At 39.5% G+C, this 122,873-nt stretch overlaps 1 protein-coding gene across 2 annotated transcripts; it reads right to left on the bottom strand.

Annotated features, from left to right (window-relative positions):
- Positions 1-50,871: 50,871 nt before the first annotated feature.
- MIPEP (mitochondrial intermediate peptidase) lies at positions 50,872-118,428 on the bottom strand. 2 transcript variants are annotated; one of them, XM_089512613.1, is made up of 19 exons: positions 118,111-118,428; positions 112,498-112,671; positions 110,675-110,763; positions 110,049-110,135; positions 107,134-107,197; positions 105,566-105,748; positions 104,086-104,242; positions 102,691-102,739; positions 102,201-102,261; positions 99,289-99,341; positions 93,795-93,948; positions 92,588-92,665; positions 89,928-90,132; positions 86,041-86,150; positions 77,917-77,991; positions 70,101-70,220; positions 57,928-58,049; positions 56,381-56,454; positions 50,872-51,135 (listed from the first exon to the last, which is right to left on the bottom strand). In XM_089512613.1, exons 1-19 carry the CDS (start codon positions 118,309-118,311, stop codon positions 51,038-51,040), a joined length of 2,154 nt encoding a protein of 717 aa, XP_089368739.1. In that variant the 5' UTR covers positions 118,312-118,428; the 3' UTR covers positions 50,872-51,037. The 2 variants fall into 2 exon arrangements, with proteins under 2 accessions (XP_089368739.1, XP_089368740.1); XM_089512614.1 differs by lacking the exon at positions 118,111-118,428 and adding an exon at positions 114,095-114,228.
- Positions 118,429-122,873: the final 4,445 nt, after the last annotated feature.

The following is a 122,873-nucleotide window of genomic DNA, read 5'->3' as shown; positions in this document are numbered from 1 at the left end:
TCATCTTCTGCACAAAGCCTTACCAGAATGTAGGTGAAAAGTCCCACCCATGATTTCGGTATCGATATTATCTAGACTTCCTCATCTGTCTTCAGTTTGTCCACTTTGAAGTAAGAGTATAAGGAGATAGAAGGTCCTTGTCTTTCTATTAAAACACTTCATATTAAAATAAGCACGCTTACTGATTCTCAAGTATGATTTCATAACTGGCTTTGTTTGGAAAGAGTGGGCAGTACTTGTGATAGTTAATATTGCACTGAAATCCTCCTTAACTCTCCCTCAGCATCCTCCAAGGATAAGCAAGGAAAGCAATGAAGGGCGAAACAATCTAAAACACTCCATACCTGCCTCCATATCAGTCCCCAGAAAATGATCTCAAAACAACACTAAAGTTTCATTGAGAGAAAATGATATACAGTGGACCCTTGTTATACACTGGGGTTTGGTTCCAAGATCCCCTGTGGATAACAAAATCCGTGGATGCTCAAGTCCCATTAAATATAATGACATAGCAAAATGGTGTCCCTTATAAAAATTGGAAAATCAAGGTTTGATATTTGAAGTGTATACTTTTTGGAACATTTTTAAACCTTGGATGCTTGAATCCATGTATAAAAAATCCGTGTATAAGAAGGGCCGACTGTATTATGTTCTTGGTTAAGTTTGGGGGAAACATAATTTACCAGAATCAGTATTACTTCATTGGAGTCTGTAATCCTTTACACTAATTTATGTGTAAGCCCTATTGAACTCAGTGGAACCTCCCTGAGGGGAAATATATATATATATATATACAGTTGCACTGCTATAAGTTATATTGAATGACAAGTACATTCAGTGTATATTGTTAAACAATTTAAGGCTGCACTTCTTTAGAGGCAAGATTCCATAAATTCAGTGGAATTTTGTTTCAGGCAAACATGCATAGGATCAGGCTATTATGTCAGAGAAATTTTTGTTACAGAATTCATGTTTTTATACAGTAGGAAAAAACAAGCAAATAACATGTACAGTTTTTGCATGAAGAACCATATATTTGTGTAAATAAAATAATCCAACATGCATTTCAATATTCTGCAGAACAGTTGATAGAATAGGGACTACTGTTTACCTTATGAAAACTGCTTTCATTTTCACTTTTTGTCATGTTTGTTTCCTAAGGCATATGTTTCCTCTTGGAATTTACACTTTGTATAACTGAGCTTCATCACCCGCTATGGTTAAGATCAAATGTTAAAAATGAAGCAAGAACAGGATTTTAAAATGTGTATATTATGTAAATACAATTTACAAAATGTTTGATTTAACCAAATTGGTCTTGATTATGTTGCCTATGGCAAGCAATGGTGTATATGCCAATTGAAAACATACACAGCCATTTTAAACAAAAAGGTTTTCCAATATTTTATATTCAGAAATTCAAAGTGTGTGTGTGTAAATAACAACTGTGTGTAAGTTTATATTTTTTGTATTTGTTAATAAATAGCCATTAAAAATTGTTGGTGTATGTGTATTTTATATTGTATTTATCTGATTGATACAGTATTAGATTTTATATTGATTGGTAAAACAAGCTGTTTAACACAACATATTCTATTACAAATGCACATCACACACTTCTTAGTGTATTTTTTCAGGCTGCCTTGAAATCTATTTATGCTTCTTTTGTTGCTGCTTCAAGGTCTGGTGTGAAGCAGACTGAGAAATGAGATGTCTGTAAATTTTAGGTCAAGACTGATCTTTAAGATTTTCACTCTCCCTTGAAAGGAAAAATAGATGTACATCTATAGAATATACTCATCCCATACACATTGCTGGTCACTTATTATCATAAAGAAACACAGATAGTGATAGAACTGTGTATACAATAGTGGAACCAGGGTAAGGGCATATTTCAGCCTTCTTGAGCATATAGGTAAGCTCACCAACCACTTTGGGTGTCCATTAGCATGTCTAATAGCTTGGGTCCCACTCTGGGAGAAAGGTAGCATATGAATGAAATTTGCTTTAAAAATTAAATAAGTTCCATCCAGGTTGGGTTTGCCCACATGTACATGTCACATTGACTAGAAGCTCAAACGGTGACTTGTATATCCATCTGAAACAGCCATCATGGATGCAACACTATAGGTTAGACTACCCTAACAATTTCCACATCTCTGACAGAATTTTTCACCTTGAAAATGTGGAGTTCTAACACTATATTAAATGCAAGCAGAATAATCACTATGTTGTCTTCTGAAGCACTTATTGTTCTTCAAGCTGGGCTCTGCATATTTCAAATTTCTCCTTTGTTTAGAGCACTTCCAGGGCTTTACATATGAATGCCATAAATTCCCCCCGAGCAATATCTTCCATGGATTAAATTAATCCTCCCTCCCCCCACCGATACCTGTGATTGGTTTACATTACTACCTGAAGCACATTCCAATGCAGTCGCTGCCCTTTGAAAAATACAAAAACAAAGACCCCTTATTGGAGCTAGTGTGCACCCTTTAGAAGAGAATGTGACTGGAGTACTTACATAACAAAGGAGCACAATGTATGCTCTGTGTTAGCAGGGTGCAATGTAATCCATCCTCAATTTAGGCATGAGTGCTGGCAAACCATCCTTGGCCTTTGCACTGCACAGAAGCTCTTTTGATTGTGTCCAGCAATGCAGCTCCTTCCATGGAATCAAATGGTTGCAGGTGGATTTGCTTCCAGCTCTACTGTTTTTCGCATCAGCACTAAATAATGGGATTAGTGTACAGATAGGACATAGGACAGGGGAGCTATGTTTTAAAATATTGTTTCAGTCTGTTTTAAAATACTTTTATTTGTGTGTTTAGTAACGCAAATGTTTTAAATCTGTTGTGCATCATCTCATGGACCCTGATGGGGAGAAAGGAGATAGACAACTGCTTTGTTGTTGTTGTTGTTGTTGTGTGCCTTCAACTCATTTCCAGCTTACAGTGATTTTAAGGCAAACATATCATAGGGTTATTCTGGCAAGTTTCTTCACAAGGGGGTTGCTATTGCCATCCTATGGGGTTGACAAAATGTGACTTGCCCAAGGTCACCCAATGGGTTTCCATGACCAAACTGGGATTCAAACCCTGATCTTCCAGTGTCTTACGTCAGTGCTCAGACCATTGCATCATGCTGGCTCTAGACAAATGCTTAAATAGTAAATAATGAAGGATAAATATTATACATTCATTTATGCAGACATTTATATCCTGCCCTTCTGGTGCTTAATGCATCAGTCCAGTAATGAAATACAAAAAATAAATAAAACAAAACAAATACCCAATACCATCAAAATTATATAATAGGATAAAACAGAGATATTGGATTTTCCTTTTTTTAAAAAAAAAAAAAAGGGGGGGCAACTTATTTAAATTCAAATTTAATTTACTGACTTAAGCTGGACTTCAAACATTCACTTAGTTTTAGAACTAATTCTAAAGAGCTAACAGAATTTACATTTCGTGATGGCTTCTTTTGCAAAATGCAAGTAGCTATAGAAATCTTTGGTCCAAATCACACTGCAGAAATAATCCAGTTTGAGTCACTTTAACTGCCCTGGCTCAGTGCTAGAGAATCCTGGGAATTGTAGTTTATTCTGGTTGTAGAGCTCTGACAGAAAAGGTTAAATGTCTCACAAAACTGGAATTCTCAGAATACCAAAGCACTGAGCCAGAGCACTTAAAGTAGTCTCAAAATGGATTATTTCTACAGTGTGTTTGGACCTTTGTATATTTTTGTTGATGATTAGGGTATCATACTTGTCAATTAAAAGCCTTAAAAATTAAGCTAATAAGTAGAACAGACAGTTCTGAAAGGGGCTGATCTTATTTAGTAGCAGTCTTGTATTCTCTTCTGGATACCATGAAAAGACTCCTCCTCTATCCCAGGAAACCAAATTTAGAAGTTCTTATCCTTGGTTTTTTAATGGAATCCATATGGATATTAGTAAGCTAAAGAAAACTGGACGTTAAAGACATGGGATTGTAAAGGAGGAAGAAAAAGAAAACAAGAAAGCAGGGTTTGGTGGGTGGATAAGAAATGGGTTTTTCAAATATTATTGGGCTGGGAGAGGAGCAGTTTAAGTAAAACCATTAATGGCATTTTTCTATTCCATTCTTTTTAAGGCTTTAGGACACGTTTTAAATCTTAAATGGCAATTGAACGTAAAGGTAATAATTAATTTCCCCATTTCTAATATAAATGTAATTGTATTATATCTTTTTTATTGACTAAACACATTAACTCTTCTATCTCTATCCTGGACCAAGACTACACACGTTACTTGTATAATCTGATTAAATAAACTGGTTGGGTAATATAGCATATATATGAGACAACATCTCTGAAAACTCCCCACTACCTGCAGTAAGAAGCATAGGTTTCTACATGTGCTGGTCTATGAACGTGGAACAATGGATGCAAACTGCAGGAAAAGAGATTCCACCTCAACATCAGGAGGAACTTCCTGAGAGTAAGGACTGTTTGACAGTGGAACACAATCCTTCCTTGGAGTGTAGTGGAGTCTCCTTTGGAGGTCTTTAAGCAGAGGCTGGATGGCCATCTGTTGGGGATGCTTTGATTGAGATTTCCTGCATGGCAGAATGGGGTTGGACTGGATGTCCCTTACAGCCTCTTCCAACTCTAGGATTCTATGGTTTTATGATTCTACAATTGTAATAAATGATACCCAAACCAGTCAGAATTTTACTGGACAGAAGAGGGTTTCAAGATGAAATGCATCTGTGAAAAAAATGCACAGAGAAAGATACCAATTTACGCGAGGAGGGAAATATATAAATAATTACAATAATGTAAACATCTCATCAAAGAGAAGAGTGACCAGGTGATCAATCTACTTGTTCAGTTATTGATCAACATCTCCCAGGCCCCTTCACTCCCTTGTTGTTGTTGTTGTTGCTGCTGCTGCTGCTGCTGTTGCTGCTGTTGTTGTATACCCTCAAGTCGCTTCAGACTTAGGCAACCCTAAGGAGGACCTATCACGGGGGTTTCTTGGCAAATTTCTTCAGAGGCGGTTTACCATCCTCTGAGGCTGAGAGAGTTTGATGTACCCAAGGTCATCCAGGGTGTTGACATGGCCAAACTGGGATTAAAAGGCCAGTCTCCCGAGTCATAGTCCAGTGTTCAAACCACTACACCATGCTGGCTCTCTCTATATCTTCTTATTGTCCTTCATATTTAAACCGAATTTTCGACTGGAAACAAAGTGAAGTACATCTTCAAAAAGGACTATCCTCTGTGTAATGTAAGGATGGGCAGCAGCTCTGGATCAATCATTTCTGGTTTTTAAAAGAGGGTACTTCAGGCCTTCCTGTGCGCCAACATAGCATTTTTGGCATCCATACAGCCCAGAGGTTCCTGGGGTGCAACTGGCCATTTTTACACCATTTTGTGTGTGTATGTGGGTCCAGAGAGCTAAACTCGGGAGCCAGAATTGCTCTCCCCATTACACACAGCTATCCTGTCACAATTTTCACAAAGTTGGAAACATTTATTACATATAAAAGCATTCTCAATATTGGAATACCACCCTTCTTTGTTGTTTTGTGCCTTCAAGTCATTTCAGACTAATGGTGACCTTAAGGCCAACCTATTGTGGGGTTTTCTTGACCAGATTTGTTCAGAGTAGGTATGCCATTGCCTTCTCCTGAAGCTGAGAGCGTGTGACTTACACAAGGTCACCCAGTGGGTTTCATGGCCAAATTGGAAATCGAACCGTGCCCTTCTTTCACACATTTTTCTACTATGCAAAAAAGCAAACAATTCACATTTAAAACCAGTCTCCTTCTGACATACGCTTGAACTGAATATGAAGGCTCACAGAGAATTTCTCTGATTTCAAGAACATTCAATACTATCATTCACAATTCAAAGGGATGAGAACAGAGATAGCTTTAGACATGACTGAGCTGATTAGTGTCAAGGCATCAAAAGAAAAAAGAAAGTTCAAAGGCATCATCTGTGTAGGGCCTATGTTAGAAAGGATGTTTTGAAAAGCCCAAGAAAGCAAGCTCTCAGCCTTCACCACGCAGATAAAAAGGGGATTAGAGACTCTTGCTGTCCTTTGAACCTCAAAAAAGTCATGCTGGGAAGCAAAATGAGGTAGGATACCAAAGGGTCTCAAGCTAAATGCTATTACGACACTGATTTTATTTCGCCTAAATATTTTAAATTAATCAGTTTATTTATAAATGAATTACATCTATGGCATTAGGGCCCCAATCCTGAGATATCCACATGTAAAATGTTATGCCATGTATAATACTGTGAATGGGAAGTCATGTGGCATGGTCACAGGTAGCATATTTGGACATAAATTTCTATCAGCATCTTGGCATGGATGCATCAAAGACAGGAATGTACACATCTTTGTCTACTCTGTCCATCTATATAACCCTATACATATACACATATGTGGAGGAGTCTCCTTCTTTGGAGGTTTTTAAGCAGAGACTAGATGGCCATCTGTTGGGAATGCTTTGATTGTGTCTTCCTTCATCATCATTATTATTTATTTTATTTCTTATATCCTGTCTTTCTCCCAATTTAGGGACTCAAAGCGGCGAACAACATGTATAAAACAATACAATTAAAAACAGTATAAGAATATTAAAATATATTAATATAAACTTTAAAAAATAAAAGGTGTTAAAACAGTTATAAATTAAAATATAGCATGCAGGGAGTTTGACTAGATAACCCTTGTGAGCTCTTCCAGTTCTATGAGTCTATGATCTTTTCCTGCTATGGAAGAATATCTTCTGATCAAATAACACTGCAATTGTGTGTGTGTGTTGAAGGGGATGGAAATTAGAATGCCAAACCTGGTGAATCAAAGCACCAACTTTATTTAGAGAAAGAAGTGCATCTCTGTCTCGCTCCCTACATACTGGCGGGAAGTGGCGTGGCGGCGATACTAGTGGTCGGGAGTGCGCAGCAACCGCATGCTCCCAAGCCCTAGTACAGGCAGACAGTGGCATCCAGACATCACTTCCAGGAAGTGACATCATAGTGGCACCGTTTCTCATTTACGGCACCACAAAAAAGAAACTGCTTAGAGTGGCTTCTTTTGGGCAGCATGCCAGTGCCACACGGTGTGGCTGCTGCAGCACCAACAAACAGAAAAGATGGGCGGCACAGAATTTCCCGTCTGTACCGTGACATAGTTTGCCAAGGTTGCCAAGTCACTACTGCAGTGCATACACTGGGAAGATTTCATGAAGCAATCAAACGCGATAGAAGTCAAAACATCTAGGTTGGTCATATACAACATTCTTGAAGGAAAACAATATATACTATGCAACTTTCAGCGTCAGCCTGGTGTGTGTTTGTTGGAAATTCCCTAACACCAGGATAAATAGCAGAGATGGAAGCTTTTTTTAGTTTGGCACATGCAAGGCCATGTTCATTCCCCCTTCGGTGTTTATTTATTGTAAATTGCAATGAATTCAGTGGTGCCTGCTCGACCACCATTGAATTCGTTGCAATAATGCTAGGAAAGGTAGAAGGAAGAGAAGAAGACCACATGCCAGATGGCTAGACTCAAGGAGGTCATGGGCCTGAATGTACAGGGTTGCCATGGGTTGGGGTCAACTCGAGGGCAGTTAATAACAACAATAACAACAACAATGTCTTGTTAACTGCCCTCGAGTTGACCCCAACCCATGGCAACCTTGTGTATGAGACATCTCCAAGACCCCCTATCTTCCACTGTACTGCTTAGCTTCTGTAAATTCAGGCCCATGACCTCCTTAACTGAGTCTAGCCATCTGGCATATGGTCTTCTTCTCTTCCTTTTACATTTCCTAGCATTGTTTTTTCTAATGATTCATGCCTCCTCATAATGTGGTCAAAGTATGACAGACCCAATTTGATCATCTTGGCTTCTAGGGAATGTTCAGGCTTGATGTGTCCTGTGACCCATATATTTGTCTTTTTGGCCATCCACTGTATTCTCCAGCACCACATCTCAAATGAATTGATTTTCTTTTTACCCACTTTCTTCACTGTCCATCTCTCACATCTGTAGATGGTGATAGAGAATACAATGGCTTGGATGATTCTTACTCAAGTATTTAGATGTATATCTTTACATTTTAGAATCTTGTCTGGTGCTTTCATAGCTACCCTTTCTATTCCTACTCTTCTTATTTCTTGACTGCAGTCTTCATTCTGACCAATGTTTGATCCAGGATTCAGGAAATCTTTAACTGTTTCAACTAGTAATTCAAAACTGCAAACCTAGTAATTCAATTCATGTGAAGGCTGCCTCTGTACTTTGGACCTTCTGGCCTGCAGTGATCAAATTAATGTGCTCATGAAGCTCTTTGCTTGCTGAGGTCTTGTTGAAACCCAGTGTTAACCTCATGCTACACTAGCATAACTACATGGGATTGAGGCATCAACACTGGAGAGACAAGGGTAGAAATGTGTCGTTGTATACATAATCCAAGGGCATGGTGTGTAAGGAGGTCTCCAAGACCACTTTAGACAAACCAGTAAAATGTCCAGCTGCTTTCATACCTGGTCCATTATGCAAGCATAAGCCACCAACAGGATTCTGGTCTGCAAAGTCAGCCTTGTCAGATGGATAAGACACCCAGCGAACATTTCTCAAGGAATAATTACTATCAGATAATTCATCATCTGTTCCACATTAGTGAAAAAATAGGTTACTTGACTATCTGGCTTTAACATTATAAAGAAAAGTGAGAAGGAAAAAACAGAAAAGAATTCAAAGATATAGCCATGTTAGTTTGTAGAATCAGTACTTAGAGAGATCTTGTAGCACCTTTGAGACTCACTGAAAGACGTTGGTAGCTTGAGTTTTCATAGACTTAAGTCTACTTCCTCAGATGCATTAGAAAGGAAAAGAGATAAAGGAAGAATCTCAATCCTAAAAAGGTTCTGGACCTCTTATTATGAAAATATGCCTTGTACTTCCATAGCTTTCCACCACAAATATATGAGCTAAAGACATGTTCAGAAAAAAACACTTAGCACATCCTTTGTGGAATTGTAGACCTTTGGAATGCGAATAGAGGACTGCATGTATTATTATGTAAAGAAGTATCTATTCATTGGAAGCTTTGCAGTCTGAACCTACTAAACCTAATGCTACCATTAAGCATGTTGGTAGACTTTTTTAAAAATGTGAGGAAGAATCAATACAAGCAGTTCTACATCTACATTCTGTCATAGATGTGCAGTTCCATGTGCTTTTTCTCATCATTAGACCATTTGTCTTCCAAAGTAGTTTGACCTCACAGGAATGGATATATATTGATTTCAAAAGATGAGTCCTTGTTGATATGCAAATAGATTTTAAATTTCCTGGACTTTGCCCAGTTGTCACATGGTCAGAGGAGGAGGGGCCAGCCTGCTAAAGATACCCTCCCCATACCATCTTAACTAAGGACAGAAACAACAAAATGCAGGCATCTGACTGACATCTCTAATTTTTCTCCTATTGGTATGCAACATCTTGCCTGATGAAGAAGCCAGAGTTTCAAAAGCTTACAACAAATATATTGTGCATTTCAGTTGGCCAATAAAGGTATCACCGTTTGGTGGATTTTTGTTTTAATTCCAGAAGTAAATTCATCTGCTAGATGAAATTTCCAAAGACAGTAATTTTTGGATCAATGCTTGCTCCATATAAAGTCAGCAGTTTTCATTATCCCCAGGTGAAAGACTTTTTACCTACAGCCACACATGTCTCACTGTACAGTAAATGGTTTAAAAAGAAAAAGAAAAGTTGGATAAAGAGGTTGGTCAGTATCCAAATGGCAGACAGTACTGTATTTTTCACAAACAATAAGTTAAAACATGTTACCCTTTTCAGAACAAAAGCATGCAGGGCGGATTACTCAGGTCTGGAAAAATTAAGTGTAATTGTACCCGGAGGCCTGGAAATCCCGTAAGATACTGTAGCACACACAGTTTGCTCTTAACAGAAACACCCAATTTTATTTGTCTCTACAAACAACTGCTTTCCTACACATGAAAAATTACTACTAGAATCTACTAAGTGATTGAGGGGTTGTTTTGTTTTAGCTGCATTATAGTGTATATATTTTGTGTTGAACCAGGATGGTCAAATAGGATTCTTTCTTTGGTACTTTGAAAGAACAAGCCTTTATGTAGCTATTCAGAAATATATCCCATTGAGTCCTTTTCTATTTTAAAACTAGAGGCAAACCCTAAGCATAGTTACAGTGTTGTGTGTATTATAGCTTTCCTGCATTCTGCCAAGTTTTCTCAACCTGACATTCATCCATTCATGGTATAAATTAGTAACCTGCTCAATTTAATATAGTTTGTGGGTTAAGAAAACAATATCTCCATTAAATCTTAATTCAGTTAAAAACATTAATTAAAAATTGAAAATTATATACTTCACTTCCTACTGGTGCAGCAAACAGTTGTATTATATAAATTATATAAGACTCCTATAATTATATAAGGTATAAATTATATAAGCTGCTATAATGTCTTCATGTGATTTTCTTTTCTTTTCTTTTTCATTTTAAAGATAGTTCCCTAGCTCATGTTTCTCAGTCAGACTAGATAAAAAGATCATTCAATCTTTTGTGGTCTCTTCCAACTCTAGGATTCTATGATTCTATGATTCTAAATCATTGCTAATACAAACGATCTCTCCAAGAAGGCAGCTATGTTAGTCTAGGCAAAGCAACCAAGAGACTTGTGGGACTTGAAAGACTAAAATGTTTTTGTATGTACAGAGATGTTGTAGCACCTGTGTGACTGAAAGAAAGAAGTTGGCAGCATGAGCTTTCGTAGACTTAAGTCTTGGGATCCTAGGATTTGTAGCTTGTTGTAGCACCAGAGCTCTTTGATAGAGGAGGCTAAACATCTCACAAAAGTACAATTTCCATAATTCCATAGCATTGAGTCAGTTTGGCATAATGATTTGAGTGCTGGACTAGGACTTAGAAGATCAGGGTTCGATTTCCTGCTCAGCCATGAAACCCATTGTGTGACCTTGGACAAGTCACATTCTCTCACCCTCAGGGGAAAGCAATGCCAAACCTCCTCTGAACAAACCATAAATCAGAAACAACTTGGAGGCGCACAACAACAACAAGGTTAAAGTAGTGTCAAATTGTGCTAATTCTGCAGTGTAGATGCAGCCCTTGGGGCCTACTCTGTTAATGACTCTTTCTGTGTTTTAGGGTCAAATGTGTTGGGATGGTGCAATGTTTGTTGCTGTAGTACCAAAGAGTATTAAAAAATATATCTAAATGACAATTCTGTTGATCCACGCTATTTTCTGTTAAATTCCAGTACCAGTTGCAAATTTTCTGCTCACCTTTGAATGGGTTTCAATTTTAATTCAAGATACATTGGAACAAACATGTCTCCTCTTCCTTTCTTTTTTTCTATTTTATCCCTCCCCCCAAGAATTACAGTGCATCGATGCATTTGTGAAATTACACTTTTGAATTATAACATAATACCTCAAGTGTGTGTGTGGGGGGGGGGGGTTAAAAGGAAAGTCAAACGAAAATTTGCCTTTCAAACCATAGGATCACCTCACCAAACAAACACTCTGTTGTTTTAAAAAGAAAAACATTGAAAAAGTCCTACTGTTGATCCAAAAAATTACTACAAACACCCTCCAAAGAATAAAAAAATATGGATGTGGATGTGAAGGAGACAACAACCAGTACTTCTGGTGACACTATATTGCAAGCAATAATGCTTCTTCTATAGACCCCCGGAGTTTATCTTTCTTGCCCTGGCATTTTTTAAGATGCCTTCATTTAGAAAACCCACATACTTGGGTGGCAAAATATTTCAAATCATTAGAAAACTTTTAAGTTGAGGAAAGCTACCCCGAAGCATGGAATTAAACAGAGTGTCAATTATATTTTAGTGCTAATCTGCTTCTCTTTTGCTTCTCCACACCACCCTTGAAAATATGTATTCTATACTCTGTGTTTCTTGATTAGACAAGATAAATAAGGAATTAAGGGCTAAATCCAAATAGTAAAGTAGGCCCTCCACATTTGTTGGGGTTAGGGGCACAGCACCCCTGTGAAAGTGGAAAAAACACAAATAAAGAGCACCTTGTTTTTTAACCTGAGAGAACCTAGGGTGCACCTAGAGTGGAAAAAATGAAATGCACAGATATAGGATGGGGGATATCTGGCTGAACGAGACTACATGTGAAAGGGGTCTAGGAGCCCAAGTTGACCACAAGCTGAACTTGAGTCAGTACGATGCGGCAGCTAAAAAGGCCAATGCAATTTTAGGCTGCATCAATAGAAGTATAGTGTCTAGATCAACGGAAGTAATAGTGCCACTCTATTCTGCTTTGGTCAGGCCCCACCTGGAATATTGTGTCCACTTCTGGGCACCACAATTTAAAAAGGATGTTGAGAAACTAGAGTGTGTCTAAAGGAGGGCGACTAAAATGGTGAAGGGTCTGGAAACCATGCTCTATGAGAAGGGCTGACTGTAGTCCCAAAGACAGCAGATCCATGGGAATGAGTGGAACTCAAATGGCACATTAAATCAGTAGGTCCATATTGGTTAACAATTGAATTTAGCCTGCTGTTTTCCCCCAGTTGGAGGACACTGATTTAACTCAATAATGAAGCTTTCCCTACTCTGCTAGATTTCTGCATTCAACGAAGTTTTGGATTTGTTGGGAAGCATGAAAATATATCTTTCCCTCAGTTTTTCCAGACCAAGCCTTAATAGCTAGTCTATAGTTAAGATCCTCTATGCTCTTAATCTCCTTGTTCTCTGAGTTCATCCAGGGCACATCTCTCTCAACACTCTCCTGTCTTTTTCACAGACCTGTTTGTCTTGTTCTTTCATGTTAGGTAGTGTCAGAGTACAATTCTCAGTGCTGGTTACTTTTAAAAGTGATTCAAATTAGTTACTGAATGAAGGTTCCCAAAATAGTTAAGTACCATGATCGTTTAAAAAAACCTCTTTCTTGTTTATCTAATTGAGCAAAAGTGGTTAGAGAACTCCTCTCTAGAAATTTCTAGATCCTCCAGTTCAATTCTAGGCTCACAATTTGCCAGAAGATGATCACAGAATCATGCTGGAGGTCCTACAAATGCCTAGAGAAGTGTTTTCTTTAGGAACATCTAGGTTCTCCAGCACAACTCTATGGTCAGCTTCCAGCAGAATGGTGCTGGAGAACTTAGAGATTCCTGGAGAGAACATATTAAAACATATTAATCAAAACCGCAAATAATCAAATTGGCTAAAGTCAAAGCCGCAAATGTGGAGGGTCAACTGTAAGACAATAGCATCGTAAAATAATGTTCCTTAGATAAAATGGCAAAATCAAAGTTGGCTTTATAGAAAATGCATACAGACACACGCGCACACACACACACACACACTAATATTTTTCAAGCTGTGGATGGTTGAATCAGTGGATAAAGAATCTGTAGATACAGAGGGCTGGCTGTACCATGGTCTGCCACAGTTTCAACAAGTCAAAATTATTTCCTTTTGTTGGTAGGTGGAAGTGTAGTTGTTACGTCATGAGCCTCTTGGTGTCTTTTTGAAGAAAGAAGCATAGAACAGTGATGAACCCATAAAGGAAAGAGCTAGGAAGGAGATCCTCAGCTGTTATTAAGATAATAATATATCCCAACTCAAACAGAATTTTCAGGCATAACATCTGCTGTTCAGTATTTCCTCTCTACCATTACTACTTTCCTGGCCAAACTTCTAGGCTGGGATGTGCTGGTGCAAGAGCAACAAGAGGCTGGAGCAGCGCCATTACAAACAGTAGATGTGAACCTCAAGGTATTCAGAAAAGAACTTATTTATACATATTTAAAACCTGTCTAAAGGTTGCCTTGAGGATAGTGGAATTTCCCTATCTTGAAGGGAAAGCCAAAGTTACTGTTACCTCTGAGGAAGAAATGGTGGTTGGATAAAAGTCAAGCAGAAAGAAGGAGAGAAAGAGAACATGGGTTGTCTCTCAGTGCTCAGGGGAGCACCCCTTTTCGTTGTTTTAAGACCCAGGGGCCACAAACTTGGCAACATAAAGCAGTTTCCTCAAATGAGGAATAAAATGTGCCACATGAGTACAGTGGCTAGGTATGCTGGGTTGAATACTGAATATTCAGGGAAAAGAATGTGAAGCTTCCAGATGAATTGTGGCTGAAACATATGTAACAGCCACTCTGCTTTTTCCACCAAAGTGTGTGTGTGAGAACCAGCATGGCATAGTGGATTGAGTGTGGTTGAAATATGAAGACTGATTCTCAGCTTAGAATCATAGAACCATAGTTGGAAGAGACCACCAGGGGGGCTTGACAGACGGGTGGCTCCGTGCCACCCCTGTTTGCCCTGCATTGTTACCACAGCCACCAAATGTCGCAGCAATGATGAGCTGCCGAAAAGAAGCTGCCTAAAGCAGCTTCTTTTTTGCAGTACCAGAAATGGTCACAACTCTCTACCAGCACCGTTTGGGTGCTGCGCAATGCTCGCACCATCATGGCACCGCCCATGTGGAGGGCGGCAAGCCATTATGGTGGCGTCCTTGTGGACTAGGGCTGCTAGGCAGCTAAATGCCCAGCCTCATCTAGCCCTAGTTCACCAGGAGGAAGCTGCAAAATGCCCATCTGTACCAGGCCGGGATCATCCAGTTCAACCCCCTGCCATGCAGGAATACAGAAACAAAACACCCCCGACACATGGTCATCACCTTAGGGTCACCATAAATCAGAAATGATTTGAAGGCACACAACACACACACACACGTGTGTGTAAAAGGGAAAGATGGAAGTAGTGGTAAGAAAGCATAGAACAGTTATAAATGGAAGAAGACAGTGTCTGGGTCTATCCCCTGATGGTTTCTGCGCCCCTTTGGAAAAAAAACAGTTTTGAACCACATTGGAAACTCCCCAAATGTAGGAGGCTCTCCACTATAAAGGGCCGTCTTCACACCACACAGTTATAGCACTTTGATTCCACTTTAACTGCTTATGGGATCCTGGGATGTGTTGTTTTATGATGTATTTAGAATTCTCAACCAGACAGCTACTTTAGTGTCTCATGAAACAGCAAACACCAGGATTACACAGGTCAGAGCAGCTAAAGTGAAATCAAAGTGCTATAATTTTGTAGTGAAAAAAGGCTAGCCAACCTACATGCATGGGCATTGATGAAAACCCCAATGTCTGTTTCCCCTCTTCATGTGCAGAGACTACATGCTTTCAAACACTTGAGTGGGGGTAACATGAAAATTAGTTGCCTTGCTATTTGTAGGGTAACTAATGTGACAAAAGTCTGAGTTCAGAAGTGAAAAGAAATTAATGACTGTTTATCTTCATTAAGATTTTGGATAGTCTTTTAGAATATGCATATAAAGAAATAAGAACATGCTGCTTCAGGTAGTTTCAGTAATTTTCTGTTAAATATTAAGAACATGTATATGTAAATATTCTGAATATGTAAATATTCAGAACATGTAAAGTCATACTAGGACCTGTCTCTACTACAGTTGTTTTGAGTCAGCTTCATTGTCAATGCTTTTTCCAATTTTCAGACCTGGAGACCAGGTTTCAAATCCCAGCTCAGCCATGGAAACCCACCGGGTGAACCTGGGCAAGTCACACTCTCTTAGCCTCAGAGGATGGCAATGGCAAGCCCCTCTGAAGAAACTTACTAAGAAAACTCTGTGATATGATCACCTTAGGGTTGCCACAAGTCAGAAACAACTTGAAGGCATACAACAACAGCAAAGTTGAATAAGAATGTTAACCTCAGGTCTTTCTTAAAGAACTATATCTTTCTGAGGCGAAGAAGTGATTATTAAGCCAGTACAAGGCTGTAGTTTGCATCCCATTGTAAAATTAAGCAGCCACCTCAGGCCTTCAGAAACATAAACTCCAATGTTTCACAGTTGTAAACTAGGAAATGTTTGGCCAAACAACATCAGAGTGAGGTCAAGATAGCCAAAGTCATTAATGGGGGGAAACATACAAGCTATCAATGGCAGCAGCAATTTGCTTTTGCCTGAATGTACTGGGAAGGGCAAGGCTCCATCACGTCTCCTATCCCCCCCTCTATCCTGAGTTAATTAAGTACAAACAACTCTGGTACTTTGGACTCAATTTACAGCAACTGAAGTAAGCTGAGGACAAAGGGGGAAAGTGGGAAGAGGAGAGAGACATTTTAAAAAGCAGTTGAAAAGTCCAATGACAGACAACTAATTGGGACTTTCCCTGCCAAATCAAGACAGAAAAGATGTAAAAGATTAATATGATGGCACAATGTTTCATCTGTACAAAAAAAAAGATGGTTAAAGGCGTACATGTTAGGAGTTTTGACAATTTTAGATGGTTTATTCACGCTATTAAAGCAAATACAACTTGAATCATGAGTCTTTTGGATGTCGAATGTTGTAAATGGAGAAAAATGAGCGTAGAGTGCTTCCAGCTTTCATAAATCCTTTCACAAGACTTCAGTCAAACTACATTGCTTTCTGTTGTTGTTTTAACCTTTGATGGCCACAAGAGCTTTAATTGGCTGCTCATTTGGCTCTTTTCTTAGAAGCTAATGTACCATTATTGGCATTGGAAAATAAACTCTTTGCCAGTTAAAACAGCCAGATTTTTTTAAAAAATGACAAAGCATATTACCAATCGCTTCTCCTATTTCCATCATAGAGACCTTCATAGGTTGTTTTTAGGGCCACTGAATGCATTGGCAAATCTCCCCTGAAAAAATCTTGCCAAGAAAACCCCATGATAGGGTTGTCGAAAGTCAGAAATGAAGTGAAGGTACAAAATAACAACAACATGCTATAGGAGGAAGCAAAACCATGGCTGAATCAAGACGATTAAGCTGCATTTTCAGTGCAGAAATAATCCAGGTTCATACTACTTTTAACTACCATGGCTAGGGTTGCCATAAACCTAGACAATTATGGCAACCCTAACCATGGCTCAATGCTATGGAATCCTGAGATTTTTGTAGTTTGTTGTGGCATGAGAACTCTCTAACAGAGAAGGCTAAATATCTCACAAAATAATTTGCAGAATTCCATAGCACTGAGCCATGGTAGTTAAAGTGATGTCAAACTGGACTATTTCTGCAGTGGAGATGCATCCTTAAGAGTTCTCCTTTTCAGTGCTTTTAACATGTGTTTCTCAAAATATATCTCTTTCCCTATCTTCAGGTTTCTCATCAAAACTATATTTTCTGTGAAGACTTGACTTACAAACTATTTCTGCTTTGATTCTGAGATACAACAAAGCTGTTACCTTTGTCTCTTTTATCTTTTCCCTACAGACTGTTGGCAGATTTTTATGCTTCAGGCGCCTTAACCTGATTGTATGTTTGCTTATGCTAAAAACTGCCAGTTCAATGATGAGTGCTACTGTATAAACTCTAAATAATTTCTTCCCCTTTTCCCAATGTAATGCATATTTCTTAACATGACACAGGGCATGCATCCCCTCACTCATTCCTTTTGCACATCAGTTGCAAGGATGCTGAAGGTTCATTAATTACCTTTTGCACATTAAATATTCATTTTCCACTGTTCACTGAAGACCTAAAGGAATTCACTAACATCTTTGAGACTAACCAGGAAAAAGAAATTCTGAGCATAAGATTTCATGGACTACAATCCAATTCCTCAGATGCACCAGTAGTCCATGAATACATACACTAGAAATATCTTTTTCCCAGTTAGTCTCAAAGATGCTATTGGGTTCCTTTCAGGGCCGGCTCTCCCATATAGGCCACATAGGCAGTTGCCTAGGGCGCAAAAAGTTCAGGGGCGCTTGGGGTAGGCCTGGAGTCCCAGAGTGGTAATGCTATTCCTTTGGGTGGAATGTGGTGGCTCAAGGGTTAAGACACTGACTCTCTCAATTGCAAGATTGGCAGTTCAAGGCCACTAGTCCCAGCTTCTGCCAACCTAGCAGTTCGAAAACATGTAAAAGGGCAAGCAGATAAATAGGTACCACTTCAGTGGGAAGATACCAGCGTCCATGCAGTCTTGCTGGCCACATGACCACTGGAGTCGTCTTTGGACTATGCTGGCTCTTCCTCCCTGCCTGGTGTTGCTTTACTCCCAATTAAAATGGTGCTAGGTAGGGAGGTGGGGTGTGCTGGGCCCTCTTCGTCCCTGCCCAGCACAGCTTTACTCATAAAATGGCACCAAGCATTGAGGTGGTGTGTGCTGAGCCAGTAACGTCATGGGGTGGGGGTGCAGGGGGTGCGGACCACACCGGGTGACACCCCAGAAGGGAGAGTGACACCCGGTCAGCTCCCTGCCCCCCACAGGTGCTGTTTTGGCCCATGTGGGTGCTGCTTCGCCTTACTGTCACTGCTCTACAGGGGCTACTTAGGATTCTGTGGTGCTCTTTGAACCCTTGGCCACTGCCCTGCCCACTGCAGGAGCTTCTTAGAGCCCTACAGTTGCTCTTCTGGGCTGCACAGTCGTCACTTGAGGCCACAGTCCTGGGGACCACATGGGTGCTCTTTGGGACCACACAGGTGCTTCCCAGGGCTGTGCGGGTGCTCCTCCAGTGCGCGCAGGTGCCTTTCTGGACCACTTGGTACTCCCACATCCCAGAAACCACGCTAGAAGTCTCTGTGCCAGAAGTCCTGCCCCCCAGAAGTCCCACCCCTGTGTGGTGGGTGTCACCCAGTGTGGGAACGCCACTTTGCTGAACCATCTTCCTCCCTGCTACATATAGCAGGGAGGTGGGGAAATGCTCTGTTGGTGTCACCACTCTTCTGGAGAGTGAGCTGGTTCAGTCTGCACCACCTCACCACCTAATAACCCACTGCCATACATTGCACAGCCGCGATTTACCATAGTTCCCTCCTCATCCATCCAGCCTTTTGGATGAGCTCAATTATGCCTGCTGGAATTTTGTTTTCCTTTGCTTCATCCTTTACATTCTTTGTTTTATACCTCTATGTTTTACCCTTGACTTATTCAAAATCCATAATTTTGGCCCCCAAACCTGCCCTTGACTTATACATGAGGTTGACTTATAGTTGAATACATACAATACTGCAACACTGAAACCATTACACCACACTGGCTCTTCACACTGAAAAATTGTCAGGACATCCAAACTCATTCCCACTTACCTCTTGATTCGCTTCCTGCACCAATTCCTGAAACCAGTTCAGCAAACACAGTGGTTCCTACTATGTTTGCGCTGGCTTCAAGAATCGATGCAGGAAGCGACAGCTGCGGCTTCCCTGCAATGTCTCCCTCCATCCACCTGACCATACTGGGGGCAGAGGAGAGGCCGGAGCAGAAGGAGAGAGGCAGGACGGCAGGACGGAAGACTGAGGACAGAGCATGGAGGTATGGCTGGAAAAGCCGCTGCCAGTGGGAACCCCGGCGGAGTTGAATCCGATTTGATTCTGCCTGCTTCCCACTTGGGCTGAATCAAATTATTTCCAAATAAATTGATTCAGCCCAAAAAACACCCCATTTTACCAGCATCTTTTTGACACAGGTTAAATGGGTAAAAATGGGTAAAAACCATGGCTCCCCTTTCCGAATTGCTTCAGGGATTAGAATTAAGTGGAAACCATGGTAGTTTAAACCGGATCACGATCCCATTTAAACCATAGTGGGAACAACCCTTTGATGTATTTGCCAGCATTTGTTCTGTTGATTTTATTTAACTTTTGACTGTCACTGTCCCTTTATTCTTCCACATTCTTGCACATTCAAAGTGTCCTTCTTTTGGAATTGCAAGCTCAAATTTTTGTTTCATTAACATAATGTGAGTATTCAAAAGGCACACTGTTACAGATGCATAAAGTGCTTATCCTGAGCTATACTAAGCAACTGGTAATATAATTGTTGCATTCAGAATTAGAGATTGGTGAAGTTACTTATTTGGACAACAGCTCCCTGCATTTCCTAGCCAAAATGGCCAGTGCCCTTTTCAAAGCTTTGATCATAATATAGCTTAAAATTAATATAAAATCCTGATGAGACGGACATTTTCCTAGGAGCCCCAGAAGTAGAATTTGGCTCCCACCCACTTGAACAAGTAATTCAACAATTGAGTGTTATGCCACAGTTAAACACTACAACTAACCAAACAGGAAGTTAGGATTTTTCATGGATTAGCTACAGGTGTAACCTGTTATCCTTGTCACAACAACCTTTAAGCCATCAGTCAGCAGATGAGAGAGAGACAGCCATCATTAAAAAGTACTTGTTTATCAAGTTGCTCTTAGAATTGTAAAGTGAATAGAGTGACAGCGACTGAACTTTGACAGAGTTTGCTCTCTGTATGGTTCTGTTTCTTCAATACGGCTTGCTTAGGAGAAGCTTTTAGGAGGCAGGGTTCCCTGTGTGCCTGAACCACTTAACAACTCCAGACTCTTAAGAGCTTTATACATTCCAAATCTATTAAGTGAACATTTGCTCTTTTGAAGGTTGAAAAATGCACATGACTCATCTGACAACACTCTTATTGGAGTTAACACCTTGATTCCGCAGTTTGTGTAGTTATATTTGTATCTACTCAATAGTTCATGTCAGGAGAAATATGGTGTGGAGACAGACATCTGTCTGTTGCTATGCTGCCTCTTCCATTGTAATCTTTAAAATAAAACTCTGCTGAACTATTTTTTATTTACAACATTTTTATTCACGACAGCTGAATTGCTACACAGCAGATGTAATCCTGGATGCATAACTAGGTATCATGTCCTGATCTGACTCTCAAGACCTATCCAACAGCTGCACCAAGGAACTGTTCTGCTGGTGATTGAGATTCTGTTGTTGTTGTTGCTGCTGCTGCTGCTGCTGTTGTGTGCCTTCAAGTCATTTCTGGCTTAGGGAGACCCTAAGGTGAACCTATCATGAGGTTTTCTTGGCAAGATTTGTTCATAGGATGTTTGTCATTGCTTTCCCCTGAGGCTGAGAGCATGTGACTTGCTGAAGATCACCCTCTGGGTTTCATGGCAGAGCAGGGAATTAAATCCTTGCCTCCAGCGTAATTTATTTATTTATTTATTTATTTATTTATGGTATTTATACCCCGCTGTTCAGCCCAAATGGCTATCCGAGCGGCTTACAATTATTATTTTTAATTAGACGGTTCCCTGTCCTCATGCTTACAATCTAAAAGACATGACACAAAAGGAGAAGGGGATGGTGGTGGGAAAGGGGATGAGGTCAAGTGGTTATTCTCTCCCTCTGAGGCCTGGACCAAGGCAGATGGACCAACACTTAAACCACTACACCATACTGGATCAAGACTCTACAGGATGACATTTCCAGCCCCCTCCCGCCAGTGATCTCCAGTACAATGAAGACTTGCAAAAGGATCCTACTTCTAATCTGCTTTAAATTGTCACACTGGAGATGCATGCAGGAGCTATTAAATAAATAGTAGATGCTACAATGAATAGCAACGACTAAGTGTTTTATATATAGGTAGATGTTAGACTATGTAGCTGCCTCATGCTGAGGTTTGCTAAGGTGCTGATTTAAGACATGTGATACCTTGCATGTCAAGTCATTGATATGCTGTGGGTCTTAACAGTAAGACGTGTATGTTCTTCCCCAAGAGGACTAGTGTGTGTGTGTTAATAAATTAATTAATCAAGTAATCTAAAATAATAATAAGCTGCTTGTTCATTCTTCTCTATTAAAGCAGCCTTAAAGTATCATACTTAAAGATCATTTAAATGGAGTATTAATAAATCTACTTGTTTGGACTATACAGACTGAGTCTCCCTTATCCGCAATTCCAAAATCCAAAATACTCCAAAATCCAAAACTTTTCTCATGGCTGGCTGAGATAGTGACACCATTGCTTTCTGATGATTCAGTCTACACAAACTTTGTTTCACGCAGAAAATTATTTAAAATACTGTATCAAATTACCTTCAGGTGATGTGTATAAGATGTATATGAAACATAAATGAACTTTGTGGTTTTGAGCCATGTCCAAGATACCTAATTATGTTAGTGTTGTTGTGTGCCTTCAAGTCATTTCTGACTTATGGTGACTGTAAGAGGTTTTCTTGGCAAGATTTCTTCAGAGGAGGTTTGCCATTGCCTTCCTCTGAGTCTGGGAGCATGTGACTTGCCCAAGGTCACCCAGTCAGTTTCATGGCTGAACTATGAATTGAACCCTGGTCTCCAGAGCTGTAGTCCAATACCCAAACCACTACACTATGCTGGCTCAGTATCTCATTATGTATGTATATACAAATACAGGTATTCCAAAAATCCAAAGAAATCCAAAATCCAAAACACTTCTGGTCCCAAGCATTTCAGATAAGGGAGACTCAACCTGTACTGTTGTTCACAAGGTGGAAGCCCAGCTCCCCAGAAAATGGCAAAAAGGACCTCTAAGCCAATACAGATTAGCTGACAAATGGTAAAGAACCTTAAATCCTCAGTCTACAGAGATAAGGAAGAGGAACCACACCTGTTTATGTGTCGAAGTAGGGCTAAGGAGAAAATTCAATTCACATCTTGAATTCTCTGCACCCTCACGGCCTTTTAATCAGCCTATCTCACAGGATTTTTGTGAAGGTAAAAGCAGGGGGTGGGAAACACATATGCCACCCTGCACTTTTTTGAAGATGGGATGGATAAGAAGTTCATCAATTAAAATTATATCTATGGCCCTATACAGACAGGCCAAAATAAAGCTGCTTCTAAGTGTCTGGAAGCTGCGCCAAAGCTGCACTCTAATCCTTAGGACTGGACCGTGGCTTTGGTGTGGCTTCTGGACTCTTAGAACACATGTATCATTTAAACAGCATACCTCCAAAGTGACTCGAAGCAGCTTTATTTTGGCCTGTCTGTATCAGGCCTATGTTAGACTGTGAATGTAGAAACCAGGTTTCAATTCCCAACTTGGCCATGAAACCCATTGGGTGACCTTGGGCAAGTCACATTCTCTCAGCCTCTGTGGAAAGCAATGGCAAACCTCCTGTGAACAAATCTTACCAAGAAAACCCCACAACAGGGTTGCCTTAGGGTTGCCATAAATCAGAAACAGCTTGAAGGCACACAACAACAAAAACAACATATGAAACTGAAAGAGAGATCCTGAAATAAATGGGTGCGCCTTCACAAAGTCTGCTTTCCTGACACGGTGTCTTCTTCAATACCTAACACACTTGGAGAAAAATATTTTCAAATGTTTCACCCGAAATGTCGCATAATGTATGTAAAATCTTAGCCTTGATCTTTGACATGTGGGTTTTTTAAAAATTTCGTAAGAAATAACAACAACCAGCAAAGAAATTCCAGTGCAAGCACTTCGAGACTTTATGACAAGTTCAATTAACTTACTGACAAGGGCAAAGAAGGCTGTTGCATATTGAGAAAGTTAATGAAAACGGGATTATGTGCTGTCTGCTCAAGGGGAGGTTATACTGATGCCTTTTGTTTGGAAGCAAGAGAGACAGAGACCTTTGGCCCTTGCTTTCATGTTGCAAGGCTGGCTGCGCTCTCAATGGCTGAGAGGCAGGGAGCAAATGACTTGGCCTTTCACCTAAGGGCATCACTTTGAAAGCAATAAAAGTTTTACTTCTGTGTGAATCAGAACAGACTTGACCTTACTAGGGGCTGGCAGCTTCCCATTTTTAATCCTGTACCTTGGCATAATTCATTAATGAAGTTGAGGGAGTGTTGTCGTTTTATAACACATTAACAGTGCCATCTTGTACATTTGATTCAATGTTTCACTGAGTTCAGTGGGGCTTCCTGGGTATAGGGTTGCACGACCTGAAGGTCATTTACTTTTTCCACCAAGATACTGTTTTGGTTGGAATTAGAGATGGAAAGAGCATTAGAAAATAATCAAATGAATGTTGAAGAAGGAATTTCCTGAATGCTGGGAACCCTGATGAAGATAATGATTGATGTATAAAAATCTTTGCAATTCAGGATTGCAAAACGGTTAAAAAAAATTGTAGAAAGCCATCTTCCTGCAAAAAAACATGATTTTCTGAGCAGGAAGAGACCCTTCACAGAAAATGGCACTTTTTGTGTGCAAAGCAACCATGTGCATTTTTTGTGAAGAATAAACCCTGAACAATGAATAGTCCTTGAAAACTGTACAATGTTTGATAACTTTTTGAGAAAAATTGCAAAATTATTTTTGTTGTTAGCTGCATTGCAAAGATTTACATCCCTAGTTAGGCAATGGTTCCCAGATTTTCCCAAGGCTCAAAACACATGAACACTCTCTAATAATTGTTTAATAATGAGTACAATTATTTCCCCAAGTCGCGTCTACTTAACATGTCTTGTCATGAATACCGCTTGGAATACTGCTAGTTTTTAATGCTGAATATTTTGATAGCACTGAGAAAGACATATAAACTGTTGCAAATACCTGATCAGCTTCCTAAACTGCATCTTTCTGTTCAATCACCCATTCAGCTTCTATGTATCTTCCAAGTTATATATGTTGAGAGGGTGGGATCCATCAAGATTTTTCCACTGAGAGAACTGCTTTTGCCAGTGGAATGGCGAGGGGAGATATTCCCTTACCCTGAAGCCCCCAAGTGCTTTCAAAAGCTGCCCTGGGGGCTTGGAAAATCTCCTAGAGAAAGTTTTTGGGTGCCATGGAGGGCTGAGGGGTGGAGGAGCAGAGGAAGAAGGTTCTGTTGGGTTAGACTTTCAGATACAGAGAGTGCATCCACATTATAGAAATAATGCAGTTTGACAGCACTTTACTGGCCATGGCTCCATCCTACAAAATCCTGGGATTTGTAGTTTTGTGAGCCACTAGCATTGTTTGGGAGGGAAGGCTAAGGACTTTGTAAAAGTACAAATCCCAAGATTCCATACAATGGAGTTACAGCACTTAAAGACTGCATCCACACTGAAGAAATAATCCAGTTTGACACCACTTTAACTGCCATGGCATAACGGTATGGAATTCTGGGGGTTACAGTTTTGTGAAACATTTAGCCTTCTCTGTAAGAGACTGCTGGTGTCACAACAAACTACAATTCCTAGAATTCCATACCATTGAGCCACGGCAGTTAAAATGGTGTCAAACTGGATTATAATTAAAAACACACACAAATCAAAACTGATATAGAACTAAACTATTAACAATATTAAAACAGTTTGAAACATGCACTTTCAAATGAAAAAAGTAGTTAAGCAGATGTTTTAATAAAGAGTACAAGAAATTTATTGTGCTATTTCCAAGCTCTGATTCTACTGGGTTTTGTCGTTGGAAGAGGACATGTGTAAAGTAGAACCTCAACTTTGCATTAACAGATCTAAAATGTCTCTCTCATATATATATATATATATATATATATATATATATATATATATAAAATTATTTATATCCAAACATCTCATAAAAAGAATTCTACAACAATCATCCGATAGTCATTTTCATATTTATTTCTAACCCCCTCCCTTCCTTCATTTCACTTAGCATCATTACTGGAGCTTCCATATCAGCTATATTCTTATATTCTTCTTCACACAGTTCCTTTTACCCATTCACTTTCCCCTCATTACATTATATGCATTCTGTATTTTGGGCTATGCGCCCTTTCCTTGAATACATTCAGCCTGATTTCTCCTACATCATCTAAACACATTTACAAATTATCTATTTACAATCAGTATAATCTTCAGTTTATGCTGAATGGATACCATATGCCTTCCTGTTCATTTGTTGCATTATCCTTAATTAATGTAGGGGTCCTGCACACTTACTTTTTTGAACAAAAAGATTCACATCTCCACACCAATTCAGAATTGGTTCGTTGTTCCCAATACATTTACAACCATCAAATCTCATCGTGCCATCTTAACCCTGTTGCCATTCACATTTGGCATCATATTGATTTAAAATGGAAGCAGATCCATTTCTGGGAATGATGCGGCGTGATCTGAATCAATTCGGTTGCGTGGTCACACTACTGAAGATGCTGATCATTGCGGTTCTTAAAAAAGAACAGCTAAGGGATCCAGTGTCAAATGCACCAGTTTAAGTGGGCTTTTTGGTTCCCCCCCGCCCCCCGCCCTGCCCTGCCCTGCGCCCTGTGCCCCTGCAAACTGAACCAAGTGCAATTGGGGCAATTGTGTACTTCACGGAAATAAACTGGTTTCACACCTCATTCATACTATGGTTTATTATGAATGGAAATAAACCATAGTATGAATGAAGCCATAGTCAATCTGTCCCTTTCTATTATGTCTATAGCTTTTAGAAGCCAATAATCATTTGAGGGGATTTCTGGTTCTCTTCACTGTTTTGCAAAAACTATTCTGGCCATAGTTATTAGGTATAAGATTACTTTTAGGTGCTGTACATGTATAAAATGTCTTGCTTATTTTCAGGTTCAGTGTAGCAACAGGCCATTGCGCTTCAGGTACGGACTGAGTCACAGCATAAGAGAAGCTATAAAACATTAACACTGGTTCAAGAGCCTGGAAGGGTGTGCCTGCAAAGCACACCTGTGCTTTATTTACTTGGGTCTGGGAAGATTCTCCCTCCCTTCCATGTTCATTCAGCACATTCAAAAGTATCTCACAGGAAGCAAGGCCAAAGGTGCAGAGAACATGTTAATCCAAGACTGGCTTTGAACCTTGCAGCTCTTCTTTCCTTCAGCACTATCAGCCAGCGGCAGACATGTGCAGTTAAAACAGGAAAGGTATAATTAGCATTCCCTCTCTATAATCTGCTTCTCTCTCTCAAGGTGCAATTGGTTTATACCTTGGCATGTAAATTACTAGTTGCAGATGTTTAAACTGGTCACATCAAAGATTTTGCCTAAAAGAACATCAAAGGAGACTTCTTCAAAATTAGTACTAAAATGAGATGCTCCTTTTTTAAAAAAAAATGTGTGTGTGTTTTCAGAAGAAAGTTGAGATTCTGTGAGGTTTTTCTCTGACAAATAGGAATTTAAGTGACATAGGTTTGCATACCAAATCAAAAAAGAGCCTTTGTTGTTGTTGTGTGCCTTCAAGTGGTTTCTGACTTATGGTGACCCTAAGGTGAACCTGTCATGGGGTTTTCATGGCAAAATTAGTTCAGAGGGGGTTTACCTTTTTTTTTTACATTGTATTCTGAGATACCCAGTGGCTTCTTGTTGTTTTGTGGTTTATGTTGCATGTCAAATAATTTCTGACTTATGGAAAACCTATTACAGGGGTTTTGTGGCAAGATTTATTCAAAGGGGGTTCCCTTTGACTTTGCCTTCTTCTGAGGCAAAGGCAAAGAGTGTAACTTGCCCAAGGTCATCCAGTAGGCTGAACAGGGATTTGAACCCAGAGTCATAGTCCATCACTCAGACCACTATAAAATGCTGGATGTAAAAAAAAAAATGTTATCTGCCAAATATTGTAGCCCATCAGAGGCTGCAAAATCCTCCTATATTTGCTGCCTTAGGAGTTTATCACACAAGGCACAACTGGAAGTATAAATGGTGATTAACCCATGATAATCCTACAATTGCACTAATGGTTTGTACACGATGATGTGTTCCAAGTGATATTACCCCATGAATAACCCATTATTATCGCACAATTGCACTAATGGTTTTCACACGATGAGGTGAAATGTGATTAAAGTGCCATTAACCTGTGAATAACCAGGCAAGAAACAGCAGCAAATCATTCACGGGATTTTTCCATCAATGACTTTTTGCTGTTTATTGCCTGGTTATTCACAGGATAATAGCTCTTGTGTTAATCTCATTTTAATCGTGTTTTAATGTCAATTGTGTGGTTTTTTTGGGTTAATCAATGGTTAAAGTCCCAATTCCCCCCCCCCCCCCCCCCATAGCCTAGGAGGTGTGAAACATGGGAATTTGTCTTGTCAATGTTTACATGCCATTATAAATGTTGGTGAGTTGCACCGGAGATCACAAGTTGTGCAGCCTTCTACTAATCCTATATGACAGCCTTCTACTACTCCTATGCAGGGGTTGTTGTTTGTTGTTAGCAGTCCTTGAGTCAACCTCAGCTCATGGCAACCCTGTGGATGAAACATCCCCAAGCCCCCGTATCCTCTGCTGCTTTGCTTAGGTTTTGTAGATTCAGGCCCTTGACTTTCCTGATTGAATCCAACCATCTGATGTGTGGTCTCCCTCTCTTTTTACTGCCTTCTACCTCTCCTAGCATTATTTTCTTTTCAAGTGAGTCCTGCCTTCTCATGATGTGCCCAAAATATGGCAACTTCAATTTGATCTTGGCTTTCAGGGAGAGTTCAGGCTTGATCTGTTCACAGACCCATTTGTTTGTCTTTTCAGCTGTCCATGATATCCTCAGCACTCTTCTCCAGCACCACATGTCAAATGACTTGCTTCTCTTTTTATCTGCTTTCTTCAGTGTCCAGATGTGAATGACAATGGGGAATACAATGGTCTGGATGATTCACACAACAGACCAAACTAAGCACCAAGACAGAAATCAATGACATTTTGCTAAAAGTGCTATTAGTACCATGGCTCCTTCTTATTTTAGTACAACAGTGTTGGTGACAAGCATCATCATCATCATATAAAATGTATGCATCTTCCTGGGTGGTTTGAACCTCTGGCTCATCTGTAACATGTTATTATTGTAATGTATTAAACAAATGGTTGTTCCTAAGGTCACAAAGGATTTTGTTGTTGTTTGTCCTCAAGTCGACTTCTACTCATGGTGATGCTGTGAAAGGACATCTCCAAGAACCCCTATCTTCCATTTCTCTGTTTAGTTCCTGTAAGCTCATGTCTGTGTCCACCCTGATTGAGTCTATCCATCTGGCATGCAGTCTTCCACTCCTTCTTCTATCCCTCTACCTTTCCTAGCATTTTTGTATTTTCCAGTGATCCATGCCTTCTCATTATATGACCAAAGTACATCAGCCTCAATTTGATCATTTTGGCTTCTAAGGAGATCTCTGGCTTGATCTGTTCCAAGACCCATTTGTTTGGCTTTTTGGCTGTCCAAGTTATCTTAAGCAATCCTCTCTGGCACCACATCTCAAAAAAGTTTATTTTTCTTCTGTCTGTTTCCTTTACTGTCCAGATCTCACATCCATCCATGATGATGGGGGATAAGATGGCTTGAATGATTCTAACTTTTGTGCTCAGTTGTATATCTTTGCTCTAAAGTAGCTTTTCTAGTTCTATCATAGCTGTTGTTCCCATTCCTAATTTTGTATTTTTGTATGTATTTTTGAGAGCTCTTCATCTTTACCTATCACTGTTGGTGCCACAAGAAACTAGATAAGTTCCTTGTTTAATCTAACTCCCCCATTCTGACAGAGCTGTTCTTCTCCCCATCTGGCCAGATGAAGAACCATAGCTAGGCAGGAGCTCTGTGTGTGCATTAGAATGCCATGAGTTAATGTTAACAACTGACAATAATATTTTCTGTTGGGATTCCACTGGAGTAAATACATGTACGTATATCCCATATAGGTGTACTGGCAGCAATTTATGCCTCTTGCAGCAACATGTGATAGCTATGTGATTTGTGTATGTGTGTGTTCCAGTGAATTGTGATTTCTTCTTTGGTGGTAATGAGGGCTTCCATCTTTAATTGGATTATGACCTGATTTGAATCAGCAATGGTATATTTGTGAATCTCACTTTTAATTGGTGTAGAAATGAATTCAGGGCACATTCTTCTTCGACTGCAATTCTACAACCCTTAGAATTCAGCAGGTTTGATAAGACTGGTCTGTTTAGATATTTTTTAAAAAATCTAGTTTGTATTGTGGCATGGGATTAAAATATTAATTAAATTGATTAAAATATTAAGATTACTCTTGTACAATATATGAATGTATTTTGGTTCCTTTATACCAGTAAGTGATCTTAATCATTTTTAAGGGCAGAGATGAGAAACCTATAGCCCTCCAGATGTTGTGGATGATAAAGGTAAAGGTAAAGAAAGTCCCTTGACATGAATGTCTAGTTGTAACTGACTGTAGGGGGCAGTGCTCATCTCCACTACTAAACAAAAGAACCAGCATTGTCCAAAGACAAATCCGGTGATCATGTGGCCAGCATGACTGCACTAAATGCTGGATGATAAGCTTTGAAATTTAAATTATATAACAGATGGCCTTTTACCCTCTATTTAAAAACCTCCAAAGAAGGAAACTCCACTACACTCCAAAGCAGCATATTCCACTGTCGAATAGGTTTTACAATCAAGAAATTCTTCCTAATGTTGAGGTGAAATCTCTTTTCCTGTAGATTGCATCCATTGTTCCATGTCCTGTTCTCTGGAGCAACAGAAAACAAGTTTGCTCCATCCTCAATATGACATCTCTTCAAATATTTAAACATGCTTGTCATGTCACCTCTTAACCTACCCTTCCCCATGCTAAATGTACCCAGCTCCCTAAGCTGATCTTCACAGGGCATGGCTTCCAGACATTTAACCATTTTGATTGCCCTCCTCAGTCAGGATACACTCCAGCTTGTCAGTTTTGCAGATGACTATCACCAAATTAGGAGAGGTGGCTAACACTGCATTGGTATTCAAAATGACCATAACAGATTGGAAAGCTGGGTCAAAACTATGAAAATGAATTTCAACAGAACTATTATTATTATTATTATTATTATTATTATTATTATCTTGCACTTTTCCCAGAACCAGGACTCAGAGTGGCTTCACAATATTAAAAAAAAACAATACAATTGAAAACGTAGAAAAGAGATGCATTAAAAAGCAATTAAATGGCCTGTTACAGACAGCCAAAATAAAGCTGCTTCGAGTCACTTTGGAGGTATGGTATTTCAATGATACATGCGTCCTAAGAGTCCAAAGGCCGCACCAAAGCCATGCTCCAGTCCTAAGGACTGGAGTGCAGCTTTGGTGAAGCTTCCAGACCTGTAGGGCTCATGCATCATTGAAACACCATACCTCCAAAGTGACTCGAAGCAGCTTTATTTTGGCTGTCTGTAACAGGCCTTTCTGTTTTAAAAGCCTATCTGAACAAGTAGGTCTTAGCCTACCAGTGGAAGGTGAACAAGGAGGTAAGGGGCAGCCACTGAGAAGGCCCTTTCTTGCATCCCTACCAACCGTGTTTGTGATGGTGGTGGGACGGAGAGAAGGGCTTCTCCAGAGAATCTCAGAGCCCGGACCGGTTCATACTGAGAGATACAGTCTGCCAAATAGTGTGGACCTGAGCCATATAGGGCTTTATAGGTCATAACCAGCACTTTGAATTTTGCCCAGAAACAAACTGGCAGCCAATGGAGCTGTTTCAACAGGGGCATTGTGTGGTGACTGTAACCTGCCCCAGGAAGAAATGGAGGGTACCACATTTAGGCAGAAAAACATGAAATGCACAGATATAGGATAGCTGGCAGCTGGCTTGACAACATGAAAGGGATCTGGGAGTCCTAATAGACCACAGGTTGAATGTGAGTCAACAGTGTGATGCAGCCACTAAAAAGGCAATACAATTTTAGGTTGCATCAATATGGGTATAATTTAATAGCTTTAATTAAAAGCTTGTTTAATAGCTTTTTAGGGGTTGATTAGGAGGGTTGGGGTTTGGAGGGGTTGACTGAATTTCTTAAATTGTATGTTATTTTATTACTGTAATCCACTTTGATTCCTTTGAGAAAATGTGGAATATAAATAAATACTATTATTATTATTATTATTATTGTTGTTGTTGTTGTTGTCATGTCTAGAGGGAAGTAATAGTGCCACTCTATTTTGCTTTGGTCACCTGGAATACTGTGTCCAGTTCTGGGCATCACAATTCAAGAAGGATGAAAAAAGTCACACTTGAATGTAGTGTGTAGAGGAATGTAGAGGAATAGGATTTTGGCCATACAGTTCCTTAAAAACTGAAGCTGAATATGTAATGTCTATGAAGTGTGGTTTACATTGAATAGTTAGGGAAGAAGGGCTTAGTGATAGGTTCTTACTGGGCTCTATTTGTTCAGCAACTACAGTCTGAACACACAGGCAGCCCCTGCTTTTTTCAACTAGCCTTTGGGGTTTTATTATGAGGTGAATGTACAGTTTTCCCTCAGTAAGAAGATCAGGTGAGACCCCGCATGATGTAGTGGTTTGAGTGTTGAACTGTGACTCAGGAGACCAGGGTTTAAGTCCCTGCTCAGCCATGGAAACCCACTGGGTGGTCTTGGGAGAATAACACACTCTCAATCCCGAAAATCCCAAGAAAGGCTCACCTTAAGGTTGCTATAAGTCCAAAATGATTTGAATGCACACAAGAGCAATGGCAGCAACAAAGCGGATCAGGTAAACTGAACCCTTGCTGTTTAAAATGTAAATTCTGTGATGAGGAAAAGCTTCTGCCAACTCTACTACCTTCCTAAGAGGATTAATTCTGGAAGAGGCCTGCGGCTCATCCCGTTATTAAAAATTCAAGGGCATGATCTGTCCAGACTTAAACACATTCCCAACCCAATAATAAAGTTTCTTCAGAGTTTCCTTTCTGTTGGATCTGGGAGATCAGTTTAAGTCAGGAGCAAAGTTTTGACAGGTAGAGCCATTTCCCTGCCTTTGTATTTTCTTTTTGCTCTACAAGCACACCATGTAAGTCAGTTTGGATGATCACGCAGAATCACAGAGTTGGAAGGTAATGCAAGGGCCACCTTGTTTAATCCCCTGCTATGCAAACAATACACAGCTAAAGCACTCCTGAAAGATGGCCATCAAACTACTGTTAAAACTCTCCTACAAGGTAATCTATTCCACTCTTAGGTAGCTCTTAGAGTCAAGAAGTGTTATCTGATGTCTAACGGGAATCTCTTTTCTTGTAATTTGAATCTATTGGTTTGTGTTGCAGTCTTTGGAGTAGCAGAAAGCAAGCTCACTCTATCTTCTATGTGACATAAAAATATAGACTCATGAGTTGGAAGAGACCCCAAGGGCCATCTAGCTGAACCTCCTGCCATGCAGGAATACACAATCAAAGCACTTCCGACAGATGGCCATCTAGCCTCTGTTTAAACACCTCCAAAGAAGGAGACTCTACATCTGTTCAGGTATTTTAAATGTGGATATCATGTCGCCTCTCAGTATTCTCTAAACTCCCTAAGTGGTTCCTTATTAGGACTTTCCCCTCAAAACAGCTTCCCATTGCCTCCAGTGTTGTAACTTGCTTCGGCAGCAATTTTTTCCAAATTGGAATCAGCATAACTTCCAAATATGAACCCAACTCAGAAGAGGTAAGTTAGGCACTGGAGGTGGTGCGATAAAGTCCCATTTTCTAGACCTTTAATCATTTTGTTAATCATCATGTTCTGGCTTCTCAGTATCCTTCTTGAACTGTGGTGCCCAGAATTGGACACAGTATTCCAGCTGAAGTTTGTCCAAGAGGTACTATCACTTCTCTTGAGCTGAAAACTACATTCTTTTTGGTGCAGTTTATATTGTCTTTTTTGGTGGCTGATGGATCATACATAAAAAGGAGGGTCATATTTCTGTTATCTTTGATAGCTGTATGGAAGAGGGGATTTTCGTGTGTATACCTTGAAGCCAATGTGACATAGTGGTTTGAGTGTTGGATTATGACTCTGGAGACCAGAGTTTGATTTCCAGCTCGGTCATGCTAGATCACCAGCTAGGTCACCCATGACCTTGGGCAAGTCACAGTCTCTCAGCCTCAGGGGAAGGCAATGGCAAACCTCCTCTGAACAAATTTTACCAAGAAAAATCCATGATAGGCTCACTTTAGGGTCACCATAAGTCAACAACAACAGCAACAACAACCTGAATGACGAAAAAGCAGGGCTTCCCTTTAACAGTAATATACTGAAGCAGGATATTTCAGCAAATATTGTTTATCTCAGCTATAATTGATGCACTAGAAATGAAGAGCCCCTTCTCCATCTTTGTACTTCACTGTTTTAGTACAAGGGCAGGCAGCCTGTGGCCCACCAGCTATTGCTGCATTACAGAACTCAAACTCTCATCAGCTTCTGCCAGTTAATCCATGTTTATCTTAATTTTGGAAGATCACAAACCTGAGCTTTCAGGCCACAGAATTACTGATGCACTGACCCCCTTCAGTCAAACCTGGAGTTGGATGTCTGGTCATTTAACACTTTTTTATTTTATTTTTGTCCATTTCCAAGCCTAGTGCATCCTGCAGTAATTGTTGAAAGTGAAAATCTATCCCGACACTGCATCCACTCCTGTAATGGAACAGCCCTGCCTGGGATTTTTTGGCATGCAAAACATGTGCCTTATTGTTGAACCCCAGTCTCTTCCCCAGTGGAAAGTGCTTTAGCTTCTGTTAAGAATGCAGAGGGTAGAAGTTAGTTAATTAAGTAGGAAGGTATAAGCTGCTACTGGATTCCAGCCAAGGTCTTGACCCAGCAAATAAGAAGCAGTGGAATATATAAAGTAAGGAATGGTGGAATATATAAAGAACTCTCGCTGCAGATCTTATCAAGGTCTATATTCGGTTTCCCACAGTGGCCAATCAGATTTGTATGAGAAACCACCCAGAGACCAGTGCAATTGGGGAGGTTATGTGTGGTAAATAAATGCACAGAAAGATATCCCAAGGCAGGTCATGAGTTCAGTTGCTTTAGCCTGCTATTGTTCCTCTACAGCTGGTACTCATAGACATTCTGCCTCTTGATTCCAGAGATAGCATACAGCCCTGTAGGGACATCTGAGTTAGCAACTGCAGTAGCTTTTTGAGATTTTGCCAGGTGTTTCACACACATTTCCAAGCATATCTTTGCAAACATCATGTCTAGAATCTTGCAGATTCATGGGAAGGTGGATTCTGCAGCCAAATTACCATCTGTCATTTTTTTCTGTGATCTGCAATTGATTTCAGTTCTTTCAGCATGTCAAGAGAGTACAGAACAAAATGAAAGCAAAAAAGAAGAATGAAGTGAAATTCATCAAAGTTTATGTTGCCCTTTCAGCCTCTTTATTCTATGAATGGAACATTGTCTCTCCCAGGGGGAAGTCTACCATTATCAGTATCACAAGGCTGTGCCTCTCTGCCATTGAAAATCTGGTCCAGCTGTTCTGCTTAGGCTGTATTTCTATTGCACTTATTGCTTTAAATTCAGATTTCAGATTGGGAGAGGTCCAGATGGTGATGTGAGTTGCAAAAGTGAAGCCTAATTTCTCATACTATATTTGCAGAACAGGATGATGGAATGGTTAAACACAACAGACTGTTACTGTAACTAATAAATGTCTGTTCTTTCTTTAACTTGCACTGTTGCTTCTAAGCTTGGAAAATATATATACAGGTGCTTGCTTGATTTATGCCCTTTCTAACAGGCTATTCACCAAGCGTATAAAGCTAAGCAGCTGTTTAAATCTTTGAAGGATCTTTGCCATTGTTCCTGTTAGCTTTGCAGCTGTATCAACTGATGGCTACAGAAGGGAATTTTAACATGCATATAAAAAAAGCCAGTCGAGAAGAGCATTACCAGTTGGAGGACTTCAAAGCTTTTCTACATTTTTAAAAGAACAACCAACTGCTTTGAATAACTATGAATCACAATATTCCTCCACATGTTTTTACATGTTTATAATTAATTTATTACAGAAAGAGCTTTCAGCTCTTCTGCTGTGCATGCCTCCCTAGCAAGAGTCCAATGGATGAAATCTTGCCGCAAAGCTGGAAACCCTTTTATTTTGTGCATATTTTAAAGAAATGCCTGTGATGAACTATGATAAACTTGGTGGTCTATCTTTCTCTGTAAACATGAATGGAAAAGATTCATAGGATCAAGATACCTACAAATTTTGGTGATCTCCTGTCAAGTAAATGGCAGTGCAAGGTTACCAGTTCAAAAGAGGGTATGTGTGCGCGTGTAAGAAACCTGCAGTGATGTTCCCATTTAGCTTTGCCAGAAGCTTTGATGTGCATCATCAGTAGGTGCAGCTTTCACAGCATGGACATTTTTTTAAAAAATAAATTTTATTTCCACTATTCTAAGTGTTGTCATAGAATTACCACAGATCCTGCCTTCCACATGATGCACTAATGATATGGTGTAGTGGTTTGAGTGTTGGATTACTACTCTGGAGAACAGGGTTCGAATCCCTGGTCAAGCATAAAAACCCACTTGTGACCTTGGGCAAGCCACACTCTCAGGCTCAGATGACGGCAATGACAATCGACAATGTACTTGTATATACAAAAGGGACTCAAGAAACTGGCCAGGAAAATCTGGATCTCTTCACAGTTGTAGACATTCCTAACATATAATGCTGCTGCTCCTCCTTTCCCATTTGGTCTACTTCTCTTAAAAAGGTTATACCCCTCTCATGAGACTCGTCCCACCAGCTTTCAGTGATGCCTGTTACATTGTATTTGCTTTGTTGTGCTAAGAGTCCGGGGCGGGTATTAAACCACCGCTTTGAGGCGGTCTGCCGCCGCCTGGTCCACGCGGGAGCCGTAGCACCCACACCGCGCGGCTCCTGCACAGACCAAAGAAGAAGCTCCAAAATGGAGCTTCTTCTTGCGGCGCCTCTGTGACGTCGCGAGGCGCCAAGGGTGCATTCGCGACGTCACAGACGCCGCGACACGTTCGGACGCACAGCGTCCGATACGTAAAGATGGCGCCGGCTGTGCGGAACGGCCGGTGCCATATTGTATGGACAGAGTCCGTACTAGAGCCAGGGGCATCTAGAAGAGACGCCCCTTTTTTAAAATGGGACGTCCTGTGGACGTCCCAAGTGGCGGTTTGTAACCAGCCCAAGTTCCTCTTGCTTCTTTCCCATGCGCTGTGCATTAGTTTAGAGACAGTGGAGACCATGGGTTCTTCCTCCTAGCTGCCTGTGTAAAGTTTTCTCCCTCCCACTGCTGGGTCCCTACACTATTTGCCTTGTTCCCTCTATAACTGTTTGACTATTGTCTCTAGCCCTTGATGAACTCCTGCCTTACAAAGTACTGTTCCCTCTCTTATATAATTCAGTTTAAAGCCTTCCTTATCAATGTTTTGAGACTATTGGCAAAAACATTTCTGCTGACCGGTGTGAGATGCAACCCATCCCTTGCCAGAAGTCCACCGTCATGGAACCGATCCAAACCGTTTTCAGTGGCACCATCTGCAGAGCCAGTTATTCCATATTCTGTGGAGCCAGTTAATCAATATTCTCCAATTTCTGAACCAATCTTCTTTGTTCAGTTGCCGTATATAAATCTCTCTTTGTTCTGCTAAGTAGTCAAACATCATATATCCTGATACATATTTCTATATACTGAGGTTCCATCTTTCTTTTTCCTTCCACCCATATGCTATCACTGCTTGTGCCACTTGTAATAATTTTTTAAATTCCTCCTCTTTATTTGATCATACACACACACACACACACACACATTTAAGGTTTAAAGTTAAACATCCTTGTTTATTCAGTTCCAGTTTTCTCCCCATCATTCTATTTATTTCTTGTTTTATTTCTTTTCAAAAACTTTGTATTTTGTTATGTTCCCACCACATACAGATATAAGACCCTTTCCTTCAGCAGCTATGCCAACATTATATATGACAATTGAGATGGTGTTCATGGACATGTACATAATTGGTTGTTAATGCTTTCACATCAAATTGCTACTATTCTCTTTCTTTTGGCTGTTATAAATTTCTTGAATCATGGAGATTTTTCTTAAGAATAATTTGTTGCTGCAGCTAGTTAAGATAGTTGGTGCATTTTAGTACACGGGCTATTCTGAGAAACACAGTGGCTTCTTCTTGTTGTGTGCCAAATCATTTATGACCTATGGCAACTCTATCACAGGGTTTTTGTGGTAAGATTTATTTGGGGGGGGGGGTTGCCTTTGCCTTCTTCTGTGGCTGAGAGAGTGTGACTTGCTCAAGGTTACCCAGTAGGTTTCTATGGCTGAGTGGGAATTCGAATCTTGGTCTCCAGATTCATAATCTAATGCGCAAACCACTACACCATGCTGGCTCTCAAACTCAGTGGCATGGAGGTTCAAATCACTTTTTTTCAATAGGAAAAACTTCTCGGTGGGTGGGCTGTGTTCTTCAGCAGTGTATGATTTACTTTATTTAGAGATTTGACATAAAATATGTTGGAAGGCTAAATTTAATTTATACAGCAGAGGCAGAGACCTCTCTGACATTTAGACAGACTCTGTCTCCTAGTTATTTGTGTAATAATTTTTCAAAAGCCATAATAAACTGCAATATAAACAACTGATTTGCAATAAACACCTTTTAGTCCTGCCTAATATCAATTATTCTGATATCATAATTTATTTTATAGAGGATTTAAGTATGTTATAAAAGTTTAGTTCACCTGAATTCTCCTGAGGCTCCAATGGAAAGTGTTACAAGAATTTTCCTTCTGGAACCGACACTGTGACATAATATATTTGATCTTGGAAATCCCAAAAACATCTAGCCCTGTTGGCCATATAGCAAATCCAATAACTTCCAAACAATGATACCTTTATTGGACCAACCAAAATGCACAATTACATGTTGCAAGTTTTCAAAGTCACTGGTAGATGATCTGAACCATCTGAACTAAGACCAGAAAGAGAAAATGACTAACATCTTCCTTTTTTCTTTTTCTCTTGTTTGCCTGAGGAAGAAGCCAGTGTGACTTCGAAAGCTTGCAACATGTAACTGTGTATTTTGGTTGGTCCAATAAAGGTATCATTGTTTGGATGTTTTTGGATAATATATTTGAGTTTTAAAAAGCGTTATCCTTTCAATGGGACTTAGATCTCAAGAGTATGATCCAACCATTTATGTTCCCTCCCCAAAATGATTTTAAAAGGAGATTTAAGCAAATGCTTGCTTACTCTGTTGAAATCAGTGGAATATATATATATATTAAAAATCCTGCATAGAACAGTTTACATTCAGTTTCCAGGTGATCCACTGATACAGTGGATACATGTTGTGAGTTAATGGTTTGTATACTACTACCCTGGAATTCTAAACAAAATGAGGGACAGTATAAAAATACTTCAAATACATAAGCAAAACAAAACAAATGTAGTTAAAATGAGATGCAGCTGGTCATGGTCTTAATTTCTTCCTCTGCAATCATATTTTCCAGGGGACAGGGGGAAACCCAGGAAAGTATGATTGGCTCTACTCCTATGAAAATGTGTAAGTAATAAAGGGGACAAATACTCATGACAACTGATCTTCAGTCCTTGAAAGGGTGTTCAGAGAGCCAATCTCCTTGACCATTAATTGACCTATCCTAATTAAGACTCATTAGAAAGGGCTGGAAGGAAAAGTAGGTAATTATCATAAGGCAATTGGTATTCCTCTGTCAAACAGTTCTTACAACCAACAAGTTTTGATAGAGTTTAGGTGGAATTTTTTTCTTTTTTGTAGTTCGAATCCATCCAAGCTTGCCCCAGCTTCACCCTGACATCCCTTCAGATATTTAAAGATGTCACCTCTCAGTCTTCTGTTCATCAAACTAAACATATTCAGCTCCCTAAGTCATTTCCCTTAGGTCTTGGTTTCCAGAACTCTGAACATCTTGTTTGCTCTTCTCTGGCCACATTTTTGCTTACCAACATATCCGCCTTGAACAGTGGTGTGCAGAACTGGACACAGGATTCCAGGTGAGGTCTGACAACAGCAAAATAGGGTGGAACTACTACTTACCTCGATCTGGACACATCTGTTGCAGCCCAGAACTGCAATGGCCTTTTTGGCTGCCACATCACACCATTGACTCTTGTTCAGCTTCTGGATGACTAAGACCCCTAGATTCTTTTCACATGTACTGCTTTCAAGCCAGCATAACCCATCCTTATTTGTGCATTTCATTTTTTTGTCTAGATGTAGTACCTTGCATTTATCCCTGCTGAAATTCATTTTCCTTGTTTTTGCTCAGATCCCTAGGTCACTTTGAATGCTGGTCCTGTCTTTTGGGATCCCTTCCCCATTTGGAGTCATCTGCAGATTTAATAAGGATGTTCTCTATTTCGTTCTCCATAAAGAACAACACTGTGCGCACTACAGAACCTTAAGTCACCTCCTTTTCACTTCTCTCCAGGATGGAGAGCAAACATTGGCTTGCAGCCAGACTTTCTGAAATACTGCATTTCCTTATTTAAGTTAGTGTAAACTCTAAAATCTACACAGGAGAGCTTTCAGTCCTACCACCTTTGCAAGTGCATTTGGTGAGGACTTGGGAAAGAGCCTTCTCTGTGGGTGCTCCCAGGATATGGAACTCCCTTCCTTGCTTTCTGTCTGCCAGCAAGTGAAGAGGTTTTTATTCAGGCAGGCCTTTGAATTTTGAATCCTGGAGCAGTAGTAAGTGTATAAAGTGGTGTATTATATTTTTTATCTTTTAGCAGACCGTGTGTTTTAAATATTTGTGTTTTAACCATTTTTTTAAAAAAATAAGTCTTCTTAAAACTTTTGTAAACAAATGCTTTAACTTAATCTTTTTTCAATTATGGTAAGCTGCCTTGAATCCCATCTTGGGAGGAAGGCAGGATATAAATTCAGTGAATAAATCTGTGATCTGTCAGTCAGTTACATATCCATGGAACTATAGCACTATCCAGCCCACAGTTCACCAGTTAAGTAGATAAGATTAGTTTGCCATAGCATGTTTTTGAGAAAGCCACACTGGATCTTAGTAATCACAGCATCCCTTTCTAAGTGTGTACAGACTGTCTCTTTAATTATCTGTTCTACAATTTTTCCAGATATTGATGTCAAGCAAACCTGTCAGTAGTTGATCAAATCTGCTTTTTTTTTTTTTTTTGCCCCTTTTGAAGACAGGACATTTGCCCTCCTCAATCTGATGGGACCTCTCATGCCCTCTGAAAATTCTCCAAGACTATTAACAATGGTTTGTAGGGCCTGTTCCCTTTGCCCTGGAGTTGTCAAAGGCCTATGAATAGTGGCTCAAAGGCCCATGTTCCCTTTGCCCTGGCATTGTCTTGTTTGAACAATGCAGGCTATTAGCTCTGAGCCATAATTGGCTGATCTGACAGTCCCAGATTGATCCTGGCCCAAAAGCACCTTAATCTGGTCCAAAAAGACTGGCTACTTGTGCCAGTTGGTACCTGCTGTTACTGCTGTGTCTATCCCAAAGGCCCCCACCACAGCCTCCGATGTCAGAAGGGGGCACTTGGTCAAATGGGTGTAGACAGGCACCCCGTTTCCACCCTTACTGGCCATGCTGGGGGCCTTCAAGATGGATGTGGCAGTGGCAGGACATAAAGGATGCTTGGTGGCAGTGGGTCCATGAGGTGGCAGTGGGCAGGCATGTAAGCACACACCTGTCACTGCATCAGCCAGGGGACTGACCCAGGTTGGAACCAGGGACAGGATACCATAGGCTTGGCCCATGATATTCTGCTTGTCTGCTCAGGCCCACAGATTAAATCTGCAAGATCCATAGATTATATCTGCAAGCTCTTCAGTGCAACTCATCCAGCTATGGTGATCTAAATTCATTTAGAGTAGCTAGGTATCCATTTACTACCTTTTTACCTATTCTGGGCTGTAGTCACCTTATTGCATGATTTATTGTATTTTCATCAGTCAGAACACTGTTTTTCTTGAACAGTTAGGCCTTCCCTGTTTGCATTTTACCATTTTCTCTCATTCAGATCTATAAAGACTTTTAACATTAGCAACACAAAGAATGGAAAGGGAGGGGCTGAAGGACTGGAAGAAGAGGGAGACTAAAATAGCTTTGTTTTGCAAACTAACAACTGGAAAGCAAGTGCACCATACAAACAGACTATGGAAGTATGTTTATGAAGGTTGGGAATATACTCTCCAAAGCAAACATGAAGCCCAAACCTTTGATTAGGCACTTGTAGAAATGTTAAAATTGAAGAGCTTTGGGGAATTCCAGAGAAGAAATAAGATTTTTCTTCCTCTTTGCATGAGATAATCTCAGCCAGTGTTCATATTCTGGCCTGAAACTCAGACCCACAAAGCAAACAGAGCATACAATTACTGCTTTCATTCCTTCTTTCAGCTACTTAGGATTTCAAAACATGCTCTACATTTTGCCTCAATACTAATTTCCTTGCTAGTTTCCCTGCAGCTTAATCCATATTCACTTCAGTATATCTGGAGAGCAACTAGCTGGCTTCAGTTAGGCTTTGTTGAACAAGAAAGCAACAAATAGAAACAAATAGAAAAGAAAGAATGTATTTATTCAGCCCAAAATGTTAGTATCATCTTTTGCCTCTAAGTCTGTAGCACCACCCCCCCCCCCCCAAACACTCTCCAACAAGAGAGAACCTACCATTGATTTTTTTTTTTTAATATTACATGTGGAGGCTTCTTTACCTTTAAATGGTAGATTTTTATCAGGAAAAGGGGGCACAGGAAAGGGGACAGAAGAACACATTTCCCCTCTCCAACAGGTTTTTTTTTAAAAAAAAAAACTGATTTTCTAATCAGCAGTAACTATATTCTGCTAATACTGTGTGTGTGTGTGTGTGTGTGTGTGTGTGTGTGTGTGTGTGTGCATTGTGCCACAATGTGGTTCAGTCAGTCTGTTTGTCATATATTTGGCGGCAGACTGTTTATTTATTTACATTATTATTTAGGTTTAGGCTTCATGTTAAATGGTTCCCTGCAAGAAAGACTTTTCATACATACTGAACTCATCTCCAAGAGGTTATGGAATTGCATGACAGCATGCACACATATGCAGACACTAAGCACAATGAGCAAAACTGCGGTTGCTCAGTTCCATAAAAGCATTCCACAATATGGAAAATCTAACTCTCAACAATTAATAACAAGGAAGTTCTGGTTTTATGTCCTCTGCATTTTGTTTCTTTGGCTTGCTAATCTAGAAAGGCCCATGTAGCCCTGAACTTTCCATCTTGTTTGTCCATAGCTTTAACACTGTCAAAGCTAGTGGTCCAAGGCAGTAATACTTGATTGTCAGTTCCAGCAACCACTCTAAGCCTTTGTCCATTGGCAAGGGTATGAGTGTCCTACAAGTTGTATAATTGTTGTTGGGTGGTTGATATTGGGTAAGCATATGATAGCAGGAGGAATGAGCCTACTGCAGGTTCTCCTCCATGTATTAATTGTATTGCTATTAAGCAGGGACATGTTAGATTACAGTGATGGTTTTGGTGGGGAAGTGGGGGGTCATGTTAATTCAGATCTAATTCATGGAGCTCCGAATGAAGTAGTGTGGGGCAAGAGGAGATATAGTGGTAGGAGGGTGGAATTACCATATAAGGGAAGGCAGGATCGATGCTTAATACCTATCCTGCCTTCCATCCACACTGCTAAACCAAGAGAACCGAGGGTCAATCCAACCGTACCACAGACGCTGTCTCTGCTCCTGTGCAGTGCCAAGTCAATTAAGAACAAGACCCATATCATTCAAGATCTTTTAGAAGAGAAGAATTGTGACCTGGCTTGCATTACAGAGACCTGGCTGGGGGCCGAGAGTAATGCAATGTGGGCACAGGCTCTCCCAGCTGGGTACACAGTTAAGGAGCAGACCAGGACTCATGGGGGGGGGGGGGGGAGGTGTTGCCATAGTCCATAAAAACACCTTTACCTTAACCAGGAACCCTATCCGGAAAACAGACTATATTGAATGTATTTACCTGACACTGAAGGCTAGGGACAGTTTGGGGATCCTGTTGGTCTACTGTCCACCCCGTGGGCTAGCAGACTCCCTGGCCGAGCTGACACAGCTGGTCTCGGAACTGGTGTTGGAGTTCCCTAGACTTTTAGTTCTGGGGGACCTCAACATCCCTTTCGAGGCTGGCTCACAAAATCTGACAGGTGCAGCTCGGGAGTTCATGGCTTCCATGACGGGCATGGGCCTGTCCCAGTTAGTCTTGGGTCCAACGCATTGCGCAGGTAATACACTTGATGTCATCTTTAGTACGGATTGGGACAATCTGTGGGCAGAGGTATGTAGTACCTCTGCCTTGTCATGGACAGACCATTTCCTGGTTGAGGTTTGACTTAAGGCAACTATCCAAATCCCCCCCCCCCAGTGGTGGAGGACCTATTAGGATGGTCCACCCTCGAAGGCTGATGGAACCCAAAAGGTTCCAAGAAGCCTTAGAGGGGTTTATGGTTGGATCTGATGGCGATTCTGTTGATGCCCTGACTAACATCTGGGATAATGATCTCTCCAGGGCTATACACAGTATCGCTCCTAAGTGTCCTTTCCAGCCCGCTTCTAATAAGAAACCCTGGTATACGGAAGATCTTCGGGAAATGAAGCGGGCAGCGCAATGACTAGAGTGCAGCTGGCGGAGACACCAGCGCTTATCTGACAAGACACTCCATGAGGCTCTTTTGAAGTCTTATGGAGTGGCAATACGTGCAGCAAAGAACTCCTTCTATGCTGCACGTATTGCGTCTGCAGAGTTGTGTCCAGCAGAGCTGTTCAGGGTGGTGAGGGAGCTTACCCAGCTTCCTCCCACCCTGAACCCTATTTTAGAACCAACTAATGCTTGCTGTGCTGATTTTAACAACTTTTTCACAGATGAAATCTCTCGGATAAGGGCTGATATCGACGCTGGCACTTCAAGAGAGACAATAGAAGAGGTGTCCAGAGCTTCTGTGGACTCCATTAAATGCAGCACTTTGAGTTTGTTGATACCGATGGACAAGCTTCTTGGAAATGTTAGGAAGACGATGTGCTCTCTCGATCCCTGTCCCTCCTGGCTGACCGTCCAGGGTGGTGATGCTGTAACATCATTATTGCAATGCATAATTAATGCATCATTCAGGGAGGGTAAATTTCCATCTAGTTTAAAATTAGCAACAGTTAAACTGTTGCTCAAAAAACCTTCCCTGGACCCCCTGGTGAGAAATAGCTATAGACCGGTCTCATTATTGCCATTTTTAGGTAAGATGATCGAGAGAGCAGTTGCCGGCCAACTCCAAGCAGTCTTGGATGAAACCGATTATCTGAACCCATTTCAGACTGGCTTCAGAGCGGGTTGCCATGGTCGCTTTAGTCGATGATCTCCATCTGGGTATCGACAGGGGAAGTGTGACCTTGTTGGTGCTCTTGGACATCTCAGCGGCTTTCGATACCATTGACCACAGTATCCTTATGGAACGCCTGAAGGAGTTGGGTATCGGGGGCACTGCGCTCAGTGGTTCTGTTCCTACCTCTCGGGAAGATACCAGATGGTGCAGTTGGGGGACACTTGCTCCTCTATGGGGGAACTAACATCTGAGGTCCCTCAGGGAGCTATTTTGTCCCCCACTTTGTTTAACATTTACATGAAACCTCTGGGAGAGATCATCTGGAGGCATGGGGCGCATTGTTATCAGTACGCTGATGACACCCAAATATGCTTCTCTGTGCCTCCGACTGCTGCAGTGTCCAAGAATGGCATCTCTCCTCTGAATGCCTGCCTGAAGTCAGTAATGGGCTGGATGAGGGAAAACAAACTCAGCCTGAATCCAGAGAAAACGGAAGTACTGGTGATAGGTTCCCCGGGCCTAGGGAAGGAAATTTATCCACCTGTCCTGAATGGGGTCACACTTCCCCTGAAGGACGAAGTTCGCAGTCTAGGAGTACTTCTGGACTCGTCCCTGCAGTTGACATGTCAAGTAAATGCGACTCGTCCCTGCAGTTGACATGTCAAGTAAGTGCTTGCTATCAGCTTCGGCTGATACGCCAGCTGCGACCCTACCTGGGCCAAAGGGACCCTGAAACCGTGGTACATGCTCTGGTAACCTCTCGCTTAGATTTCTGTAATGTGCTCTACATGGGGCTACCCTTGTATCAAGCCCGGAAGCTTCAGTTAGTACAAAACAGGGCAGCCAGACTGGTCACCGGCGCATCCAGGTTTGACCACATAACACCTATTCTGAAAAATGTTCACTGGCTGTCCATTTGCTTCCGAGTGCAATACAAGGTGTTGGTTATTGCCTATAAAGCCCTACATGGCTTGGGCCCGAGTTACTTGAGGGACCGCATGTCCCCACACAATCCGCCCCGCACACTCAGAACATCTGGGAAGAATCTGTTGGAGATTCCATCTTCCAAATATGTCTCCACATCCCAGATGGCCTTTTCAGTGGGGGCCCTGTGGATTTGGAACAGTCTCCCCGAGGAGCTCCATCTCATGACCCCCCTAGAAACATTTAAAAAGAGGCTTAAAACCTTTCTTTTTTGCCAAGCCTTCCGCCCCAAGGAATGAAGTTGAGCACTCTTGATGCCATCGATTCTCTGCATTACCCTATAAATGATTGTATTTTATAATTGTATTACTTGTTTTAATCTATTTTTATGAGATGTTTTTAATAGTTTGATAGTCTGTAAACCATTTTGATCTAGGAAAAAACGGTATACAAATAAATTTTTTATTATTTATTATTTATTAACCTGAATGGGGAGGTCCTGAATGCACTAAGCCAAGTTCCACAACAAACAGCTACAATCAGGACATCAGAGCACTTACTAATTGGCAACACTGAATGCTGTGTGTGTGTATGCGCGCATGCGCCTTACTGTTTGGCCTACTACAGCCCATCCATAAACTACAGTGGGCCCTTGGTATCCGCTGGGGTTTGGTTCCAGAACCCAAATCCCTGGATGTTCAAGCCCCATTAAATATAACGGATAGTAAAATGGTGTCCCTTATATAAAATGGCAAAATCAAGGTTTGCTTTTTGGAATTTATGTATTTTTTGAATATTTTCAAGTTGTGGTTGCTTGAATCAGTGGATACAGAGGCTGACTACTTGGTGGTCAAGCTTTGCATGCTGGTTCAGCTCTTCAGTTTCAATCACTGTGATTTCCAGATAGGACTGGGAATTAAGCCATGAAGTGCTGCTGCTACCATTTTTGGCAATTGCAGGAACAATGCTCTGTTCCAATGACAATTTCCTTTCTTCTTAGCTATCACCCCCTTTTCAAAAACAGTCCTAGCTGCTCTCCCACCTTTTGTTTTCCAATTCTTTTTCCAAGAAATGGACTCGTCCCTTGTTTTCTACCCTTGGATGGTATCTCTAGTGTCATGTTAAGACCAGTCTTTCTGGCACTAGCTTGACCAAGTCATTTATCAAGTTCTTAGTTGTTAGGGTGTTCTGCCTCCCCATTTTTCTGTCCAGTGGAAAGCCTCCTGGAGACTGATCTTCACAAGTCCATCTCTGAATGTCTGGCTACACTGCTTTCCTTGTGCTCCATTATCATAAATTTTAACCAAGTGTTGGTTATTTTAACAACGGCTTGGGAACTCTTGATCTTTTCAGTTTCTGGATTTAGCCTATTGCCTAGTCTTAAAGAGAGGTAACATGTTCTTTTCTCTCTCCTTTGTTGCATCTCCATCCAAATAGTCTCCTTTCATTCTGAGACGTATATATGCATTAATTTAAAGTATTTTCTTACTTGCCTTTCAGTGAAAAAGGCTCCCAGATCAACTCCCAAAGATCAGAAATAAAACAATCCATGTCCACAGGCCCACAAACTAAAAGATGCACTGCAAAAGGAAAAGAGATTTGGGGAAGGAGGGAAAGCAGGCCACTAGAGATTATTAATTATGAAGCTCAGCAACTCATGGAACCAGATCTAAGGAAAATGGAACGGCTGCTTTTTCTTAGCATTAGCAGTATGTAAAAGGCTATCAGTTGGAATTATATGTAAGCGTGATGGAGTGGTGCCTAGTGGCTGCTTCCTCTCCTGATAGCCTAGGTGGTAATTTTTGCATTTTCAACAAATGTTCACAAAAAGGTTTTGGTCCAAATAAAAACTAGATTGCATTTATTTATTTATTTATTTAGAATAGCCAAAAGGCTCTCAGAGGGCTTACAAATTTACATCTGGGCTCCGCAAGTGGCATCACTACCCATGGTGTCACCCAGTTCGGAGATCTGCCAGGGGAAGGGGGGGGGCAGAGGGCTGCCCCACCCCCGTCCCCTTATTTGCTCACTTTTACCCCCTCCCTGGTTGCCTGCCTCCCTCCTCGGCTCCCTCATTCATTGCCGGATGGCAGCAGACTCCCTTGCCTCCCCTTCCCAGCCACTATGTCACCTCCTCACCCAGCTGACTGACCACTCAGAGCAGCCGGGCAAATGAAGCATTGGGAGAGTACAGAAGGGGCACACATCACCCCTCCTTCTCCTCTGTCATTGCATTTCTGTAGGGTAATTTAAGTTTCCTAAGGCTTCAGCCTTTGTCAAGGAAATACAAATATTTAAATGTCAAAAATATCAAAGCCAAGCCTGTTACGGTCTAGCCTTCTTAAATCAGCAGAGTAGCAAAAATGTGCCTTTGTCTAACTATGCTTCCCTAAGAATAGAGACTGACTCAGAAACAACAAACACATAGCTAGTAATTTAAAACAAAAGTTTACTAATGGCTTTACTCTAGATTTACAAAAAATGCTATATCCTAATCTATCTAGTGGATAGTTCACGTAAAAAGAAATCTTTATCTCACTATCTTTCCAAAGAAAGTTGAGAGAGGAGGAAGATGAAAAACATCTAGTGCAAGAGAAAATCTTTGAGAGAGAATGTTAGTCCCAAAGGGAGAGTGACCATGACAGACAAACTGGAAAGGGCGCATGGATGCTCGTCCCTCCTGGTTTCAAGGGGGAGAAGAGCCCAAATGTGTGTCACTCTTCATGCGGAATGTCACCTGGTGTGATTCACACCTCCATCATTCCTTCCTGGAAACCTTATGGCAGTGCTCCACAGATGTAATGCATACTAGCACTTGCTTATATAGCCAAGATCCTAGTCTCTAAACCAGCTGTACCAGACAGTCTTTCCTTTTAGGAGAAAGTAACCAGGACAAGTCGTCTAGTACTCAGTTACCTTCCCAATCTTCTATTAGTCTATGGAAAGACCTACCAGGAAACGGAGTCAGGTTCAAATGTGTCAGGTACACATGTGACTGTGAAAGTATGTTATCACCTATCTCACTCCAATGTTTCAATTCAAATTCTGCCAAGTCCCAAAGGCTAATTGACAGCTATGCCAACAGTTATTTTAATTATGTTAAACCATCTATGGAAGCTCACTATTGTGTAAACTAACTTTGTGCTGATGACTACTACCAGCACTTGATACAGAAGTCAATTAGTAGATGAATTAAGCTTGTATTCAGTAGAAAGGATGAGATGCTAAAATAAAAACAAACACTGAAGAAGCATGGCACAGAGTTGCCAATTTTTGAACTTTTTATCCTCGAACACCGCTTTGATATGCAGCAATTAACCAGTGATGATATTTAGCTAAACTACATGAAAAGTTTCATCTCCTTTAGTTATCTGAGCCAGAAGATTGGGTTACTGGAAAGGGGAAAAAACCCACACATTCAGGCGCATACCAAATTCACGTGTAACTGATGCTACACCACTGAAGCTGGACTTGTCTACTGACAGGACAAAACTGGAAAACATACACCTGGATAGATGCTGATCCTTGTGGATCAAACAGGATAGATGATCGTCCTTGTGAAGAAGGGAATTAGCAGAAAAACGACTGATTTGTTTTAAAGGGAAATGTTTTTCTTGAAACGATGTCCCCTACTCTACACTGGTACTTTCTAAATTATGAGAATTAGAGAGTTTGTATCATGCATTTCTGCAACTCCCATTGCTTGGGAGTGAATATGGAGGTGCTTGAGTCTGCACTAAATGAATCAACTTATACTAGTTCCTTCTCCCAAAACTTTAGCAGCATTTGACAAACATTAGCAGCCAATAAGGCATACTTTGAAAGCTATGAGAATTTTCATCTGCTGTTTCTGCAAATGAAATTACAGTGAACCCTTGGTATCTGGTGTGGTTTGGTTCTGGGAGCCCCCGTAGATACTTAGATCTGTGGATGCTCAAGTCTCATTATATATAATGGTGTAGTAAAATGATGTCACTTCTGTAAAATAGCAAAATCAAGATTTGCTTTTTGCTTCTTTTTTTCAGGGAGAGATATTTTCAAGCTGTGGATGGGGTTGAATCTGTGGATTTAGAATCCTTGGATACAAAGGGTCAACTGTACTGTTAAAAGACCATTTTTTTCTTGGACACTGCACAACCATAGGCTGAAAAAACACACTCATTTCTCATTTGTAAATATAGTTAGCCTTCTGTTATTTTAAAAAACATGAATAAATTGAAATAATTATAATGATACAATAACAGAAGTGGTATGTACCTTTCTCTCCCACAGCGTTCAGTGAACATGTTAGTGGGGAGAGAGTGAACACTGTACTTAATCCCTTCCAGGTTGCTGTGCCTTTCATAGACACAGAAGTACATACTGTATACATACAACTATAAGTTAACCTCATGTATAATTCAAGGGTAAGTTTTAGGGTCAAAATTATGGATTTTGATATGACTTGTGGATAAGTTGAGGGGAAAACATAGGGGCAAATAACAAAGGATGTAAAAGGTAAAAGCAAAGAAAAGCAATGGCCAAGAACTTACGAAATCCCAGCAGGTGCAGCTGTCTGTGCTCTTCCTAAAGGCTTGATGGATGAGAGAATAAGGAGGATTGGTGCTCTGAGGAGGGATTAAGCTCTCACCTTTCACCAGAGGTTTGTTCCTTTTTTTACTAAGAGTCAAATGACAGTACTTACACTGACCTGTGGGTAAATCAACCCGGGTTTTTGGGGTCAATATTTTGACGAATATTTCTAGACTCAGACATGAGTATATACAGTAGTTATGTTGGCACAGAGCTTATTCAGGTTGTTGGGAATCTTGACCAATCTACTCTATGGATTCAACTTCCTTTTCACACAGATGTCTCCTACCATATGGCACAAAAGGCATGGCCAGAATGCATGACTCTGCTCACTCTTCACATATACACTGTGTGAGAGAAGGGAGTTATTGAGAACCGAGTTCTAAGTATGCAAGTATGTAAAAACTGTAAGTATATAAGTTCTAAGTATGTGAATACTGTGCAATGCATGCCTATTTTGAAGCCATAGCCAGGACATTTTTGTAGTAAAACAAACATTTTACTCTCCAGGTAAAACCTTTCCTTTATACAAGCATTTTCACATTTGTTTATCAAGATTTGGCAATGCAGTCCATAGATGTCCTAGGTACACTATTGATGATATTTTGGTTTTTTTAAAAAACCATCACCAGAATTTCTTCTGTTATTCAGAATCCATAAAGAATGTTTCAAAGTCTTGATCTAAATCTGAAACAAGGGCATCCACAAAGTCTTCCAGTGTTGGACACTTCTGAAGCATACCTACAGAAAACAACAAAAGGAGAAGATCAGGGCTGAAAGAATTTTGTTAGTAATATTGCTCTAAACCAGGGGTAGGCAACCTGCGGCCCGTAGGCCGGATGCAGCCCGGTGAGGCCTTGGGACCGGCCCCAGCCCGGTCCTGCTGCCGATTGCCGCCGGGGCCTTTGGCCTCTCGCGCGCAGGGGCAATTGTCTATAGAAGCCTCAGAAACATGCATTTATATTAACATTTTTTTAAAAAATCAGCAAATTTTTTCGTGTGTCCTCCGCTTTTTTTTAAAAAGTGTCCACCATTTGAAAATTTTATCCTACATTTGTCCCGGTTTATTTGTTTATTTAATTTTTTAAAAAATTATTTAATTATTTATTTTTTGGCCTCGGCCCCCCAGTTGTCTGAGGGACAGCAACCCGGCCCCCGGTTCAAAAAAGTTGCCTACCCCTGATCTAAACTGAAAGTAATTTGGGTCACAATGAACCACTCAAATATAAATGTAAGGAATCTCTACCAAGAAGCATGGAATCATGTTACATGGGCACTGATTCAGAAATTTCATAAACAAATTTTCTCCATTTTTTCTCAAAACAATATATTTTTTTAAAAAGAAAGTTTTACAAAACACATGCAGCTGGAAGCAAACCACAACCATCTTGCATAAAGTATAAAATGTGGTTTTATTTACTACAATTTTTAGCTCTTAGAAATGCCAGCTGAGAACAGTTTGCTGGGAAGAGGAGTGAAACCACATCTGCTGCAGAAGCTTTAGATCTAATGTTGCAAGTATAGACATCATCCAGCCTGCAGGGTGTATGTGTATGTGTCTGTGTTATGTGGAACATACCTTCCCACTAAATGACTTAAAGGTACATAAGTGTGTATTTTTCATGTACCAGGATCTTAAACATTAAAAGGAAAATCTGTATTTTTGTTCTCCACTGAAAGGGGATGTACATATTAGGATGCTATGATCTATCTAGAAGTACAAAACAAAACAACACAAAAAAAACTATCAGCCTTAATTTGTTTACATGCTTCCATTTTGCCAGTAAGTGGTTTTGGAGTTCTTGGATCAGAAATTTTGGCAGCTTAGATGTCAGTGTTTATGTATACTGTATGTTATAGGCAAGACACAAATATATTGATGTTCTTCTGTAATTTGATGCCATGTATGTAAGTAAGTGTTGTCTTCTCATAATTGTTATACAGCCTCTGAAGGAGGTCTTAACAGCATACAGGCTAAAGGCATTGTTTTTTGTTTGCAAATAAAAGATCCAATTTTTTTTTTAGCATTCTGAAATGTGTCTCCTTTTTTTGTTGATTTTATTGGATCCAATTCTTTACATTTTATATAAGCTTTGCTGTTCTCTGAAGAGAATCATTCTCTTAGAAGTGCAAATATAAATATAACCTTTTTATGATCTTTATTATATGAATACCCAGTTCAACAACTTCATACTTCTATTAATGGCTATTATTCAGTATTCAGTTATGGATCTATAACCTAGTGTTATGGATTCATAATAGATCTGTATTAAGTATAGGAAGACCATGTAGTCTTACTGTAAACCTATGTAAATGCCACCCCAGCAGACTTAACAGCCAGCAACTTTATCAGATGAAGGGGCCTGTTCACCCTCTGACCAGGGAACAAGGAAGGTGACATTTCCACCACCATCTGCCAGAAAAAAGGTGGGGACAATCAAAAGCAGGCTCCCTGCTGCAAGTTCTCATTGCAGCCTCGCTTGCTGGTGAAACATCATTCTCTTTGCACCCTGATCAGAAAGTCAAACAGATCTCCTTTGTCCAAAGAGACCTCCAGCAAGAGGAGAGGGTGATCAGGCCAGTAGACCTCACTTAGTTACACAGATGTAAATAATAATAGCAGCTACAGCAGCAGCTGCTGCATTAGGGTAGCTAAAATCTAGGCAAGCCTTTAATAAGTTTCTGCAAGAGTCAACTAGTTTGATTAAGGGTTTTTTTTTTGTTTTTTTTTGCATGTACAGTAATAGTTCCAAAGAACCAACACCTCAGCAGGAAGAGGAAGAGTCCAGATCTTGAGGCAATTTAAAGCTGTTACTACAAAGAACTCCTTGCTAGGATCTTAGCACATCATGATTTAATTAAGTCTAAAGTATGTGCTCTACAAGTGACAACAAGAACGCCTAAAAAGACAGTTCAAATTAAAAAGGGGGAAAACTATTAAAAGAATAGAATTAAAATCTATTCCAATAATATTTTCATCATCAAAGGGAGTATAAGAAACATTCTGAAAATCTGTTTATGTTTATTAATGGGCTGTACACTGACCACAAGATTTGGTTCAATCACCAATTCAGTGCTTTGGAAAATGCCCATTTCTGCTTGGATCAATTTAGTGCTAGTCTGCTTTGATTTGGGTCCAAAACTTGAGTTAAGATTCAGAAATCTAAAAGTTTGTGCCTTCCAATGCCTAATATTTGAAGTCCAAAAATATCTATAAACGTGTCAGAATTGGAGACTGAGCAGCCACAGCAGTTCCTTGGGAGGGGCTTATGTTTTCCATACTGGGGATAATGTGTATAGTGTTGTATTTTGTCTTGTTTTGTTTTTTAAAAAGGGGTACTGAAAATAACATTTATTTCTTGGCAAAATTATTAAATAACATTTATTTGTTGGCAGAATAAATCTGCAGGCAAAGTTGTCAAACGTGAGAGGAGGAATGCTTCAGTTGAATCTATTCTGGGAATTTTGTGCAAAACCAGAGAAGGGGAACTGCAGTGGAGTTTGGAGGGGACACTTTTCCAGACCCAGAAATGCTAAAAGCCAAAAAAAACAAAACAAAAAAAAAACAAACCCTAAGTGGCTGGAAGACTCCTGATTTTTTTTTAAAGTTAAATTGAGCCAAGGGAAAGTTTGTAACCTATTTGAATTGCTGCTCCTAGGGGCTTCAAAAGTGGGCTGGAGGGCAGGCAGAAAAAAGGGCAGTCTAGAAAGTTGGGAGGATTCAACCAGGAGGGCAGCATGCAACCCACTGACGCACTGTGCCTACCTCTGTTGGTGACCACTGTTCTTCAGTGGCAGCCAGGATACAGGACATCCTAAGTAACACATCTATGAAGTATCAGGATGAATGCAGCAATTTATATGAAAGAGGAATTCTAGTGTTTGAGTCACCCAAAGGACAATTTACTTCCATTTCTCTCTCACTGTTGCTGGGGCAGTCTGCATGAACATGGCACAAATGATAGAAATGCCCCATGCAAAAATCCTATAAAATTTCATAAGGATAGGTCCAGGGAGTTATGGCATTAAGAGGCATAAAAACAGCATAAGGTTTTTAAAACAGGGGCTATGGAATAATTTCTTCCTTTCCATGCCCTACCATGCCTCATCTGTATTGGCCAGCCTGCTTAGCTGATTCTGTTTCTACATTTCCACCTAACAGTGCAAGTCTCAAAAAGGAAGAAAATAAGTATTACTTGTTGGTAGCATTTTAAATGTGCATTCTGAGAAATGTACAGGAGATGAACTAAAGAAATGGACTCTAAACATAAACTGCAACCTATAATGTTGCTGCCAACTGATAAGAGTACTGTTGGCTTTACATTAGTGTGAATGTCACTGTGCAAATGGTTGTTATTTTATGGAGACCAGGCATGGGTGGCATCTTACTCAGGGTTGCTGAAGTGCTCTGACTCTGGCAACTTTTGAGGTAAAATGGGCTAGTGCAGGCTGCTGTTTCGGGGCAGTCTGTACTACGTCTTACTAAGGATGAAGGAACTAGGTTCTGATGAAAAGCCATATTCAAAACCACTTCCCCAGCTGTGAAGCTCACATTACAATTTACAAAATGATGAAAAAAGGTACTAAGAGATATTCCCTTTTGTCCCTACTGAGGCAAACCCTTCTTCAAGCACAGTTAGAGCTTTGGACCACCTAGTACTTTTGACCACCTAGAGACTGAAAGGTCTGTCCCATCATCCTCTTACACTTTTCAAAACCGGAAATTACACAATAAGAATATAGTACAGTCACCTCAACAAAGAAACACAGAGGGAAGAGTAGCCCAAGCTGTAGCCATATCTGGAAAACTGTAATGAAAACTTCAAACACAAACTCAGACTGATCAAAGCTCTACCTGACAAAAAAAAAAACCTCAACGCCCCCAAGACCGAAGAACTCAAGGATTAAATGATGATACCAAAAGTCTCTTATAGACTATGAAGTTTAAAGTATGTGATATAAAACAGAAATCATAGCTACTGAGTTCCTAAGAAGATCTAACAAAGTCAGCTGCCATTTTTTAAAGCTTGAACATATTTTATAAGTGTAGCCTGACTGTGATTCCAACTCAGTCCCTCCCAAGCCTAAGGCAGCTACACAGATCATCTCCTTTGAAGTACTAAACCTTCAACATTTCATCACTTGGGCTGACCACACCTTTTCTGGAAATGGTTTCAATCACCAAAAACTGGAACACTGAAAACACAGTTGCAAAAAGCTCTCTTGCTTTTCTGAAACTTCCTGTTTTGGTTTCATTAGTTTTATTTATTAGTGGTTAGTGCTGCTTACAGCTATGGCTTAAAACAACCACAAAACACCAAAGTGTTATAGCCTTAGATGAATATTCAATTAAAATGTAATGTGGTTAAAACCAATGAATACAATTTTCACTATCAAATTGTCCAGGATCAACTTGGGATAGCTCCCATAACCTTTAGCTCTCTAGATGTTTTGGGCCACACCTCCCACAATTTTTTACCAATGGTCATGCTACATACAGACATCTGCGTCCCCATTTCAACATTTTTGTTTTGTTTTTTTCAATTTATATTCAGTCTCTTGAACCCCAGTGTGTCTGGCCTATGTGGAAGGAGAAAGAATAGACCAGCTATTACTTTCCTTGTGGCAGGGCTCATAGCTACCACAAAGTGAAAGGAAATGATGAACATTCATCAGCATTCTTTTGGGAATGGAAGTAAACAGAAAAGTTCTGGTAATGATGCTACACTTCCTATGTGCCAACAACCAGAAAATAATTACAATAATTGAATGCATCGTGTAATGTTCTTTCTATGGTTTTGATTACAACTGTGCTAATTGTGAAGATTTCAGTTTAGCAAATATAATCTAAAATGTAAATGAAAGGTGGAATGGGAAGGTTGTTTAATTTGTAGTTAGCTTTAAAGTAAAAGCAGTAATCTTTGTCCAAATGTATACTGGGGGGAAACAGTCAAGGGGAATAAAGCAGTGGCAATATTTATATTACCTTGAACCATGAGTATGGGCTCTTTTCCACCACCATGTGCCAGCATTTCTCTGCGATAATGGTCACCCATTGCTCTGAAGGAAGAGATGGTATTATTATTTACAGCCACCTGCAATCACAACCGTTCAGATTCCCATCACACCTGTCTCAAGGTGCCTTGCTAAACTGACATGGATAAAGATATAACAAAGTCTGGCCCCTTGAACTTGCATGCCTGTTCTAGAAAGGTGTTCTATAAATAAAGTTATACGAGTGCACATTAATCTTGATGGACTGGAAATGTAACCATAAGATGACAGACTCCTCCACTTTTTGGCACTCTTTTACAACCTACCTACCTCAGAAAGGGTGACATTTTTGTTAAGAGGATTTACAAAATAATAAGATACTCCAGCTTTGAATGTCCATATTTCATTATAAACTCCTATTCTACACCAAAATAGGGAGTAGTAGGGCAGTCCCAACATAACAGTCATGTGGAATTGGTTTAAACCCATTTGATGTTGTTTCTGGACAGGAAATTCTCTATGTGACATCAATGAGTTAATAGCATTAAAAACTGATGACTGACACATACACCATTACATGGGAACTGCACTTCTGTAAGCAGATAGGCATCCAGGCAGGTGCAAGTCCCCATGTTAATGCAAGGATAATGCCACGGAATTTCAATCTGACTCCAGTCTGGAAAAAACAGAAGCAGCCACAGATCCTTCATCTCAGTTATCATAGTAGCAAAAGGGGGGCCCTGTTGGAGGAATCTACTCATGAAATGCACAGTGATGAGCTTATATGGAATGAGCTATGCTTATAATAAGTTTCCTTGTGATTAGAAGTGGAAGAAGGCTTTGTATCCTCCACATTTCTGAAGGTTCACACACTATATTGGTTTTGTATGACATTAACAGCTGACCACAATGGAACATTTCAGCACTTAACAGCTTTTGTGGCCATGCCAGTGCAGTGATGGGCAACTATGAAGAAGCACAGGAGGCCTGTTATGATAGCAACTGGTCACACATATTTTATACACACATACAAACACCTACACCATGCTAACAGAAGCCATTATGCAATACTCTTTTTAAATAATCAATAGTTCTGAAAAAATGGTAATAAGAGAGCAAATGTCCTTTCTGGACACTGATAATACTGTACTCCATTACAATTCACAATCCCCATCACTTTATACTCTGCATACTTCAAAATGAAAATAGATAGAACATTTTGTTTCTATTTAATGTAAACAAAATGTGGGAGGAAAACAAAGATAATGAGACTGTTTCAAACTGCTAAATAGTTACATCCCTGTAAATACCACATGTCTGATGTTTCATATGTGTGCATGCATACATAGGTGAAACTTCAGGCTTCTTCTTTTCACAATCCCTATGTGCTCATACATCCAGACACTTGGGTGTAGAGAAAAAAGTAAATTTGTAGATTTAAAATATGAACCAAAAATGTTTATTGTTTTTCTTGTAATTTACTCCTACATATGAGAACAAGAAAGAAACTAGGAAAAGTAACTTTGTTTGTATTTGTACCTGTTGAATGGATCCTGCACAAAACACTTTTTCCATACCATGGAGGCCACAGCCCTAGACATGAGGTAGGAGTAATATTTGGCACCATAACCCACAAGATGGCTGAATTTGAGTTGCCAGGCCTGTATGTGGGGAAAGGAAAAAAAAGAAGGAATCATTAGGATGTCTGTTTGGAAACTAAATGGTTTATAAAGATGGTAGATTTGGAGACTAGACAAAACGGAGGAGAAATCCAGTTTTTCCCAGAGAATAAACATTGCAAAAAGTACTGGAGAACCAATATGAAAATCCAGGTGTATTTCAATGTATCCACAATGTTTCTTTTGGAGGATTAAAGGAAAAACACAGCTTACATCTAACAAGTGCCACTGTGTTTTATTTTCCATATAGTTACACACAATGTCACACCTGGAAAAGGTAAGCCTGCAACCATCTGCCAAAATCAAAACAAACCAAAATCCAGCAGCAGAGTCATGTCCTTGCTACTCTTAAAAGAACACCTTCCCACCTGTCAAAATACAAGCTTAGAGGTAGATGAGATGCATAATATATTGTTCTCCATTGGTTTGTTTATGTATTTATAACAGATTATTATCACCAGAAATTCTACTGCTACTTGTCCATAAACTGTCAGGGTTTTATGATTCATCCTTTGATTTTTCTTCTAACTACTGCTATTAAATAGCACTGGATAGTGCTACTAAAGTTAATAATACCTCTCCGCGATAAGAGGGATGTGATTTCATAGAATGAGTCCAGCTGAAAGACCCAGTGGATTGTCCAATTTTCCATTCAATCCAAAATGGAAACAATGAAATTGGCATCCTAAATACTGCACAAGTTGTGGTATACTCTGACTTCCCTAATAAGGAAGAGAGACTGGAGTGCATTTACAGAGTTTACTGGTAGAAATTACTACTGGGTTTTCTTTTTATGTAAACCCAAAACACCAAAACCAAATATGTTGGCTACAGAGAGCATTTCAGATGTTTGTTTTCAGTACATTATAGCAAATTAATCTGAATTGGAATTTGTCATAGAACATGGTCCTATGTGCATATGTATTTTCTGCATCACCTATATATTCGTGTGCCATGTCAAATCATGTGGTTCATGACTATTTTCTATGCCTTGGCTCAGTGTTAAAATCAAAATGGTGACTGTAGTCAATAAATTAGAAGAAGACTAAAACTTGGAAGGAAGCTATGAAGGACAAGTCTACCAAAACACTGGTTAGAGGCTATTTTAAGGCCTATTCTGTGGTGATGGCATATAACTAGAGTCTCTCCTCCTTTTTACCACCACAGTATTCTTTCTTCATCCTAGATTTTCTTTTCTACCAGTGCGGTGTCCTTTCTAGTCTTGGTTCAGGCATTAAAGGATAATACATTTCTTTAGTCTTTATATGACTGAAATAATTTTAAATTTGTACATTAAAAACTAATATTTAACATTTACATATTCTTAGTAAGTATTTTTAGTAAATATATTTTCCATCATGGGAAGAAAGCAGGGTACAAATTCAATAAATAAATACAAAATTCATGCATTTGTGGTCTGAAATTGAATTCAGCAGACACATAAACTATTAAATGTTATCCTGTGTTGGCAGATATAGTTCATGTACATGGGTGAGGAGAAAATGAATATGTAAACAGCAATGGTATTTCCGTTTCTTTTTTCCAAATATCACCTTAAAGCCAGAATCTCAAATATACTTACTCTGAAGTAATTTAACTGATATCAACAAAATCTGTTTCCAACAAATATATTTAAAATTTAGTCTTGTTTCCTTGGACAGATTTTTGAACCACGTCATACTAAGAAATAATAAAATGATAAACCTGATACCTTTATCCCTTGTCTTTTAGCAATGATATCCTACACTCCAAAGGTAGCTCTAATTATTCTGCAAAAACATTTTGGGTTGAATCTCAAAGAGTCCACACCATATCAGAAACCTTTATAAAGTTTATGAATCAATCTACTTGAATGTAGGATTATATATTTACACATCCTACCAGCAATAAAATATAACTTTAAGGAAAGTGAGAATATCTTGCTAATACATCAATACCGAGGTGAAGATTACTAACCAACTAATAACTATGAGTTCACAAAGAATGAATTCCAGGGGAACAAAGCTATGTAACAATAAAATTCCACAGTAAATTAAGAAGACTTCTTGAGGATATTAAATACTGTTTGCAGCAGTCACCTTTGAAATTGTGCTTCTCATGAACATTGCTAATTTGTACAGGCACTTAGTTTTCAGTTTAATCTGATCTCTGTCACTGAATGAGCTCATACTGTATTTCTAACAATTAAAATAAGCCTCTCATGTTTCCAATTTCCCTCTGGAACCCTCCCCCCTGGGGCTTCATACACAAATATGTACAACATATATCTTACTGAAGGTCATGCTTCTAAGTTGCAAGCAAGTTGAAGTCTTCTGCTACATTATCTGCTTCTCTAAAGTATGTAATAAGACCTGAAAAGGCTGTTAAGAAAACATTCCAGGAGTTTATTAAATAGTGGCGTGTTCTATAGCATAGCCCAGGGGTTATGATAACATGCCATCTGTAGGTCATGTTCCTGCCTGTTTTTTCATATAGTGTAACTGACAGAAATGAAGTTGCCTGAATGATCTATACAATTAATAGTTAAAGATGCCTGTTCCTCATCAACATACCATCAACCCACCATGAATAATCTTGTCTGAAGGTTTTCCAAAAACCCATACATGATTTTTATTAGAAAGAATAAAAAGATGACTGCTTTCTTGTGGCCAAGAGTCTTAAATAAGACACACATTGGCTATATTCTAGGAATATAAAACAACATTTTAAGAGCATTACTACAATTCCCTACATTCTGTTTCGCACACAAAAAACTTTGATGTAGACTGTAGCCACATGCTATCTAAAGGGTTTACTTAGAACTTTAAAGCTGTTAACAGACTACATTAGTCTTTCTTGATAGAATTATTGAACAAAACGTTAGTGAGCACAAAGACAAATTCTGATCTGCCATGTGTTAAAGCAGTAAGATTTTAAAGGGGAAGCTTAGCTGCATTTAATAGTGACTGTAAAACTGACAATCTTGGGGTGTGCTGAAAGCACTTGCGTGAATGCTTTCAAGTGTCCCATCTATGTGAATGCTTGAGCCTATCTAGGAAGAATTCCCCTACCATCACCATTTCTGTTTGTCTTGCACAACAGGCTACATATGATTTCTTCTTGTTTATTATGTGATGATTTATTGAATGGAAGTACCCACTAATCCAGGAATAAAACAGAATAATTTGGGGAGGAATCTCAAATTGGCAGCACATGTGATTTTAACAACAACAACAGCAATTATTATTATTATTTCTTACCCGCTGCTCCCCATGGATCAAGGTAGAAAACAACAACAATTAGCAGACACACCATACCAAGATATATACATATTAAAATAATTCACATTTAAAATTCACAAATTTAAAAATCATCTGGGTAAGCCTTCTAGAAGAGACTGGTCTTTAATGCTGTTTTGAATTCAGACAGTATATTCAGCTGTCAAATCTCATCTGGAAGGTCATTCCACAGTCTAGGGACAATAGACAATAATAGACCAATATTTTATCAATAATTTTTTAAAGAATATGCAGTAGAACAAATAAGATTAAGACAGAATGAGCAACGTGTGCGGGGAGGCCCATGCAGACAGCTGCCGAGGAGCAGAAATGGAGAGCTCCAAATCTTCCCGGGATATCTGGAACAACAACTAAGTTTGTTTTACTCTATGTCACCATTGTTATACCCCAGTTCTGATGTGGAACAAGCCAGATATTGTCCGGACTGCCTGCACCAAAACCAGGTGTGAGTTGTGTGTCCTCCAAACAGGATGACACTAGAATAGGGGGGGAACAGGCATTTTGGCACATGCAGACAAAGCTTTAGTCTGTCAAGCAGAATAATACAGATTATTTTCAATGAAATGAAATATGTTAACACTTTTAAGTGGAAGCAAATAGCACTCATTTTCCTGGAACTTTGAATGTGTTCAGAATAGTCCTCTAACTATTTAATACACCAGGAAAAAGAGAATCCATCACCAAACAGTAATAGTCATGGTTTCCTTTTCTCAAATTCTTTTTGTGGGATTGAGTACTTATATGTTTATGTTTGCTTAACACTATGGCAGACTAGAAGAGATAAAATAATTACCCTTGATTTGCTATCGCTGACTGGTTTCTTCTGTTTTATTGTTTTTTGCTTGCGCTTAATAAACTGATCAAACCTTGGATCAAACATTGATCCAAATGGACACTGAAGTCAGGAAATCAGAAGAAGACTGGGAATGGGAAGGGCAGTTATGAAGGAACTACATAAGATCATTAAGAGTAAAGACATACAACTGAACACTGATGTTAGAATAGTCTAATTAAGCCATTGTATTTCCCTTCACTATGTACGGATGTGAGAACTGGACAGTGAAGAAAGCAGACAAGAGGAAAATCAACTAATTTGAGATGTAGTACTGGAAAAGAGTGCCGAGGACACCATGGACAGCCAAATAAACAAGTAATTGGGTCCTTGAACAGATGAAGCTAGAAATTTCCTAGAAGCCAAGATTATCAAATTGAGGCCATCATACTATCATGAGAAGGCATGACTCATTAGAAAAGACAGTATGTTAGGAAAAGTGAAGGGCAGTAGAAAGAGAGGAAGACTGTACAGCAAATAGCATGAATCTACAAGACTTAATCAGAGCAGTGGAGGATAGGGAGACTTGGACATGTCTCATCTACAGTTACCATGAGTCAGGGATGCTTTGAGGGCAGTTAACAACAATAAATTGACAGAAACAATTTAGGTGCCTCAGTTTTGTCATTCCTTACAATTCAGGACCTTATAGCTCCTGTCATGGCCAGTCACAAGGAGGATTCGGAAGATGACGAGGAGGACCTGGTCCCTCAGATGCAGGGGGAACCTGAGGCTGAGCCAGGCCCTTGCTCTGCCCTGCCACGTCCCAGCTCTGCTCTCCCAGCTCTTGGACAGCTGGCTCAGCCAGGCCCTAGCCCGGTTGTATCACTTCCAGTGGACCCTGTGGCTCAGCAGCCCAGACTTTCCCTAGCAGAGGTTCCAGGCCTGGGAGACACAGAGGAGCAAGATACTGAGGTACCTACCTTCAGCCAAAGAAGGACTGAAAGGGCGTGCCTTTGGCGTTACCGAAGTTTAGCTGAGAAATGCTCATTAATCACCCAGCAGCTGCGATAAGGAGCTGGCCTGATATAAACAGCCGAGCCTCTTTGTAAGAGTCTATCTGCATTCCTTTGGTGAAAGCTGCTCTTTCTGACTCCCTCGGACTTTGTTGTCAGACTCCATGCTTCCTAGATCTCGGATAGACCTAGACCATACTTGTTGACCTATTCTCTGGCACTCTTGACCCTAGACTGTACTTGTAAAACTGCCCTTTGGAACCCTGGACCCTGGACTGGCTTTTGGTTTTGTTCTATCGGACACTGGACTGATATTGTGCTTTCGGAACTGTTTCTTTGATGCTGTAAAGCCTTGCTTTTGTTTACCTTTGCCTGGCACACTCTTACCAGCTGTCCGCTGGCAGCTTTCCCAAACAGCTCCATTTGAAACAAATTTTTAAAAATTAAAAATATATTTTGTAATTATCTGACTAAACTGTACTTTTTATAGATCAAATGATAATTTAAACCAAACTAAACCAGATAATTTTACAAATTGACTTTCAATCTGTAAAGAGAAGCAAAATTTTCCAAAAATTTGTCTCCTCCCCCAAAAAAGTAAACATCGTTTTTTCCCATGGCTTCAAAATTTCCAGAAATTTTACTTCTCTATAAGTAAGAGCAGTCCCTAAAAGGAATACTTGCTACAATCTTTCACTAATTCATGCTCTTGCAAAATCATTCTGAAAGTACAAGGTTTATGTAGTCTAAACTCAAAGAATTCATATGTACTATGGTATAGAAGCAGGAATGAACAAGATGAATCATGCTAAAGATACATACATTAGGCAAGTAAACAAAGGTAAATGCTAAAAATGCAAGTTAAGGCACATGTAAATAAATAATAAAAGCTCAGATCGCTGGCAGAGAGCAATTCCTAGCCCCCAAAAGGAATTAGGTTAGCCCCTGACATTAAGTTAAACCTGTTCATTCTGTAAACTGCCTAAACCACTCTGTCTCAATGAATCTGACTCTCCTTCACTTTCCATGAAAGAAAAGTAAACTGCTAACTGGGCTTTGATTTGGAGATGTATTGTTTCTGATGTTATCAGTTGTGTGACTGCATAGGCAAATAATTAAAATCATGACAATAGCATCCTTAAATGATTGCAATATTTTTAATATACCACTGGTCATCTTATTTTGTATGAAATGCCAAAATTTTGCAATTAATTGGTCATCTTCTGGACAGAGTCTCCTACATAAGGAAAGCGTATGTTTAATAGAGTACATTCCCTTAATGATTTTATAACTTACAGCTGGTGTAGAATATTTTAAATATAGGAATTTTGCCTTATCCATACATGTCCTTCCTGATAGAAGGCAGGCAGCTGGATCCCTGGAACAGCTTATAAGTCATGATTAATCATATGGAGTCTCCAGATACAGATGCCTTTGAATAGGTGCCAGTTACTGGAGAGTAACAGCAGGGGAAGGCTCTTGCTTTCATGCACTGTTTATGACCTTTGCAAAAAACCATATGGGAAACAGGATATAACACTTTCTCCCAAGAACTGAGGTCTGTTGGAGAGGCTATCTTCTATGTCCCATACATAGGGGGAGCACAGTGTAGTACAGGATGAATGTCCCTTATCCGGAATTCTGAAATCTGAAATACTCCAAAATCCAAAATTGTCCACATGGATGACTGAGAATTTCATGTTTCAGGAATAAGAATAGCTTAGTGAGCTGCACGACTTTCTCTCACTGTCTCCTTGATCACCTTTTACAAAGAGAGGGAGGTATACTCTACTTGGAGTGAGAGAGAGTATACTCTGTATCTTATGGGCTTTCTTACCTCCATCTTAAATGCAAGTGAGAATCTGGAAGCACTTCTGCAGATGAAGTTAGGCAGGAGTCCTCTAAGTCTTAATGGTTTAGAAGGTATTTTGATTCCTACAATGATTTCTACTCCAGGGATTTGTGCCACACTGTCTTAGGGCATTTTCACTACATATATAACTCACTCATTGTAGACACTAAGGAGAGGGAGTAGGCTTGAATGCAGCACAACAGTCTGGACCCCACCACTTAGAAACATGGGAAATACTTAAATATCTTGTCAGAGCACTTCTTCCCTCATTAATACCTACGGTGGTAAGTGCTTAATATCTATGGTATTAAAATGTTCCTAAACCAGCCTTGGCTAAGGGAAAAATTAGATAATATGTCTTTCCCCCTTCCTTTAAAAAAGAAAAATGCATGAAAGAGAGATAGATGCCTTTTCCAGAAGCACTGTAAGAACTTGTCCACTGGGAGAGATAGTGTCTGATTTAACTAGAATGCCATACACAAACTGCAATGCAGTTATCCTGAGGTGATCTCAGAGAGGACAGAAATATCTCAGGAAATTGAAGGTCAAGATTCCCCTTTGATCTTGATTTTCAGAGTGACTAACTGGGGAAAGATTTTATCCGTGGCCAAAAGGAAAAGCAGTCCTCAGTAGTAGGCTTCGCTACAGGCTCAAGCGACATAAATCTTTTTATATATCCAAACAGTTTAAATGGCTAGACTGAAGACTTTTAAGCTCTGGTCTTTCTTTATGCTCTTCCATTTTTAAAGTCTATTTATAGTTTTCCCAATGTATTTCAAATCATTTTTTCTTAAATTTCCCCAAGTAAAAAATAAATCAGGAAGAAGTAACAGTGCAATCTTGTGCATTCAGAAGTGTTACATGAAGTTTACTCAAAGGTAACCATGTTTAGGACTTCAGACAAAAAAATACAAGAAGATATTCTGAAGTCAAGAGGAAAAAAGATAAAACAAAAACACCCCTGAGATTTTGAAAAGTGAGTCGCTAAAGGCTTCAATTTACAACATTTCTCTGTTTTTATTACCAAGTCATAAATAAACCCAACAAGACAAGGGATATAAATATGTTTGCAGTAGTTTATACTAGGAAAGAGGGAAGGAATTTAACATGCAATTAACCACTTAGGTGTTTCTGGAAAGATTCCATATGGTCTTTGAATTATATATATATTGTACATCATATCTGACAGAGCAATAGCACTCCTTCATATTAATAGAACTGAATTCAAAGATATAGTCGTGTTAGTCTGTGTCCCCATCTGTGGCACTTGTCTTCCTGTGGGTGAGTACCTGTTTGAGGTTTGGAGGCTGTCTGTAGGCGAGTAAAGATCTGCCACCAAGAGCCCTTGAAAGAGTGGCATTATTGTCCAGAATGGGTTGTAGTTCATTCTGGATAATAATGCCATTCTTTCAAGGGCTCTTGGTGGCAGATCTTTACTCGTCTACAGACAGCCTCCAAACCTCTAACAGGTACTCACTCATAGGAAGACACATGACACAGATAGAAACACAGGTGCTAAGCCTTGTCACAAACCAAGATGCCAATTCTGCTCACACATTTATCCAGGAAATGTCATCACAAGACCTAATGGCATTACTCACAATATTAGGGGGACCTTCACGTGCTCATACTCCAATGTGATTTATGTTATAGTATGTCATCAATGCCCATCAGCACTCTATACTGGGGAAACAGGCCAGTCCCTGCTCCAGAGTGTAAATGGACGTAAATCAGACATTAGGAATGGGAACACACAAAAACCAGTGTATCTCCCTGGGCATTCCATCTCAGACCTCAGAACAGCGGTCCTTGAACAAAAGAACTACAAAGGCAGATTGGAAATAGAAACAGCAGAATTTGAATTCATCCATAAACTATAGTCCCTCAGCAATGGATTGAAATGGGGCAATGGCTTCCTGGCTCACTACACACATTTCAGCACTATCCGACCCCATCCTCGGGGAGGGGGGGGCATCTTACACTTATGTATTCTCCCTACCTAAAGGGTAGTTTCCAAGGCCAAAGTGGTCTTGCCACCTCATTTCCATACCCAATAGCTATGTCTTTGTCCAAAAATGACCATAGTTAAAACTGTACTTGCTATTCTATTCACAAAGGATTTTGAATTTGAATTGACATTTTCACATTCCTATGGTGCATATGTGTGTGTGTGTGTGTGTGTGTGTGTGTGTGTGTGTGTGTGTGTCTGTCCTGGCTTCCACTCCACCACAAACAACTGATGGACTGAAAGATCTACGAAAGATCATGCTACCAACTTCTTTCTTTCAGTTAGTCTCAAAGATGCTACAAGATCTCTTTACATATTAATAGAACTGGTTAGTCACAACTAGCGTGTGCATCACTGCAATCCTATGCATATCTGTTCAGAAGTAAAGCCCATCTGAGGTCAAGAGAACTGACTTCTAGGTAAGCGTGGGTAGGATTACAGCTTAAACTTTATTTGTTTTGGGATTATTTTCTGTAGTCTTCCTGTTTAAATGGAAAAATGAAAGGCTTACAAAAAGCCAAGATTCATGTGCTGATTTCAGAGTACCAACTTTTGTTATGGTTTTGAAATCCATGTTGAGTTTATGAAACCACCCTTATAAAGCAAGCACCACAGCCTATTTACAGAAATTTCCACAAAGGGGTTTGTTACACATTCATTTAAGTTTCCCTTTCCTTTGCTCAGTCTCTTAAAATCTGATTTTATGGGGTACTTTAAGATGACACAGTTGAAAGCTAATCTAAGGGTATACAATATGAATAAACAAAAGGCTTTTCCACTTTAGCTGAAGCAGTTACAAGCATTCCAGAAATGTGATATGTTTTCAAGACTGACTCTAAATTCTGGTGTTTTTTTTTTTTTTAAAAAAATCCTGTGTTCATAAATTGAATGAAAGAGCCAAACTGACCACAACATGCATTTGATTTTAAAATGACCCTTTCTGCTTTCTATGTAACATTTACAACATCCAAACGTTCTGCATTACAGATGAAAAGAGCCTTAGCACTGATGGTCTATGTAGGCTAACAGTTATACTATTATGCCCATAAGTTGTTATAAACAAAGTAAACCACAAGTTTTGAAGTGATACTTAGGACTTTTTTAAAGCTTTATTCTATCAATTTGTCCAACTCTGTCCCCAGAAACCTCTAGGCAATGCAGCTGACCACCCTCCTCTTCTCTCTTCAAGTGTGGCTATATCACAAACTATATCAGAAACTCTGCTCAGTTTTTTAAAGACGCTTATCATTTGGCACAATGTAGTTCTACTTAAGTACTTCTAAACTTTCCATGGGTGTACAGAATGTGTTGCTCTTTAGACTGAGGCCAAAATATCTCAATAGGTTGTAAATCAGGGCTGGGGAACATGCAGCTCTCCATTTTTTGATGGACTACAGCTTCCAGAGATGCAGTCAGTGTGGTCAATGGCCAGATGATGACAGCTCTGGTCCAAAACTCCAGAGAGTTAATGACTCCTCTGCTGTAAACGTAGCAAGCTAGCTACATGTTGATGCCTGCAAGGTACTAAATACCTCACAACTCACCATGTATCTGCAATCCATCTAGGGATGCAAATCCTGTTCTACACCACTCAGGGACCTGAAGGACTAATACTAATACTAACCAAATAATCCGCTAACTGTCTTGGGGCTGGGGACTACTCACCAACGCAAATCTTTTAAGCGTGGCCATCATTCACCACACCACAGATGAAGATGAAGGAACAAAAAGATTTGTATATATTTGTGTCACTGCATAACCCTGTTCTCAACCATGGAAATGTCGTCGTCGTCATCATCATCATCATCATCACCACCACCACCACCATCATTTACTTATATCCCACCTTTTCCCCAATATAGGGACTCAAGGCAGCAAACTTAAAACTAATACAATACAATTTAAAAACAGCACAAAAATATTAAAATGTATAAATATAAAATTTAGAAAAACAATTAAATAATTTCAAAAGTTAAAACAGTTATGGATTAAAATGTCATGAGTTAAAATGCTAGACAAACCTTAAAATTTAAATAACACAACATTTAAAGTTGAGCCCTTGTTAATATGAGAAAGCCTGATGGCAGAAGAATGTCTTTATCTGCCGCTGAATGGAGAGCAGGGATGGAGCCATCCTGGCCTCTCTAGGGAGGGAGTTCCAGGGTCTGGGAGCAGCCACCAAGAAGGCCCTCTCACTTGTTCCCACCAAACGAGCTTGAGAGGGTGGTGGAACACAAAGAAGGACATCTCTGGATGATTAAAACACTCTAGTGGGCGCATAAAGGGAAATATGGTCCTTCAAATAACCAGGACCCAAGCTGTATAGGATTTTATAGATCAAAACCAGCACTTAGAATTGTGCCTGGAAATGGACTGGGAGCCAATGAAGCTGCTACAACAAGGGATTTGCTCTCTGTAGCAGCCCCGGTTAACAACCTGTCTGCAGTTCTTTGGGCCAGCTGAAGTTTCTGAGCATTTTTCAAAGGCAGCTCCATGCAGAGCACATTACAGAAATCAAAACTGGATATTACCAAGGTGTGTACCACCATAGCCTGATCTGACTAACTGCCACTTCATCTCCCAGAACCTTGACCACTGGCTATTTGGAGCGTCTGGGAATTCAAGTCCAACAACATTTGGAGCTTCCATGGTTGAGAACCGCTGCTCCACAGTGGCAAGAATATACCATTACCAGAAGCATGCACATTGGTGTGTTACGGTGTGTGTATATGATCATGTGTGGAAAGCAATATTCAAGAAGAAAAGAAAAAAGAGAATGAATTTGAAGCATCTGTTCTTCTCCATAGTCTGAACTGTTTTGCAAGGTTTTGACTTGTTCCTGTTTAGATTTACCTTTGTTTCTAAAGCAAAACATAGAACGAAAAAAAAAAACACAACAGAATGAAAAAAGCCCACCACTGTTCTGCTTGTGCAGCAAATAGAAATGCACACAAATAAAGTTTACTATAAAAATATATATGAAATACTGTAAAGGGTCTTTAGCTCTCAATGAAAGAAGAAGACTTTATTCATATTAATATGAAAGGACACTGATTCTTTTTCCTTTTCCTGTAAAAAAAATAATTTGCATTCAACTTGGTACTTACAGTATTAGGAACATATGGCAATCCATAAAATTTCTCTTGCATTTCTTTTAAAATATCTGTGGTTGTCTTCTCTAAAGGATGTTTCCCATGGTATATTTGGTCCAAAACAGCATAAAAGACCTAGACAGATAATATACGTTAAACTTGACTGTTGCTCAGGCTTGCTATTTAGCATGTGGTTAACCAATCCACACATGCAAAATATTTTTTTTTTTAAAAAAAAGATTAAAGTACATGCATTTCCTTGCTTTTATTTGAGAAATAAATGCAAAGCATCATATGGAATTATTTTGCTGACAAATAACAGTATTCGCATTGTATATATGAAGCATAGTTTTTCAAAATGAAACTTGTATTTTAATAGATCTCTTAGCCTGATTCTAAAAAGATGCCATGTTGCATAAGCTGTGTGTATAAATGTGTCAGTTATAAAAGGATCCTCCTGCTTCCTCACAACTCTTAGGATCCTCAGCTCTGTGCAGATGATACTTACACAGTCACATGATCAGATTCAAAGCTTCCATTTCTTGCAGTTGTGTAAAATACTATGCAAGGATATGCAACTTGTGTTTTTTTCCCCTCAGATTTTTCAGATGACTTTAAGTATTCTTTTAAAGTGTACTGCAAACAGCTTGAAGGTACGTGGGGCCAGTATTCAATGGTGCCATTGCTAATAATGTTGGATTCAAACACATCTAGTTTTGGATTATATGCAACGAGAGTAATCTACAAGTAGTAGCATACACATCCCAAGGGACCACAAGGACAAATCTGCTACTGATTCTGTAACTGAACTAGGGTTTGCTAGTACACTCGTTTCCTCTATTAAAGTTATTCTGGATTTAGGCCACAAACTAAATGCATACAAACAAACAAACTTCAAACCAAACCAACTCTTTTTCAAGCAACTCTTAGAATGCTATCACTAAAATGCAAATGCTCAAGGATCTGGTTTTCTCCTCCAAATTGTCCAAATGTTGTAAGTGACTAAAACAGTGAAGAGTCTGGAAACCATGCCCTGTGAGGAACGATTTAGCAAGCTGGTGATGTTTAGCCATGAGAAGAGAGAGTTAAGAGGTGATATGATAGCCCTGTTTAAATATCTGAAGTGATGTATTTATTGAGGATGGAGCAAGCTTGTTTTCTGCTGCTCCAGAAAACAGGACCCCGAACAATGGATGCAAGCTACAGAATCACAGAATCGTAGAGTTGGAAGAGACCACAAGGGCCATCCAGTCCAAACCCCTGCCATGCAGGAAATCACAATCAAAGCATCCCCAACAAATGGCCATTCAGCCTCTGCTTGAAGACCTCTAAGGAAGGAGACTCCACTACACTCCGGGGGAGTGTGTTCCACTGTCAAACAGCCCTTACTGTCAGGAAGTTCCTCCTAATATTGAGGTGGAATCTCTTTTCCTGCAGTTTGCATCCATTGTTCCGTGTTCTAGTCTCTGGAGCAGCAGAAAACAAGCTTGCTCCCTCCTTCAAATATTTAAACAGGGCTATCATATCACCTCTTAACCTTCTTTTCTCCAGGCTAAACATCCCCAGCTCCCTAAGTCGTTCCTTGTAGGGCATGGTTTCCAGACCTTTCACCATTTTAGTCGCTCTCCTTTGGACATGCTCCAGTTTCTCAATGTCCTTTTTTAATTGTGGTGCCCAGAACTGGACACAATGGCCTGTTACAGACAGCCAAAATAAAGCTGCTTCGAGTCACAGTGGAGGTATGGTGTTTCAATGATGCATGCATCCTAAGAATCCAGAAGTCGCACCAAAGCCATGCTCCAGACTGGAGCATGGCTTTGGTGTGGCTTCTGGACTCTTAGGACGCATGCATCATTGAAACACCATACCTCCATTGTGACTCGAAGCAGCTTTATTTTGGCTGTCTGTAACAGGCCAATATTCCAGGTGGGGCCTGACCAGAGCAGAATACAGTGGCACTATGACTTCCCTTGATCTAGACACTATACTTCTATTGATGCAGCCTAAAATCGCATTGGCCTTGTTAGCTGCCGCGTCGCATTGTTGACTCATGTTCAACTTATGGTCTACTTGGACTCCTAGATCCCTTTTACACGTAGTTTCATTCAGCCAGGTGTCCTCCATCCTATATCTGTGCTTTTCGTTTTTCCGCCCTAAGTGTAGTACCTTACATTTCTCCGTGTTGAATTTCATTTTGTTAGCTATGGCCCAGTTTTCTAGTCTGTTCAGGTCATTTTGAATCTTGATCCTGTCCTCTGGGGTATTAGCTACTCCCCCTAATTTGGTGTCATCTGCAAATTTGGTAAGTATGCCCCCCAATTTTGTCCTCCAAGTCATTGATAAAGATGTTGAATAGCACTGGGCCCAGGACAGAGCCCTGTGGGACCCCACTGGTCACTTCTCTCCAGGATGAAAAGGAGCCATTGTTGGCTTCGGCCAGCCAACCAATTACAAATCCATGTAACAGTTGCCTTGTCTAGCCCACATTTTACAAGCTTGTTTGTAAGAATATCATGGGGAACTTTGTCAAAGGCCTTACTGAAATCAAGATATACTATATCCACAGCATTCCCTTCATCTAACAAGCTGGTAATTTTATCAAAAAAAGAGATTAGGTTTATCTGGCATGACTGCTTTCTCTGAAGCCCATGTTGACTTTTTGTGATTATGGAATTGCTTTCTAGATGTTCACAGACTCTTTGTTTAATTATCTGCTCTAGAATCTTTCCTGGTATCGATGTCAGACTAACTAGACATAATTGTTGGGATCCTCTTTTTTCCCTTTTTTGAAGATGGGGACAACGTTTGCCCTCCTCCAGTCTGCTGGCACTTCTCCTGTTCTCCAGGACTTCTCAAAGATTATTGCCAATGGCTCCGATATTACATTTGCCAGTTCTTTTAATACTCTTGGAAATACAGGAAAAGAGATTCCACCTCAACATTAGGAGGAACTTCCTGACAGTAAGGGCTGTTCAATAGTGGAACAAACTCCCTCGGAGTGTGGTGGAGTCTCCCTCCTTGGAGGTCTTTAAGCAGAGGCTGGATGGCAATCTGTTGGGGATGCTTTGATTGAGATTTTCCTGCATGGCAGAATGGGGTTGGGCTGGATGTCCCTTGTGGTCTCTTCCAACTCTATGATTATATGGGTTTAAAAACAAAATGCAGTGCTTTTTCTAAAGAGAGGAACTGTATGTTACATACTTGAAGGTCCCATGAGTTTCTCTCTCCCAATGAAATCTGCATAATTTTAAAATGCTTAACGTTGACTCAATTGTACCCAGATATTCACATGTTTTAAGAATGCCATTTCTTGGTTCAAGGAACCCCCAATTATTTGCCCTGTGCTCTGTGGAACTTGGCAGAGAACATTATAGCATGACCTTAGTAGGACAAGCCACCCACGACTTCTTGGTCCTAATGTCTGGAAGGCCATAAAATCAAATACTTTCATCATGCTAAGAAAAACAAGATACTATTTCAGGCATGCGGAATCTGAGAAAGAAGCTGGATACTAAAAAAGTAGAAGGCCTGCTGAGAGTCTTGGGGCGGAAAGCTAAATTACTAAGAAGCTCCACAACTGTTACAGATATATCAGTAGTTTTGCTCTGAGGCAATGTCACTGTAGGTTTTGATGGGCCCAAAGTTAATTATCTCAGATTCCAAAAGTGGAGGAGTCATATTTTAGAGTGACTTTTCCTTGTTAAAATAAAAGTTCCTGCATATTTAAAAAATAGCCCAAAAGGAGTGGAGCAAACTGTATGTTTAGTCTGCTCAGTCCTCCATTCTCCAGGAGGAAAACGGAGGACTGAGCAAGGGAGGCTCCTTTAACATCCTGCCCCCTCCTCCAGCTCCGGACCAACTCAGGGTGGGTGTTGGCCCATAAAGCCTCAGGCGATACTAAGAAGAACATTATCTTGTTGCTAATTTTTAGTCTCCCCCCTTTTCAAGGTGTTAGATTGTAACTGCGGAATGGCCTGCCGGACGAGATCCATCATATTACCACCCTAAATAGCTTTTTAAAAGCTATAAAGACTGATCTCTTTCGGCAGGCCTTTCCTGAACAGTCCCCTGGCCATCCGAAGGAGAATCAAATGCTGACCTCTGACTTCACCACAGTTTATTGAATTGTTTTTAAAGTATGTTTTAAATTTCACATTGATTAATTGTATTTTAAGGGGGGGGGGTTGGGGCTTGTTACTGTATATTTTAACCTTGTAAGCCGCCCCGATTGCATTGTGTAGAGGTGGGATATAAATAAATTTTATTGTTGTTGTTGTTGTTATTTTACTGTAATTTCTTGACTGTAGTGTTGTAACTTGTGCTGTATTTCCTTTATTATTTCATTGTTTATTGGCATCTGCTTGTTATTTTTTGGAATGAGGGGTTGGAAATGGGGATTTCTTTTGATAATTATTGATCTGAGTGTAATCATCTGTGTTAGGATTTTGTCATTATTGAATTGTTATGATATTATTATTATTATTATTATTATTATTATTATGTTTTTGTTATGTATTGCTATGTTACATTTGTTTATTATTTTATGTTTATTGTTATTCTTTATTGCTATTGCTTTGTATTTCCCTACTGTTGTAAGCCGCCCGGATTCCCAGTGATTGGGCGGGATAGAAATAATTCCTATTATTATTATTATTATTATTATTATTATTATGAAGAAGTGGGGTTTTAAAATGAATCTCCTTCTCTGAAACAATCTGGTCTAGAAAAGATTCTCTGATCTAAAAAGAAGAGATGAGTATTCCTCATCCGGAATTACACATATTCCCAGTCCGAATGTGGCTTTGGAGTCAACTGAAGGGGAAAGAACTAAAAATTTAAAGGTATAATTATCTAAGCCTTGATATCCTGCTGTGGTTTGGAAGAGATAGACATTTTACCACAATTATGTTTCAGACTGTCCTTGTACTTTGTGGAATGAGGTGGATGACCTAGGCATAACACTGAATTACCCTGCAATTTCCATTGAAAGCTTGCTGCTGAAGACACTGCTATCACTGCCAGCAGAGTGAAAGTGACTCTGCCATTATGGTTCTTGATGTCATGACACAGATGGGCTAAGTATCTTCCACAACAGTATGTTTTAAAAGCAGCAAATCCAAAGCAAGCTGTATGCAGGGTCAGATATGAGCCTGACTGTTCACATAGCAACAGCATGAATAGAGGCATTCTATGAGTTTGTTCCTTGATTGGAATGTCTCCAAAAGTGGAAACTAGTAAACATTTGGGAGGTGATATAAATCCTTTTTCTGTGAGCTAGCATTTACTTGCTGTATTTTGTTTATCACATTTTCTAGTTTAAATACAGAATACAGTACTATATACAATTTCATATGACACTCAACACAAGTAATTTAAAAAAAAAAGTCAGGGAGATAAGGGCCAGTCTTGTGATCATCATCCACATAATTTATCTGAGCATTACTGCCTACAATAACTTCCAATCCTATTGATTAGGCTTCATTGGGCAAGCATTAAAATGACTTGAACGTGAACTAAGAGTGAACAAGAAGATGCATTTAAGGTTAATGGAATTAGCATAAATAACATAAAATCCCCCCCCCCCCACCAGGATTTCTGGAGGTATTCTATTATATTACTCCAATCTTGTCAAAAAGTTATTAGGCATTTTAAACAAGTGAAAAGGGAAGCTGCAAATTGACTTATCCATCCGGTCATTAACACTTAATTATTTACTGAGCACCACTGACAGACTCTTCAAAAAAGGTCAATAGTTTAAAAGCTATTTTAATCATTTGAGAGGCATAAACAGAAACAAGTAAGAAGAGAACATATAGTAGGCCCCTTGGTATCTGCTGGGGTTTGGTTCCAGGACCTCATGTGGATACCAAAATTCGTGGATGCTCAAGTCCCATTATATACAATGGTACAATAAAATAGTGTTGCTTACCAGGTATATAAAATGGCAAAATCGAGGTTTGCTTTTTGGATTATTAAAAATATTTTCAAGCCATTGGATGGTTGGATATGTGGATACAGAATCTTGGAGACCGAGGGCCAACTGTATACTTAAAGTCTTATTAGCTATTCCAGATTAACAAGAATCTCCTATGAATCAAAAAGTATGTGGGAGGTGTGTGTGCTTATTATGATGAAGGCTATATTCCTGTCTAAAATGGAATCAATTATCATTTAAAATGTCCAAGTGCATTTCCTCTTTCAAGTTACTTAGATCTGGGTTTAATTTTAAAAAATCCATGAACAGGTTTAAATTGTAATTTGCCAATATATATTCATTTATTATAGATTCAGGCTGACTTTTGTCCTTATCTGTGTCTTTACATCTAAAATGCAAACATTTCTGAAGGATTACATTGCTACTTTTTGCATGATTAGTTTCTGAAAAACTGATGACAGGTTAGTAAACCTTTCAAGTTCATTGCCAGAAAGTAAACTGGCCCTGCTTGCTCTCTCTCTGGATGTTTATGTTCCAGACTGGTGGTTTCCCAGAGATCTGCTTAAAATGGTAACACTGTTCATACTTAACTAGGACTGAGTCTGCATCTGCACTGCAAAATTAATGCAGTTTTACACCACTTTAACTGCCATGGCTCAATGCTATGGAATTCTAGGATTTGTAGTTTTATGAGTTATTTAGCCTTTCCTATTAGAGAGCTCTGATGCCACAAACATCAAATGCCAGGATTCCAATGGATGGAGCCATGACAGTTAAAGCAGTGTCAAACTACATTAATTATGCAGTGTGGCAGCAGCCTAAGTCTATCTGAATTCAGAAAGATTTGTTTCAACACCTTTCGACTTTGATAAGGCCCCACACCTATTGGCCTCAGCCCTGATCTAACTGTTACAAACAAAATATCTACACCATTATTTCCCAAACTATGGTCCTTTGGATATTTTGGACTGCATCTCCCAGATGTCCCAGCCAGTACAATTGATACTCAGGAATTCTGGGAGTTGATGTCCAAAACATCTTGAGGACCAATGGCTGAGAAACACTGATCTAGATACAGAATTTATCATAAGTAACTGGAAACATACTTTTGATCATTTCAACTGTACACCAAATCTAGAAAGCAAAGATCAATGCAGATGTAATGCTGGCTCATTTTTGCACACCAATAAGAAAAATGGGAAACAGTGTAAAAATATGCACTATGCCTTCTCACCATGCCTTAACTGCAGTTCAAGCAAATGTTGACATTAACTTCAACCCTAATTAATGTTAACTAGGTTTCCTCTTCAACCAGGATCAGAAACCAAGTACAAACAGCAAATTGAACCTAATTAGCACTGACCTGGGTAGCAAGTCTGTTCTTAGCCGGAGAAGGAAATTAAGTGGGGGGGGGGGGGGTGCATAGGAGTGAAAATGTACTTCTGAAATTAGTTACCATTCTTAATTGCATTTCAGAAAAAATCAGAATTAGGTGTACATCAGCCCAGAGAAAGATAATAAATTTCTTCTAAAGAATTTTTTAGGCACTGGAAACCTTTTCCTAAAATTAAGGCTAGCTTTTTATTGTTAAACGTTAAGTAAAGATCTGCTTTTATTTGCAGCTCTATCTGTTTTCTAAATTGCCTCACAGTCCCAAGAGCTGGGATGGATCAGATTAAGAATTTTAAGTAAAGACATATGCAAAAAGGGTAATAACATAAAATCATAGATTTTGTAAGGTAAAATAATTTTAAAACTTAAAACAAACTGAATTCATTAAAATTCTACCTAGATTAATGAAGTAATCTTTTATGTTTAAAATTTTATACTCTACTAATGTAAACATTGTTACCACTTTACAGTAAAGTTAAATTCATATGGAACCAATCAACGTACCTGTAGCTGCATATCAGCAGCAGCACAAACCTTTTTAGATTCACAGAGTCTTGACACCATGTTTTTGGGCAGTGGCTTCAGTAAAAAAAAGGAAGACAAAAACTGTAAATGTTTTAAACAATTTTTACACATAACAACTGAAGAAACATAACTGAAATCATGTGAAAATCAAAGTGCTGTGGGAGATCTTCACTCCAGACTCCCATCTTTTCCATCATCTGAATTGCTTTATGAAAAGGCACCCAACTGTGCTCTGTCTTGCTATCCTACCTCTCAGAAAGGAAAAGACTGGTGCAAGTGGAAATACAGGCAACTGCTTTTTTAGGACAAGGTAAGGAAGTAGCATATGATAGGACATACAAAATCACTTCTTCCTTGAAGGAAAAAAGCTGTTCCCTTTTATTCTGCTTTTAAAGTACTTGGGGTGGTGGTGATAAGAGCAGAAAGAACAGGACACAAGGGTCACTCTTTACTGTAGATGACAGTCAGTTCAGAGGAAAGCCCTGCTTTCTGACTCAAAAAAACACACTCTACAGGTTGTTGCCCCAATGGAAAAAACATCTAGGGGTAATTATTTGCATGATTCTATGACATCTAGTTATCTCCTCCTTTATCATGGGAATTTCCCTGCCCACATGCCATGTAAGAGTAAGTTTTACTTATGGCATGGTGGGAAGTTAATGTGGACTCCTATTTACAGTGGCAGTCCTGTGTTTCTTACAATGTACATGTTTGCCCTGAGTGTTGGAGACACTTCCAAAATATTTTACAGCTTCTTTAGCTTTTAAAATGGAACACAGATGTCTGGAATATATAAAGAACTCTTCTATCATGTCCTAAACTTTACAGTTGAAGCTTTTAAAAATTGTTTTAGCAAAATCTGACCATACACCAACATGTTCAAGTTCTGCACCAATTATGATATCTAGAAAAACTATTCTGATGTTAATAGAACAAAAGCAGTTGTATAAACATTACTGAAAGCTAAGTAAAATGTTACTCACTGTAACATAGAAACTGGAAGTGAAAAATGGGTAAGAGGTACTCCTAAATTGAAAGAATCCTTCACATACTCATTAGCCAAGCAAGATCTATAATTTTCCCATCCAGAAAATATCAGTAGTTTTCATAACTTAGGAATGTTCTGTGTGCAAAGTTGTAATTTCCCACAACAACCCCCCCACCCCCCATTACAGTAAAATTACTATTCTGGGACTCAGCCCCAGATATGGGCCCTCAAAGGAAAAAAAATCTAACCAGAAGAACAGACCTCTCCACAAAATTTAATGAATATAAATGTATAACATGAAAAGACCAGACATAAACAATAGACCACACACAGGCCTAATCGGCACAGAGATAAAAGCAAGACAGGTGAACCAAATGCTTTCCTCTTTTTACCTCTTCTAATGAAAGAAATGTACAAGTTTAAAAAATAACATACTCTCTCAAGCTGGTAATTACTACTTTCCCAGTTAATCTTTTATTCCTCTTGGCTCAGCAGCTGTCACCGTAATGGTCCAGGTGGCACATCTTACTTAAAAGGAGAGGATGAGTTCGAGCATCCAAGCGGCTCAAAGAACACTACTGTATTTCATCTTGCTTTGGCCTGTAGCTTAATTCACATGCCAATATAATTAATCTGCATACATAGCACATAGGCAGAACTTGAGGCAAGAGAAATAGGGTCATAGGTTTGATGTCATCCCCAATTCTCCAGGCCCTCCCCCCCAAAAAACCTTTGTTGTATATATGTCATGTATATCTAGTAATTTTAGTAAAAAAAATTGGCCCAAAAATGTGGGTTGACTTATCCACAGGTCAATGTAAGTATTGTATGTTATCTCTTAACAAAAAAAGGAACTGGCCTTTTCTCTGAGAAGAGCATCAAGAGGTGAGAGCTTAGTTCATCTTGGATTGAATCTAAACAAAGCAACGACCCCACTCTACGCTCTCCACTATTGAACTGCTACTGACCTTTTTGACAAATGTCGGGCAGAAAAATATCAGTGGTGAGGCTTCATTTATATACCACTTCATACCGCACTAAGCAGTCTCTAAGCGGGTTGCAACTATAAGCTAATTGCCCCCAACAAGGTGGGTACTCATTTAGCAACCTTGGAAGGATGCTAGCCTAGTCAACCCTGAGCCCTTGGCTGAGATAGAACTCACAACTTTCAGGTTTGTGAGAGAGTGGCTGCAGTACCTGCATTTAACCACTGTACCACCAGGGCCAGTGGTGGCAGCTCTTTGGTGCTTCTCCTCAAAGGGGCGCAGAGAGGAATTGGGATTTGTAGGGTATGAATAAGCTTTTCTGGGTTATAATCAAGCAAAGTTATCACATTAAAGTTAGGCTCAATTTTCTTTTCTTTTTTTTTTTTCATTTATTATTCATTTATTATTTATTTAAAATAGCATGATTTTCCTTTTAGAGCAAATGCTGTTCTACAGCAGTTCCCATAGATAGATAGATAGATAGATAGATAGACAGACAGACAGACAGACAGACAGAGATGGTTTTATATTTTTAACTTAGTATTTTTAATGATTTTATATTTTAACATGTTACATTAATGTTATGCTTTAAATTCCATTTTTCAAACTATATTTTGAAATATCTTTTGTGAGCTACCTTGGGTCCAATTGAGGAGAAAGGCAACATATAAATAAATAAATGGCAATTATGTATAAGAGAGTCATTATCACGAAACAGGATATTCATAGAAATGAACCAAAGCCATAAAAACAATAGTGCAGGTTTATTTTTATATATTTATTGTTTTTATGTACAGTGCTGTGCAAATCTACAGTGCTATATAAATAATAATAATAATAATAATAATAATAATAATAATAACAACTAGCCAGAAGACTTTAAAATATAATTTAAAAATTTGCTATAAATGAGTGTTGCAATGGAAATACATTTTAAAAAATAATAATAATAAGTGTGAACTGATCTTGCATATGTGGTGCTTCTCAGGTGTATTACATGCAAAGCATTGCAGTCATACAGTCAGGAAATAGGTAACTATGGCTGCAATTCCACACAATTAGTTGAAAAGTGGGTCACATTTTCAGTGAACATGGCTAGGCTTGTTTCTAAGGATTCATTTTCACATGCTATGAAAACCATTAGATGGTCTTCATTCAAACACAACCCTACCAAAAATATGTACTGTTTTTGGGGAAAAGTGGTTAGGAGAAACTGACATATGCCACTTTAGAGAACAGGCTAAAAACAAAGCAAGTATATAAGGAAGGTTAGATGAAACATGAATTCTAACAGTCAAAATCAAGAATATCTGGAATTGCTGCAGGAAAACAGAGTTCCATTCAGTGATTTCAAAGCATACAAGTATGCTAGTGTAACAACACCAGAGTTATGCTACACAAGAGTTGTACTGGACTGCATCCCTGCACAGGCTATTATGCAACAGGGTACAATTATATTGTCCTATTAGGCTGTTTGCACAACCATTATTAGAATACCAGCCTTGTGTGATATGCTAGAAAGTGCATTTACATCAGCATGATTCACCATTAGGATTCTGGCCATAATTTACACAATTAAATCTTAATACCAAACAATTAAAACCATAATAGTAACAATAATGATGATGGTGAAAAAGAAAATATAATCATCTATTTAAGTTATATCATTTTAAAACTTGTCTTTAAATTTATTCTTTGGAGTTAATGTCTGTTAAAGAGCAGTGTTGAGAAGAAAAATTAGTGGTGTTTCAAGGACATGTTAATATAATGGGTTTTAGTGAAGACTAGAGATGGTCTCATCTCTTACCTAGGACCTTAGGACATCCTCATTTAAAGGACTGTAAGTATCACTGTGTGCATGCTTATAAAATAGAGAAGGATGGGTAGAAAGTTTGAAGAATCCTTAACACTGGATTTCACAAGTCACTTGTGAAATTTGATGAAAATAAATTCAGAAAATGATTGATAAATAAACAAATAAACAAATAAATAAGTGCTTCTGCAGACAATGCATCTTTTTCATCCAATTCACTGTAAAGTACAACAACAAACACTAGCATATATTACTTTGAAATAACTGGTTAAGTTTATGGAGGGCAGATCTATCAGTGACAGCTACATAAAACCTTCATATTCACAGGTAAGAAGACTACTGTAATGTGCTTTTCCATCTTCATTCTCTATTTGTGATTTTCTCCCAGGCATCTGGCTGTCACCGTTACAAATAAAGTGCTGGCTAGATGGATCTTTGGTCTGAGTCTGCAAACATCATCTTATAGTCTAAACTTCCTTTTTCACATCTATGACCCTTCTATCGTTGCTGAATAACTACAGCAGACACTCCTTATACTCATTTAATCCTATAGGAGGAGAAGCTCCCCCCCAATTATAAACATTGAAAAACTTGGCAGCAGCAAATAAATTTATTTTATTGGGGTATAATTTTTAACACAGTTACAGCTAAATTGGCTCTACTGGATAACTTTAATCTTTTCACAATTTCATATTTTGGTTATTTCAAAACACATCAAGCAGACACTGTGCCTCTGAACTGTCAAATAGTATCCTGTTTAAAACAGAACAAAATAGCAGAACTCTGCTAATTGGTATTTTTGTAAACCACAATCCCACAAGGCCTCACTGAATTGGAAATCCAGGTTTGTAGTTCACTGGAGCATACAGCAGAGAGTTCTTTGTTGTCAGGCAATGGACAAAACAAGTCAATATGCACCTCAACGGGATACCAGAGAGAAAAAAACCTTTTTCTTAGACCAGTTAAAGCACTACATCAAAGTAAGATGACATCAGCCATAAGGCATAGGGAAAAGTGTATATGAAAACTATTTAAGCAGCCATTTTATGGCAGTTACAAACAATTGCAATTTGCTTGGTTGCAGTTGAGCATCTTCACTAACATAGATTTTTCTCCACATAAGAAAAATATAGTGTATGGTTCATGGAGTTTTACAGCTATAAGCAAGTTACAAACAGATCACTGGGGTTAGACAGCATTCATGAATGAGTTGAAAGATTCAGAACAAGAAGCAGTGAGCTGTGAAGCAATCTATTAAAGGCTGGCCTGGGAAAATTGGGAGGGGAGCTGTAACAGAGATAAGTGGGGAAAGGTTTGGAGAGCATTTTAACTTCCTAGTCTCTGTATCCACTAGACTAGCCTTCTTTAAAGGCACTTCAGAGTACATTAAGATGTGTATAGATAGATAGATAGATAGATAGATAGATAGATAGAGAACAGTTCAAGTACATAAATCTAGTAAAACTACAATTAAAATCAGCATTAAAAGATAACATTGACCAAAGATAACCTAAGTCAACTGAAACAATACATGAATAACCAATTAATTGAGCAAGTCATCTTTCATAATTAGGTTTTTTAAAATGGAATAAGAACTGGTGCAACTCAGTTCCTTTATGTTTTCTCTCTACACTTAACTTTAAGAGTGTCTCATAACATAAAGATAGAGATTACCGGAGTTGCGGTCTCTTGAAGAAAGTTATTAATCACATCCTTAGTTTAGTTTGTCCCATTCATGCTGTCCACATATGAACAGCAGACTGAAAGACCTCAAGATGTGTCATCTGTCAGTCGTATGATAATCCAAATGGTGGTGTAGTGAGAGGCTGTGAAAGACCCACTACTAGCATCTCTGATGTATATACTTGTGTATAAGTTGACTTGATATACAGTGGAACCTCGCCTTATACGGGGGATCCGTTCCGGACCCCCGCCCCCCACATAAGGCAAATTCTACTTATGCTCGAGCCCCATTATAATGAATGTGGCGTGTGCGTGTGGCGGCATGGCAGCCGCATGCCAAAGTATTACAGCATGGCTTCCGCGTAAACAGGAAGCTATGTATGGCACGCCCACGTATGGAGCATGCGCGCTGTATACTGTAAGTCGAGGGCAAATTTCAGGGCCAAAATTCTGTGACTGGTGGATAGATCAAGAGGCACACAACAAACCTAGGGGCACACAACAAATCTTTTCCTCTCCTTTAAAAAATGCATACAGGGAACATACTTAGGAAGAGCTAGACGGAAGGACAGGATCTGTTTATTTGAAGAGTTACAATGGTGTGTGTGTGTGTGTGTGTGTAAAGGGCATTTTTGATTTTAAAATGTCTTCTTCTTGTTGTGTGCCTTCAAGTAGTTTCTGACTTATGGAGACCCTAAAACGAATCTATCATGAGGTTTGCTGGGATTGGGTGTGTGTGACTTACCCAGGGTCACCTTGGGTTTAACTGGACAAGCAGGAAACCAAACCCTGATCTCCAGAGTCATAGTCTTACGCTCAAACTACTATACTATGATGGCACATAAAATGTCTACATCTATACAAATACAGCTAGGAAAAGAAATATAAAAGAGGGAAAAGACTGAGAACACAGACTGAAAGAAAAAAAGGGAGGGGGGAGACAAGCAAGGAAAGCAACCTATTTGGGACCAAGCACAAAGGCAGTGACAAGAGGTAGAGGCAAGAAGTTGTTCTTGGAGCTTAAGCAGCGCTCCCACCCCATCCAGGTACTTGAATCCCATTTAGGGAGACAGGTGGCATAAAGTGCAATAAATACAGTCGGCTCTTCTTATACATTGTTTTTTATACACGGATTCAAGCATGCACAGTTTGAAAATGTTCAAAAAAAGTATAAATTTTAAATATCAAACCTTGATTTTCCATTTTTTATAAGGGACACCATTTTTCTATGTCATTATATTTAATGGGACTTGAGCATACATGGATTTTGTTATACACAGGGGATCTTGGAACCAAACCCCAGCGTATAACAAGGGTCCACTGTAAATAAATAAACAAATAAAATTACCCTTTGCATTCCCAAACTGAAGAAAGAAAGGCAACCCTTCCTTCTTCTCCACCTACTTATGCATAGTGTATAAGCCTCTCTGTGAATTTTTAACCACATTTGTTTAATTTACTGTAAGCTGTTTTGAGTCCCAAACCAGGAAAAAGTTATTGTTGTTGCGTGCCTTCAAATAGTTTCTGACCCATTTGCAACCCTAAAACCAATCTATCACAAGGGTTTTCTAAGGCTGAAAGTGTGTGACTTGCCCAAGGTCCACAAGTGGGTTTACATGACCAAACAGGGATTTGAACCCTGGTCTCCAGAGTCATAATCCAACCACTCCAAACCAATGCCACATCAGATAGGAATAATAGCAATAAAAATAACAATAACTCACAATAACTCACTTGCTTCTTAGTATACAATGATTTTGTAACAAACAATGTTCTTTACAAAACAGACTAAAAAAAGTCTGCTAAGATACTTGGGAAATATCAGTTTGCATACTATATTGTAAGTGTACAACATATGATGGACATTATATTCAAAATCTGAAATCCTAAATAAGCTTATCTGAGAGTAAGTCCTACTGGATTTGTTGGGATTTATTTCCAAATAAACATGGACGGAAAGTGGACATCCTAAACAACAAGAAACTCTATACAGGTGATCCTGAAAAGTGAAGAAAAGTCAATATAACACATGGAATATTCTGAACTCAAACTGCTGTCTACAATTTTGTTCCCAGCACTCTGACAATTCTAAAACACTCTTAAGCGAGTTATTATTTCTAGAATTTCAAATGGAAAATTATTTTTAAAAATTATTTCTAAAATAGCCAGAACAACTTACTTACTCAACAAATGCAATTGAGAAATCTCCCAGGGTCAGGGGTTTCCCTGCAGACAATGAGCACTAATCAAACAGACACTAATCATCTTTTGCATACCCTCCCACCCTGAGGCCTGCCATTAGCAACAGAACAATATACATGCAAATCACTCCTGCCTTCCCAGGTCACACAACTATATACCCAACTCCTTTCCAGGCAAGCATTCTCTGAAGATGCCAGCCACAGATGCCGGCGAAACGTCAGGAATAAACTTTTCTAGAATATGGCCACACAGCCCAAAAAAACCACAAAAGACTTACTTACTCTTTATTTGTGTAATGGTTAATGGTCCAAGAGGGACAAAAAGTGTGAGGCTTGCAACAACAACAACAACAACAAAATTTCCTTTAAGTTACTTTATATAACTGAACTGATTAATTTTTTACAACAGACTTGCTTTCTAGTTATACCTACCTGACCTGTTTTATAGTGCCTTGCAAATTGATTTACTACTCGATAGTCATTTGCAAAGTACTCCATCAAGATAGAGGGAACTTCAGCAAAGTCAGTAGAACATCTTGTCCCTGCACACAATAATACAGGAGCATTAACATGTAGGTAGAAATAATGTTTACACAAATTCTTCTCTCCTTCGCAGAGTTCCCCTAAACTTTCCATTTGCACTTTTGATGAACTGTGATAAATCATTCATTAAGTAAATATTTTATTTCTATAATGTTATTGTACTTATTGGCAGAGAAACTAAATTATAATCCTGCATGTTACACTGCAAATCACAAAGTAAAACACAATATTTAAACAGCTGGGTGAGGCACCCTATAAAGCTGTGGATCACACCCTTTATAAACGTAAACCAAGCTGCATCCAATCTGGCCCCACAGGAAACACCAAATCTTTAATTGCTTTAACTCCGTACCTAGTTACAATTAAAATATCAAACTATGCTTGAGAATTTAATCACAGTTACAAATATCATCGTACAATCTATCTGATAATTTCATATAATTATTGTTCATATTTGCTTTTCTTTACTGTTTGAGATGCCTGTCATTTGAAGAGGGACTGTTTTTCCTGGCATTTCAAAAGAAATGATGATAAAATCATTTCTTACCATTCAAAACTCTTTCTTCCAAATCCAGTCTTGCCTCCCTTGTGAACAGTACACTTTAAGGGCTAGTCTACACATAACTGTATTATGTGAATTTCTGCAGATTTTCATACATTTGCATCAGTTACTTGAATTGTCTTCATTTTCCTGTGCAAATTCACATCTGTTTGCCCTTCCCTCTGCTGTAAAAGTGCAGCTGCGCATACTCGCAGATACTCCAGTAAAACTTAGGAATCCTTTTTCAGTGAAATTTATGGACTCTCCCCATCTGCAAGAAGCCCAAATTCCTCCAAATTTCATGTGCCTGGACCACAGTTTATTCAATCTGAATGAAGAATATTGTGTAGGTAAGCCCTAAACCTTTCCAGATTACCATTTCTTAATCAGCAAATATTTAATCTTTACTGTTTGGTGTGTGCGATCTGGATTTCTCTTCTGAAGGAAGTGCTTCTGCTTGGAGAATCTGCTTTTTCTTCAGTATTAATATCACTGTAATTGCATTATTAATAATGCTAGTTTTGCCTGACCATAGCAGCTTCTGCTACCAGCCATATGAGTATTGAAGAGATACTAAGTAATGTCAAGTTCATGACTAGGCAACAACTTCCCATTTCTAGCACTGGAATGCATATCTATCGTTTGTATTTTTGCTTGTTTCTTTTTAAAAAGGGAGGAAACTAGCAATCCCCATCCTAATCTCTAGTAGGGTTGTTGTTGTTGCCTTCAAGTCATTTCCAACTTATGGCTCCCTAAATCAAATCTATTATGGGTGTTCCTTTGCAAGATTTGTTCAGAGGAGATTTTCACTGCCTTCCCCTAAGGCTGAGTGTGATTTGCCCAAAGTCACCCAGTGAATTTCATGGCCGAGCTGGGATACATCATGTTTAACAGGTTATCACCTGATCAGGCATGTAAGGGAATATGTACCATTTATGTCATCTGTATAAATCTTTCTGAGACACAACTGATTTCATGTGTCTTGAATTTCAGCAATTTCTAATAAACTCTACACAGTCTAGGATAGAGAGACTATGGCAGCTGTGAGAGTAAACCCAGAATAAGACATGCAGTCCAGGGCTTGGCCACTCAGTTCCATGTATCCAAATGTCTTTACAGGGCAGGAATTCTCAATTGGGATCCCCTGTAATCAGGCAGCTGTATCTAGTTTATCAAGAGGAAGAAAATTGGATAAGAATGTTAAAGGATTTGAGCTGGGCAGAGTAGGAGGGTGGCAGATTGTGAAGATTAATCAACAGATTTAGAATCTGGGCTGATGGCCCAAGAAAGTCTGGTCCTTTGTACAAAAATGAGGACAAACTGCAAGAAGGAAGCCTTTCTGAAGAAGGCACTGTTGTTTGTTGGATCTATGTTTTGAAATCTATCAGGTTCTAAATACTAATAATGAAAGTAAATGTTTTGTTATCTGAAGAAAGAACACCCTAGCCATACCAGCAGAAATGTAAAGATTGAGGGGGTGTAGATGAGTTGGAAAAATTGTTCTTCTCACCCAAGAACAGTTTTTTCTTAGTGGAAAAATTACCACTTTTCAAGAGAAAAGCAAAACTAGGGCCCGGTACAGACCAGCAGGGAAGCGCCGGCCTTCTTTGCTGCGCAGCGTTGTCACAGAAACCAAACCGCATGGCACAGCTGTGCAGCAAAAAAGAAGCTGCCTAGAGCGGCTTCTTTTTTGTGGCATTGTAAGGGCTGTGATGCAATAATGGTGCCGCTCGCACATAGTAGGGCTCAGGAGCGTGTGGTTGGTGCACGCTCCCGAGCCCTACTATCGCCGCCAGGACACCGCTTCCTGGCGGTGTGTACCAGGCCTCAGTAAGCCTGGTAGCATGGGTCTTTAATGCTCTTTCAACTGAATTCCTGGTGATCTACAGGAGGGAATGAGACAAGGAGCATCTGCTAGGAACATTCATTAAGGCTAAGCCATAAAGAAGGGAAGGACAAATTATGGAGTGAATATTTCTTTCTTAAGTAGCTGCCATCCTTCCCTGATTCTGTTCCTTTTGAAGGAAGAAACTAAAGAAGGAAAAAGATGTCTAGCAGGGAAGGTGTTTGTGGCATTGTTATCAAAGTTGCTACTCCTGTTGTGCTTTGAGTTCCAACCTCTTTCCTTTTCCTTTTGTGTGATGTAAAAGTAATCATTAATATGATGTATATATTATATATTTATATATACATTAATATTATTTTTATATATTTCATTTTTATGCTGCCTTTCTCCCCAAAAAAGGGACCCAAGGTGGCTCACAAAATAAGTCATTATGAGATGATTACCGATGAACAGACTAAGATTAAATGCAGACAAAATGAAGAAACCATTAGACTGCAGAAACCTGGCCAGAGGACTTGGATTCAACCTGTTATGGAAAGACCTTCTTCCCCTCAAAGGTCAGAATTTTATCTTGGGAACAGACCTTGTTATTATACTCTCCCTACATTTTAAGTAGTAGGGGTGTATTTGTCTGACCTGGCAACAATTATTATTTGATTATATTCCAGTTAGACTACTGCAATATCACAATTTCAACATGTAAGTTTGCTTCTGAAGATCATTTGGATGCTTTAGTTGGTTTGCAATGTAGCAGCAAGGCAGCAGCTACATTACATGATCATATCAGTGCAATATCAAGATATCTGCTAAATGGATTTTTTTGGTCAATTCAGCTTAAAATATACCTTTGAGGCTGTTTGCCTCATTATAAAACCATTCAGTTATTAAGATCTGCAGTAGAGGCCATTTGAGGAAATCTCTATGAGTATGGGCTCATTGTGGTACAAACAGGAGAAGACTGTTTACTGCTGATTCTCAAATTGTGAAAAGCTCTCCTTCAACCCCACACTCTCTTGTTTTTGTTTTTTAATTTAAAGGAATTAAATTCTTTAATTTGGTCTTCCAAATTGTGCTTCTAATGGCATTTTATGCTGCAATATGGTTTCATTGTTTTCATGTACTATTTTTATTCTAGCTGTACCCTGCATTAGTGAAGTTTGTGGAAAGATCATATATAAATAAAATTAATGATTACATTATTACTGTTATTAATAATAAAGTCATATAATGTAGAAAGAAGTAATTTTTTTTAAAGTTCTATAAGAAATATGTCTGATCACTCTAGTTGCGGCACAACACAATGTGCTGTGTACTAACTATAAAATACTTTGGGGGGGGGGGGGGGAGGAAGAACTTATCTGACCTTAAAATAATACATTGATTGCTTACCAGTCACGTGTTGGTATCGAGTTCTTCCCAGCATAGAATGCATAGCATGGCCCATTTCATGGAAAAGATTCTCCATCATTCCAGGAGTTAACAATGTTGGTGAACTGCTACTAGAATGGGGCAAACTTAGCATAAGCACAACAACAGGAGTTTGATATTCTCCATTTTCTCTTAGTCTGCCTCCACGTATCGTAAAGTGACAATCCTATTTTTGTAAAATGGAAGAAAGTCAAATAGAAAAATCAAGGACTTTATCATATTGGTATCATTTTAAAATATCAGTCACAGATCCTGCGTACAATTATAGAATTATCTGAAACTAAGCTATTACACTGCACCAGAACAGATGCTGAATGTAGTTTTCTATACTTGGGTGGCTAAAGTGAGGGCTTTACTGTAGTTTAACGTGGCTGTTTGGCAATCTTTTCAGTTTCTTGGTGCCTCAGAGGAACACTGGTGAGTCAGAATGAAATTTGGTGTCCTGCCTTCAGGGCACAATTCAACATTTAAAATTCAAATACTAGCTCAAGGGAAAGGAAGATAATGTAAAGTGCCATGCAATGTGATTCCTTCTTTGAAAATTTGAGTAATACTACACTCAAGAGTTCCCTGCACCTCTTACTGATAGGCTCTGACTGGAGAGGGATATGAGGGATACAGAAAGAAGATGAGAGAAGGAGAAGCTCCTTTTCATGAACTTCCTTTTACTACTGGATGTTAGGATCCAAGACTAAGACTAAGTCTTATGTATACTTTTACAAAGAAAGGCCCTATTCAGCATCAGCACATAATAGAAATTTAGGCCCGTTACAGACGGGTCCGTACTAGCGTTAGAAAGGGGCGTCACTTCCTGACGCCCCTAACCGTAGTACGGACCAAGTCTATACAAAATGGCGGTGCCTGTTCCACACGGGGGCGCCATTTTGACATCGCGGGTGTGTAGCGTCTAGGCGTCGCGCAGTCCAGGCGTCACGGCACCACTTCCGAGACGCAGAAAGAAGCGCCATTTTGGCGCTTCTTTTCGGCTGCGTCCAGGAACCATGCGGTTTGGCTGCTGCAGTTCGCGGACGCAGCAACTGGCAGTGGCGGCAGAGCGCCCTTCTTGGGCGCTCTGTAATGTGCCTTAAAGATCAAATTAAAGTACTTCTGATAGTGCAACATCATTTTAGGTTGCAGAATAAAAATAACTATATATTTAAAGCAGTCCTCCCAACAAAACCATCAGTTGTTTTGCCTTTAAATAGATTATGCCTATGTAAAATATTTTACCAAATTCTTACTAAAACGATTAGTATATATATCTTCATCTTCATATAGTGTAATTTAGAAACTGGTCCTGGTGGCATTCTGGGGGTATGAAGAAGCACAAAAAAGTACTCCTTGAACATTTATTTCATAAGCAGAATAAATAATAATAAGAAGAACTACCCTGATATTTAGTAGTTTCCAACACTGTGGTATCTAAATCTCTGCTTAGATATTTTTTAATACTTAGTATTTTCTAATACTGTTCTATCAAAATAGTTTCAAAAATAATCTTTGGATTTCATTTAATTTTTGTAATATTCTAACTATATGTTTAAATGGAGTGTCCCTGGCCTGATTTATATATACATCAATAACTTCTCAAACTAATTATTATGGAGCTGGAGGTTTCAAAACCATTGGGGATGAACAGACTGCCTCTTTCATCGCCGGATCGGGGCTATAGCAACTACACTCTGCGGCTCTCATCAGGCATTTCCGTGGCACAAAAGGGAACCACAAAAAGCAGTACCTTTTTGTGCTGCAGAAAGGGTGCCCTAGCCATGGTGGCTTTTCGGTGCAGTGCGTGTAAGTGCTGTGCCAAAGATGCGGCACGATGCCGCCTGCTGTCTGGTGAGGCGGGCAGAGTGGGGGTGGAGTCAGGGCAGCCGGCATACAGACGCCATGCCCCCACCCTGTTGCGTGGCCAGTGTATAACGCCGGCCTATAGAGGGCCTCTCTGACCTAAATGCAACTGTAAGTAGGGATGCGAAAATCTATGTCTCAGTTTCATTCAGTTTCTCCAAATTCATCTGTCATTTCTTTCCATATGTGAAGTCAAAGGCTTTCATGGCCGGCATCCATAGTTTTTTGTGGGTTTTTTGGGCTATGTCGCCATGTTCTAGAAGACTTTCTTTCCATACTTTTTTATATCTAAATAAAAGACTTTTTTATTATTATTCTTGTACTGCAATTTGTACAATTTTGGCACATTCTTCCTAATATGCACATTTTACATGTTACCTAATTTACACCTTCCACTCTTAGACAGTATAATGTTTTTGCATAGTTTTTGAATTGTACTTTTTAGCATTCATGTTTTAAAAAGTACACCATGTTTTGTGCACCCTTTTATTTTTCTGAAATTCCACATAACCCTCACAAATACACAGATTCTTAAGGCAAGGTATGTTTCTTCTTCCATTTAACTCAGGAGCTATGAAAACTCTAATTCCATCCACACTGCTCTGTCCAACGCCATTCTTTTCCATCCATAATTCTTATTCCCAATCAAAATAAACTCACTGAAATGAGAACTCGGTAAATCAAAACTCTCAAAATTCTATTAATTAAATTGGTTTGTTCTAGTCGGAACTAATAACTGAGTTTCTAAATATAACTTTATGAACTGTTACCTGATGAGGCTTGCCTGGTCTTTGAAAGAAATCACAGTAGATATACCCCAATAAACCATCTTGTTCATGGACGACTGCCTGGAAAAAAATGTGAAAGTTCAAAGTGAAAAGATAAAACAAATATTGAGGTGATTTAATTTTTGAAAACACTGCAAATGCAACACCTTTATATTGGCCCGTTACAAACGGGCAGGAAAGTACGCGCGGAGCGTGCACTAGGGTTAGAAAGGGGCGGTGCTTCCGCATCCTCTTAACCCTAGTGCGCGCTCTGCGCGCACAAAATGGCAGCGACCATTCCACACGGCCGCCGCCATGAGGACATCACAACCGTGCCGCCTCTATACGGGGCAGAGCGGACGTGACATCCTCGCTCCGCGCCAGGGCGCTTAGTGCGCCCTTAGCGCGGAGCAGGAAGGAGCTCCGTTTCGGAGCTCCTTCCTGGTTTGGTCCGCTGGGCTCAGCCTTCACACAGCTGCGCCCAGCGGACCAAAGGAGAAAGGGGCCAAGCGGCCCCTTTCTCCTCCTCCCCACCGCCACGGGGTGTCCTTGGGGCTTGAAGCCCCAAGGACACCCCTTTCCAGGCTGCGGAGAAGAGGCCTTTTGCCGCTTCCCCGCAGCCTGAAAAGCGGCGGATCGGGGCCTCAGCGGCTGCCACTCTGGACACTGAGGCCCCGATACATTGGGGAAAGGGGCGGGTGCAGCCTGCCCCAAACGGGAGGTCTGTAACCCACCATAAACTTTTTAAAACTGAAAATACGTACAGTGACCTCTCTCTCTCCGAATAATCTAGAGCCTTCCATTGTAGCAGTTTTCAGCGAGACAGCTATGTGTTTGTTGCACCATAAAATGGAAACTGGGAGAGGAAAAATGGAATCTACCAGGACCTTCACCACTTTTGAGACAGCTTTTTTGGATTTCAATCCACTACCTCAGACACACTGATAGAGTTAATATTAAAGAAACAGATATTCAGCAACTAACATGGTTGTGAGGGTGGGATAAGAATGTAACAGGATACAAAAAGATACAAATTAGGACCCAGAAATAAACATTCCTTCACTCTTTTCCTTTCTAATAAAAATAAGTTTTCAATTTCTGTAGAATTCAATCTCCTAACAGTGTATTCCTACACTTCAGGCACTCTACTCAACATCAAAGTGGGTTTACTTGTAATTATCTGTTGACATTCAGGAATCAGAATTCTCACCAGTTTGCGAACATCTTCACACCACAGCTCTCCCTTCTCAGGCTGTTCAGCATAAAGAGAGATTCCTAAGAGTTTATTGAATAAGATGTTCAGTCCTTCCATGCATGCTCCAAGAGAGAAAAAGGGACAATATAGGCTAGGTTCAATATTATATCTGTAACAAACAAAAGAGAGGCCATAGGTGACAAAAAGCCATGAAACTAACCCCAATTTAAATATTTTATAGTATGCAATCCATATATAAATGAATGTAGTATAACACCATAGTTGCTACAAATAGCGCACTTGCTCATATCAACACCAGGGCAGAAATCAGACATTATGTAAATTGTCTGGACACCACCAAAACCAGCAAAATATATAAATACCATATTCTATAGTACCATTATACTTGTCTCACTTCAACAGCTAACTGTTGAGACAAGGAAAATCAGAGCGAGTTAACAATCATTTCAGTTTTTTAATCTCTAGATGCTAACACTGAGAGTTGGGGTGAGAGCAAGAACCAGGCTCTTGTTTTTGATGACTGCCACTTGGCTTCCTGGTTTTTCAGTATGATTTCAAGCAAGACTGATTTATCAGATTCCTAACAAGTGTAGTCAGAAGTTTAAAAAGAGAGATAAGAGAAAAGGAAACAGAGGGGTGTTATTTTGAGTGACTTGTGGTGAGTAATTCTTTCAACAAGAGTAATGCCTCTTGTATCTATAGCTATATCTTACACATTTCAACTCAATTTTATAATTACAGTGAAAACTGAACAATTTAAGACCACATCTTCAACAAAGTTTGTAACAAATGTTCTGCCCCAGTGTCAGATACAGAGTATAGGCACCTATCAGCATGTTTTTTTATAAAAGTTTTAAAAATTCTACCATATTAACCAGCACAATCCGATATATGTTTACTCATATATGTCTACTTAAAGTGGTGTCAAACTGCATCATTTCTACATTTTATTTTACTTTATTTACTTGTTATCACTAAAGAAGGAGCATTCAAAACTATAACTATTATGAAGTATTCACTTGGTGAAAATTCTTGCACCATTCCATAACCACAATATATAAAGGAAAGGAGACAGTATTATGCTAACATAACTAGAGGAAATATAATTTTATTATCCCTAATAAAGCAAAAGCTTGAGTGTGAATATTCAGTTTCTTCAGATTTTGTTTCAGACAGCCAAAACATTAAGCCAAAGAAAAGACTCATTTAAAACCTTTTGTAGTGTTAATTGCATATCATCACTGCATTATGGTTACTGAGAATGTACATGCTAGATCCTAACTATCTTTTCTCGTTTATTTATCATACTAAGTATCACTCAATTTTCTGCAAGGAGAAGTCAGTGTGCATGGGGTCATCCCAATTTATGCTCACAACAATACTGTGACGAAGGTTAGGCTAAGTGACTGATTCAAGACCACCCAAAGAGCCTCTTTGCCAAGAGCTGTTTAAAATAAAGGTCTTCCCAATCCAAAACAAACATTATATTGACTTCCTATTCTGGCTCTCTTAAGCCTATATTTTTTCATACTGTATACCCACAACAATTATTTGAAGAAAGAGACAAACAAGGATTTAATATTATGAGCTGTAATTCTTCCCACGCACCATTATTGATAAGATCATTTCTCACTCACACCTTTCAATCAGTTTTAGGTATTTTTCAAAAATCAGAGAGAGAGAGAAATCCTCTCCCTTTCTCTCAGTTACTTCTGTGTTTTAAGAGTTAGAAGAGGGCTGACTAACAGAAACCTTTTGCCCTAGGCATACATCGTCTTCATAACTAGGTAAATCTAATTTGCAGCCTCATACCTCTGAGTAATCAAGTAAAAGAACTCTTGTGGAGTTCAATGGAACTTCTTCAAAAATGTATGTTTGAAGTCTTAGCTTGAAAAACAATTTTCAAAATCTGGTCAATTCTTCCCTTTCTCCAGGTGCAACTGATTATCCAAGGGGAAAAAACTAGCAAATTTAACAGTGTTGTGCATGTTGATTCACAAGTACAGTATGTCCTAGTGCAATCAACAAGACTTATTGCCAAAAAAATATGCTGAAGACAGCTGTCTCAAAAATGCATTGTTATACATCTTTACACCAAAGTAAATCTCATTCTGTCCAAATGGGATTTCTGCTCTGGGGGATGTACAGAATTTTACCACAAGTTGCTAAAATCCTCTCTAGCTACTATGATGGATTATATGACATTACACAGATTTATCCAACTGTTGTGCCTCTACTCTTTTACTTTGGACAACCTCTTACCTGTCGGTTGCTAAAGCATCTTCTGGCAATCAGTATTTTTTAAATCTATGTGTTGCAAAATTATTTCTTTGGGTTCATATGCATTTTTATTAAAATATGATTTTATTTAAATGTGTTTTTAAATGTAAACCCTGTCTTTTGGAAATGGAAGTACATTTAAGACAATAAAATGTTTCCATTTCAAATGTTTAAAATATACAGTGATTTCTCCATCTTGTCTGTATTCACTGCAGTTACTAAAACCTATAGCCAAAATGCATGCTAATCACAAAATGTGCTTTTAAAATATATATATATTTCTAAGCATACAGTGCAATTGATACTGCTCCCATATCAAAGATAATCAAGGAGGCAGTTCATTTCTCCAAAAGAAAAACTTTACAAAGGTGTACAAAATACATGGCTGTAGAAATATGAAAAGTTGATGCAAGGGCTCCTCCTGGTGTTTAAATATTAGAAACACTACTGGAGCAAAAAACACTACTTGAAACAAAAAACCACTGGAGTTCATTCAGCCTGTGAAAATTGACTGAAGGGAACCAATGGATCCTCCATAGTGATATGTTAGGGAACTGACAGACCTGCCTAGCACAAGGACCTTCAGCAGACGACCAAGCGCCAGATGTCATATTATTGATATTTGTTGTTGCGTGGCAAGTTGATTCCAACTTTTGGCAACACTATTATGGGGTTTTCTTGATAAGATTTTTGTTCAGAGAGGGTTTGCCTCTGCCTTACTCTGAGGCTTAGAGAGTATGATTTGTCCAAGGCCACCCAGTGGGTTTCCATGCCTGAGTGGGGATTTGAACACTGGTCTCCAGAGTCCTCGTTTAATGTTACACCATACTGGCAAAATGTTAATGATTAATGACACAGAGCATTAAAAATATCAGCAAAATTGAGACCAAATATCTTAGTGTTGTTATTTTTAAATTTCATCTCAAGCCACATACAATAGAATAAAATGCAATTAAAAAGATAGAATAATAATAATAATAATAATAATAATAATAATTTATTTATAGCCCGCCCAATCACAAGGAATCCGGGCAGGTTACAGCAATAAAAATACAGAGAATAAAATAAAAGAGAGTGACATAAGTCACAGAATTCACAGCTAGACCTGATGGAACTGGGCCTGTCTTTTTCACTCCCTCCCAGGTCTGATGATGACAGCTGGCATGGAGGGAGGGTTCTTCTTCTTGAGGCAAGAATTTTATTTTAATTAATTTTAATTTAATTCTTCTCATTAAATTTAAGAGAAGAATTGGTGGACAGAGCAACATAAGTCACAGTGAACGGGGAGAGGAACTAGGTAGGGAAGGCCTGCCGGAAGAGATTCATCTTAAGAGCCTTCTTAAAGGCTGTAAGAGTAGCGGATCGCCTTTGGCAGGCCATTCCATAACTTCAGAGCAGCGATGGAAAATACCCTCTGGGTAACTGAGGTTAGTCTAGATTTTTTTTGCTGAAGTGGATTCTTCCCCGAGGACCTTAGAGTGCAGGACAGACAGTACGGAAGAAGGTGTTCCCTTAAGTATTCTGGACCCAAGCCATGTATGGCTTTAAAGGTAATCACCAACACCTTGTACCTTGCCCGGAAACTAATTGGCAGCCAGTGAAGGCTGCCAATGTTAAGTTTTAAATAATACTGCAATTCTTAGCCTATTCATTTAAAACATTCTGTTTAAAGCCTATCAGAATAAATAAATAAATAAAAAGGTTTTTGCTGAGAGAAGGAAAGGAAGGGGATTCAATTGGTTCTGGACATTATCAATCGGGGAAGGCCTGCTGGAAGAGAAAGGTTTTTGTCGCCTTTTTGAAAGCCTCGAGTGAGGATAATTGGTGAATCTCTTCCGGCAGGTCATTCCAAGTTTTTGAAGCGATGACAGAGAAGGACCTCTGGGAGGTCACTGCCAGTCTAGTCTTTCTAGATTGCAAGAGGTTTTTCCCAGAGAATCGGAGTGCACAGGAAGGATTGTACAGGAGGAGGCGTTCCTTCAAGTACACTGGACCCAGGCCATGTAGGGCTTTATAAGTGATAACCAACACCTTGTACTGTGCCCGGAAGCTAATAGGCATCCAATGTAATGATTTTAAAATAGATGTTATATGGTCGAACCTGGATTTTCCGGCAACCAGTCTGGCTGCCACGTTTTGTATCAATTGGAGCTTCCGGACGTGACACAAAGGTTGCCCCATGTAGAGCGCGTTGCAGAAAGCAATACAAGAGGTTACTAGAGCATGTACGACTGTTTCTAGGTCCTGCTGCTCCAGGCAGGGGCGCAACTGGCATATCAGCCGAAGCTGATAACAGGCACTCCTGGCTGTCACATCAGTTTGAGAAGACAGTTGAAGACTACCTGAAGTAGAACCTATTATCTTTCAAACGACTAGGCTGGCAGAAGCTGGGTCTAGTGACAGTGCCGAGGCCTCAAACTGCCGATTTGCCGACCTTGCAATCTTCAGAACGAGTGTCTTAACCGCTAAATCACTATGTCCCACAAGGGGAAAAGAGTAGTTAAATACCTACCATGGATTATGGTGGAAAGGAGTAGCAGGAGGGGGAAAGGAGAAAGAACAGTTACATACTTACCATGAAGCTCTTCACACAGCTTCATTAGAGCACAAGAAGAGAATATATATGTGCAAAGCTGGGAGAGCCATATGTTTTTCCATGGTTATGCCAGTTCTCACATAATGCCATGGGGATTCATCTATTACCCTCACCATCAGCTCATTGCAAAACTGGATTTGCTAGTTCATCTCCATGCACAAAGACCAGTTTCCTACGCCTTTGTGCACAAACGACCATTGTTAAAACTGGATCTGTAACTTCATTTCCATACACAAAAGATTTTTAATTTGAATTGACATCCTCACATACCAATGGCATACATATGTCTGTGCCTGGCTTCCACTCCACCAAATACATCTGAAGAAGTGGATTAAAGTCTACAAAAGCTCATGCGGCCAATTTCTTTCTTTCAGTTTGTCTCAAAGGTGCTGCAAGATATCTCTACATAATAATCCCAGAGACACACAACACAATATGAGGGAAAATGGAAAAATGATTTACAGCAAGACCATATGGAAATCCTTTGAGATTCCCTGCGTAATAGGTTCCCAGTTACCTTTTAGTAGATCTATGTGTTTGAATACAGTGGCTGGTTACAAAATGATTGAAAACCTAGAAGAACCAATTCAAACAGAATGCCGTAACACTTACCTCTCAGCACGTAGGACACCACTATAGTATGGATGATCCCAGGGCATCAATTTCTGAAATGAAAGAATCCAAGATTTTTACTGCTTCACAAAAATCAAGTGGCAATAATTAAATACAAAGCTTTTTCTCCACAGTAGCATTTCTATGATTCTTGTTTACAAACTGGCCTTATAACCTTGCTACTTAGTCTAACACAATCAATATACACTATACAGCAAGACACTTGACAGGTGAAACTTTTGACTATATAAAACTTTGACTAGATACCATATTATTAGTGTTTATATTCATGACATAAACCAAAAATATGAAAGAATATATAAAGCAAGGAGATAATAATGTACAGTGGGCCCTCTCCTTACGCAGGGGATCCGTTCCGGACCCCACCGCGTAAGGGAAAATACGCATATGCTTGTGCCCCATAGGAAACGTGCATGCGTGTCATTGTTTTTATTGTTGCTCAGCTTCCATGTAAGAAGGGAGCTGCATATAGCTTGCCCGCATATGGCGCAGGCGCACTGTAGTTATATTCAGCAAGACTAGTGTAGAAAAGGAGAATTTCACCTGCCAACCACAGATTGAGAAAGACATTAAGAGATTACTTTTTCTGTGGGTATTCTGTAACTGAAAAGGCTCTACTAGGCTGAGAAGGCTTACAACAGATCATCACTGATTATATTACCTAGGGTTGTGAGTGGGCCAAAAGTTGTCCAAAACTATTCTAGATTTTGTAACCAGCCACTGTATTCAAACACATAGATCTACTAAAAGGTAACTGGGAACCTATTATACCTATGTCCCAATGTTCATACAGGCTCTCCATAATACCATAAGCACAGTTCAAGATACAACAGTCAGCCCCCTGTTTTCGCGGGGGATCCATTCCAGACCCCCCTTCCGCGCAAACGGCGGATTGTACATATTCAAGCCTCAAAGGCTTGAATGGAGCGCACCCTCATGCATGTGGCCCAGGCGCACACACCACTGGAGATAGCAGAGGTTGCCCCTCCATGGATATTCAAGGGTGCGGATCCCAGATCCGTGGGTTAGGAGGAGTGACTAATTCTGAACTATATTCTCCATAGTATTTAGAACAAACTTCTATGAGCTGGTTTTTTATTGAAACCTTATAGCCTAGCCCTACATGGATATCTAAAAACAGGGGGACTATGTCATGCACCTCCTCTGTAAGGTACAAATGCCTTACTTTTATCTACCTTTACACTACTTTTTAAACTACTTATACCTACTTTTATCAGCAGGAGGAGAGTAATATACAGAAGCCACATTCACAAATTAATTGAATGCCTCTATGCAGTTTACAAAGAAAAAATACATGGATATCATCTACAACTAATAGAAATGCAGACGAATGCAAAAGAGAAAGTGAAAAGGGACACAAAGTCACCAGTTACTTCCCTGTGTAGAGAGCCAGTGTGGTGTAGTGGTTTGAGCACTGGACTACAATTCTGGAGACCCAAGTTCGATTCCCCACTCAGCCAAGGAAGTCCCTTGGGTGACCTTGGGCAAGTCATACATTCTCAGCCCCATAAATACCCCATGACAGGGTTGGTATAGGTTGCCATGAGTTGGAAATGACTTGAAGGCACACAACAAAAAACTCTGTGTCCTACAGTCTCCAACAGTGAGTGGGAAAAACCTCTCTCCAATCTACCACCATCTACATGTTAAGTCTGGGTGGTAAGATACACGTAGGCAGATTTTTCAGCTACCTCTCATACAATAACTGCAGAATTCTTGCGCTTGAAACATGTTCAAATTCAAACCTCAGTTTCCTTTTATAAGAGCTACAAGACTATTGTATCTGACTACAAGTTGTTCGGCCTAACTTGGGGGACATGCATCACTGTCTTTTAGGAGCATTATGTCAGGAGATTTGGAGCCTGGACTAGAAATTTTATGGACTGAGCTGCAAGCTTGTTCTAATATGATATCTAAGGCTATGTATGTTCAGACCCCTGCATCTTTTTCTGGCAAAGAAGATAATAACAGCATTCAGGCAATGTGATACTCATAGAGTATAATGGTCAGGTATGAAACCAGGAGCCTCTATATAATGTGTACAATAGAATCTTCAAGCTCCAAGTCAGGCCCACAGCTACTGACTGACTGCAAACTTCTAACTGCAGATCTGGATCCATGTATAGCCACCAAGGGGCCAATAAAGCACTGACAGTTACAAACTGCTATTACTTCTGCTAAGCAATCAGGACAGACAAATTGAATAAAATTTAAGCAGTGGACATTCAACTTTAAGATTTCCACATGCACTCATTTGTAAATTTTATCTACAGGTGAAGTCAAAGGTTTTCACGGCTGCCATCAATAGTTTTTTGTGGGTCTTTTGGGCTATGTGGCCATGTTCTAGAAAAATAAATAAGAAACTCTTCCAGAACATGACCACATAGCCCGAAAAACCCACAAAAAGCTATTCATTTACAGGCATCTGGTGTCACAAATTATATATTGTGAGGCAGATCTATCGGAACAATCATGCAAGAATGCAGTGACTAGAAAAGCCAAGGCTAGTGAACAAAAGCATTGGGGTTTGCCAATTTTTAAGTTGAATGCATGTGATTTTTCAAATCTGACCTCTGCATAAACTAACTGAACATAATATTTAACATACTCAAGAAAGCACATTACATTTTCCATTTTATGGTTTGGATACTAGAAAAATCACTGTATTAAAATCATTATCATCCTTTTAGCATTTAGTTCCCTTAGAGAACACAGCTTTGCAACCTAACTCTGCTATAACATGATGCTAAAAAGAAGGGGAAGGTTAGATTACACCATCAGATCACTGACATTATAGAAGTTATTTTCAAGCTAGTGTTCAACTCATTCACATTAAGAGAAAAATAAAATAAATGTACAATGTAACTTACTGATTTGATAGGATTCAGTTTCATTTTCATGCCTGCCATCATTTCAAAATCCTTTTGAGTTCTGGAAAGTAATTTAACAATTAACCTTGTTAAAGGGCTTTTCAAAACATGTGCATACTTTTAATTGACAAGTATTTGTTCAATATGCAAATAAAAATATAATTCAAACAAAAAAATGAAGAAAATGACCCAGAATGAGCTATTTTGTTTTCTTTGTTTTTTTCAGGTCTTTCTCAGTAAGGGAACATTAAGCAATGCTGAAAAATCAAGAGAGAGCTTTCTTTTTTCCATCATTGGAAATTAAGACAACTTGCACAATTCTGATCATAAACTGTAACTGATTGCAGTTAGTTTTTCACAAAACTATACCTTTTATAATCAAAATCTACTGATAAAATTTTCCTATCCTTTTTCTATATTAAGTTTTTGCCTTGAAGCAGGATATATCTGTTATCCTATTTAGTAAGATCAAATAAAAAAAGAAACTCACCGACTGAATAACTTATCTGAAAGCTTTACAAGAAACTGCATCACTCTTTCTTTAAAAAAGGAAATGTAAGAAAAGTTATTGGTAACTAGGTAAACAGAACACTTAAGAAATAACAAAAACACAATTGTAAACTTCGTCTAAAATAAACTAATCTACTGAACAAAGTGTAATTCAGAAGACCATAATGCAAAACATATTGAATGTAGTAATCATCTGTTTTTTGTTATAAAAGAATCCATAAACAAAATTAAACTTTGAAATATGCATATTCCTGTGTTCTTCTGTCTTTCAGTAAGGAAAACCCTATGATGAAAGGTCATTTTAAACATCACACAGACCACAGTGGGTGATGACAGAAGAGCTAGCGATTATTTCCTGACTACTGCAAGATTTCTTTTTTCCAACTCTTGGAACTGACCAATAGTTTTTATTTAACCCAGTGCCAATCTTTAGTTTTAGATGACACTATTTACTGAAATTTCAAAATAACTTGCAAGTGCTGAACAGGACCATTTTAATGTCTATTAGTAATCATGAAGGCAAAGCAGATGGGCCAAATGGAGTGATCTGCTGCCAATCCGGCCACAATCACTCTGGGACTGAGGAATCCGAACGGTGCTGTCCTGAAGCCAGATGCTGTTGCAGCCACTGCAACAGGAGCAGTTTTTTGCCACTTCTTTTCAGGCTGGCTTCAGGCCGTATAAGCCACTCCCAGAGCAACTTCCAGGCAGCTTTGAATGCCACACCTCCAAAGAGCCCGGAAGCCACTTTATTTGGCCCGCCTGCTTTGGACCAAAGATAAAAAAGTGTTCAAGAACAACCAAACATAACAACTGATAGAATATGAGCCAATATGATTACTTCTACATAATGATTTCACTGAGACCTGCTTCTAATGTAGTATGTCTAGTAGTATATGGATGCAATTTACTTAAAATGCTGAATACTGCATGAAGTAGTGCATGGCAGCACTCAGAAATTTCACTGTAGCAAAATTTGCTAATCACATATAGCAATCTGCATTATCAGCATTTAGCCTCGACCCCCTGCTTATTTCATATTTTAGGTTTATTGCACAGCACTTAGAGAACAAGAACAGAAGAGAAGGGAATGGAACAGGGAAAAAATGTGTGTCATCGCACGGGAGAATGCCGCTGATGCAGCCAAGAGTCCCCAATTCGTTCCCAAGCCATTCCACAGGAGCCGATTTTGAAGGACTGTTCAGAATCATTCCTCAAAATCAGCAACTGTGGAACAGTTGGGGGATTGGGGACTCGCGGCAGCATTGGTGGCATTCTCCCGTGCAATAACACATTTTCCCCCATTCCCTTCCGTTCCTCACAATGCCATGCAATAAATTTAATAGTCTCTTCCTTTTATGCACATTGGTATTACCTGGGGTTTGGGCCATCGTTCCTTGAAGAGCCCGATGAGCAAAAGTATCATATCCAACTAATTGGGCCAGAAGGTTTCTGCTGGTAAGCAGTTCCTTTAAACAGTTCAATTGTTGAGAATTTGGGTAGAGAAAAACCTTGTAGGCAATTTCACGTACCTAATATTAATTGAAATAAAAAGGAATGAATGAACAGCAATCATAGGAAACTGAGTCAATTACGAAAACAACATTTATATTATAAAGTACATATCTCTTTTCGGTAAAGGTAGTAAAAGCACAGTGAAAATATTTGTTTTCTAATTATATGATGTATCTCTAAAGTGTTCCCTGCATCATGAACTATATCTACTACATCAGTTGGAAAGCATTAAAAAGATAGCAACTGCCTATTAAAGGAATACCCTATACCTTAAGTAAATGAAGAGATTTTTAAGAAAATACATGAACTCCACAGGATGGACATATAGGGTTATCACACCCGCATTTAGTGTTCAGTGATGTTAGCATATGAACAGAAAGAAGACATGAGCTGCACAGAGATTGTCTGAGATATGCATTTTAACTCCAGAATATGTACAGGTGCTGGAAGAGTCCTTCATAAAGAGAGGTGAAACATACATCTTTGATTCTGAGGCCAAAACTACACATGATAGTGACAGCACTATACACTGAAAGAAAGGTGTCCAATTTAAAGAACAAAAGGACACATGAGAAAAGCAGAACCTTCCTCCTACCTGCCACATACAGCCTCACAAACTCCACCTACAGAAGGAAAAGACTGCTAGGAAGTAAGTGAAGTCAGGGATTTAGCACTTCTTCCTTATATGCCCTTTCTGATAAATTTTAGACTTTTCACTATTCCCATTATATCTGAATGGGAGAGATGCAGGTTCAGAAACTTTGGTTTGCAGCAAGCCATATGTTATTTGGGCCTGACTTGCCTGACGTTACATACAATGCATCCACCCTTCCATACTACTGGGGTAGTTTTTTCTGCTTACTGTAAAATGGCTCACAAGTAAGGATCATCATTTACAAACTAATTGGTGAGAACATATATCTGACCTTATATGGGGTAGACAGAAAGTACTGGTATCTCTCAGTACATCCCTGAACCATTTGTAGTAGATGAGTTTCCAATCCTTAACTGTCCAACAAGAGCAAATAAAAAGTTCTTTCTCATCCCACCAATATTAAGTTGTTGAAAAAGAATGTGGGGCAGTGGGAACAGATGCGGAATGGGTGTGAAAAGCCTTGTAAGCTTGGTTGTAGTACTGATCACAAATTCGTGGACTGAGCACAGGCACCCTGTTACATAATTCCTTGCATTTGTCTACCTGAGCCACAATTTTGGTCTTGGTTCTAGACAGAAGATCTCAGTGTTCTAGTTTAAAAAATGAAACCAAAAAACCCAAAATGGATCTCTCAGAAGCCTGAAGGCTACCCAGGCTTCCTGCAATGTATTTACCATATACATACCAGATCATCGGGACTATCTGCATTGAGACCGCTGATCTGGGCATAATTGCCTTCAATTACAAAGTTATGGCGAATATGTTGAGGTAAAATGTGCTTGTCAATCTTGTTAGGAAGGTGAGAACCAATGAGAAATTCATTACATAAATCCAGTATTCTGACATTGAGGGTTACTGCCCTCCTACGCTGTAAATGGGAAATTCACAAAATAGGTATTTTATTAAAATACAGCTTTAAAATATTAATTTAAAATATAACTTTATTTTTTAAAAAAGAAAGAACAAGGATGAGAATCATGCAGTCCTTTCTGGGCTTGCTGGATTGAAAATTCCAGCAGTCCAAGCAAGCACAGTTTGAAGAATGCTTGCAGCTGAAATTCAACAACATCTGGAGGCTCGTATGATTCCCACCCATTTTCTAGAAAGTTATGACAAAGCCAAAAAATCGATACTACAATCACTGGGAGAACTGCCATAGAGATGTACCATATATACTCGTCTATAAGTCTAAAAATGTATGCCCCAAAATTGCCCCAAAATCCCAGGTTGACTTATTTATGGGTCACTATGGTAATGTGATAGCAACTCTTTCAGATTTCCCCATATGGTGAGGAGAGGAGTTTACTTCTCTCTGGAGCCAAGCAGAAAGAGTCCTGGGTGATTGATTGATAACAACAATAATGATGATGATGATGATGATGATGATGATGATGATGATGATGATAGGATTTATTTATACGCCACCCAATAACTGGGCATCTGGGCGGCTTACAACAGAGGGGATAATAGATGGTTCCCTGCCCTCAGGCTTACAATCTAAATTGATATTGCTGTTTGTTTACGAGTCCTCTCCTGCCCATGCATCTGGCTGAAACAATGAAGCAAAAAACCTCAATGAGAGTCTCTCTTACCATACGCACACATACACACAGTGAAGGAGTCTCCAAGTTTTACCCTCAACCTATCCACAGGTCATGGCAAAATCCATAATTTGGCCCCAAAACCCGACCTCCACTTATACATGAGGTCAACTTATAGTTGAGTATATACGGTACATTCCTTGTGAGAGAGATTTGCAGAACAGAGTTCCTCAATGTGCTTAATCCCACATTACAGTAATCATGTATTCTGTACAATGTTAATAATCATCATTACTCAAAAGATACTACTTGCATTTAAAAAAGAAAAAGAAAAGGGTCAAGTGTGGCCCCTGAACCTCCCTTCTGTGATACCCCAAATATTAAACAGTCTCCCAACCCAATTTTGTTTTAAAAATTGGGCCAATTTCTACATGGTTTTTCACCCAAAAATATCCCAAAAGCCTCAAGACAAGTAAGTCCAGTTACAAGAACACTCCCTCTCCAAAGAACTTGTTTTGTCCCCAAAACAAAAATAAAGAATGACACATCACTGACTATTGGGCATACACAAAACACTAGTATACCTGACAAGGCAGGCATAGGGGTGTGTGAAAATTGTACCCATTCTCCATACAGTTGGGTTAAAGGGTTTCATTAAATAAATTTCAGGTTCCTCAGTCAGTATTTTGCCCCTTAAAGTGGAAATAATTACCTTTTCTTCATCCAAGTGAATACCACTGATCTCAAAATCAAACATGAAAAGTTCTGCCACACGCCTAAAGGAATAAATTCTCATTAAGAGAAAATAACTGCAAGACAAGTATTATTACTGTTTATCCTTTCTGAAGTTACAGTATATTACATTTTTCAGATTATTATGTTAGAGAGCAAGTACTAATATGTCCATTTAAGGGATTATCAATACTGTTCTATGCATATCTCTTCAACACTGAATTTAATTGTCTCCTTTCTATTTAACTTAGTAGAGAAATTCAGCCTATTTGTCCTTCTCATAAACATGATCATAAATTAGTATTATAGTTGCAACTAAAAGCCAACAGCTTCACAGTTTGCTGTGTGGGATGAATATAGGCAATCTGAAGGCAGGTCATTTACAGGCCAGAGAAGACGGGTCACAAAAAACAGCTTGAACCTGCCTTTTCTGAAAGTGTGTCAAAACTCTACTGTCCGCATGGCCTACTCCAAAGGCAGCCTGAATGTGCACATCAAACAGCATCACTGGGTTATTTTGTTGTGGTTGTCTTCCCACCATGCCGTCGCATGAACACACTCATGCAACCTCCAAGTACCTCCCACGTCCCACTCAGATGCCATCCCACTGGATGGCCGGACCTTGGATCATGCACACATGTGATGTTCCGCCAGTTCAGAGCATCGGAGTACCCAATGAATCATTCACAAAGCACAACCATGGGGCCCCATACATGCCCCTTCATCTCCCTTCACCCCATGCCCTTGTGTTGGACTGTCTGTTTTGTGTATGGTGTAATTACATCCATTGGATTCATCACACTTTTTTGCATTGTCACAGCTCTACACTGGTGCCAGGTCATCTATATGGAGATGAAAAGATGTGCATCTTCTGCGCTAAATCAATCTATCCTGGCTTCTTTTTGCTCTGGCTTTTAGCCCCAGAGAGCAGCTTCATTCTGGTTTCCACCCACTTTGGAGGTGTGTGTCATATAAACAACCTGCCTTCAAAGCTACTGGAAATTGCCTTATTTGGCTTGCCTGTTCTACCCCCCAAAAAACTATGCCATTTTCTTTCCAATTTTATGCATAGTTATTTAGAAATAAGCTACACTTCCTCCCAAGTAATCATAGGATGAAACCTTAAGCATGAAATAAATTATATATATATAATTTACTGCTGCAAACTAACACTTTCATGTAATGAAATATATTTCTTATGAAAATATATATTTTACATGTCATAATGAAATTATGGAAGTTATTACCTCAGGATATTGTCATAGCATAAATGCTTTTTTAAAAAAATAAGAAAGTAAGTGGAAACTAGGTTTCTCAGTAGCTGCAAGCAATGACAATGTTCAGAGAAAAAGTATTTTTTTTAAATCTTATATTTCAATCATACATAGATATTATCATGCTTTGCTCACAAACTTTGTAACAAACCATAAATCTCGGTCAATTATGGAAACTAGCAAGTGAGATAGGAAACATGAGGATGTATCATAATAGGAGAACAGAAACCATATTTCAAAGCATGCCCTTAAACAGAAAAGCAGTTGAAGGAAATTTAAGAGGACCAGGATAATTAGGGTGTTATGTATGTCATGTCTGTCAAACAAGATACAGTCACATAAATCTGCAAAGGCCACTTTGATTTCAGAAGAGGGAGTAAGTTCTGACACTGGTTTGTACAATGTAGCTGAAATCATAGAACATCTTTCAAAGCAGGAATCTGGATACAGTAGAATTCTATATTCTGTATGTCACAACAGTTGCAAATACGGGCTATCAGGCTGTTTTAGTCCACCCACATTCTTCATAAAAGTCACAGACATAAATGTATTATTTACTCTGAAAATGGTTTCACAATTTTTAAATAATCTATTATTGTCATAAGGTATGCTGATCTATCAAACAGCCAACATTCTGAGCATCAAAATGAAATCTCTACTGAAAGGACAAAAAAGTGGATGGACAAATGTGTTTGGACTAAAACTTGCCGCAGCACTAGCAAATGATGAAGAAGGCTTTCCTATCACAGGATTTTTGTGGCGAGATTTGTTAAGAGGAGCTTTGCCTTTTGCCTTCCTCTGAGGCTGAGACAGTGTGACCTGCTAACTTCCTTGGCTAATTTTAAGGCAGAGTTGAAGACACTCTTATTCAGGGAGGCATTCCAAATTAATAGTTATTAATCTGCTGCTTACTTTGTCTTCATTGTATACTAGTTAGTATTATTTTAGAGGTGTTTTAATCATGTAATGTTGTTTTAGATTGTACGCCACTTGGCAGGTTTTATTATTATTATTATTATTTACTTATAACCCACTCTTCAGCCAAAAGGCTATCAGAGCGGCTTACAAATTGTTAATTGGACATTTCCCTGCTTTCAGGATTACAATCTAAAGAGACAAGACACAAAAGGAGAAGGGAATGGCAGTGGGGAAGGGGAAAAGTCCAGCAGATCTTCACTCCCTTTGATGCCTAGACCATGGCATATGGACTGGAGGGAGGGCCCTTCTTCTTACTCTGATTCATCCCGATGGAGCTGGTCTGCCTTTCTCTCCCTCTGGGTGGTGGAAGGAGAGAGGGTCTTCTTCTTCCAGGCAAGGCCTGATGGAGCTGGCTTGCCTATCTCTCCCTCTTGATGGTGGAAGGAGGGAGGGCCTTCTTCTTCCAGGCAAGGCCTGATGATTTTATTCTTTTTCTTATTTTATTTGACCCCTACTATGTAAAGGGCTGTGCAAACTTCACATAACTCTATTAATAAATGTAAATAATAACAACCTGCCCCAGGACACCCACTGAGTTTTAATGACTAAGCAGAGATTTGAACCCTGGTAGTCCAATGCTCAAACCATTACACCATGTTAGCTCTCACATCTTTCCTATTAGAACAAAATTAATAATGTGTACCTTGTTTCTGGATCAAGGGAACGCATAACATCTTTATCAGCCAACAATTTTCTCAGACTTTGACACAAATCTACATCTGTATTTAATCTAGGAATACAAAAATTAAAGGATCAATTAGTATCAATACAATAATTAACTTTTGACTATTTCTATATTTTTGGCATATTATAAATTACTGTTTCTCTGGCTTTGCTTCGCGAACGAAGATTCAGGAAGGACTCATCCCACGCTTTGTACAAGCGCGTTGGTGACTAAAAAGGCCAATGCGGGATAAACAGGTCCGGTTGCAGAAAGCACAGTAATAAATTACTGTAACTCAATTTGTTTTCACCCACAGCTTGAAAATATTAAAGCAAATCTTGATTTTGCTATTTTATATAAGGGACACCATTTCATTTTATTTAATGGGAGTTGAGTATCCATGGATTTTGGTATCCATGGAGGGTCCTGGACCAAACCACAGTAGATACCAAGGGCTCACTGTATAAGCAGACATATTTTTTACCAGACATCCTAACTTAGAAAAGAGAATCCCCCCCCCCCCCCGATGTACTTTCAAATACAGGAGAACAATACCAGCTCACAGTTATTAAAGATGTAAGTACAATATGACAAATAAAACCTACTTTTCTACCATAGTACCAATGCTTCTGCAGGCTTCCTCAGCAGCCTCTCTGAAAGCAGGATCAGGATGAGCAATTTTTACAAAATCTGCCTGATGCAATTTAAAAAAAAGGAATGACAATAATAAGAGGAACGTTTTGACAGCATTCTTGGAAAAGCTGGAAATTCTAGCTAAGTCCACATGTGAACCTCTCCCCACCCCAACATAAAACCATACTGGGTTAAATTTGATAAAATGCTTCTGGAAGCAGAATAAGGAGGACAATTCCACTTCTCCCCAGCAACCTGTCCCCCTCATATATTCTCAAAATCTGGTTTCGGGGTTATGTGAGGATTTGGATACAGTAAGGCCTATAGGAAGTGAAAGAGGGAGGAGGATAAATTTTTATCATGTGAATAGATAGCTATTAACAGGATGTCAGATTTCATATTTTCTTTTCATAGCACTACCATCTATTGGTGACATTTTCCCTACATAGCTTTAGGAACAAACACATGCACACTATTTATCAAATCTCCTACATGAGAGAAGGAAATAGTATATATGCCATTATGCCTGAAATTATCTATGTGTCTGTTTCACTGCACGTATATGCACTGGGAAGCAACACCTAGGAGGGAGTTCTCAAAACATATGGATACAGTAAACAACCTAATAAACATTAGTCAGCATATTTCTTTAAATAACTTCAAACTGTTCTTAAATACTGTGTCCAGTTCTGGGCATCACAATTCAAAAAAGATGTGGAGAAACTGGAGCGTGTCCAAAGGAGGGCGACTAAAATGGTGAAGGGTCTGGAAACCATGCCCTATGAGGAACAACTTAGGGAGCTGGGATATTTAGCCTGGAGAAGAGAAGGTTAAGAGGTGATATGATAGCCTTGTTTAAATATTTGAAGGGATGTCATATTGAGGAGGGAGCAAGCTTGTTTTCTGCTGCTCCAGAGAACAGGACCCGGAACAATGGATGCAAGCTACAGGAAGAGAGATTCCACCTCAACATTAGGAGGAACTTCCTGACAGTAAGGGCTGTTCAACAGTGGAACAAACTCCCTCAGAGTGTGGTGGAGTCTTCCTCCTTGGAGGTCTTTAAGCAGAGGCTGGATGGCAATCTGTTGGGGATGCTTTCATTGAGATTTCCTGCATGGCAGAATGGGGTTGGACTGGATGTCGCTTGTGGTTTCTTCCAACTCTATGATTCTATGATATTGCTTCGCATATACAAATATTTGTGTGAAGTTGAAGGCCCGAAAATCCCAGATTATTTTTGTTTATAATCATATATAAAGCTCCCATACCTGTTCGTTTAGCAAACATCCAAGTTAAGCAACAATTTACTTTCTTTATTTAGAAAGTATCAGTAATTGTAATATGAAACAAATTATCCTGTTTGATACACTTAACTTTATCTATTTATATCAAATCTTGATCAAACTAAATGTGACCACAGAAAGAAACTTAACATTGCAAAAAAAGTGAAAATATTTAACCACAAAAATTTCTTACTTACTTTCCCCAAGTAGAGTCCTAAAACCAGGGAATCTCCCACTAATAGTAACGTGGAAGTAAATGAATCATAAGTTAAAAAGCAAAACATTCCTTAACCCAATGCATATGGAACTGCAACAATTGTCTGAAGTTACAAAGAGCAACAGCAACAAATTTGTCTGTTTCAATGCAAGGCCATATTTAAAGTTCCAGTGTAATATGTTATAATATTACCACATCTGAAGTTGGTTTTTGATAAAATTGTAAGTTTAAAATTAAAATACACATCTGTCAATAAGTTTCAACACATAATTTTAAAGTTATAAAAATGTCTTACTAGATCTGCTACGCGACACAAGGCATCAGAGAGCTGATCAAAGATCATTACTATCTCTTTTCCAGGAGGTGTAACACATGCTTTTTGTACTAATCGTTCTGCTTCTTGTAGTGATTTTTCCTGAGCTTCTTGAAATCCTTCCGGACAGGTGAGCTCTGCAACCCCAAACAAACCCTAAACACAGAAAACAGAAGCCACATAATGAACATGTACACCATACATTTTCTTTATTTGTCTGTTCTACAGTGAAGTTGTAAAGTTCAGTTATTTTCAAAATTAACCTCTCATTTTTGAAGAGTAAAATGCTGCACCTAAAAGGCTGCTCCAACACTGCAGAATGCAGTTTGGCACAGCTTTAACTGCCCTGGATCAGTGCTAGGAAATCCTGGGATTTGTAGTTTGTTGTGGCACCAGACCTCTCAGTCAGAGGCTAAATATCTCAGAAAAATACAAATCCCACAAGTCCATAACAATTGAGCCATGGGAGTTAAACTGGTGTCAAACTACGTTAATTCTGCAGTGTAGATGCAGCCGAGGACCTACCAAATTCAGATGACTGCACTTCTAAACAGCAATTCAGAAGAGTTATACTGTCAATGTCAAATATATATATTACAACAATATAAACCAATATTAATTGCAATGAAATAGATTTATTTAGATATATGGAACAAGCCTGACAAAAGTCCCCTCCTCCCCACAGCAACCCTTCCAGTTCAAGAGTTTATCACGCAAAGGTTTGGGGCCTGCTGCTGAGTGGTATAAGTTCTGGTACATGGAAGGTGAAAAAGTGGAGGATTATGTTCTACAAACAGGGCCTTTCCATTCCCAGAAGATAGGTTCTGGAATCTGGATATAACCCATTATTATTATGCTTGAAACATTGGCGTGTTACAAACCGCCTAAAAGCGGTGGTCTGCCGGCGCTGCTGGTTGCTCTGCGAGGGAGCCGCAGCAGCCAAACCGCGCGGCTCCCTCAAGGAGCAAAAAGAAGCCCCAAAATGGCACTTCTTTTTGCGCCCTGGAAGTGGCGCCGCGAGGCACTAGTTGTGCACTCGTGGCGTCACTTCTGGGTTGTGACGTCCGGATGCTATGCGTCTGCAACATCAAGATGGCGGCGTCCGTGTGGACAGGCGCCGCCATTTTGTATGGAGCCAGTCCGTACTAGGGTTGAGGGGCGTCTATTCTAGATGCCCCTTCCTAACCCTAACACGTACTTTCAGCGTGTGTGTAACGCACCATTGTTGATTATTTGTTCACTATTTCAAGGATTCAACAATTTATTTTTATTTGAATGCCTAATTAATTTTCTAACATCTAAACCCAAAAAGCGCTGGATTTACAGCTAACGGGCATCTACTAAGAGGGACAGCAAGTGACACCTTCTCCTTTTCAGACCACCAGCCTTTCAAGGACACTCCTGCTGAACTGGAATCTTTTCTCCTTCGGTTCTCAGCCAAAATTTCATGACCACTGAATGCATTCAGTAATCATTGGCTAATTTTTTTAGGACTTTTTTTCTCCGGATTTTTGTTTTTTATTTTTCCACCATTTGTTGATACTGGTTATGAAAGAAGAACAACAATGTTTCAACAAACCTTTTATTTTCCAGACTAACAACGTGAAATAAAACAGCCAGGACAGGAAAGTCTTGCATAAGTAATCAAAAACATTTGAAAGCTTCTTCCAAAATGCATCCAGGGATGATTTTTGTTCATTTGTTTGTTTCACCAGTCTCCACTTTTCCTATGATTTCCATAACATGCTGTGGATGGGTAATGGGGCATGATAAGCCGTTTTCTCTTTTCCCCCTTCTGTTTTGCTCTTTATACATGCTCAGTAAGGGTTTCTGGAGGGAGCTGCTGTTTAGTCTGTCTGTTATACACAGTCTCTCACACACTTATAATAGGATCAGTGACAGCACAATTCCATTCTTTTCCAGCTCAGTCTTTACTGCATTGTTCAATGCAGACCTGCTGCTGCAACTAGGTGCTGAAAGTCTATGGTCCAAAACCACTGCAGAAATCATCCAGTTTGAGACTGCTTTAACTGCTCTGGCTCAGTGCTAGGGAATCCTGCAAACTGTAGTTTATTGTGACACCAGAGCTCTCTGACAGAGAAGGCAAAATGTCTCACGAAATTTGAGGAATTTAGTTCCCAGAATTCCATAGCATTGAGCTAGGGCAGTTAAAGCTGCCTCAAACTGAATTATTTCTGCAATGTGTTTTGGACCTGTGTTTCTCCAGCCCTCCTTCCCCATCCTCCTTAATGCCGCCAGGCAGAGGACCAGGAAGAAAAGCAAGCTGGGTGGTTGTAAAAACACTTGGTAAAAAGTATTCCCTTTGTCAGAGGCTTCATTAATAGGGGTATGCCTGTTTAAGAATCCACACAGAGAAAACTGGCTGCTATTAGTAATTAAGATACACTTGAAATATGCAATCCACACTGGATGCTTTGGCAGAAAAAAGGTGAGATATAAAGTGAACAGATAAATAAATAAATCCTTACAACAGGCTGCCATAGACTGCAAGCCAACTAGATAAAATTATTTTCTCAAAGAAACAGAACTCTTGAATGCCCAGTAATCTGTAAATACAGTTTCAGTTGTCATTTGTGTTAAGAATGGGGATCCTTTTCTTCCCCCACGAACAAGAGCCATCACTTCTTTAACCAGCTTCAAAACGGAGTTGAAGACCATCCTGTTCAGAGAAGCGTTCCCAGGCCTTCCTTAATTGTCGCTTGCCTCCCTGGATGAAGCTAAACCGTCCATTATGAAGCCAAGCCCTCCCTCAAGTCCACCTGCCTTGGTCCAGGCCTTGGAGGTAGAGAGGAACTGCTGGACCTCTTACCCTTTCCCTCCACCACTCCCTTCTCCTTTTGTGTCATGTCTTTTTAGATTGTAAGCCCGAGGGCAGGGAACCATCTAATTAAAAAGACTGTATGTACAGCGCTGTGTAAATTTACAGCGCTTTATAAAGGTTAATAATAATAATAATAATATTGTATATATACTTGACTATAAATCAACCTCATGCATAAGTCGAGGGCAAGTTTTGGGGATGAAATTATGGATTTTGATATGACCCATGGATAAATTGTGGGTAAAACTTACAGACATATAGCAAAGGATCTAAAGGATAAAGCAAAGCAAAACAATGTCAAAAAACGTACACATTTCCAGCAGACATAACTCTCTGTACTCACTTTTAAGGCTGGATGATTGAGAGAGTAGAGGAGGCTGGTGCTTCCAAGGCAGAGTATACTCTTGCCTTTCACCAGGGGATGGTTCCTTCTTTTATTTAATAATTAAGATACAGTACTTACATTGACCCATGGATAAGTCAACTCAGTTTTTTTGGGTCAATTTTTTGACCTAAATTTCTAGACTTATAAATGAGTATATACAGGCTGTTGCCTGATACGCCTTCTCTCATATAAAGGTGCAGTAATGAAAAACTTCTCCTCCTGAGTTTAGGCCAGGGAGCTCTGCAAGGAGGAAAATATGGTACTACCTCTCATGTCAAGGACTATTCTCCTGTCACAGATCACCTTACCCTAATGCCATGCTGAGATCTCAGTGGAAACTCATTCCACAAAACACATAAACAAGAAATCAGCCACAGCCTCATTTGCTCCAGAAATTTACTCAGCAAGTTGAGGAAAGTATTAGTGAGACAATGTGATGTAGTAGTCAGAGCACTGGACTGGGACAGGATTGACTTAAGAAGAGTGCTGCTGGGACAGATTAAACTCTAGTTTAGCAACCCATTCTCTCAGTTGTCAACGCAATCCCTAAGGGCAACCCACAGCAGGACATGAGTGCACTTCCATCATCACACTGTTTTCCCCAGTTAATGATCTGTTCTTGTTGTGAGCCTTCCAGATGCTTTTGACTTGCGGCAACATGATACAGAGAGGAATATTGCCTCTGACTCCTGTTGCTGTTATGTGCTGTCAGTTAAGGTTCAACTTATGGCGACCTTATAAGTGAGAGATCCTCAACAGATTCTGTCATTAACATCCCTGCTCAGGTCTTGCAAATGACTTCTTTGAATGAGTCAATCCACATGTTATGTGGGCCTCCTTTTCTCCTACTATCTTCATATGTAGTGAACATTATTGTATTCTTCAATGGATCATAAAATTCATGGAAGGGGCCTACAGCAACAGACAACTTGAAGGTACACGCACACATATCATTGTGTGTGTCCAAAGTATGTTAGCCACAGTTTAGTCATTTTGACTTGAGTAAACATTCAGGCTTGATTTATTTGCATGTCATATCTATAGAATTCTCCTCCAGAACCCCAATTCCTTTCCAGCTTTCACAACCTTACATAGAATTTGGAAAGAATACTATGGCGTGGATGTTCCTGACTATGGTATATTTAATGATATATCTTTAAACATGAATGGCCTCTGATGCTGGAGGTAATGCAAAGGACTCATGACTAGCAGCCACCAATAATCGTAACCTCTGCATATGCCTTGTCATTATCATAGTTGAACTATGGGGCTTTGTCCCAGCAGTGGCACTACCTTTTCTTGATGGTGGAACTGTGTTCCCTTGTGAGGCAAAGTGTTATGCTGATGGCAGCAGTGCAGTGAGTTGGGTCTCCCATGTCTGACAGCCTTTTGCTGAAGAGCCAGGCAGCAACCGGGCAGCAGTGAAAGATGACACTGGTGGGGCATATCTCAGACAGCACTGGCACCACAGCTAACACTTGTGAGTATTGTGCAGAGGGAGGCATGGTAAACCCCCTCTGAATGTCTTCTACCATGAAAACCTTATGAGAAAACCCAAAGTGAAAAAAGAGATGGTGCCAGAAGAAGAAGAGAGTCCAAGGTTAGATGGAACTCAATGCTAGGGAATTGTGGGAACTGTAGTTCTGTGGGACATTTAGCTGTCTCTGCCACAGAGCTCTGGTTCCACAACAAACTACAATTATTATTATTATTATTATTATTATTACACACTGCAGAAATAAATCCAGTTTGACACTCCTTTAATTATAATATATATGTGTGTGTGTGTATAAAATAGATTTTATTTATTTTAAAATATATTATTATTATTATTATTATTATTATTATTATACACTGCAGAAATAAATCCAGTTTGGCACTGCTTTAATTATAATATAACTTATATATTATAATAAATATATAATATAATATAATAATATAATATAATATAATATAATATATAGTATTTTAGATATTATAAAATATAATAATAACTTATAATATGTAAAATATATTATAAAATCTATTATTATTATTATTATTATTATTATTATTATTTGAGGGCGCTTTGACTGCCCTGGCTCACAGAATCATAGAATGACAGAGACCCCAGGAAGGGCCCTCCAGTCCAACCCCATTCTGCCATGCAGGAACTCTCCCTCAAAGCATCCCTGACAGATGGCCATCCTGGGGAATCCTGGGAATTGTAGTTTATTATGTATTTATTTATCTAGTGTAGCGATACCCCGTCCGCCCTCCAGCCCTAAAGGCTCTCACAATTATTGTCCCTGCCTAAGTCCAGGGGCTTCGCTCTTTTCTTGAGGGGAAAGATGGGGTCTTCAAAGGAGGGAGGCTTCTCTTCTCTCACCGTCCTCCTCGCGGCCTCCCTTCTCTGCTGCTGCTGCTGCTGCTGGGGCTGGAGGTTGAAAGCGGCGCCCACCGGGGACCAGCTGGTGCTGACCCACCGTTTGGCTCCTGAGGGGAAGAGAAGGACGCCGACGACGCCATCGCGGTTCAGCCCCCATCGCCTCGCCGCCTTCAGCAGCGCCGCGCTTCGCCAGGCCGCCATTATGGCAGCCTCCCTCTCTCGAGGGAAAGAAAGAAAGGGCCGGATTCGGCCTCTGAGGCGGGCAGGGCCGCCTTTTCCTCCGCCCTTTCCTCCTCTACTCTTCCCTTCCCTCACAGTTGTCCTCCTTACATACTGTTATTATTATTATTATTCAGCTTTGTTTATAAAATCTACACAGCGCTGAGCAGACAGTTAAAAAACGAAATAAAATAAGCCTGCCCATAAAACCTATAAAACCTATAAAAACGATTTAACACAAAACACGTTATAATAATAATAATAATAATAATAATATTTATTTATACCCCGCTCTTCAGCCAAGGCTATCAGGGCGGCTTACAATTTGTTAATTAGACATTATTGTTGTATTGTTGTTGTTGTGTGCCTTTCAAGGCTATACAGTATATATATTTGTTATTACTGCTGTTGTAAATTGTTATCCTGTTTCATTGCTATTGTTTAATATACTGCTATGTTACAACTGGATTTTGTTTTTGGTTTTTTAAGTTCATGTTTATTGTTAGGGGTGCATCTATCTAATGTAGAAATAATAAAAGTTTGCGTATATATTGTGTATATAGAGAACAATATGTGTGTGTGTTGGGTGCCTTCGTGTTGTTTTCCTTTCAAGGGGTTTTCTTGGCAAGATTTCCTTTTATTATTTATTTATTTATATTTTATTTCGCCGTAAAAAATACAAATAAACAGACAAACAAGAACATGCTTCACTGTGTACATTTCATATTGCGCCATCTGTTTCCTATTACAGTATATTGCAGATAGATTGCTTAAGATTTTTATTCATGTATTATCATTCTTTTAACTAAATTATTAGTTAATATCCAGCTACGTCTATATTTTTGCATTTTACAATCTTGTCATAGTTTCCCACAATTTTGACACTTCTTTCCATTTTCCTTCATATTGTTGGGTTGCCCTTCTATTTACATACAAGAATTCTTCAGAGAGGGTTTGTTGGGTCTACTATAGTAGACCCAAGAAAAGTGGTGTCCTGAGGCTGAGAGAGTGTGACCTACAGTGGCTGAGCTGGGAGTCGAACCCAGGTTTTCTACTGATTATGTTAGCTGGAGGATTCTAGCAACCATAATCCAAAAGTTTCCAGCACTTCTCTGGTTGTCTTTCATTTCCCGTATGTGTGTTGCCTTCAGAAAAGTTTACTCACCAAAATTTACTTTTTCAACACTGGTAGATGCTAGCAGCCATTACAAGTCTTTGTTTTTATATTACATCAAGAAGATAAAGACAAATACACTGTAAAATATGTAATTCTTACAGCAATACATTTCCTAATTCCAAAATGTTGTTGGGTTTTGTTTGTTTGCTATGCAATAATAAATGGGATGGGGGGGAAATGTAACAATAGTTTTTCATCACAGAATGTCTCACAGAATAATACCAAGACAACTCATTACAAACAAGGTCAGGTTCTACACTTATAATGCTGTTATTCCTCTTTATCTGCTGTGGCAACATCTTGTGGAATTCAGGGATTTGTAGTTTAGTGAGACCAAGAACTAATTGGCTGAGAATCCTAAATGCCCTTCCCTAAACTGCAAATCCCAGGATTCCATAGAATGGTGTGTTACAGACGGGCAGAAAGTACGTACTAGGTACGTACTAGGGTTAGGAAAGGGCGTCCTTTCCGGACGCCCTAACCCTAGTACGTACAAAATGGCGGCACACATTCTACATGGGCGCCACCATTGGGACATCACAACCGTGCCACCTCCAAATGGAGTAGCGCGGAGGTGACATCCTGGCGCCACGCAAGGGCTCCTGGGGCACCCTTTCCGTGGCGCCAGATGGAGCTTGGAAACGGAGCTTCTTCCAGGTTTGTGTTGCTGGCGCACCCTTTACACAGCTGCACCAGCAACACAAATGAGAAAGGGGCCGAGCGGCCCCTTTCTCTTCATCCCCGCCGCTGTTGGGTGTCCTTGGGGCATGAAGCCCCAAGGACACCCCTTTCCAGGCCATGGGAAAGCAACCTTTTGCCACTTCCCCGCGGCCTGGAAAGCAGCGGATCGGGGCCTCAGAGGCTGCCACTGTGGCAGCTAAGGCCCTGATCCGGCGGGGAAAGGGCCAGATACAGGCTGCCCCAAAAGAGCGGTCTGTAAACCGCCAATGTTACCATGGCAATTAAAGTGGAATGATAATGCTATAACATTGTAGTATGAATCAGTCTGTTGATCAAGTTGCCCCTGAACTGATACTGTTCCTAAAATGCTGAGTTATTTTAACAGACGTGTTGGTTTCACATTTGTTTATTATTGTTGTTGTTGTTGTTGTTGTTGTTATTGTTATTAAGCTTTATTTATAAAGCGCTGTTCATTTGGGCTGCATCCACACTGCAGAAATAATCTGGCTTGACACCACTTTAACTGCAATGGCTCAGTGCTCTGGAATTCTGTGAATGGTAGTTTGTTTTGTGCCAGAACAAAGCACCAGTTAATCTGGATTTGATTTTTACACTTAGCAGTGTGAATGAAATCAAATGTCGTTTTATTTTTATTCATTCCAAAGTTCCGTTTAAATTCAGTCCAAATTCCAGTAAATCCTTTTTTCCCCACAACAGATTTATTTCCTTGCAAATTTAGGAAGTAAGAAAAAAATGATAATATAAATAGCTGGCACACTCATGTGCGTCCTGATACTAAAAACTCTTACGTACTTGATTTTGCTGATATGGTATCTATACAAACACAGTGTACAACTATAGTAGACCCAAGAAGAGTGGTGTACTTTACAAAGCTCCATGGAATGGATCTCTCTTGCCCTTCAGCACACAGAGGCATCTCGGCAAGAAAACTAAGGAGTATAGTAGTGGCAACACATCTCATTCACAGGAGAATGGGAACAAAAATAGTTATGTGGGCTGAAACCTGGCAGCCTTCCTGAGTGCAGAAGGGAGCCTTCTGAGTGATGAAAATGGGCCTTTTTTTTATGGAAAATTGACTCCCCCCAAAAGTTAATTACAAATGTATTTCTTTATGACTGCAAGCTGAATCATATATAAAAAATTAAATGTTTGCCTTCAGGGATATGCATTTACAAAACAAACAAAAAACAAGTTTAACATCAGGCTGTGAGACATGTTTCGGTAGGCTTGTTCGGAAATGGACATTGCCAGATGTGAAGATTACTGTCAAGATTAATTATTCAATCCACATTAGTTACACAATGGAGGCCACCTTTAAATTCTCAAGGAGTTCCCTACTACAGCCACTACAGTTTAGAGCAGTGTTTCCTAAACCCTGGGTACTCCAGATGTTTTAGAGCTCAACTCCCAGAAACCTCAGCCAGTTTGGCCAATAATCAGGAATTCTGGGACATTTGGAGGACCAACGTTTGGGAAACACTGGTTTAGAGGACTATTTTCATGTCCCAAGGAGACTTATCTTTTGCATGCTTTTCCCCACTGCTTTGACTATGTGAAACTAGAATATTAGCAACTTTCTTGAATAACAGAAGACAGAAGTGTCTTCTTTTGGCGTCATAAGTGAGCCGCGATGTGTGGACGCTAAGCATCCGCGACATCAAGATGGCGGCGCCCATGTAGAATGGGCGCCGCCATTTTGTACGTGCTTGGCACGTACTAGGGTTGGGGGTGTCCAGAAAGGACACCCCTTTCTAACCCTAGTACACGCCAAGCACGTACTATTGGTGCGTGTAGAATGCGCCCATGACACCATAGTGATCTTATTGTCCCTCTTTCCCATATGTACACCAGTAGTGGTACATTTTGACATTCCCAATGAGCAAGTAATATTGGAAATCTGAGATTGCACTAGAGTCTCCAGTTCTTATGACCACCAAGTGTGTTTTTACCTTTGCACTCTAGACAGAAACACTTCATTCTTAAAGTCAACAGGTGTTTTCATCTCTGCTAGAAGCAGGTCTTTTGTAAAGTAAATTAAGCTGAATTACCAATTCAAGACTGCGACTTTCCAAAATATTTTGCATTTCAATAGGAATATATTTGTTGTTGTTGTTGTGTGCCTTCAAGTTGTTTTCAACTTACAGCAACCCTATGGCCAACCTATCATGAGGTTTTCTTGGCTTGATTTGTTCAGAGGTTTGTCATTACCTTCCCCTGAGGCTGAGAGAGTGTGACTTGCCCAAGGTCACCTAGTGGGCTTCATGGCTGAGCAGGGAATCGAACCCTGTTCTCCATTGTCAAACACTCAATTACTATGCCATGTGGCTCTGGGAAAATTCATTTCCCCTGTTGCTATAATCAGAGTTGACTCATGGAAGGGGCAAATTGTTGTTAGCTGCCTTCAGGTCAATCTTGATTCTTGGCAAGCCTGTGAATGAGACATCTCCAAGCCCCCCTGTCCTCTACCTCTCTGCTCAGGTCCTGCAGACTCAGGCCCATGGTCTCCCTGATTGAATCCATCCATCTGGCATGTGGTCTTTAGTTCTACTTCCCTCAACCTTTCCCAGCATCATTGTCTTTTATAATGAGTCCTGCCTTCTCATGATGTGGCCAAAGTAAGACAGGGTCAATTTAGTCATCTTGAGTTGACTAACCCTGAAATGAT

The sequence above is a fragment of the Sceloporus occidentalis genome, unplaced genomic scaffold (assembly GCF_023333645.1).
Source record: "Sceloporus occidentalis isolate IW3139 unplaced genomic scaffold, rSceOcc1.0.p SCAF_2, whole genome shotgun sequence".
NCBI lineage: Eukaryota > Metazoa > Chordata > Lepidosauria > Squamata > Phrynosomatidae > Sceloporus > Sceloporus occidentalis.
The sequence above is the reverse complement of the archived record's forward strand: the minus strand, read 5'-3'. Positions and strand labels throughout refer to the sequence as shown.

What these genes read in the sequence shown, in the direction of transcription:
- MIPEP (XM_089512613.1), bottom strand. Translation starts at nt 118,311, where the DNA reads ATGGCGGCCTGGCGAAGCGCGGCGCTGCTGAAGGCGGCGAGGCGATGG. An exon ending in TCAGATAAGTTATTCAGTCG is followed by an intron (nt 102,262 to 102,690) that starts GTGAGTTTCTTT and finishes ATTACTTTCCAG; the next exon opens with AACTCAAAAGGATTTTGAAA. An exon ending in GTGAAGATGTTCGCAAACTG is followed by an intron (nt 92,666 to 93,794) that starts GTGAGAATTCTG and finishes ATTTTTTTCCAG; the next exon opens with GCAGTCGTCCATGAACAAGA.